The sequence below is a fragment of the Pezoporus wallicus genome, unplaced genomic scaffold, assembly GCF_028554395.1.
Source record: "Pezoporus wallicus isolate ANWC-B61680 ecotype Strahan unplaced genomic scaffold, APGP_CSIRO_Pwel_v1 contig_3817, whole genome shotgun sequence".
NCBI lineage: Eukaryota > Metazoa > Chordata > Aves > Psittaciformes > Psittacidae > Pezoporus > Pezoporus wallicus.
Genome location: NW_026635157.1, coordinates 13929269 through 14044611, shown reverse-complemented (window position 1 = coordinate 14044611; position 115343 = coordinate 13929269). Strand labels below are relative to the sequence as shown.

The following is a 115343-nucleotide window of genomic DNA, read 5'->3' as shown; positions in this document are numbered from 1 at the left end:
TCCTATTCTGACTGTAGGGCTAAAGCTAAAACAGTCATGCCTGGGTTTGCTGTCTCCTGGTGAGGATTGGGACTACCATTTTCAGCAGCTTCCCATCATTTCTGTAATCCTCAGACCAGCTTTTTTTCTGGCCAAAGTAATTTGGCAAAAGCTGACTTGAGTCGCAAATAGCATTTGCCTATCTCTATGTAGCAAACCTATTTCACGTGGGCATGCAAGGTCTCATAAAAACAGGCAATGAGATTTTCTGACAGCTCTGAGCACTGAATCATGGCTTGGGGACAAAAATGTTCTTGTCTACCCACCTGATATCCAGGCCAGAAGAGCTAGCTCCAGGCTACTCAACAACAGGCGCAGATTTAAATGGTAATGCTCCAAGAAAATGAATAAAATGTAATTTGTCTTCTTTCTAGGGTGGTAAAATCTGTGACAGCAGTGTGTCAAGTGGGGCAGATGATATAACAGGTCTGAAGGAGGTCAGTGGCTGTTTTGGGGCGATATGGATGGTGAAAGAGAAAGGCCCAAATGTTGCTGGTCCAGGTGGTGCTGAGGGTGGATTAAAGGTCACTATCCAGTGTCTGTCATCCAGAATAAATTAGAGGCCCCGAAATGCCCTCATGCATTGAGGCCATCATGCAAGTGACTCTTGCAACATGTCAAATTGAAGGCCACTCTAAAACTTTCTTAATGCTTTCTTAAATGATGTGCCTTAGATAAGCATCTGGTTCCCTGAGCTCCCCTATAAAATCAGGTAATGGTTGATAGCTAACTCGCTGCTATTTTTCTCATTGATTTAAGCATGGAGTCTGTGTGGAGTCGACTTTGAACTCTGGCATGTTGGTGACAGGACTCCAAGCCTCAGGACTGGAGGCATGTTTCAGGAAGCAAATTATCTCCTTCCCATGTTGTCCTGGGTTCAGCAGTAGCAGTCATTTTTCTCCTCCTTGGTAGCTGGTGCAGTGCTGTGTTTTGACTTTCGGCTTGGGAACAAAGCTGATAACAAGGATGTTTTGGTTTGGCCAAGGACTTTGTGAGCCTCATGCTCTGCCAGGGAGGAGGGGAAGTCAGGAGGAAGCAGAGACAGGACAACTGACCCGAAATGACCAAAGAGCTATTCCATACCACAGCACGTCATGCCCGGGATGTAACGGAGAGTGAGCCTGAAGGGCTGGGACTGCAGGGTTGGAGGAGGTATCGGTGGGTGCTTGGTCAGGCCGGGAGGGGGCAAGTTATTGGTCGGCTGGTGGTGAGGTGTTGTATTCTCTTCCCTTGTTATTTCCTTTATCATTGTTATTATTGGTGGTAGCAGTAGTGATTTGTGTTATACCTTAGTTACTAAACTGTTCTTATCTCAACCCGTGGGAGTTGCATTCTTTTCGATTCTCCTCTCCATCTCTCTGGGAGTAGGGGGAGGAAAAGAAAGGGGGAAGTGAGTGAACGAATTACCTGACTGGGTTTAAACCACGACACATGTGTATATCCTAACCCAGACAATGGAGAATGAAAGTGGAGAGCAGCCTGCAAGAGTGCAGTCAGTAAGGGTGAACCCAGACTTGCACAACCAAGCAGGTACATTCCGGTGTCTTAGCATGTGTAATGTGGTTTGGGCCTATAAATATGCAGGATATCTTTATATATTATACATAAGCATTAGTGCAAAAGAAATACATTAAGCCCACAATGAATATTTTTCTACAATGCTTACAAATTGAATTTATAGTGTTAAGTTTTTATTTTTATCTGCTTAGCTAGTAACAGATGCCATTCTGGACCCCAGGTAACATCCCTAGCATTCCACTGAGTAGCAGGTGTTTTCATATCCAAACAATATAAATGTTGATTCTTGCTGAAACTTGTGTTTATGCAAGTGTTTATGCAGTGTTTCTAAAGAAAGAGCCACAGATAGTCAAGCTTAGGAGGCTAGAAACCATTTTATAGGTTATTCTGGCATTCTTGCGTCAAGACTTGATAAGCCATTAGCAGAAAAAATGTTTTTAAAGGTGACTGCAGGAAAGAAAAAAAGGTCAGTCCCCGAAACTTTCATGCCCTGTTGAATGAAAAAAGAGAGCAAACTACAGAACCTTTGTACACCCACAATGGCACATCAGTGACCATCTCACTCAGATTTTGTGGAAGGGAGTCTAAGGGCAGCAATGCCTCCTTAATTTGCACCGGGTGATCTAGGAAGGAAAGAAAACCCAGCTGAAATTAACAATATCATAGATATGGAGGAGAACCACCTACAACAAAAATGTGTGTTGGAACAACCCAGCCTAAGCTGGTTTCACGTAGTTTTTACTGTTTATGTTTGGTACCACACATTTTACTTTCAGCTCCTGACATTTGTAGCATTACCTGGTTAACCAGTTAATGCATAAAAGCAAAATAATCAAGAGGTTCATACAGATTTAAACCTCCACAGAGGTTCTTTAAAATGGAGGAGAATGGAGGAAAACCCTGTAGAAGTTATATCTTGCCATCAGCAAGATGTTCTCATATTTTTGCTTTGGATGTGGGGCTGTACTCTAATAGGTGCTAATTAAAACTAAAAAGTTTGGAAAATGTCTTTTCCCTATGTTTCAGTGTTTCAATGAGAAGTATTTTTTCTTTCTACCAGACTTCCTTTGCTCAGCTTCTATTAAATAAAAGCCCACAACAACCAACCAAACACACATCCCCAAATATCCCCAAACTTATTTTTTGCATAATTTACATTTTTTTTTAAATTAGAAAAATTTCAGAGAAAGTAAAGGTATAGCCTAAGGATGTCATATCACTTATCTTATGAAAGCTGAAAAGACAACAGCATAATGGGATGATTGAAACCTCTGGTTTTATGTGCTTTGCTTATGTATTTAATATTGCCAGCATTAACATTATACTCCATTGGTCTCACTAAACCAGCATTCACAGAAATTTAAAAAGGATTCATCACATAACTGGCTGTAATTGATGAATTCCCTTTCCAATGAGAGTTTGGACCAGATGGACTTTTGAGATACCTTCCAAGCTGGGATGTTCTGTGATTCTAAGAATTATGTGCTAGCATTAATTTACAACCAAAACCGTATTTCAGCATTACAGTACCAGTCTCTTACAGTATTTGTGGGCTCTGTTCTTTTCACTTTCTGGTTCTAAATATTATTCTCTCATGGTCAAGCTGAATTGACCTAAATTTAAGTAAACTGAAAATGTAGTAGAGGAAATTCACATTCTGTTGTGTTGCATGAAACCAAACAGAAAGGTTTGTTCATATTTAACACTTCCCATACAGGAAGGACCCCTTTGTCTATCTTCTAGGTGAAAACTTACTGATAGAAGCAGCTGTATTAAATTTAGAAGCACATTTCAGTGAATAAACATTGCATAAACTCTAAACACAGCAAATGAACTTTCCAGTGACCACCCCCCCAAATGATCTAGTTTATTAATTTAGAAGACGAGCCATCTCTGCATATTGTGAACTGTCCCATGGTACGTCTGGAACTCTGAAGAGGAAATAATGTTTCCCAGTGCACAATTGGAGGAAATATATCTTTTCAGGGATTATGACAGTTGAAAAGAAAAATGAGCTGTGTGTCTTCTACATGGCGATGATTTAAAAGTTTTGCACAGCCAAGCTCTTCACCATTGCTAAATTATTGCAGCAGGAACCTCATAGTGAGTTAGAATTATGGAAAGACCACATGGACCATTTCTGTAGTCACTGAAATTTTCTGTGATGAGCTGTTCTCACAGTCACGGGAAGTGCAAACAGAGGCACTGCTCTGGCATCCTAACACCATGAATAAATTGGAGGTACAACCATTCCTTGGTCTGGATGAAGATACAATTTCTAATTGGCACCATCTGACTACATCCAGCCTTTATTTGAATATGATTTTTTGTTGCAACTCTTTTGGTCATTTTGGTAGGATATTCCACATTTTAATTACCATTGGGAAAGAAATGTGTCAGTTCTGCTTCCTAAAATCTCATCTCTCTTTCCGACCTTTCAGTGGCAGCTAGATTCTTGCTCAAACTGCCTGCCTCAGAATTGATTAGATCTCAGATATGTCCATTCTTAATGTCTTTCTCTATGTTCTCATTACCTGGTATAATGTTTTGGACCTCCAAATCCACAGTGATTATTCTCTTAATGCTTTTCTCATTTATTAATATGCCCATTTTACCGAAGCTTGAAGAGTCTTGTACAAGGTTAAGAGGGTCAGCCTGTATCTTCAAATCCATTGTCTATGCCCTAGTTATGTTCTCCCCTGGGCTTTCTAAGGAACAAAACTTCTGCTTTCCTTGTTTTTTCAGATAATTATAATTCTGCCTGAGACTAATAAACACAAAGTTAAGAACGTTGATCTTCAAGGCTGCTGACATTTGAGATTAATTTTGTGACTAGGTGAAGGTTTTATTTCTTTTAGGGGAAAAAGTCTTTTCAAAGCAGAGACCATTTAATGAGGGAGCAAGAATAAGACCGAATAAGTGTGATCAGTCACACTGCTTGACAGCTGAATTATAAAGATTAATTCCCCAGTAATGTTGGTGAGGCATTTCTGAGAAACTTCCTGAAAGAAATTAATTCACTGATTCACTGAAGGTTTTTTGAATGGTGAATACATAGAAACAGTCTGTTTTGTAATGCTTACTTGACGCACTCCAAGAGCTGATTCATTCTGAGAGGTTCTTTCATGAAACATCTTCTCTCGGCCTTCTTTTTTTTTTAAGACAAAATGTCCTTTCACCCCTCTTCAGAACGGTTTTCAATATCCATGTGCTCTCTCCCTGGAGACTGCTTTGAGCCAGCTATGAAATGAGTAAGACACAGTGCAAGCTCAAGTTTATTACCGCTTGTATCATCACTGCTTACATCATCCCTGACAATGATCTCTACGTCTGAAATGGGGACTCAGATTCAAGTCCACTCTATTCTCTGTTCTTTTTTTGTTCCAAATCACATGCACTGTGGCTTCTTTATTTGGAACTTTTTTACTCCAGATTACTCAGAAACCAAATTCAAATGACAACTAATGCCAGATAACAATCGCATGCTTGGATGTTTGTAATAATTGTCACTTTCTGATCACTTTGTGATGACATGCAGATAATTCTCCACAATGCTGTTTTTCTTTTCTCTCCCTACCAATATGTGCTTATTCCTCATTATATGTGTCTCAGGGCTTGTTTGCTCTTCTTTTGCATGACAAGTAGGACCTGAGAGAGATGTGGTTGTAGCCTGCATACGCATAATATAAATAAATGGCAACACACTGTGTACAGTCATTTGATGAGGAAATAAACAAATGTGTTATTATGGGATTATGAGAGAGACATGGGCACTGTAACTCTTCTAGACTTATTTCTTGCAACTAACTTGCCATATAATGCTGTACATGTGCTCTGTACTGCTGGTGGAGTTAATGTCAGGAGCACTGTCTGACTGTGACTGCTGTTAGACTGCATGCGCTCTGTCTTGTGCTGTATCACAAGTGCTTCTTGTGCAAGCAGAAGGGATGTCCTGCTGCTACTTGCTTTTCTGTGGTTTGAGCAACATGTGCTTGTAACAGGCATGTGCTTCCTGTGGCCATGTTTGAGGGACAGGTCAAACACCCTTGGAAAGGAAATGTGGAAGGGATCAAGAGGGATGCTGTGAACCTGCCCCTTTTGGAGTGAGAAAACTGGAGATAATTCTTTGTATTCAAACTTTTTTTTCTTTTTTTTTTTTTTTAAAATCTCAATTCTCACCTTTTTAGCACTTTTCCTCAGCAATTACAGCTTATTCTGGACATCTGATAAGATTGCTTCTGGTAGGACAATTTCCCAACATTTCCAGCTGGGACTAGTGGGTATCCTCATCCCATATGGTCCTTTTGCCTATTGGTTATGCTGTGCAGAGGATAGATAGTTCAGAAAAAGTGAAAATGTTCAGCCCAGGAATTCATACAATATGTGACATTACTGCAGCAGCCAGCGTTAGCAGCTCTGGAAAGCTGAACTGACTTCAGTCATGCAGAAACACATTGCAGACAGCCATATAAGTAAATTTTTCCTGACTTCCTTGTACTTTTCCAATAGAAGGAAGAAAAAATCCCACCCAGAAAAGCTCATGTAGATGGTTGCAGCATGGCAGAGCTTGAGTGGAGACCATGCTTTCATGATACCACTCTGGCACTATTCGTCAGTGCCTCTGGCCCACCCTTATGTCCCATTTGCTGCTCCAGTTTACAGCATGACCCCGCAGCCAGTTGTACAGCTGAGGAGATGATGCACCATTTCATGGAGCTAAAACTGGCCATCTGTGAAGTAGGTGTCAGGGGCGAATTCCTCCTGAACTCAATGCTGTTGCCAGTCCTCTCATATAATGAAAATACAGCCTCAGCTGTCTGTACTTCAGTTGTAACATCACAGTAAAATGTGTTAAGCCTGGAAGATGCTCCACAAAGCTGTGGAAAGTCTCATTAACACCACCCACCACTTTGGGTCTTCTGAGCTTGTATGCAATTCTGCTTCTCTCCAGAAGCCCAGCAGGTCACATTTGAGACCTACCTTGTCTTTGTTGTCTTTTGAGTAATGTACTTAGAACTCTGTTGCTGGGGTTTATTGCTTCTGAACAAAATATTTGTTATTTATTGATCTGAAAAGGAGATGTTTGCTCCCCAGTTGGATGAAGCATGGAAACACAGGCTGGGGAATGCATGCAAACACATTGCAATTCTCTGTATTTTTTGGACATCATCTTTTTTCCCTTATTTCATATTTCACCTCAGTTAGCTTAAGGTATGTGAGTTAGGCTGTTTATTTTCTTTATTTAGTGTGATGCTTTGTGAAATTGTCAGCTAAGCATTAACACCATGTAGCCCGTCGCTCTGGCTGTGTCTGACATACTAAACCATACCTCAGGATATACACATCTGGCAATGACAGTCATTTGTTAATAGAATGTGACTTTTAATGAACTTTTCACCCAGCAGGCTATTCCATGTTTTTATAAACAACTGCATTTGTTACAAGTGTTCTTGTAATTTCTGGTAGCAAGGATCAAACATTGGTAGCTGCTGCAGCACAGAGGGTTGCATGCATTTTGCCTGCTAATCCCCTTTGGTACCAGATTTACCAAAGGTATGCCTGACTTGATAAATACAAACTCCTACTGACAGGTGTATTATAGCCACTCTCAAATATATCACCTGCATATGGCCATTCAACACAGCAGCCATCACAGCAAGTGATGCATCCTGTGGCAGTACTACACCTTGTCAGTGACAGTACCAGCAGGCTCTTGCATATATGTTGTATGTGCTGTTGGTGAGGTTTCGTGTGTGCCTGTGTTTTCATGGAGGTGACCTGGGAAGAGCTGGCTTTCCCCTTAGAAAGCAGGCAGGGTGGGAAGGGTAGCACATGCTTTCCATATAAAGGAAGTCAAGTTGACCAAAATGGTAGGTCATAAGTCCACTGTGTCTCTATCTGAGATGCAAAGAAGAAGCTTTACAGTGGGAATTGACCCTTTCCTGATACTTTTGTTTCTGTTCCTAACAAGCATTTGTTTGTAACAATTAGCTTAAGAGATGCCTCTTTCTTTATCTCGATTTCCAATTGCCACTGTTTACATTCTTTGGAAGAACTGCACATCAAACACAGAACAGGATGAGGGAAGCTTTGGAAATCAGCTACTTATACAGAGACTTGGCAAACCATTAATAGATGCAAAGGAAAATTGCAAGAAGAAAGAAAATAATCTAAATGAAGCCAATTCAAATATGAATATCAACAGAGAACTAGTTTGGATATGGAAATACAGCACACACAGAATTAATGTAGACACATTCTAGGCCTGGCATGATTCATACAGTGCCAACAGGCTGTACAATTTGCATCAGTATCTATGTCTCAATACAGTTTTGTAAGCAGGCTATTTAAATGCTCTAATCCCTTTATGAATGTGTGTGGGAGCCTGGAGATGAGGAAGGGTAGGAAGCAAGAGGCAGATATCTGCAGGGCACATCTCACATGCAACATGTCAGGGCCAACTCCGGCTTGAAAAAGCAGCATCTTCGTTCAGACCCTGGCTCTATCATTCTGATACAAACACACATTTCAACTGCAGTAGAACATATGTGAATATGAATATCTGAGTAGACATATCTGAATCTAGGCAATGTAACCTCTTCCATTCTCCTTAGAGAGCTTTAATTCAAAGCACATATGTACCTGCCAGTTCTGCTCTAGGTCGCAGACAGATGTGAAGCCTCATGCTCTATCACAGGTGACAGGTTGCTTGCACAGGGAAGTGTGCATGTATTTGGATGCATACACGCAATCTCATAAATCAGAAGCTTGATTTTTGCTTCATACTTGCTTTCAACTTTTGCAGAGCTAACTCTTGCTTCATACTAATTTAGAGGCCAGTGGCTGGAGGCCAATATGTTGGAGGCCCTCTTCTGGTTTTAATCAGCATAAGAATATGATAGTAAGAAGAAAAAGATGTTGCCACTTAGAGTAATTGTGCTATGCAAACTAGGAAGGGCTCCATACAGCGCTCATGCTGTCAGTATGTTAATGGAAATGCTGGTAAAGAAGTAAATGAAAAATCTAATATTCATACTGAAACACCTTTTCCAACCAATATTCTTTCCAAGAAGATTTCTGAATGTCTCCAGAGTTTGAGCTTTCCCCAAGTAAGCATGAAGACTGCAAGTGTTAAAGCTGCAGGGAGCTGAGACACAGATGATGAACGTGCTTTTCTGTCTCTGCAGGCTGTTATAAACCTTGTTACTTTCAGTCATTTATTAGAGGCCTCACACATATAAAGAGCTGGAAACTTGAATTTGTGTCTTTAGTTGTACCTGATGGATATTTCTGGTATAATTTGCACTTTTTTACCCATTTATGATTTTTGTTTCTACATGATTCTCTGATTATGTGGTCAAAGTGACATTTAATAAGGAGCCATATGGAACAAGTAGTTCCTTTTGTTTGTCTCAAACCCATGGTCTGAGGATTTCATTCAACGCTCCTTTTCCTGTGTTCTGAGACAGAAGATGCAACTGGACCATTTTCTTTAATACCCTGTGATGGGCCTTTGGGTAGTTATTAATCCTCATCTCAAGATAGTTGAGTTTCTTTATAATGGACTTCACAGGTTTTTCTTAAAAGACCTTAACAGAAGCATTAATGGTATTTAAGAGTTTCATGTAGAGTGGATCATGTACATATAAAAGGATCTTGATGAAGCCTTCAGCAGATAGCAGGAATCATGTTTTCCTTCCACAAAAAGTAGGTTGATGTTTCCCCATTAGTTCAGAGTTGTTCATTTGCTGGCTGACAATACTCTTTAGGATATTTTTAAGTGGATTGACTCAAATACAAACACCTTCTGGAGCCTTTTTCAAAATTTGGTACCTTCTATTTGGCTGACTTCAAGAACTATTTGAATGGTAAATTTACACTTCAGTTGGTGGAACAACTATTCACTATCCAGGAATATTAGTACTCTAGGAACTACTGGGTGAACAGGACTTAGGCCAGCTGATTTTATTATCCATTTTACTTATCTAAGCTATATTTTTTCTTCCAACCATTCAATGTGAGATAACTTCAGACCTGATTTTTGCAAAGCAAGAGTATGGATATGAATGTCTCCAAGGCCTTTTGTAGTGAACACTGCAACGAAGAGTAGCAATTGCACATCTTCCATGGCCTTTGTTGTGATCCTCTTCCTTCTTGATCATCCATCAGCTCTGCAGAGTTTCCTAGCTCTTGTGGTCTAAGATTTTATTAGTAACTTTTATATTTGCCTGTAGCAAGTTGTCCTTTGAAATCTTTGTTTATAATTTTGAGCCTAATTCGTCTGGATTCATGATCTGTGTTAAGATCCCTTGTTTGCACACAACTTCCACGTTTTGAAAAGCACCCTTTACCTTCAGATACAGCCTCTTCCTCTGTTTAGCTCTGTCATTTAATTTATAGCCCTCTAAGAAACTTATTCTTTTCTTACAAGGAATATTAATTTCTTCTGCATCTCTTAAATAGATGGTTTTAAAGAGGGCAAAATTTCAGCTTTCTAAAGTCAGCTTCTCTAGAAGAAAGTAGAGAGTTCAGAAGCCTTTACTGAGGCAAGGCTGCCTCCAGATTAAAAGGCAGCCTGAGCCTCTGATACATTGCTACGTCCTGTGCTGTAACTGCTCACAACCCATGAAAGCCCAGCTCAGCATAGCTCTAACCCTAGCTCCGTGAAGGGCCATGGGCAGTAGGTTTGCTACATGGCAAATCCTGTGAGGTGGCCAAGAGGGAAGGATGGTGCAGTTTCCTGCCACTCCTCAGGTGTTGCCCCTTCCTCTCCTGGCTGGCATCACCAGTGCTTGCTGCAAGAGGGGACAGCAAAGTAATCATCAGAGTCTGCATTTTTATTTTATTTTATTTTTACTTTATTTATGCACTGTTATTCTTAAAAACTTCAGGTGCCAGGTGGACATGGAACATGGTCACAGGACTAGCAAGGATCTGGTCCACTGAATTAATTCCCTGCCTTCTAGGCACAAAGTAAAACAGACTCTTCTTCATAGATTTATCAACTGTAATAAAAAATTAGTCCTCTACAGTATTTTCTGAAGTGGGCTGTTTCCTGTGAAAGCAATTGATTTCATTAGAAGCTTCTTTGGGTTTTAACCTTTTATCATTTTCTATCTGAAACACTCAACAGTATGTACAATATAATACAAAGAAAGAAAGACTTGGCATGAATATTTTTGAAGGCTTTTTTCCTTATCCTAAATACAGAAACTGCACAGAGCTACAGCATGAAAAATTCCTCAGCAAGCCTTACAGATATAAAATCTGGTTTTCAAGTGACATTGATTTTGCTGTAAGGAGGGAAAAGTTAAAATAAAGAAGCATCAGTTTATGATGAAGAAAAGGAAGAGAAACCCTATGGTGGCTCTAAGTGGGATGCACTGCATTTCTGTCAGGGCATACCCACAGCAGAGAATAAATTCATCCCAGCTGCTTGAAAACAGTTTTCTGCTGGTGAACATCACTAAGGTAAGTGATCTGCTCCTCTACAGAAAGGATTTTTCTCTCAGTGTCACAGTAGGAACACACACATCTCTGAAGAGCTTGTCGCCATATAGTAACCATGGTTCTTCCCGGCACTTGTGTTGGGTCTAATTCAGAACAGATGTCTGAAGTACTCCCCATGAAACACCACACATGAAATCCTGACTGCACATGGCAGACACCCTGCATGAGGAAAGGTGAGCAGTGTCTCGTGCTACCTCACAAGTACTACATCAGCCCAAAGGAGTACACGGGTTGGATTTTCCCTCAGTGGAGATACAAGTGGGCTAGAAAGATGTCAAGGCCTTCACACGGTATTACCAAGCTAAGACCAGGACTGTATCTTGGCACTAATATTTGTAATAGCGATATATAGAGAGGTTGGGTATATTCTTCTTTCCTTTGTGAAGACAGGCTGAGAAAGTTGGGGCTGTTCAGCCTGGAGAAGAGAAGGCTGCGTGGAGACCTCATAGAAGCCTTCCAGTATCTGAAGAGGGGCTTTAGGGATGCTGGGGATGGGCTCTTTCTTAGGGACTGTAGTGATAGGACAAGGGGTAACGGGTTAAAACTTAAACTTGGAAAGTTTAGATTGGATATAAGGAGGAAGTTCTTTACTGTAAGGGTGGTGAGGCACTGGAATGGGTTGCCCAGGGAAGTTGTGAATGCTCCATCCCTGGCGGTGTTCAAGACCAGGTTGGACAGAGCCTTGGGTGCCATGGTTTAGTGTGAGGTGTCCCTGCCCATGGCAGGGGGGTTGGAACTTGATGATCTTAAGGTCCTTTCCAACCCTAACTATTCTATGATTCTATGATTCTATGATCTTTAGGTCCTTTCCAACCCTAACTATTCTATGATTCTACAATTCTATGATGTGTCCTCACACAAACTAAGCACCACAGGTGATCAGCAGACTGATTTCCAGTTTCTGCTGGAAAAATGAACAGCTGAATGTAAATCCATAGTATAAATACTAGTTTTATGGGAGAATAACTGCAGGTTCATTCTTCTGAATGAACCTCTGACAACCCAGATAATGAAGGACATCTGCCAATTATTTTTGTCATTATGCTAAAAATAGTAGTCATAAAGGCTTTTTGAGAAATCAAACCATCTGCCCAAATAATAAAATAAATGCCAAAGAGACTAATCAGTAAAGGGAATGCAGTAAATTATGTTCTAAGAAAAATATTTCAGAGGGACTGTTGGCATGACTCCAGACTACAGCTTTTACACTTTCAGAGGACATTTGGAAAGACCTAATAAAAACACAAGATAATGAACCAATTCTAAGCCATCACCTGGGTTATTAGGTGTTTAAAATTCCCATTGTAAATTGGATTACTGTAATATCATGGCTTATATAGTCTTAAAAATAGATCCTAAGTATTCTAGGTCACACCAGAAAAATGTAAAAAGTAAAACCAAGGGATTTTAGGTTCAGGAACACCAACTTCAGTTTCAAAGTGAAACGGAATTCTAACCCTCTGGCTGCCTTTATTTGTCATCATAAATAAGTGTGATAAAAAGCTTGACATGGTTTGTAGTGTACGCACTGAACAACCCATGTGTGATACCCATCTTTAGCTGAATTTGTCCAGCTTTCAGCATATCAGGTATAAATGGAAAACCTCTGTGCAAGTTCCCTTAGCATGAGGCTGTGTCTGGATCTAGGGAAATGGCTGGATGAAGGCTCGGATGTGTATGGATCGGCTGTAGTGAGATTTTCAAAACACTTTAAAGGCATTACAAAATAGATAGAGTCATTTTGGTACAATCTCAAAAAAAAACCCCAACCCGTGTTAAAAATCAATGCTTAAAATGTATGGATCTTTTTAAAAGCTTCCAAGGCCAATTTGGTGTAGCATGGTCCTATGCATCCAGCTGAAGGGAATGTACTGGTGCCTCCATATACTCGCTACATTGCCAGAAGTTAACTTTTGTGTTTCCAGTGAAATGCAATGATTAACACAGGGAACTTGCAATATTCTTCACAGGGCATCATTTTAAAGAAAACAAAAGCCTGCAAAGACTGCTGAATTTCAGGCCCAGGTTGCATTTTTCCAAGCTCCATGTCCCAGGGGCCATAAGTCTTAGGACAGATGAGTGCAGCTGTGTCCTGGCCTCTCCATGCGCGGTACAACAAAGCTTGAAACCAGAAAAGGGTCACATATGGCTACATCCAGGTGCCAACTTTATGCATTGTTTTCACACCAGAACTCGTCAGACACTGGCTGCTTGCGTGGGGCAGGAGCGGGAGGATGTCCTGTGTCACTTTGCTGGTGCAGTTTGAGGGACTGCAGCCAAAAAAGAAAACAAACCCAAGTGTAACACAAAGAACTTGACACTAAAATGAGCAAGGCTCCAGAAAGAGCTGTATTCTTCCCTGCTATTTTGGGGTGACCGGACACCAGACCTGCTCTCCTCGCCACTGCTCGTTTGCAGAGGGACAGCTCTGTGCATCTGCGGGGCTGGAGGTGACAAGGAGCCTCGGGAGGCGCATCCCTTCTCGCTTGTTGGAGGTGAGGGGTGTCCTGGGCAGGTCCCCTCTCCCGGTTGCAGACGCAAACTAGGGGGGCGGGGGGGGGGGGGGGGGGGGGGGGGGGGGGGGGGGGGGGGGGGGGGGGGGGGGGGCCGGGGGGGGGGGGGGGGGCACAGCTGGGCCTCTCCCCACTCGCTATTTCGAGGAGTGCCGACTCATGCCAGCGCTTGGGGTCCCCTCATGCCGGCCGCCCTCTCGCTCCCGGTCCCCGCGCACCGCTCCCTGCCGGGACGGGGGCGCCGCCGGGGGGGGCGGTGCAGCGCGGTGCGGTGCGGCCGCAGGGCGGGCACGGCGGCCGCCCCCTCCCGGCACGGCCACGGCTCCCGTGGCGGCGCGGGCCGACGGCAGAGACGCGCTGGCCGCCGGAGCGGCACCCCCGGCGCTAGGTGAGAGCGGCGGCGGCAGGCGGGGGTCAGGCGGCGGGAAGCGGCGCAAGGCAGAGTGCGCTGCCGCCCGGGCCGTGACTACCGGGGCTGGCTCGGTCTCCCGGGCCGGGTGCCGGCGGCGGTGCCGGGAAGTGCGTGCGCGGCGAGGCGGAGCGTCCCGATAAGGTGTGCGTCCCCCCCGGGCAGCGACCCCGGCCCCTGCAGCAGCCCTTTGCTTGTGGAAGGGAATGAGGAGAGGTAGGGCAGGAACGTGTAGACGCGGTGCGCTGGGAGAGAAGGGATGAGCCGCTGCTAAGGGTGCTCCCGGGACGCGAGGTCTGGTGTCCGACCTCTTCCCGAGTGTCCTGCGTGACCGTGGGTAAGTGACGGGGTAAGCTGTTCGTGCCACCTGCCCTACCTAGGTGCTTCCGCGGCGTTGGACTGGGCAGGTTTAATGTTCATTAACGTTAGATATTAACCTTTAGGGAGTGCTGAGGGAAACTGATAACCGGTGTCATAAATAGCCTGCCTCTCTTCAGGAAGAGAACTAAGCAGACTTTTTTCTCTGGCAGAGAAGCAATCAGAAGTGCTTCAGGTGCAATTTTTATCTACATCTCCGTTCTGCAATTATGCCTCTGTGGTCAAATTAATCAGTGGCAAGAACGCTAAGGCTAGGGAGGAAAAATAATCAGCTTTATTTACATAATGACACTGCTAGTTATATGAAAATACATTTCTGAAGAACAACCGTTGTGCATAAACTCTAATTAAAGTTGCACGGACAACATAATGAAGAACTAACGTGTAGTTTGCTGATGCAAAAGATGGTCCTAGAAAATCACTTTATAACATCATTGACTTTCATCTTCCCGTGATTGCAAGGAGTGCCCTTGTACTTCGATCACTTGCAAGGCAGGGATTTTTATTTCTGATTGCAACAAAATGTTGGCAGTAAGAGAATTGTTTCTTAATTCCATTATGAATTATGCCCCTCTGCATTTGTTCAAAGTTATTTGTGGACTCTGGGGAGCAGGCGAATGCTTTTAGCAAAGGAAGAAGTGAAAGAGTGTTCAAAATATTCCCGGAGAAATAGATAAAATGATGCACAGCATGCTGTTTGGCTGGTACAGATACACCCAGTTCCTGAAGGTCTGAATTTTGAAAAGCAATGACATTTTGGTGATTCCAAGAAAATCCTAGCTACCTCTGGGGGCATTGTGGTTAGGATCGATGAATGTGGAAATGCATAGGGCATGTTTACTTGCGCTGTATAACTTCATCACCTTTTGTAGTTAGAAAAAGCAGTTTGGCTGAAATATTTGGTCAGAACAGAGACCTCCAAAGCAGCTGAAGGGAAGGCCATGACACTTTGTTTACCTTTCCTCATTGAAGAAGTCAGGGGGATGAGAATGTTGTGGGGTGGGATCTTTTCTTCAATTGTTAATATTCCCTTTGGAAATATGAACTTGAATGTTTGTGCCAGGATGTTTATGAGATGTGATGTTGTGGTTGGTAAAAAATACTTATACAGAAGTAAGATAAGGTGGAACTTCATTAGAAATACCCAAATAATTTCTAATAGCAGTGACTTTACCATTAGAGTGAAGGTTTAGTTCTGTAGATTGGTTTTGAAATACACCCTGCTGGAACACAGACCAGTCTACTTTGTTTTGTCTTACACCCATCACGTTCCCCAAACTCCTGCTTGGCTTTCTGCCGGGCTTCGTTGATTTCTCTTTCTGATAAGGATGCTCCAGGACTTCGCTCACTTCTCAGGGCACAGCTCCCTCTTAATTGGCTTTGAGGGAACAACGAGGGAAATTTCTGCACTCTGCCCGTATCTTGACGGCCAAAAAGCTTCCATTCACTGCAACAGCTCCCTGCTGATGTGCTCCTGGTTCTTTTTTGTGAGCAGTGAGATGACACAAGATTTCTGATTGATGGCTTGATTTGTTCCACCCTGTGGCATCCAGACAGACCGCTCAGACCCATGGGATCACCACCAGCAGTGAAAGGGGAGAATTACAGAAGTAAATCCAAGTGATTGTGTCTAGTGGAAGTATTTGGACAGTCAAACATCTGTGTTGGAATGGATTAAGATTCTGGTAGTTATATTTTTACAAGGGGATCATCCAGATTTTCCTTGCAGCCTAAGATTATGGCTTAACAGAAATCCTAGAAAGCCAGGAATGGTGATCTGTTCATGAAAAGCTTCCATATCTGCCTTTTCTCTCATGAAATAATGTCTTCTGTACTTGGCTTAATTCTGGTTTTAAAAGTTTTTTCCATGTGACATTTCTGTTTGTTATTTCTTCTCTTCTCTCCTGACTATATTATTTTCAACCTGGTTTCTTAAGGAGATGAAGCTGAAATAGTAATGGTAACAATGATGCTGTCTGACTGATAGTTCCCCTCATTGCCCTGAAGTATTTTTACCTCCAGGATCAATTTAAACCGATATAAATAGGAGAGTAGAGATTTCAAAGTGCTGGAAGTTCCTACAAACCTAAAAACTGTGGTGACCAGGTTGATGAGAGAGATGAGGTTGATGCCCCCACTGAGAGAAGAGCTATAGCAAGCATTCAACTTATTAGACATCAGAAAATTCCTGTGGGTGCTCTGTAGGATGCTGAGTGTCATAGCTTCTGCTGCTCAAGGTTTGCTGATTTTCAATTTATTTGCTCCTTGGGAGTGCAGAGTCTTGGAAGTTTTGATTGTGCCTTTTCTTTTCCATAGTAACTCCAAAATAAACTCTGCTTGTCCGAGATGTTTCTGGTAATGAGATACATATAAACTCTGCTGTTCCTCAACTTCAAAATCTGACTTGTTGCTTTCCTAGCTCATAATTTAATACTTCTGTATGCAGGGTTGGTAGCTAATAGTACAGTAATTGGTTTTCTTTACCTTGACTTGGTGCAAACACTCAGTTACTGTGGTCACAATAAAACCTACTTTCTTCCACAATCAATTTCTCTGAATTGCTTGCAAGTTTTTGATGAGACTTTAATTTGCTTCCTACTGCCACTGCTGTTTCTTCTGTTTATGGCTGCATCCAAACACCCTTGTCTGCTTTCTCTGCCAAGCAGGATGCTGTAACACTCTTCCTGTGTCGTGACAGAATGATAATGGAGGAGAAATATGAAAAGGTATTGTGAGTTTATCTAGCAGGGCCTTTATAAATACATGTTGCTTTTATTGACTTTTAAGTGGTGGTTATTGTTCCGATTACTTGTTCTGTTATATAGTTAAAGCTAAGAGCTATATTTATGGGTAATTGCCCATTTTCTCCTTCCTCATCTTTCCAGCATTAATACCATCACAATACTTGTCTGTCTTTCATTACCTCCCTACAAAATTGTTGTGGGTTTGTGGGTTTGTTTTTGTTTTTTTTTTTCCATTTTGTTGTGTTTTAGAAAGCTTTAATAGTTCAATAAGCTGACTTGCTAGGCTTTTCCTATTGTAGAAATTGTATCAGCTGGACTTGCTCTCTGGGCGTGAGTGTACGTATCTATAAATGAAACCAATTTAGTAAAGTGCTTAGCAGATGATGTTGATTTCTTTTAAAGTATTTGTCTGCATTCAAGTATATGTCTGCATTGCACTAAGCTGAGCTCTACCTCTTTTAGAAATCATTTATGTATTATTAAAGCCTGCATTCCCCACTAAAGACAGAGCACCGTGCCTGTATAGTGATTACATTTGACTTTAGTATCCTGGTTTATATTAGCAAGAGGAGGAGCAAGGTGCACAAGAACATCTTTTTCTCTGGGAGCAGGCACATGAGCTCATGTGACATCTTGCCCTGCCTCATCCTGTGCACTGTGATGGAAGCAAACATCCTTCCCCACTGCAGGTATGTGGCCCTTCCAGCAGCCCCACATGGCTCTTCCCGCACCCTGGAGAGCTGCCACCAGGCATGCCAGGCTGGGTGCCTTCCAGCTGGTTTTAAGAAGCAGCTCCCACAGAGGTTTCTCACTCCCCACCCCTCACCAGCAGTTGCATCACTCCCAGAAACGTGGGATGTAGCAGCATGCGTAGGTGCTACCCAGTTTGTTTTGGTTAAGATGCATCCAAGGGACCTTAAAATGCTGCCAGTAGAAATGTTCAACTTGTACCACTGTGGCAGGTCAGGCAGGGTGTGCAAACCCATGCACTTACCTTGGCAGGTTGGGGAAGGGCAGTGACATCCTGTGGAGAGCAGAGCATAGCCCTTGCTCAGAGGCCAAGGGGGTGGTCTGTGGTGGGAAAGCCAGCAGGGGGGCTGAGATCAGGAGCCCTTAACATGGTTCAGCTGCAGCCAAGGCAGCACACATCACTACAGCCTAAAAACACAGTGTCAGTGAAGAGAGTAGTGATTCTGCCAGCTGTGTCAGGTTTGCCCTGCACACGGGAAGCTGTGTACCTTGAGCAGCCTTTGGGTGTAGAGCCATGTCAGGTGCACCCAGGCTGAGGCATTTGGACAGGAGCCGTTACTGTGCCTTGCCAGAGCACAGTAAGCACTGAATATACATATCAGAAGCTTTTCTGCATGTTCTTGCTTTGATATGTAGCACGCATCTTTCTGTGCTTACCCCAGAGGAGGGGGCAGTCTGTGCTAGGTTGTGCTGAAAGGAGGCAGCTCTTAATTAAACACCTTCTATTTTCTGTGGTGTCCTTAGGAAGATCCCAGAGAAACAGTTGCAGATCAGGGAGCACTTCTTGCTTTTTTCTTTAATCCAGATTAAGCAGCATTTCCTGTAGCCATAATGATAGCAGTGCATTATTTTCCTCTTTGTTGACTTTCCCCATCCTGTCCACATATTCCATCTGACAGAGGAAGGTGAAGTGGGCTTGTAGTACGCAGTACTGGTCGTTTTTGCAGATCTAAACACCTGCTGATGCAGAATAGTGGAATAATTTATGATGCTTTCAAGCCTTGATGGACAAATGGGAAGCCTTTTATTTTAGCCATTTTCAATTACCTTTGAAACCGGCTTACCAAATTTTGTGGGAAACCCATAGGCTTGTCCATAGGCTTCTGAGTAGCCTGTAACCATGTTAAGTAATGCAGTGGCAGAGTTGTGGGAATGCCCCTGGAAGACATGCTGCATTCAGCACCTCTTGGGTTGTTACAGCTTCCTCTTCTAGAATAAAAATCTCTCCTTTGGAGTCATCCTTGGATCACATTGACATCCTGCAACTCAGTTTATGTAAGGAAAAGCCAGCAGGTCAACAAAAACAAGTATTAAGGAGTACACAAGCCATTTTTACAAGACAAACCCAAATGCCTTCAGATCTCTGGGTTTGGTCTTTGGGATTATTATTCCTGATGGAGCAGGCTCACTTGTTGAAGGGTAATGTCACTAGGATACTCTTCACAGTATTTTGAGTTGGTTGCTAATACAAAATGGTTAGCAATACCTGTGTGATAGGCCTTGAAAGAAAAGGAACCAACAAAAATGAGAATGAGGAGAACCAGAGAGGAAGAAAGTTTCAGTATGTTTGTGAGCTTTTAAAGTGCTAGTTTGTCATACTTTCATACAATATTGCATTAAAGTGAGTACATTTTCTCCATAACATAACACACTCTGATTAGGAAACATCTCAGAGTTAACTATACCCTAGGGAGAGCTTATGTGGTAGCTGTATGGCTGCATGTATTTCCGTGTACAGCACAGAAAACAAGTGGAAGTGTGGTATTTCACAATCTCTGCATGATCCGAAGCCAAGATACCAGACAGGTACTAATAAAACTTACGCAACTCTGTGTTCTGTCTGGGTAAAGTATTCTCTTTTGTGTAGGTGTGACGCATCCTTTATTTTGCCTAGTTTTAAATCTTGTGTCATTTGTATTCTGTAGCTGAGTGCCTCACCCATCAATACCTACAGTTTCTTCATTGCAAGGTATCTTGCTTTTGCTCAGACAGAAGCAGAAGCGTTGGCAGCTGTTACATATTTCACACGAAGTAATGAAAGTGCTTTGTGACATATCTGCTGGGTGGTGCCAAAGTGATTACCATTAAGGTGAGCCTACACCCTCGCTCTGCCACATCACACACAGCTTTAATTCTTGGGCAATATGTGGTATGCCTTGTTCATAAGCAATTTATATCTACAAAGGTGGATTTTACCGTACTTAATTAAGAGAGTTTCCATTAAATACAGTTGGTAAGATTTGTTTTGTAAATATTTATACAGAGGCCTTGGAAGGTCTCTTCTGTCTGTTGTGGATAGGATTTGGTTAGATAGGAGGATTAGAGGAAGCAGGAGACAGGAAGGTGATGTCTAGAAATTCTGTCTCTGACTGGGCAATCGGTTCTGGAAGTAGTATTTGGAATGTTACCAGGATTCCTCTGTGGTACCAAGTAGAAGGATGTGGTTTGCCTAATAGCTGAAGTATTCACTTTTCTCAGGGTTTAGCCAGTTGTGAATAGCACAAATGATACAATGATACAATGAGACATTAAGCAGTCCTATGGCACTTCATCTTAATTTAAATCCAGGATATAGTGGGAGTGCTAAAGCTTTTCTGCTGCTGTATGAATAAAAATTTGGAGAATTGGCTTTGTAAACAGTTCCACAAAAAAGTGAAGCCACCCTGGAACTTAGGAGCAGAGCAGAGTTCTGTGTTTCTGTTGCCACTTCTTCCAGAACATGAATAGAATACTCTTACAGAGGCAACTTGTAGCTGGAAGATGAGACCCTGGTTTAGCTGTAACCCTGCCTGTAGCAGAGCTGGGCTTGGACACAGGAACCTAGCTGCAGCCCTGATGCAAGGAGTCAAATGATGATGTAGAGCTGACAGGGGCTACCAGTGCGGTTCATCTTATCTGTTTTCCTGTAAAATAGGCTCTGGGGAAGTAGCCGTTTTCAAGAGTATCAGCAGTATGATGGTGATGTCTGGAGCCGTTGCTCCTCAAGGAGAGGCTTATGGATGGGGCTGGCCCAGCCTAAAAGCTCTGGCAGGGGCTGTTAGTAGCCCTTGGTACCTGCAGGGAGCTAGTCAAGAAGAGGGAGTCACAGCGACAAGGAGCCTCAACTGGACCAAGCAAAAGAGGTCCATCTGGCACACAAAGAAAAGGCTTTTCCCCAGGGCCAGGCTACCCAGGGAGGCTGTGCTGAGTCCATCTGGGGGTTTCCAGTCCAGAGGGAGCACAGCCCTGAGGAGCCCTGTTTGACCTCAGCATTGAGCCTGCTGCAGCACAGCCGGACCAGGGACCTCCTGCTCTCCTGTCCAGACTGAGTTGTCTGTGACCCTATCATTCCAAGCTCAAAGCTGAGCTCTGCAAAGTTGCTGCAAAGTCCTTGTTTCCATCTGTGCATGAAAAATGTAACAGGGAAGAGAGACCCTTATTTCCCAAAGTGAAAGAAGGCCAGTGACTACCTTTAATAAGAAATAACAAATAGATGCTTACAACAGCAGAGTGGTTTGCAGACCCTGCCTTCAATATCTTGCCAATATAATCTGTCTAAAATACGGTTACATTCAGTGTTGCAAAATAATTTGTAAGTAAGTGTGCTATACATGCTCTGTTTCAGGCTCCAAGTCTAATTTGGTTTGCTGCTGCTTTTGTTCACCTAAGGAAAGCTCTCTCCAAAGAACAATATCGTTCCATAAATACGCAGGGATTTCTGTAAATATGTTTCGCTAAAGCATTAACATGGTATCTATGTTCTGTGTTCAGAAATGAAACGCTGGTGCTATTACTTTCTTGGACATAGGTATCATGTGCAGTAGTGTGATTTTGATGTTTTAAAGTAAGGTCACTCAGTGGGAATGCAGTTGTTCTAATACGTCTTGCTTGGTTTTCTTGTTGGGAAGCTCAGGTATTAGGAATTCTGTAGTACCCTTATGTTTTCTCTGAATGCCTTCTCAGAAGAGCTGGAGTGCAGTGAAACCTCATGGTAATGAAGTCTCTGGAGAAGACAGCCACTCACCAGTCTGTTATTAAGACTGTGGGTTGCTTCTGTTTAACAAAAAAATGTGAAGGAAAAAAAAGTGAAATGAAAGCAGTCGCTTCTACAACCTCACTTAAACAAACATCAAGCAAAAAGCTGCCCTCCCTGTTGTCAAAGCTGTTTCATAAGCAGTGATTGAACATGTGTTCCCTGAGTAGTATAGAAGAGTTTGCATTAAGAAGCCAGTGGTGCTTTCAACCACCTCCTCACTCTTCCCATCATTACTCAGAAACTGTCATTGAAAGTGCATGCTGTTTACCTCTGAGAACTTTAAAAAAGCATAAGAAGATGAGTGTGTGAGGGTTGGAGGTATATTTGTTTTCCTTCCTCTCGAACTTGCATTTGTTTGCTGGAAAAGCTAGAATTGTGGAAGCAAATGAACTGAATAAAAATGAATCTCAACCAGTTCCTAATGGAAACATCTTCTTATTGATGTGGTTGGAAGCTCTCCACTTGAACATGGGAGGCATATAGCACAGAGCCAGAGCTTGATGCCTTTAGGAAGAAGACTTATTGAAAAGGCAATGCTAGCTTTTTCCATTCTGAATTTGTAGCTTTATTACAGTTTGAAAAGAGTGTACATGCTGTCCACGCAGTTCCTTTTCTTAATGGGCTAACTGACTTTTATGTTCCTTCTCTACTTTCAGATCCTCATTATTTACAGGTAGCTGGAAGTAGCACTTCAAAGTAAACCAGAATAAATGGCATGATGTATTTCTCAAATTTCCCAACAAGGTGTGTTGTTTCTGTTCTAGTAAGTAGAAGTAGTAAATAGAGAGTAAAAGAAATAAATGTTAATTCATGGTACTAACTAATTTACCTTTACTGATATGAAAATAATTACAAATGGAAATTTACTTGCTATAATCACATTTAAGGACAGCCAGTTTCTTGGTTTGAGCAAACTATATCAATTCACACATCTCACCATGGAAATGGAATGTTGTTACAGAAACATACCTATCTTGAATGGATATAATAATGCAGCCAACTGTATATTCACTGTGTTAATTAAGTGACTGATTAACAAGCCAGGCTTTGTAGCGAGTTGGATTATGTCATGTAAAGAGAGAACAAACAAATTTGGAGGCCTCTTTAGAAAGAAGTAGTAACTGGTGAAGTGTCTAAAGTGCGTAGAAGAAAGCTGGATAAATTTACCCAGCTGACCTATTTTGCAAGTCCACATGGAGTGATATCTGACTCTTGATTTTGACTAACAAAGAAGCCGATTAAAACTTAACAACATAATGATCTTAAAAGTTGCTTGTTCTTTAGGTTTCTATAAAACCTAGAACCTGAAGTTCTATTGCTCAAAATGAAATAAAGATTTATCCTATGGAGGAGCTGAAAGAGGAGATTCAGAGATGTACTGTTTTTAAAAGGGAACTTTTAAAAGTATATTTAATCACTTGATCAGCTCTTACTATATATATTTTAACTGTGTAAATTTTCTAAGCATACATATTGAAAGGAAATGGTAATTTCTTTATTTAAATCTGTATCTTGGTCTCATTTCTGTGCCTTTTCAGAATTTAGGAGAAAATATGTAAGATTAGAGGTTAAAGCAGATTAAAAAAAGGTCAATTTAAATTTTTTGATGGTGTAGGCCCTCCCCACCACCACTTCCCCACTCCTGCTGATGCTGTTCTGTTTGATTAAAGCCACCACAAAGCTGGGATTTGCAGTCCAGACCTTTCTGTAGAGCTACCGTTCAGGGTATGATCACGTGCATTTGTTCCTCTATTCCTGGTTGAGACTGCAGAACAGAGATAACAGTTGGCATTGATGTCTCTGGAGCAAAAGATGTTTCCCATAATCTCAGTTTCCTTGTTAAGACTTTCTAATGTCAGTATTTCATAGAGGAGGAAAAGCGAGGCTGACAGCCCAAGCTGCCGTCTGATGGGACTTGCATTTGGTGCATAGATGGCATTGGATGGGTTAGTTGTGTCTGACAGATGAGGCAGTCCAGCAGCTGATGCTTCAAAAAGCAGGAGCCCATTGAAGGTGAGATGTAATTACCATTTGAAATTAAACTTTTCCCAAAATGTGGATATTTGTTCAGATGTGTAACCAGATGCTGGCAGGGGAATCTGGCTTCACTCCTTCTGTGCCAGTCTGAGCTGCTCCAGCAGATAGCAAGCCAGTCTAGACAGCTGAACAAAATACGTGCAGGATAAGACCTAATTCTGATTTTCTAGTGTCTGTGTTGACACCTCTGATGTTCTGGGGCAAAGGCTTTGGTAGCAGCATGCATAGAGACATGCTTTTTTGATGGAGACCTTTTAAAGGCTCCATCTTGTAAGAGAGTGTAGGGCTCAAAAGCTTGAGGATGAATGGCTCATCACTAAATGGGATGTGATGAGGGGGAAGATGCTCAGCTTCAGGCAGCATGGGAGCTAAAAACAGCTCGGTGGTGTTGGAGCTGCAGTTGCACAGTGCCAGCCCAGCCAGTACCTAACTCAGGAGCGGCTGGAACTGTTCTGGGTTTGTTCAGAGGAGCGAATCCTTAGAGGGGAAAAACCGGAGCTGAGGAGGGAATATAATGGAATGATCATGTCTGGTGTCAGTATGGGAGTTTCAAAAATTGTTAAGAAAATAAGCATACAAACTGTATAGAAGGCACATAGTCTTTTTTTGTGTGGTGTACGTCGCAGATACTGTTCTCCATTTTATACCTCCTTAGGAAATGTTTTCCTGTAGATTAGTGTCTCTGAGTTTAGAGAGGCAGAGTGAGAAGGAAGGGAAGCTGAGGAGGGAGTGAAGCTGGGATCTGATAGAGATTAGCACCAATTTGCAAATGAAGGTGCAGAGGAGCTGCAGTGATGTGTTACATTGTTAATTATGTTTCAGTGGAAAAGCTGCCCCTCGGGAGAAAAAGGCTTTTCCAGTAACAGCTCTGGGGTTGTAGATCCTATGAGAAATGCCACCCTGCATGAATGTGGTGCTCAGCATTCACTGGTGAACTGTGACTTCTGAAATGATACTTCCCTAGATAAAAACAGAGCTTTACTGTAGGAAACAGTTATTGATGCTCCAATTTGAATGTTTAAACTGTGAACAGAACACCAGGGAAAATCCACCACTAATCCTGTGGCATCTGCTTTCTGGAGGAAATTGCACCCTCATTTTCTAAATTAGAGGAACAAAGATAATAGTTAACTGGTTCCCCCCCCCCCCCCCCCCGGGATCATGTTGCATTTGGTAATAAATTGCCAGAGAAGAGCTCATGAACTGTCTGTATTTCTCATCTGGGATGCTGAGTTTGTGCAGTGTTCACTTGAATGCCTCGGGAAAGCCAGCTTCCCCGTGGGAGGGGGCAGAGCCGGGGTGATGGGCCAACAGGCACCTCAAGGAACAAGGTCTGCAGCACATGGAAAGGGCTTAAGGAGCTCTTGCTGCGTGCCATTTGGCCCTGGGGCTGTGGGCCACAGCTTTGACAATGGGTGTCGGTAGTACTGGACAGAGGAGTAAGAGAAAAGGTTGGGATGGTTTGGTTTTATATCCAAAATGGGCAGGATGAGTCTAATGAGACCTTGCCAATACTTCCCAGGTCTATTGAGGAGAATGGTGGCTGACTAAATGAATGTGCCATGGCAACAGCAGTTGTACCTAGTAGCCATCTCATGTTTCGGGAGCTGTGACAGGTGTTGTGGTGCAAGTTGTCTTCCTTCTTCAAGGTAGAGGACACTCTGAGTAGCATTTGAAATCTTGGATCTCTTCTTCCTCCATTAAAAACCAAATGGATGCTATAAACATACCAGGGCTAGAATATTTCCTCTGGTCTTAAATTTCCCACAGAAAGACTGCTCTGTATTCAGTGATTTAATGCTGGAACTCGTACTGATGCTTGGGTTTAATAAGGTTTATTAAAGTAACTTCACTATTTAGAAGAATAAAATTGTACAGGTGGTTTTGCACAATTTGCACTGTATATGCAGTACTGAATTGCACTGTATGAGGCTTCTCCTGTTTTGGTGGTAAAGACTGCCTCATTCTTGTCTTCACATTTTGGGAAGAGCTCTCATGTTACAGTATGCCATGAAAAAGATATACTTAATCAAACACAGAAATCTGTAGGAAAGGTAATTTTGGATATCACATGCATCTGCTGTTTTCCCATCCACTAACTTGCTGTTTTAATGGATCTGGTGTTGCACAGATTTGTTAGCAATCCTTGCTTTGAATCAGCAGTGATTCAAATCCCTACACAGATAATGTAGGAATTGCATGGAGCTTTAAATTGAAGGATGGTTGAGGTTAAGAAAAACCTAAACCACTAAACAAACAAAAACCCAAACAGACCAAAAGACCTTTTTTTATTACACCACAAATTGATTACTTCTAATTCAGAAATTCATGTGAACCTTTTTTGTCTTTCACAATTTGATTTTGAAAAGGCATTTTTACCACAAAACCCCCAGTTTTTATTTGTGTCTGTTTCTCTAGGATTGAGTAGTGAGGGCTGCTCTCCAGTTAATTCAGAAGGAGCTTCAACAGAGCCCAGGTGTTGATGTGTAGCAGTACATCCCAGCAACATAGCCAGTACCTCCTTCTCCAGATCTGAAAGTGTGGGACTTGGGGAAGGGGAGAGAGATTTGCAGCTATTTATCTGCTGCTTGTCGTATCATGTCTATTGAGCATTCACACCATTGGCTTCAGTCTCATGCCCTTACCTCAGCATAGTAGTTTTGTGGCTATTTGTGGCCCCAATCACTGCACTGTTGTTCAGCCTTTTCTCCAGCCTGCTGATGAGCCACATCTGGTTGTCAGGGCTGTGCCAGGGTCTAGGTTGCAGCACCCCACAGAGCCCTCCATGCCATAGTTAGATGGTGAGACTGCTCCCAGTTGGTTATGGGGTGTCCTGCATTGGAAGTGTTCCCCTGTGGCTGGAGGCCATTCTTCAGCTGGGGATCTGTGAAGTAGGGGCAGGTTTTCTCATGGATCTCCAGCTTGTCCTCGCTAAATTGGGAAAATGCAACCTTCTGAGTTGTGGGATGAAGCCTTCAAAAGGCAGAACAAACATGACATCAGGGAAGTTTCTTGAAAGAAAGAAAGGAGTTTATGTTCTTCTAATGGGGCAAATGAATGACACACTCTGGATTCAGTTGTGCCAAGTGGGTGATAACAGAAATTAATTGTTTGTGAAAAAGTGTATGATATGATCCCAGATACATTTAATGTATCTGTGGGCTGCACAACGCAAATGTTCTGCCATCGCACTGACGCGGCACTGTTTTCTCCACTCAGTTAGTTTTAATCTCTACAGCCTTTGAACTAATCCATGTCCATTGGACTATTTTGGGTCACGTAGTAAGCAGCCTGAAACCACACACTACTAAAGACTACTTTCCTGGATCTAGAGATTCAGCATATTTTCTTGCTGCATGAAATCTCAGAAAGGCTATTGGTATATCCTGACTTTGATTTTGTTTTTAATAGTCTTTTACAGTTTCAGATAAAATTGCCACTTACATTTGTATAGGACTTAGTGTGAACTTGAAGCTCATTCTCCTTTACCTAAGTTATTTTGTCAGTGTCAGCTTTTGGTATCAGGTACCCATTTTTCAGGCTCCAATTCTGTATTTGGAGGGTCACAATTCCAGGAGAGTAGTTTATTTGTAGATGTTCTTTTCTTTTTCTTCATACACATACAGTTTTCATGTATATACATAGAGTATTTTGACAGTCAGCTCCCACATCTGTTCAAACCACACATCTCTGAAGAATCAAATGTTAACTTGAAACTCAGCAAGCACAAAAACTGAGAGAATGGTATTTTTGTCCTGTTCTGATACATCCCAAGAAGACTGATGCTGACTGATGAATCCTAAGACGAAGAGCCTGAGTGTTAGGCACAAACCCCTGACTGATGGTACTTGTGGCAGGGTAGCTTTTGTGCCTTTAAAAAGACATGATACTACTGCTAAATAACCACTGCCTCCTCTCCTTCATGCTGCACTGAGGATTCTTCGGAGAAGCAAAAAGTTACTCAGAACAAATAGTGAGAGAAAACTCAGACCATTGTATGAGAGGTTTGCTGTAGAGCTTGGACATCCTTCGGTGGGAATGGGCATGAATATTTTATAGATGTTGACTAGATTCCTGAAAGGAAATTGGCTGAATGCACAAAATCTTGAGGCCTATGCCATGTGTCTCTTCATTTGTCTGAGATGTATTCTACCCTATTTCCACTGGAGTTTTATGCATTTCTTTAGAAATAGTGCATCCTTAGGAGAACTTTTTAGCAGCTTTTTCAAAAACAGTTTCCTGCCCCAAGGGTCCTGTTAGCCACCTTAGACCCACAGCTCATCAAGGTCAAAGGAATGGACCTCTTAGGACTTGAAGGGTAGAGTCTTGTATTGGTGCCTGTCTGCCTTGTTGTGCTTGAGCATAAATGAAGGTGAATTTGTCTTCTGATATAATTCAGAATATCTCTTATAAATTGCCCCTGGCTGCATTAGCCTCTCTGATGGATCTCTGCAGCACAGTAGTACACTGGCTCTTCTTTTTCTTTGGTGATGTCCTCCATACCAAGGGCAAATAAAAAATATGTAGACCTCCCTGCTTGTTGCTGTAAGGCTGCATGGTTGGTTGATGTGTGGCCTAAACGTCCTTGTGTAGAGCATTGACATGTGAACTGTGCTCAGAATAAGCCAGTGCGTTGGTTCTTTTCCTCTATATTGGTAAAGGGAAGATTTCATTCCAAGAATGAACAGAGGGAATGCTGCTGCTGTGCATACCTGGGAGAGAGATGGACTAGGAATAATACCTGGTACTTTAACATCAGAATTATGTTTGCTTGCAGACTGCTAAAAGCTGCATAAGTAGTCTGCCATCATTTAAGTGGTGTACATAGCAGAGAGGAGAGCAAGAACACCACCAGATTGCCATAGGTTTGGTTTCACAGCATACTGAATCCAGGAGATGACCTTCAGTTATCATCAGTGTGATATCCCTGGATATACAGTGTGCCAAGGCTTACTTCCGTTGTTTTATTTCAGGTTTGTTCTCGGTGATACCGGATGTGGAATAACATGTGGTCAGTCACAGCCTGTTAGATTAATAAAAATGTTAGCAAATGCAATTACAGAGCCTGCGTGACAGAGACCCTTGTGCTAACAAACACAGTAGTTCTTGTGCAGAACAGTTTGGATGTGGGGAAGGGAGGATAAGTGCAATGATAAAATGATATGAAATATAGGAGGGGAAAATGGTGGATTCAGCTATGAATCTGGACATAGGACAGTAGTTTTCAAACACGTTTCTCTTCAGGCTTATCTTCAAGGCTTCAGGCTTATCATCTTTCTGCCATTGACATCAAGTTATGCATATTTTTGTTGTTGTTTTTCTTTTGTTGTTTTTTTTTCCTTTTTTAATATAAATACTGTGGTTTCATGTGTGTGAAAATGCATTTCCCTACTGATAGAGCACCAAGGAGTCTTGCAGGGGACTGCAAAGAACTTATAAAAATCCCATTTGATGGATGAAGCTATAAAAGAGTATGCAGAGGTTAGGACTGGAGCTTAATGATTCCTGCTTTTCCTCTCGTGCTCTTGAAGAGATGCTGTGGTTCCAGGAAGAGCAAAGAGGAGCAGTCCTAGCCCTCAGAGAATGCTTGGGGCTTCAGCTGTATCTGGCCTGAACAGTGCAAGAAGAAAGATTGAGGAAGCTCCACTTCCTCTTCTGCTGTCCCTCTCCACCTCTTTAGGGAATCAGATATGATTTATTGTCTTCCCTGGGATTGCCTTCACCTCACCTCCAGATGCCATTCAACCTTTGGCAAGCCCTGGTGTGCCAGCAGGTTGCTTCAGCTGAACACTGGCAAATGACCACAAGCTGTAGCTGGGGTGTATCTGGGCTTCTGACACCCTTTTCCTTCCAATCATAGGTTTTAAAGAGGGGTTTGGTTTTGGAGCTGCTGATTCCAGATCACATCTGTGTTGATGGCTTTATTCACATCAGATACCGCACATGAGTTGTGTCCTGACTGCCCGATGTCAGGGATGTCACTGTAGACAGGAGAGCAGGTAGTGATTCTTCAGGACATTTGACTTTTAAACTTCCTCAGCATCGCCTTGCTTTAGAAGATCACCGCTTCAGAGATTGATTGCTCCTATTGCTGCCCTTTCAGAAGGGCAACCTGCAGCGCTGCAGGGCTGCCTCTGCAGCCACCAGCAGAAAGTTGCAGGGCTTCACAGATGATCAATATGGAAAAACCTGTGTGTTCATCTCTTTACGTTCTGTGAAACTTCCCATTTTACCATTCAAGCAGAGCTCAGCACAAGTGGAGGAGTCACACAGTTTCAACAGGAAGACAAAACTGATAATGTTCTTTTCTGACTGAGCTTTTTCAATCTTCAGAGTCCTTTTTCATTGTCTAATGCTTCTTTGAAATCAGAAAGCTAAACTGAATGAACGGTTAATAGGATCCTTTCCCGTTTTCACTGTAAAGCTGTAATGTCTTACTCATCCAAAACACCCTTGTAATTTTCTGCTTTCAGATTCTTCTTTCTACCCCTCCAAATTCAGCAGATACTTTTGACTTCTTGCCATAGGACTACTTATTCCCCTCTGCAGGATATTGCTGTGGGGCTTGTTAGAGGTGGTCTCACACACCAGTTTCTGGGGGTGGAAATCAAAATTGGAAATGTTTTTTTGTGCTTCATTAAAAACTTGATGTTCTCCCTTGCCACAACATTGCACAGCAAACATTGGATTAGAAACCTTAGTGTGCTGTACTGTTCCAGTGCTTGTGTGTCTAGAAAAGAATGGGTTTTCTTAAGTCAATGTTGACTAAGTGACTGGACTACTCTTTGGTATGGGAGGGAAGTTTTCCATTTGCTTTGAACTGACATAATGGAGATTTCGTTTGTGGGGAGTTTATTTTTATTTTTATATTTTCCTCCAGAGCATAAGAACGGCTGAACTGGTTCAGATCAAATGGCTGCCTAGTGCATAGTGCCTTGCTGCTGAGACAGGTCAAAAATAAGAGGAACACTAGGAACACAGGGAAGTGCTTCCCCCTGTATATTCTCCATGTTTCCAGCAGCTCACAGGTTACCTGAGCCAGAGGCAGTATCTTTGTGTTTAGTAGCTGTTGATGGATATTTTTTTTTCTTCATTTTTTTTTAATGACCTTCTCAGCTTCATTAATTACCTCCTGGATCTCTCAATCATCTCTATCGGTTGAAGCCAGTTTTCAGATCCAGGACAGATTTTCCACAGACCTCCAGAAGTTGCTCCCTGAAGTCACCTGCATGACATCAAGCAACTTCTGTCTTGGAAACAATTGAGATTTGTTGCCTGTTGCTTCTTTAGACATTTGAAATGGTAAGGTTATGTGTAATGGAAAGCAAACCATGAATCTGTGGAGGTGTGGGAATTTGCAGTGCTGGTTTCTGACAGAGATCCTGGCCAAGGGGCAGGACATCCAGAATGATAGCCATAGTCTTCTCAAAGCCAAGCTTCAATGCTGCCATAATTCATCATTCTTTTGAATGGCACTGCTACCTCCTCATCACCCCCTGCCAGCTGGTGTAATTGTCTGCCTGTCCATACTCCAAATGTAGCTATTGCTTTCTTGTCCACTTTAGGTACATAGGGATGTTGCCAGTGCTTTGCAGGGTAAGCAGTTTTGAAGGCAGAAGTGTTGCTCATGTGCCACACAAAGAAATACTGAGGTGAGAAAGGGTGTGATGTGTAGTGAATGTCCTTCAGATAACCTACCTACTATTTTGCTTTCAGAAGTTATACACTGAGGTGTCCAAAAAGAAGAGAATGAAATGGGAACTAGTCACAGCTCTGGAAGAAACAGAAACAGTCCTGGTGATTTTTAACATTGTATTGAGGACAGCGGAGCTCCTTGATGTTGCATTTTAAGATCTGAAGAAAATACATGTTAACAAAACATCTGAACTTATGTATTTAAAGCAAAAGCCTAATTACAGTAGGTGATTTTCACACTGTGTCACTTAACTTAAGTTCTTAGAGATCTCACATGAGAAGTGTAGATATTCACCAGTTCTGCAAATCAGTACGTAATTCAGTAGGTACATACAGCCAGCTCTGTTAAGGCAAAGGTGCTTAATTAGACCTCATTAATACTGATGACTTGGTTTCAAAAAAATATTTTTCTGTTGTTGAAAACCAGCTTCTTTGGGGTGATCATTCCTGAATGTTTAAAACAGATTTTGAGTTTGAAATGCTTATCAATAAGTATTAGTAACTCTGGGTATGGAAAGGCTTCTTCTCTCTGCATCTGTGAAATTTCTTTGGAAAGTAATAGAATGCCCTTGCTTACACAAGTTTCTGGTGGAGGAAAGAGCTACAACTGTAAGTACATGTGGCTTAAGCATAAGATTAACCTACTGATCAGCTACATTTTTTAAAACTTGATGAAAGAACTCATGAAATGTCTTTTCTTATGTATTTCATTGCAGATAATGTTCATGACTCAAGCTGTGAAGCTTAATAGTATACAACGTGGGATCAGAAATTAAATTGACTTCCCTTATCTGTTCAGATGTAGAGCCCACATATCTCTGTGTCTGGGAATGGTAAAAATGTGCACATGGATAAGCTCCATCAATTTTTGAAAGATAAACTCCTCAAATATGAGTTTACAGTGTGGAAATCTTGCCCACCAATGTCCTTCATTTTCAGCATAGTCTGTATGAGGAGGATTAAGTCAGTGTGCATCCTCTCAGGGTTCAAAGATGCTTCATAGAAGGCAGAATTCCTTGCTGCTAGTTGCAAGCAGCATAAACTCCACCTCTTTGAGCCCTGTCCTGCATCTAAGATGCTGGAAATGCTTTCCCTGACTTAAGCATGAGTCAGATAAAGTATTCGATCCATATTAACTTCACATCTTTATTTCTTTAATATAGACACCTGGTTTTGCTTCAAAGCCTCCAAGGGCTGTATAGGCACCACACTGAAGTGGGGAACAGTCACCCAGGCCAATATAATTATACTGGACCCAGGAGGAATTGTGATAAAGGATTTTTTCATTGGCGAGACCATGCCTAAACCTCCCACAAAAAACGTGGGGGAATCTCTAAAGCTGCTCTGTGTGCACATTAAAGATGTCCTATAAAAGCACTGCATAGTCCAAACTGATGCCATGTTTACATATTTCAGAAGAAAGAGCAATTTGGTCTCTTCCAGCCAAAGAGATGCTGTAATTGCAGTCATGGGAATAGATAGGGTTCAGCAGTAGCAGTCATTTTTCCCCTTCTTGGTAGCTGGTGCAGTGCAGTGTTTTGACTTTCAGCCTGGGAACAGAGCTGATAACAATGATGTTTTGGTTTGGCCAAGGACTTTGGGAGCCTCACGCTCTGCCAGGGAGGAGGGGAAGCCAGGAGGAAGCAGAGACAGGACACCTGACCCAAACTGACCAAAGAGGTATTCCATACCACAGCACGTCATGCCCAGGATGTAACTGGGAGTTAGTCGGAAGGGCTGGGAGACTGCAGGGTTGGAGGAGGTATCGGTCGGTGCTTGGTTGGGCTGGGGGGGGCGAGTGGACTAGATACTTGCCCATACTGTCCCACATGCCCTGCCACTCATGACTGTCCAGCCTTGGGGAAAATCTCTTGGTCTCCTTATATTGTTGTCTAACCCCAGACAAGACCCAAACCTGACTCTGCTTAACTTTTGAGATCAGACAAAATGGTGATGGGTAGAACACAGCCTGTGTGTGTGCCAACATGCTGATCCCCATCACAATCAGCAGGCAGGTCCCAAGGATACCCAAAGGCCATTCAAAACCTTCAGAACTCTCAGAGGATGCTGCTGTACTTGTCACTGGGGCTGGTGTAGCTGCTGTGTTTGTCACTGGGGCTGGTGTAGCTGCTGTGCTTGCCGGCCCTCCCACCACCAGCTTCTCTTTTCCTGAGTCCAGCTCTTCCTCCTCTGCCTTGCTGGGAAATGCTGCGTGGTCTCCTGCATCCTCCTGGGGCTCGGCGGGCGGCTTCCGGGGGATGCTCTCGGCCGTCGCGGGGCTCGGCTCGGCCGCGGGGCTCGGCTCCTCCGCGGGGCTCGGCTCGGCCGCGGGGCTCGGCTCCCCCACCGCCTTATCCCGCTGCTCGGCAGCCCCTTCCTTCTGCTCCTCGACCGCCCCGACCTCCTCCACCGGCAGCCGTCCCCGCGCGGCCTCCGGCCCCGCTCCCGCCGCCGCTTGGTCCCCGGGGCCGCTCTCCCGGGCCGGTTCGGCTGCCGCCGGCTCCCGGGGCCGCTCCCCCTCAGTTCCCCGCAGCCTCATGAAGATGGAGAGTAGGGTGAGGGCCAGGACGGTGAAGAGCAGCCGGACGGCCAGGTACAAGTCCACGGCCACGTCCTTCCCGCCCTTCTGCTGGAGCCCACCCGTATTGCAAGCCATTGCCATAAAGCACAGTGAGACAAGGACCTTAGCCCAAGCCCCACACTTGATAAACACTAACACAGCAAATACCGGCTCTACGTAAGTTACAACGGTCTGAAGCTGTGAGATCAACAAGAACAACTCTGAGAGCCAATAAATCAGCATTGTGACGAGTGACTATTAATCCAGTCAAATCTGTCGTTATCTCAACCCCTCGTGCCCCACGTTGGGCGCCAAAAAGAACTGTCGTGGTTTAAATCCCAGTCGTCCAGGCATTCTAGAAGTCATCATGGACTGGCCAGAGGGCAAAGATTTCGGAATGTCACCAGAGGAGGAGGTGATGCGCGCTGAAGAGGCCCCACCATATAATAAACTGTCAGAAAGTGAGCGAACGAATTACCTGACTGGGTTTAAACCACGACAAGGAGAATGATTTTTCTGCAGGCTGAGGTTCTGGTCCCTCTCCTGCAGGTACAGCTGTACCCGGCTACTGAGCCGGTGCATTTCAGTTCTTGGCATAAAATGCCTTTCAGTAGAGGTGAGCACTTTCGAGGCTGCTCCTAACAACAATGCAAACTCACCTGAAGGCAGAATCAGGCAATGGTAAGTGCATCAAGAGCCTAATTGTGAGGGCCTCCATATATGTACATAAAGCCCTCTTTTAGCAGTGTCTATAGGACACCTCCTTCTGGGTGTGATGGGACAGAGCTGCCTCCTCTAGGTTACCTTTTTTCAGCTGTGGTATGGACAAGGAGCAGATGCACTTGGGTGATAAGTGTTTGGAGGTGCCTTCACCCCTCCCTCCAAAATAAGTAGAAGTTGGGAGTGGTTATGCATTCACTGGAAAAAGAATGTGAACAGGAGTGAAAAGAGTAGCTATAAGATGTAATTTCTTTCTTGACATGCCAGTTGTCTTTTACATTTTTATCTTGCAAATGGTCAGGAAAGGCATGGCTACCTTGGGAAAACAGTGGCAGGTGAGCATCAGGTGAGTACCGTGGTATTTGCCATATCTTTCTATGATGGATAAATCAGATATCAGGGTCCTTAAGGCCATTCTCAAAAGTATTTGTCGTTTAATAGCTCATGATAAAAATCACATTCGCATCCCCCAGAAGTTTCATTTTACTCTGAATAGGTATTTCAGCTCAGGATAGGGTGGGGAGGTGGACTCCTAAATTGTGTGCACCAATTAAGAAAGACTCAGGCCCTCTAAGAAGGGGTGCCCCCATTCCAGGGTGGGCCAGACATCTCCCTTGTTTCACTGGCTGGCTGGAAAGAGGCTTCTGCACAATGCTCCTATTTATGTGCTTCATGGGTGGGGAGCAACCACGGGTGAGGGTAAAGCCTCTTAGCTGGAGTCTAAGGGGACAAAGGGAGCTTTGTATGCAGGTTGGCAGGGAGACTCCTCTCCTGTTCACTGGGGGAGGTGGCTCTTGCTAGGGACATGTGGCTGAAATCCTTCCATGGTGCAACTGGAGGAGAGGAGGGCTGAGCTGCAGCAGGTAGCAATTCCTTTTACATTTCACAGCTAGAAAGTAGTGGTTGTTCAGTCTAAATTCCAGGTAAATGAATCATGGAATACCGTAAATTCTCTCTTAGGAGACAGGCCTCTGCTTTCAGATGTTTTTGAGCCTATTCAAGCAACTTCAGGCTATACTTCCTATAGCAATGGGCTGAATCGGTGCCCTCCTTCCTCACTGCTTCAGAGGGATGTTGGTTTTGATGGTTTTAAGTTTAAATTCAATACAGCATCAACCTCATCAATCACAGTATGAAGACAGACCCTGTCCCAGGCTTTATCTTTGCTTTTTGCACTTCTCCAAGACATAGGAGGGGAAAAAAAGCTGCTAAATGCTTCTAGGTAATAGAACTGAGACTCAGAATTTGAAACTGGACTAGGTGTCAGAGATGGAAGTCTGAATCTGAAAAGGCAGACTTTCTGACTTGTTTGATTTGCTAGTTCTGCTGTTCTGTTTGCTTTTGATGGATCACATTTTTATAATGATTTTATTTCGCTACTATTTTATACAAATACGAAAGGGAAATATATTAGGAAATCTAATGTGTTTGTATTTGCATTTGTATAAATAACTCTTTCGCAAGCTATTTGTTAGTTATTTCTACTGTAGAGCATCAAGGGATAAAAAAGAGTTACAAGGGATAAAAAAGAGTGTAGATGTTCCTAAGACAGCACTAAAAAAAACCCTCAGCCTAAAAGGCACATGCCATATCCACAGTCCATTATTTAGTATTTGAAGTCCATACACATAAGGATAGTAGTACAAGAAGGCAAGCTTAACAGAAAGCATCAGTTTAGCATACAGTTTGAAACATGCAATACTGACAGCTTCTACAGCACTGGTGAGTCAGCTGCATAAGGGTAAAAGATCTGTGATCTTACTGTCAGCAATGGCAGATGAAGACCTGCTAGAGAAGGTCCTGAAAATATTCATGGAGCTGACTCTCACTGTTTTTTTGTTGCTTTTTTGTTTGTTTTTTTTTTGGTTTTTTTTTTTAATGATGACCTTTAGTTTGTAAAAGGATGTGGAAAACAAGTGAGTCACCATTTTCCAGCGGCAAGTGTAATGTGATAATTCTGTCTCTTAATGTGTTTTTTCCTGGGTGCCTTTGTCCAAATGACTTCCAGGCTGAACTGTGTGGTTAATTAGTTATGTACAACAAAGCTCTTTCACGGTGAGAGTAGACTGGTTTTGTGTGTTCCATTTTATGGATTATGTTGTTGTCTTTAAACTAAAGATTTGGGAAGAGCAGGTTTTAAGTTCTTTCCTACAGGCTGATAAAGAACAGAAGGCCACAGGCAGCTTTCTCAATTGCTATAACAGCTCACTTGTGCTTTCCTGATCTTCCCTTGACATTTACCTTTGCAAAAGATACTGGACATAGTCAAAGTATAGTCTCTGATCTACGCCAAAATGAGTGAATCTCCTCTGCGATCAATTCCTATGCAGTTTGAAAACCATAATTGGGCCCTGGCATAGCTTAAAACTCAGCACTGTTTACTGACTTCCTCATTTTGATTTTGGAACATTACATTTCTATCATTGGGGTCTGTTGCCGTGTCAAACAATAACGCCATTTACTCTGACACACACGTCAGAGCCACAGGTGGAAAAATGTAACTTGCACATTATGAAAACAGATCAAAGTCTGACTTCCTTATGTGTAATAGGACTCCATGACTGCTAGCACTGACCTCTAAAGCATTATAGACAGTACAAATACCTCATACAGCCGCTAGGAAGTATCTCTATTGCATGACAACATATTGGGGGCAGAAAACAACGGCCAGAAATGTTTACATATCATCAATTCCCTTTATTTTTGTATTTTCAAAGCAACATGCATCTTATTTCTAGCTCTGCTCCTCACTTTGCTCCTGGAACACACCTGTAGGATAGAGGCCAATTTTATACTAAAATTAGAGGCAACCGGAATTTTTTCCTACCTAAGGTAAACAAGCACAATTTGACTTTTCAGTTGTGATAGATGCAAAGTGACATATATATATATCATAAACACCCAATTACTGGACTTCCTTTAATGCAAAACTCTTGATAGCACTCTTCTTGAACAGCAATAGTTACACCTTTTTTTTTTTAAGAGGCAGTCTAATGATCTAAGTAGTCAGTCTTGGATATGACCATCTCTCTGGGAATGACTTGTGGGAGCATTTTCCTAGTCAATTTTAGTGTACAGTCACCCAGATGAGCTCAAACAACCTATGGTAGCAGTTCATGTGCACATAATCTGTTCTGGTGGGTCAGCAGTGAGAGTATATAGTGACTTCAGGCAAGCTTAGTGAAGGATGTCTTCAACTCATACAGTGTCTCCTCCTGTTGTTTTTACATGTATTTCCAGGATGCTGAAAGAATTTCTAAGCAAATTTGTTACTAGCATTATGGCTGTTGGATATCCAACTTAGAATCATAGAATCATAGAATAGTTAGGGTTGGAAATGACCTTAAGATCATCTGGTTCCAACCCCCTGACATGGGCAGGAACAACTCTCACTAAAGCATGTCACCCAAAGCTCTGTCCAGCCTGGCCTTGAACTGTGAATCCACCAGGGATGGAGCATTCACAACCTCCCTGGGCAACCCATTCCAGTGCCTCAGAACCCTCACAGTAAAGAACTTCTTTTTTATGTCCAATCTAAACTTCCCCTGTTTAAGTTTTAACCTGTTACCCCTTGTCCTATCACTACAGTCCCTAATGAAGAGTTCATAAGCAGCATCCCTATAGCCCCCCTTCAGATACTGGAAGGCTGCTATGAGGTCTCCACGCAGCCTTCTCTTCTCCAGGCTGAACAGCCTCAACTTCCTCAGCCTGTCTTCATATGGGAGGTGCTCCAGCTCCCTGATCATCCTCGTGGCCCTCCTCTGGACTTGTTCCAACAGTTCTATGTCCCTTTTTATGTTGAGGACACCAGAACTGTACACAATACTCCAGGTGAGGTCTCACAAGAGCAGAGTAGAGGGGCAGGATCACCTCCTTCGACCTGCTGGTCACGCTCCTTTTGATGCAGCCCAGGATACGGTTGGCTTTCTGGGCTGCGAGCGCACACTGAAGCTGGCTCATGTTCATTTTCTCATCAACCAACACCCCCAAGTCCTTCTCCGCAGGGCTGCTTTGAATCTCTTCTCTGCCCAACATGTAACTGTGCCTGGGATTGCTCTGACCCAGGTGTAGAACCTTGCACTTGGCATGGTTAAACTTCATGAGGTTGGCATCAGCCCACCTCACAAGTGTGTCAAGGTCCCTCTGGATGGCATTCCTTCCCTCCAGCATATCAACCGAACCACACAGCTTGGTGTCATCGGCAAACTTGCTGAGGGCGCACTCAATCCCACTGTCCGTGTCAGTGACAAAGGTGTTGAACAAGACCAGTTCCAACACCGATCCCTGAGGGGCACCACCTGTTACTGGTCTCCAGCTGGACATTGAGCCATTGACCACAACTATTTGTGTGTGGCCATCCAGCCAGTTCTTTATCCACCGAGTGGTCCATCCATCAAATTGATGTCTCTCCAATTTAGAGACAAGGATGTCATGCGGGACAGTGTCGAACGCTTTGCACAAGTCCAGGGAGATGACATCAACTGCTCTACCCCTGTCCATCAGTTCTGTAGCCTCATCATAGAAGGCCACCAAATTGGTCAGGCAGGATTTCCCCTTAGTGAAGCCATGCTGGCTGTCACCAAGCACCTTGTTGTTTTTCAGGCTTCCAGAGGGGGCCTACATTGTCCCTAGTCTGTCTTTTATTTGCAGTGTACCTATAGAATCCCTTCCTGTTATCTTTAACATCCCTAGCCAAGTTTAATTCTAAATGGTCCTTAGCGTTCCCAACCTGGTCCCTAGTTTCTCGGACAACATCCCTGTATTCTTCCCAGGCCAGTTGGTGGCATTTATAAATTCAGTGGCTCTCCTGTTTCAAAATCACATTGAATAAAGGAGAGGCACTGTCAGAATAAATGATTATAGCTGTGAATTATTTGAAAAGGAAAATGTAGATAGGGTGGAAGTTGACAAAGATGGAATCCATCTGAACAGAAACAGTCTTTTTCAAAGGACAATTGAGAAGTGGTAGGATTTCAAATAATGAAAGGAGCAGTAATTTCAGATAGAACCAAGTAGGAACTATTTTGGAAATACTGCTGAGGCTGGTTGAACTTTGTGCGTAAGTGGTTTGCTGGGATGGATGATTTTCATCAGGCCATAGCAGTGTCCTTGCTGGGATAACAAGAGGCAGCAGACTGTTCAAGCAGGTAGAGGAGCAGGCACACCACAGATAGCCCAAAGGCTGCTGGGGTGGAGCTGAGCTGTAAAAATAAAGCAGCCCACCCAAAACCCCAGTGGTGTCAGCAGCTTAACTTCGTCAGCTCTTTGGCTTCTGAAGAATGCACTTCAGAAAGCCACTGTGCCAAGCTAAGTGCAAACATTATTTCATTAAACATGCTCTGCTTCTTTTACGCACACAGAGAGAGGAACACAACTCTAATCAACTAAATTGAACGGCAGACTGGGAAAGCAAAAAGGGAAAAAGAAGCTGGTGAAATTTCTGGGGTTTAGCATTTGAAGGGAAATCTGGTGCCCTGGGCAGGTGGAGAGGCATTATGGTGGGCATGTTTATGTTTTGTTCAGCAATCAGTGCATGGCTGTATTCTCAGAAGTCACAGTTAATGATCTGGGGAAAAATGCAATATATCATTTACATGCCAGCTGTACTTCCTTGTTTGTCACTTTTCAGCAGAAAGCCATTGCCCTGTTTTATTTTCTATCACTTCTATAAGATGATAGAGACTGGGGTTGTATGGAGGAAGAATTGGATGAAAAGATTATAAGGTAAAATTTCCATGTTTGATATAAGAAAGCATCTTCCCAGTCACCAGAAACCTCCATCTACAGCTTCTCTAGGAGTGTTTTTCTTTAAAAAGATGTTTTCAAGATTGATTGGTATCAGGTGTGCAGTGCCATGTGATTCGAGCGTTACCATGGTGACCACTCTTTTAGATAGGATGTCAGAGAGTATAATTGCACCTAAAAAATCCCATGTGCAGTGTGATAACCTGCACAGAGATAAGATGTAGCCTCACTCAGACCTAGGTCTGTCTGTGTGAATTTTGCTGATTTATGGCTGCATGCCATTGAAAATGGGATACTGATGTTTGGGGGAGATTTCTCTCCTCTCTCCTTTTCTGTCTGACAAATAGATAGGATTAGCTCTACAGTATAGGAGGAAAGACTTAAGCCCTTCCGACCACCATCTCTCCCCACCATTCTCCTTTTGAATCTATGGCTCTTTCTGTGTTGCACACTAGCAGATACACCTGACTGGTGCTCTGCTGATGCCCGTGTGACTCTACTTGTGTCTACCTTCATGCTAGGGCATGTGAAATAAGGTATTTTACTGCTTTACTGGCATCTGCTGGACAGTGGTGAGCCCATAATGCTTTCTCTGCTTTTGGCAAATCTCTGACCAGTGATTAGAATTAAATTACCCTTCAAAATGCTGCTTGCTCACTCTTTGTATTTCATGGGTCTTAATGCTGCAAGCACACATTTGCCTTTTTACAGTGTAGCTGCCAATAATGTTAAAGTCTGCATGGCTAGGTGCACAAGTTAATTGGCCCCTCTGTCCATACACTGCTTACATCTGTACTAAGGTAGTTTGACCTTTTGGCTACCACATCCTGTTTTCATGTGTTTCTGCTTCAAGCTAGGTAAGTTGTAGTTGACATAAAAAGCAGTAACCTGCTAAAGGTTATTAGCTTGGATTCTGCATCGGTAAGGAAAAGAGAAAAGTTGTAAGGAGTGGAGAAACTATAACGTGGGTTCAAGGTCAAGAGGCAAGGGCTGAAGGAGCAGTAGAGTTAGAGGGTACTGTGCTTTCCTGGCCCAATTCCTCTACCCCAGCTACCGCTGCTCAGCAACAGCAAGGAGCTCCATGCTCAGCCTCCCATGGCTGCCCTTAGCAGGATGGTATGATCGGCAACAGGAATCCTGGTTTTGATGACTTGCTATGTCTTTTCACTATTGATCTCCTCAGAGGGCCTGGGTTCAAGGCCACGGCAGTACAATAGACCTACAAGAACGTGTGTCAGTGTATCAGACTGTGTCAGGCAGGAGATTGGATGTCAGGGAAAGGTCTACTGTTAGGAAAGAAAATTTCCCTTATGACAGAAACCTATCTGATGAAGTCTTGCACATTCCTGAAATTTTAATAGGGCTGGATCCTTTAAGTTGCTAAATAACTTCAGATCTCCCCGCTATCTGTAGAAGTCAACAGTACTCAGTACTCTTAAGAGTTCAGATTAGAAACTTGAACTGGGACCTGTTGTGTCCTAGTGGTCTTTCATAAGGCTGCAACTGCTATTTTGAAAGGTGAAATTAGAAAATAAGATTAAATAGGTAATTATGGCCCAGTTGTACAGAGTGCATGAGTTTTTAAGCATGCAACTATGAAAATTAGACACCTGATTGAGTATTCCTATGTGCTGGAGCTATGCAGTACAATTGTTTATAGTGCTAAAACTTGAAGTTAAAGTGGCATTTGATGGTATATTGCACTTCAGTTTATTGATTTGACATTATTCCCTGTTGTATTTTACTTGTCTTTTGCTAGAGGGCTCTAATACAATTAATAAATGGAACATAGGCAGATAGTTAAAGATGAGTCCAGTTAGCAGTCCTTTAAGTCAACTTTGTCATGTCCCCACTGTATTAAATACGTGCCCTTTGACTGTGCTGAGAGTTTTTCAGAAGCCAGAGTTACTCCAGTGGTCAAATTCTTAAACTGGATTTTCCAATTGACTTTTAATGATATTCATGAATGAATGTGATATCAAGGAGCTATAAGGAACATTTCCAAATACAGAAACAACTAAAACAGACCCTAATAGAGGCATTGAGCAATTTGAAAAATTGAATATTAAAAGCAGATAAAGAATAAAAGAAGTCAGACTTTGTACAGCATAGAGCACAAACACTGACATGGAGACTGATTGATAGAATGATGAGCCAGGAGCATCTGTCCTTTCAAAAAACCTGTTTGTTAATAAATAATAACCACATCAATTTGCTGCTTTTTATCTAAATGTATAAATAAGACTGGAAAATGCCAGCCAAAACTACTACATGCAGGAAAGTCAAACACGGAGTTGTTTGGCATAAAAGTGAGGTTCCACAGCTGGTTCCTTACTTGAGAAAACTGTGACACAGGGAGTGACTTAAGTTATGAATTAGTGCCTTATTCTTTGCATGTTTACTTCTGTTTCCCTGATTTCTTGCCTCTCTTTGGGGAAGGGCTTTCCTTTTGATTTTGCTCCGTTCTTTAAGTGACAGAAACACACAACAGAAAACCATCTGGAAACCAGACTCAGTGCCAGGCCAGCCCTTTTCAGAATAAAATAGCTGATTTTTGATGCGTGATTTGGAGTACCACATGCTCTGCTCTACACGTCTCACAGCCAAACTGGATACCTGTCACCATGCCAAAAGATGGAGGCTCCTAGAATACAGAGTCCTGCTGGATCAGTTGATAGTTCCCCATCTTTTCCACACCTGTCAGGGTGAGCTGTTCAGCCAGAAGTCTCTTGTGACCATCTTTATCCTGCTTTGTGCATTGCCTGCAACAAGCTAAACATTACTTGCCAAGCATACTAGGCTGTACTCCTTAAACCATGTATGGAAGACTGTCCAGTTTCACTCCTGCCTTATTAAAAGTTTGTCAGGGAAGGAATATTTCCCTGTGAGGAGAGGCTGAGGGACCGGGGCATGTTAAGTTTGGAGAAGACTTTGGGAGGACCTAAGAGCAGCCTTCCCATATAAGGTGTACCTGAGAAGATGCAGTCAGGCTCCTTACAGAATTGCACAGCAGGAGAACAAGAGACTATGGTCATGGACTAGAACAGAGCGGATGTGAACCTGAGGTAAGGAAAAGCCTTTTCTTTGTGAGGACAGTCAAGCCCTGGCACAGATTGCCCAGAGGGGTTGTGGAGTCTCTGTCCTTGGAGATATTCAGAAGCTGACTGGACAAATCCCTGAGTAGTGTGGTCTGAACCAATTACTGATTTGAGCAGGAGGTTGGAGCAGATGACCTCCTGAGGTCACTTACAGCCTGAATTATTCTAGGATTTCATATCACTGAGTTTTCTGCCTTGCTTTATCCTCTGCTTCTGGCTCTGTACCAGACACCTCCTGGCTACGTAGCTTGTCCCACTCTCAGAGGCCTACAGATAATGCAGGACATCACTGCTGTTCTCCACCCAGTGAGCCCTGACATGATGAAAAGTGTGCTGGTATTGGGATATTGACAAACTCCTGTTTTGTCAAAACCCTACCTTGTTTGGGAGTTGCTTAGGCAGGACTTGTAGGCAGCTGTTCCATCAGGAAAATGTTTGCTTTTTTTCATGCCACCATCCATTTTATTTAGAATGATGTTCTGTCATCTTTAACATTGCTGCTCCTCTGGAAGCTAGTATTTAATTTCTCAAAATGATGCCTGGCAGGAAGCCACAGCAATAATTAGCAGGAAGGTGGAACTGCATTCCAACAAACACTTTGCTGAGGTAGTTTAGTATAAGAGCTTCAGCAAATGAAGAAATAATATTGTCTAGTGTTCAAGCCTCAAATAAGTTCAAAGAACTTGTATTCAGGGTCCAAAATAAAGTGGAGCAATTTCTGGGAGCAGGAGCAAGAAATGAGCCAAAGACATAAGATACATGTTCATTTAGGCAGAAAGACAGATGGAATTTAAAAAAAAAAAAAAAAGCCCCATACAGCAAAACAGTGCTAACTGATTGGCAAGAGACTAAGAGACTGACTGACTGACTGACTGACTTCCTGCATCAGGAAAGTATAAGCCATTTTTCACACCCAGTCATCACCTTGGCTGATTCTTTACCTGAGTTCAAACCTGTGCCAGCCTATCCCTGTGGCCTTGTAACTCTGCTTGGTGAGGAAGATCGTTCTGATCAATGCAGGAAGTGTAAGCCACTGATTTCCACCTGACTACCTCATCCATTTACTCCCATCTGAACAGAATAACTTCGTTAACTTTTCACTGTTAAAGGAGTGATGCTCCGTTTTTTAGGAGGCAGAAATTTTACAATATCCTTAAATTTGTGCTTGACATTCTGAAGCAAGCATCAGCTGGTTGTGGCCTCTGAGAAACCACCAGAGTCCGCTTCCCCCAAGACCTTGCCTCATGTCTCATGTACCCCATCTGTTCATATTCAGCAAAGTCAAGTAGGATTCCTTTGATTTAATTAGATTTTTTAGTTGTCCCAGAAGCAGTGACACTAATTCATTTTCATATGCAGAACTCTTTTTTTAGAAGTCTAAACAGAATAAAGTTGAACTAGTTTGTACTCTTCCTAATTATGTTACTTGTTCCCTTCGCCTCCTCAGATGACTTTGAGAAAAACAGCAGCAGAGTCAGAATCTACACAGAATGGGCAGACACAAAGACATCATCTAAAATGTCCCCATGAATAGTCTGAAATAATGACTTACTAGTAAATGCGAAATAAAATTAGGCAAACTGCAGACTTGACTTTTTTTAAATTAAAGAGACTAAAATAACAGATTTCTAATCTAGATCAGTGGCAATTGTCTAAAATCATGATAAAGTAAAGTATACAACAAGGACACTTCTTTCTGGGCCACTGTTAAATGTTTGATTTTGCATTTTTTTCCCCAAAAATGTTACTTTTGGACTTGAAATTTACAAGGTTGGCTGACAGTAAGGAGAGCAAAGAGACTCTCCTGAAAAACAGGGCTTCGGGATGACAGCAAGGAAGGATCATCAGTTTGTCTATCAAAAGCAACATTCATGTTGCCTTGACAACTGGGCAACACTGGTAGCAGTTGCTGAATTCACCAACTTCAAATTCATTTAATTACTTGGGGTGTGCCTGAGCAAGGATGGCTTTCTATTTGGTGAGAGCAACAAAACAGGAGGCCTTTTCTGACATATGATGTAATATGTGTTTGCGTCAGTTCAGACTTGACTATGTGATGATCAGCTCTTGACCTCAGTGCAGCTTGTGAGTGTTCAGGGACTGAGGTGGTAGTAGGAGACACACAGGTGGCAGAAACAATAAACAGAAACTGCCTTCTCAGAGTTTCCAAAATAATTACATAATTATCTTCTCTTTATTTTGGACATGTTAGCAGTCTGTTTTTCTCAAGTACTGTATGCCTGACAGCTTGTACTGACCGCCTTTATTTTGTTCGTGATTCTAACTCCAGTATTGCTGACGAACTAATGTATGCCATGCATTTGTATGTCACCAAAGGCTGGCAAGAAGCATAATTTTTTTTCCTGAGTAGTTGGATTAAAACTGTCTAAAAAATCTTTCCAGAGTAAATTATCACTGTTTGGTGTATGCAACTAATATGTATAATTGAAAGCTGACCCTTCAACTTTATTTTAATCCTGTTCCTTTCTTTGTAGGTGTGGTAACTCCTCACTGGCAGGGACAAGTTCTAATAATCTTTCCCCTAGGGAGATAGGAAAAGTCAAACTTCTAGTGGCAGTGAGTCAACATAGCATGTAACAACAGAGGCAATTACAAGTATTCTTTCATCAGATTAGCAGGTCTGGGTGGTGACTGATCTCATTTACTTTCAGTTGCAAGAAACATGTAAATGTACTAAGATGTTTTGCAACTGTTGTCTCCAAGAGAACAGCATCTTAATGGGGTCCTCTTTAGTGCTTGCTTTATCACTATGTAATGTAATATTAGCAATGCAAGGAATATATTATTTCAGAGAAATATTCTGCAGTTCTTTGCAGCATGGTTGATGTTTTTAGTGTCAAGTCTTAAATAAATATACAGTGTTTTGGTTTAATTTTGTGTTAGTTTTACTCATTTGGTTTAATCCCTCTCTAACAGCTAAGTGCTGTGGACACTTTTTATCTGGGCAGTTAGGAGGTAATTAGAGAAGAGGACAGGTAAGAATTAATGGTTTGTGGGAACAAAATGAGCAGTCATTATGATACTCTGCACAAAATGTGGAAGTTGTGAATATTGGACTGATTTCAAGGCCTCTTTCTTCTTGTATAAGAAATAGTTACTTGCATAAATAATAGAAGCAGTCTTTAGGTTTCAAGCATAATATTTTTCCTCTGTGTTTCAAGTGGTGACCTGACTAATGCCAGTCCTGACCCCCAGCTTCTGTGACATACTTTTTTTCCCTCTCAAAGAAAGCGCTGTATTAGAGCTTAAAGTGTAAAGGCTAAAGCAAAACTTGCATTAACGCAAAAAGAGCAGAGTTTTAGTTACAGTACTTCTTCACAGTGAAAAGTGCTGTGGCTCAACTTAATCTCTTCTCCAGGGGTTAAAATATTCACATCGGAGACAGCAGCTAAAGGCAGTTTTTTCTCACATCACTAGGTATACGCTTCTGGTCATGTTTTCAAAAGGAGGAATGAACCCTGTCTGGTGATTTGAAGGAGTCGCTTCAGAGGGAATGATTTCATCAGCTGAAGTGAGCGATGAGTAGGTGCAGGTGCTCCCTGGGAACCCAGAGCAAGTCTGTGAAGGGTAGGATCCCTAGGCATGCCCTCCTCACAGGTTAGTTTGTTAGTTCCAGCTGGTTCTCCTTTCTGGTATGAAATTGGTAGGTGGAAGCAGTTTTCTGAAGCATCCAACTTGGTAGAGGAAACTTTGACATCTAGCTCTACAGTTTGGCTTCTTTCTGAATCGCAGGCCTGCAAATTGCCCTAAGCAAAGGTGTCATGGCACATGTCTTCTTGGCTGAAGAATGAACATAAATCTGTGCCCAGATGCTATGAAGAATTGTGGTGTGTGGTACAAGAGGAGGCAAGATAAGGTCCAGGAACAGTAGAGGGCCATCATCATGACAATCCACAAGAAGCTTGATTTTGCAAAGGGCTGCTTGCAGTAGGCTTGACTCCATCTTTATTCACTTTAGAGGAAAGTGGGTTTTATCAGCTGTAGTATGGCCCTGAACAGTTCCATATGCAGTGAAGTTTAGGGAAGTTTCTTTTCCTCCCTAGTCATTTCACCTTAACGGCTACAGCAAGAGCATTTAGACAAAAAAGAATCTGGATGACATATGTCCTCAGACATCAATGTACATGTGGGGGTATCCCATATAATTACGTGCAAATTACAATGTGAATTATGTCCACAATACCAATAACCTGAAATGCCTTTATATTCATCTTGTAAATTTAAGGGCATTCTAGACAACTGAGCTTCTAAATGCATTAAACTGAAGGTGAGAAGACTTTTTTCATCTGTTAAAAAAAGAATAAACAAAACTCTTTACTGTAGACAAAATGCGTAAGTAAAAGTCTTAGCAATATTATTTTGAAAATAAATTTCTTGAAATGAGAAATGCAAAAATGATTTCTTGATAAACAATGACATGCTAGAATAGACTTTCCACAACCCAAACATTATGTTGAGAGGTTCGGAATACTCTCAGTGCTGCAAGACCAATAAAGTTTATCTTGAGTTTACAGCAAATAATCTGTCCTTACATATGTAATGGGCAAACTTTCCCTAAAGCATCCTGCTGCCTATTTGGAAGCTCTTAGATCATTAGTTTATCTGCACCAAGCCACTTGCCAAACTTATAAATATGAAAGTCTGTTTGCTGAGTCACAGTTTTGGAAGCTGCAGTAGCAGTTCAGAAAAATCTACCCTTTAGCTGGTAGAAATCCTGGAGAGCTGCAAACATATATAATATATATGCTTTTGAACTTTAAAATACAAAAGGGAGAACTTGTGACAGACCTTTTGTATGTCCATGTTGTTTTCTTCCTGTCTCAGCAGTTAGGTAACTGTAAAGCAGCGAAAGTCAATACATAAAATGTCAGGTTTGAAAGGGGGGGTGTGCAAAGAAAGCATTTTAGGCTAAGAATGTGGTTCAGAGCACTGACTGTACAAACAGTTTGTCCAGTAATATCAGCGGAAGCAAAAGCATGGTTTTTGGTCTTTGGTAAGCAACAGATTTGGAATAAGAGAGCATTTTAACTTGACATAACATTCACAATTTTATGTTTCCCTGCTGATACTAGGCATGATTTATTGAATAGAGGGGGAATAGAATGACAGGAAATGTGCTGGAAAGGGGCTAATGGGGCTCTAGCCATTGAATTACCCCAGCTGGGTTGTGTGTGTGCATCAGCATTGTGGCAACCACATACTTCCTTTCTGCTACTGCAGCACAGGTAGGTGTGACCCTGGCAACCTATTTTTTGTCCCCCTTTATTCTCTTCAGAACCTGCTCCTTAATTAGAAACCCATTCTTGCTTTGCCTTGCCAACTATACTTGTAAAATAAATTAGGCATATCTTGTAAGCAATGGCCAAGGACAGTTATGTAGTTGAAGTTTCTTCTGGATAGTGTTAATTAAGCAAAACCAATAAAATAGGCATAATTGACAAGCACAAGAAGAAAACTAATTTTACAGAGTGGTAAAAGCTCCAGGGAAGACTGCAGTTTTTCCTGTGAATTTATGCTCTCTATTCTATCAGCTACTGTTGCAGAAATATTGAGGTGGAGGTTGAGAAGTGGTACAATTTATTTTGCAGTATTCTGAAATTCAGTAATCTCTCCATGACAAACCACTATCTACTTCAAAATACTGATCTTTATATTATTATTATAACTGTATGGAGCAACATTTTTATAACTAGTACCTATGGAGCAGATAGGGTTCTATGAACCCTTCGCAACATTTGCATGGGGTTTCGTAAGTATTACTGCTTAATATGAAAGTGCAGAGGGAATAATGTTCATCCAAGAGAGAATATGGGGAAGAAAATGTTATACTTGGCAAGTGCTGAATTGTTTAATAGATCAGAGTAGGCGTTAATGTAGCTTCATACTATACCCAAATAAATACATTAAGTGATTTGAAGGGTAACTTAACCGTTTAAAAAAATGGTTTCCTTTTTTTTCCTTTCTTTTTATGTCTAGGTTAAACATTTGAGTATGACACCATACAAAAAAAAAAGGAATATTTATCTAGGCAAATTAATGTCTATTTCTGCTACCTGACTTTATGATCCCACTGACATCCACTGAAATGTCCCATCTGAAAGGTTTACAGCAAGACCCCTCTCTCAGTTGCCCCACTGTACATCTGGGGGAACCTAACTCCTGTGGGATTGCTCTAGATTTGCAGGAGTTGAGTTTTTTACACAGCTTAGGGTCCTCTACACTAGAGGAAACCTATGCAGTGGTAAATAAAACCCCACCTTCCCCTAGTCTCCACCCTTGAAAAATGTCAGGTGGAGACTACATCTTGACAACGTTGAGTCATTTCCTCAACTGAGAAGTTAATCTTTCTTCAGTGTTCCTTTCCCTTTTTATCCCTGCTGATGTACTTGGCTCATAAGAAGCTCTTTTTGTTTGTATGGCTTCAAATTGTTTAAGCCTTTCTGATTTTTGAAAGCAAGGAGGCTTTTCCACTGGCTGTTTGCTTCTCTAGTAATTGTGTGATGGCACGTTATTTTTGAGGCAACAGTGGAAGCCAGAGCTGCTGGCACCTTCCTGGATGTTCCTCCCTGTGATTGACTACAGATCAAGTGGTGGCTTTCTTCTGTAGCTCACACCCAGCCCCTCTTCAAGAAAAGCCATGTTGCGGGACTGAAGTCATACCTGAACCATGAATTTTAAGGTACTTAAGCATTTGGGGGGACAGAATTGGGCAGATTGACCAAAAACTATACTAGATGACCTAATTCCCTGCAGGTTGGTCAGTGCTCCATGCAAATCAGCTGACAGCTAACACAAAATGAAGTATGTTATTTCCAGGCAGCTTTCTTGTCTGTTGTGAAGCTCTGTGTGTATAGATGCTGAAATATTAACTCTGTTGTAGACATTTGCTTAAAATGTGGTGTGGAAGTATTATTTATCTCATGACAGTGTGGAGGTTCTTATGCCGTTGTTACGTGTTATCACTTTGGATCGCTGACTGCCATTGAAGGGACACAGCTTGCTTTCTTACCAGCTGGCCAGGCAACAGTTGCACCTTTGGGGTGACTGTAGCACCACTGCCTGTGCAGAGAGATTTGCCCTGGTTTACAGGAGGATGGAGACTTCATTTATAATGTAGTTGTTAAGAACTTATTTTTGTACCAGAAATGCCCTGAACAGAAAGGCTGAAGTCCAGAAGTCTGAATGTAAGGCATATGCTCCTTTGTAGTCTGTTTATTTAAGTGTATTCAAGTTTTGTTTCCCTTTTGGCAACAGTTCAGCTTTCCTTTGGCTTTAGCCAAAGTTCTGCTTTAGCCAGCTGAAAGCCAGCCACTGAGATCACATTCTAGTTGTTCCTGGGTGTCTCTGGTGTTCATCAGCCCCTTTTTGCTGTCTTGTAAGTAGCTTTTCTCTTATGCTCTCCTTTGATGTATTCTACCAGTTGTGTTCTCTACCACTTTTAGGCCGTTTTTAAAACGTTTTTACAGGTTCCATTGGCATCTATGATTACTGATGAACTTTAGTTAGAGATGTGCTTGTCTGTATGCTGCTTTTGACAAACTAAGCAAATAGAGAAGTTCCCCTTTATTTGTTTGAGCCTTGCCAGTGTTTTCCTGCTCATTGGGCTTTTACACACTCTGAAAGTTGTCTTTTGTCTTTCTAGGCTCTGCTTTGAAACACTAGGGTAAGCATCTTGTTTGGTATAATAAATGTGGTTAGATTAAAAAAAAAGGCTCTAGATTATATGTTCTAATTTTGTTCTCTGGCTGTGACTTAGGGAGTGGTCAGTGGTTAGGGAGTTTTCTGCTGAGAAATACAGAAATGGGTTCTGTTTCTCTGTGGTTGCATCTCTTCCTTCTTCAAAAAGGAAGAGGGATTAATCATCTGGTGAAACCATTCATGTGGCCTCTCAAATGCAGATTGTCAAGTCGGTCCTCTAGAGACATCCATATCAGCCAGGTTTCTGGAGCTCCCTGTGACCAGGAGGAGTTTAAGATGAAGCACTGGATACAAACAGCTGTGAACTGAGCCCAAAGAATTGCATGTGCTTGGACCTGGCCATCACACAGTCCGCACAAATTTGAAGCACTCTTCACAGTTTAGGGAGGAGTGCTAAAATTTCCAAGGCAGAAACAAATCTTGATTTTTCATGTTTTTTTACCTGGCAGAATAAATGAGCAGGGCTTTTGTGGAGGGTTATTTGCAGAGATTTATTTTCTGTCAGCTCTCTCCTAAACCTCTGTTTCACAAAACAAATCTGTAGTGGTTTTGTTGATGTTCTCAGGAAAAGATTGTGACTCATAATTTCAAAATTAATATAGCATACAGGTCTGTTTGGTGAAAGGTTATGTCTTTTCATCTGCAGTCAAGAAAATTCAGAATTATTTCACCTTTTTTTTGAGAAAACCACAAGATACAAATAAAAACATCCTTTCAACTGCTCATTTTAAAGTGAACCATAAAAATGTAACAGAGAATACCAGAGAAAAATGTTTCCCATGGTGCCTTTAGTCTTTTGAAGCTCTTCAAGAACAAGAAGTCATCTACAGAAAGAGTCCCCTGAAATCACACCATCTGCAGTTCTCCAACCAGTTTCATGTAAGACTCTAGGGGGGAGGTATAGGCTGTACTCATCTCCAGTGTTGAGTGGAATATAGAAAAAGGGAATCCACCATCTCTAAGGGTATGTGCTCATAAGGAAAGCATGGCAAGCATTCTTCTTATTTTTACTTTTTGAAGATACAGCTCTTGGTGCAGAAGTAAATGCCAGTACATAAAACAAAGAGTAAATGTTTTGAGTAGTACAACAACATCTGCATAACCTCCCAAAGATCTGCACTTGTAAGTCAGTATAATTTCCAGGTTTTTGTTTTTGAAATGCTCAAGTCCATACCTCCACCAATAAAATTCCATGGAGTTTTCATTAAGCAGTGCAATTAGTTCTGTGTGTTTCTGGGAAAGATGCATCTTTGTAGAATGTATCCTCCAAAATGGTCTCTGTGTTGGTTTCAATCTGTCTAGAAATGGAAGGTGTGAGGTTGCAAGAAAATTCACTCAGTGATAATGCCTGTCTATTTTTCTCCTTCTCTCCTTTTCTGTGCTTAATAAGACAAAATGGAGGGGGAGACTCCACTTCAGAGAAATTTGCACAGGAATTAAAAAAAAAGAAAAAGAGAGATTAATTTACACTGCTGGTGTCAGGCTGTAAGATGATTATGCTGGCAAAGCTAAAAAAGGAACACTCATAGCTCATGGACATTTTGGAAGAGGTCATTAGCTTAGCAGATAGGAAAAAATGAGTTTTGAGCATTCAGCAGTTCCTGAATTCACACAGTATGTTACACAGGTATGTGTACCCACTGGCCAGATGCTGTGGAAGCTGCAAAATTCTAAGAGAAACTTGTGAGAGTGGTGTTTCCAATTAAACATAAAATCTGAAGGCTACAAATTGTCAGCACTGAACAATAATATGTAACCAACTGAAAACAGGTTCTTTTGGGAGCCTCATTCCTCTGCATCAGAGTGCCTTCAGCAAGAGAGTGAAATGGCAGATGTGATAAACTCCCCTTCTCTTAGTTGCCTTGCTCATTCTTCTGTCTTCCTGTGGGAAGGTTCATGTGTGGTGCTGCCTGGGGAAAGAGCCTCTGTGAGGACAGTGTAGGCTCTTGCTGTGGTCCTCCTGTGGGGCAGGGTGGAAGATGCCGGTTAGGGAGGAGGGCACTGGCACTTCCTGTGTAGAGTGAGAGTGTCCTGGCTGTGTGTGTGAATTTGGTGTGTAGAAGGGCAGAGAAAGAGGAGGGAAGGTGTTTGCTGCCGTAAGAGGGGTGGCAGTACTGGTGCTGCATCTTTCAAGGGAAGAGAGGGAGGAGTTGAGTTGAAGGATGCCCCATCTGCAAGGCAGCAGTTGGCAGGCTCTCTCTTGCCTGGGCCTTTTAAAAAGTTCCTGTTAAAACTGATGTGATTCAGGAACATGATAGTTCCAACAGACCCCTGCACAGTGGAAGTGCAGATTCCTTTACAATGGAAAAACAGTTTTCAGTAGGAACATCCTATCCAATTCTGCTCCAAAGGAAAGCAAAATAAAAACGGTGCTCAGACAGATCTTACTTTTTGCTTTTGATGCTCCATGTGGAAGAATGGCTCTGATCTGGCATGTCGAAGTTAAATCCACCTCTCACTCAAAATATAGCAGACTAAATGATATATTTAAAATAATAAAGACAAGGAAAAAGAAAGATGGTTGTTAAAACTTTTAAAACAAAAAGATTCAGTATGTGGACCTCCCAACCAATGTTGTTTGTATGACAAATAGGAACAAGATTTGATAGCTTTCTTACATTTTAGTTTCCATCCCTCCACTTTTCCTTAAATGTCAATGGTCCATGTAGATTAACAAAGTTACATAAAAGTTCTATGCCTAGTGCCATTCCAGCTAAAATAGCTTGAGGGTCCAGCTGTACTCCATTCAAGTAATTTGTGAAAAGCACACTTTGCCTTTCTACTCTTTCATCTTTTAAATGGTCCTGGTTTTTTTTCACAGCCTAATTATCATTTGGGATATAAGTACAGTCTTACTTGGTCCTTATTTGAAGCACTTGATCCAGGTGTTTTGATAGCAGGGCATCTTTTCTGAAAGATAATTTACCAAAATGGAAAAGACTTTTTTAAAGCCATCTGCCTTAATTAGAGATCATTTTAATTGAATTAATTTAAAATACATTAATTTAGCTGAGTGGAAAGTATATGACTGCCAGCCCAGTACATGCCTTAGAAATGACTGTTTGGTGTTTGTTCTTGAGTAACAGATAAGCTATAATATTTGGAGGTGGGGTTTTGCATTTAGGGATTACTTTTTTGAGAGACAATAATTTCCCCCAATTGCCAGATAAGCTCAGGGAGACAATAAAATAATTTCCTTTGTACATTTCACTAGAATTTTGATGGAAATATATCTGTTTTACTGAACTAGTCTGTAACCATGAAGCTTTACAATAGAAAGGTCGTTTTAATGTCCTAGGCTAAGGGCATTGGAGGGTAATAGAAATGATTCATACTTTCATAAAATAGAAGTATATTGAAAGGCTAAAGAAATTAAACTAAATGAATCCCAGGTGTAATTCTACTGACTTGTTTAGGCTTATAACTAGTATGAATTTCACCTATTAGGCCTATTCTCATAGGAAAAAGAGACACTCTGAAATAGCAGGAAAGTCAGGGGGGTTTATAAATCACTGTGATCAATGGAATCCTTTCAGCTGAGATGCAGAGGAAACAAACGGAGCCATCTAAAAATGGGAAGGTGTGAGTAAGCGTAGTACTGCAGATAAACCCTTCACCTGAATTAATCCAAAGTAAGTTGCAAGGAAAAAGTTATGAATGTGTACTGCGGCTAATCATATAGCCTATTTGTTTGCATCATTTGTTTGCAATCAAGAGATTGTGGGTTTGGGGTTATTTTTTTTCTTTTTCATTTATTTGAAATTATATTTCATTGGTGCTATTCAGTAGAGCAGGGTGTAGCTAGCTTATTGCCAGAAAATTTAAGGACAAGATAATCTCAAATATTTATGGTCCCATATCCCCTATTCTTTGGAAAAAATTGGTACGTTTTTTTCCCTCCCAGTCTCAAAATGTTGTGGCGGAGAAGTGAATCTGTGATTTGTCTTGTTCCAATTGTGCCTGTGCATGCATTGAATACCCTGTGGTCAGACCATTGAGGTGCAAAGACTTTCTGGTGCAAAAGCAGACAACCAACCAGGGAATGTATCAGAGACAGCTGGTGACAACTCTTACCTCAAAATATGAGTGGGACAAATCCGACCCAGTGAACTGCTCCTGTACACTAAAGAGCACTTTCCTAGTGCTGTCTGCTGTCGGTGTTACCAAATTTCAATGGAAACAACAGAAGCCTTGCAATTAGATAAAGTACATGCATAACTGCAGGATCAAAATGTAAAACTATGTAGGATATGTTTCAGTGAATTTTAATTGATTGAATTTATTTTTCTTTTAGAAGTGTAAGTTGAAGTATATTGCAAGTATAATTGTGAAATCTTGTGAATCAAGTTTATTACTTAATTTGAATTATAAGCCTAAAGGAAGATGCATTTCTGAAATCTCAGTCTATTTTCTTGCTGAGTCACTATGAGATGGGGCAGATTTTTCTACCTGTAATTTCATTAAAATAAACAAACACAACTACTACAAGGATTGAACAGGTATGCTCTAGAGGATATGACTTGAGTGGAATTGTATTAGACTAAACATGATGTATGTTAAAGAATGAAATTAAAATGAAAAATTATTTAATAGCAAAGAAATACTATATCTGAAACAAAAATATATTGTAAAGCATAAATAAAATATAAATGGAACAGACAGAGGAGGGCACTGAGGGTCCAAATTTACAATGCAATTTTAAAGTGCAGAAAAGTGATATAACGTAACTTCTCAAAATGTAGCTGTATACCCTATTGATTTTTCATCTTTGTGAATGTATAAATCACCAAGAAGTCAAGCACAGCAGCAGAAATCTTCAGTAACTCATTAAAGGGTGCTTCAGTGCACCAGGGTGACTTGCATTTGGGGGTTAACTCCATTTTGTTTGTGTTAGCCTTCACTTGCCAAATGGCTGTTTTCTGCCTGGGCTTACTAAAAGTCATCAGATTACTGTAAAAAGCACAGTGATCCCTGGAGGTTCATCTTCCCTTGAGGGCATACTGAACAATGATTTTGTAGAACTTTCCAGCACCTGCAGTAGCCTAAGGACACGGTCAATACAAAATATTTAGGGAAAGAAAATACCATTTATTAGAAAAATGTCATTGGAAACACTTTTGGGTAGACCAGCTCTCGCTCTCTTTCAAGCTAAGATGGCTTTATATAATTATCCCATAATAGTTCACTTATATTTGCAAAATCAAAGACTTTTTATTACCTTTGAACTGAGTTAATAAAATAATATTAAGAGTTTATAAAAATATATTTTATTAACTAACTAAACATTTATTGAGCTGAGCAAACACAATTTTCTTTCCAACATCCTATCCAGTGAAGAATGCTAAATGAAGTATTTTGGACTGGATTTCCGGAAGCCTTTGTAGATGAGCCAGAAGAATAGTTCAAGAAACCCAGATAATTTGTGAAGTAGAAGAAGCATCTGAAGTAAGAGACAGAATAAATAATTATGGGGGGAAATAGTTATGCAGAGCTTCCTGATGAAAGCAAAGAACGCTGAGACCCCCAAGAACCATGTTTGAGTGAAGTGTTGGGGTTATGTCTACAAGATATCTTAGCAGCTCTCAGATTGGCATTTGTTTTTTGTGAATGCTCACATTGACACTATACACTAGTGAAACAGCTGAAGCTGTCAACTGCTTTACCTTTCTGGCTGCGTCCTAAGAAAGCTGGTCAAAGAATAAACATTTGGCATGTTAGATTTACAAGCTTTTTCATGACAAAGACAAGCAGGCTTTGTGTCTTTGTTGCAGCTTGCTGTCCTAAAGAAAATAACATTAGCTTTTAGTAGTACATCAGGACTTTGCTCAATAAAGAATTGGGGGTTAATCAGACTTTGCTTTAAGTGCCAGACATCTATGAGAAAGTAGCAATTAATTACTAAGTTACACATCAGCATTTGTTGCTTTGGTTTAGTTTGTGTTGGTGTTTTTGGTTTTGGTTTGTTGTTTTGTTTTATTTGCCAGAGCTGGCAGACAGAGAACCAAACCTTTGATGCTCCTAATAAAGAATACAGTACTGGCATACACATATGTGAGTTTACATACCTGTTGACTTGTCTATGTTGCAGGAGGCATTCATGGAATGCTGGGGCAGCAGGGGTCAAAGTAGAGGGGAAATGTCCTTTGATTCTTCCCTAAGAATTCCCAGTTTAAAGGCTGAGAAACAAGGAGATCAGAGGCTGGAGGGTACATGTTTCCTTGTGTGCCTTTGGCAATGTGAAAAATCATAAATGCAAGTTAACTGCAGTGCTGTAGTTGCAGGGCCTCTGCAAAAATAGCCTTAAAAAAAGTTTCTAAGTAATTCCTAAATTACTCCTCAGGTATGCCCTCTTGGGTGGGCAAACTTCTCTCGGATGTCAGGCCAGATGCAAAGCATAAGAAAGGATTTGGAAGAGTGGAGCTTTGTGGCTGAACTCAGAAAGTTGTATGTGGGTAGGGACAGGCAATATTTATACATTTTGCAATAGACAGTTAAAAGTTTGTGAAGATAAATGGCCAAAATATAAAAGGAAGAATTAGGTTGGTTGGTTTGCTACCACTGAGCTTCATTTTTTATTCCATAGTAGGGGATGCATTTTATTTCTTTCTAGCATAGGTGATGCATTAGAGTTTCTTCCTTGTTGAATTGTGTTTCCTGCGAAGTTGATTGAAGCTTATGTCTGCCACTGGTTTTGGTCACTCAGAGGCATTTGAAAAGTGACTTGCTTGTCTGTTATTGACTGCCTTCACTTAATGTCACTGCATTATTACACGCTGCAGATAACTAATGATTCAGTTGTCAGTATCATGATCCTTCTCCTCTCTTTATTTCTTTCACAAGGGAAAATTGTACCATTACTTAGAACTGCTATTAGTTTTGTAATGTGTTCTTCCGTGCATCAGAGCACTGTGCACACTCAGTGTCAAACACAGCTTATGGTAAAGGTGTTCTACTCTGTATGGGCTTGTAGAGGGTAAACTGTACCATGGTACCAGAAGCATAAAAGCAGCATGACTAATAAGTTACGTGGCTTTTTTTCTCTTGTCTTTTCCATGAGTTTAATACTGGCTTTATGGAAGTGATCAAAAAATATTTCGAAGTACCAGTCTGAGGAAGAAAAAGGTCATTTATATACAGTGTTTTTATGCCGTACACACCTTGTAATGCTGGTGTGACATGCTGCCTTACAGCAGTCTTTGCAACTGCAGTATCTGTGCAAGTGCACATATACACTTCTTAGGTACTGTGTACAGGAGACAGCAAAAGTTAAGATGTATGTTGCATTTGTAGCTGAAGATTAGTGAGGTTTGTGATAGTCCTTAATACTTAATAAAATTAATTCTCCATCTTCAGCCATTCCTCATGAAAGCAAAGACAACATTTATCTAGAAACTGGACTCACCAAGGGGCAAAATTCATCAGCTCCCATCTTTATCCTACAGGTTTGGCCAACATTTTTAGATTCTATACCCAAAGTGATGAGCATCTGAACAACATGAACAAGATCTTAGATGTTCATTCAATGCTTCTGGGAGCACCAAGGCAGAAAATAGAGGAATACTGTAATCTTGGTATCTCAGGCTGACTTGTTTGCAACTAGGAAAGCCATTCTTGCACATTACCATAAGGATGTTTCCCCTGGTGCAAGAGTGTGGTGTCACATATCCAGAGCAGAAGAAAAACACAAAATATTAGTGTTAAATGTCTGTCCAGCTGTAGACTGCAAAGAGACAAAAGTAAAAACCTATTATACAATATACCAAACTTTCAAATATCATCCCCAAAATATCATGTGTTATATGTGCTGTAACATCCAGACTGGGACAGAAGATGCAGAAGGACTCAGACATGCTTCTGCACTGTAGATTTAATGAGATGAAATATAATTTACTTTCCCTGTATGGGAAAACAATTCATGAATTTGTCAGACAACAAGCATTAGAGAGGCCATCTCTGTTGGTACAGGAAACCCAAATCATCTAACATTAAATGATAAAAGCATACACTTAGAACTTTCATATAGTTAGATATATTGCTTCTGTGTATTAAGAAATGTGTGATCTCTTGTCCTAAGCTCCAAACAGATTTGAAACCCCTGTGTTTGATACAGATATGGCAAAGACTGCTTGGTTATTCTTCTGTGTGCGTCCCAGTATTAAGCTTACGAGTATCTTACAAATGTTATGGATGCCAAAAAAAAACCCAACATGTAACAAATTTTTCTCACAAAAATTGCCGTGCAAGTGCCCAGGTTACCGTTAGTCATCATAATAATCCATGGGTTGCCTCCCTTAAAAGATGTTCCTCGCTTTTTTCCTTTTCTGTGGTCCAGTAATGCTTCAGGATAAAGCATAAGGATTACATAAACATATGTTCCTATTCTGAGATCTTTGGGAATAGAAGGCAAAGCCACCAGGATGCAGCTGCAGTAGAAGAGAATATGAAAGTGTGTCAACTGCATAGCAAGGAGATGTGGTTTTCATCTCAGTTGCACAGCGGGAAGCACTTCATTCAATAAGTTTTCTGTTCTCTTTACTTAGAAACTACAAGCTTTTGGGGTAAAGGTGCTTGGAGAACACATTAATTACAAGTAAAAAAACTAAACACAACTGAAAGGACTAAGGTTCCTTCTGAATATAGTAATATACTGAAATGCGTCTTACAGTAAGAGACCATCAAGACAAAATCAATCAGACAGGATCTAAAGGTCCTGCTGGGCTATTGTATTTTTCAGGTGTTTCTGAGATGATTTAATGTTTTCCATTTTGTTCCTACTAAAGGGCATTCAACAGGAACAGTTTTAGGGAAGTGTAGCTTTCTCTGATAGTGCAAGAGACTTCATAAGACCTAAGAGAAGAGGTTTTGAGAGGAGTGCCTGTGTTGGGTCTTTGAGTTGCTTGTATGGAATTGTAACAATACCAGTGTGGGGAATCTTTTGACATTTCCTGAGGAATAGTTTGTCCTTCCAAGTAGAACAAAAACAGTATTTTGTTTCCTTGTAAGACAGTAAAAAGATCAGAAGAAAAAAGAGCTTTCATAAATACATGTGGTGGTGATTTATCTACTTCCTAACAGATAGGTGAGTAAAAGACAGCGCTGACATTTAATGTGGACTCTGTCACCTGCTACAACTGAGTACCACAAAGCATTTTTTCCCTTGCACCTCAACACAAATCATTTCAGGATACTTATTTGTTCTTTTCCTTTTGTCATTTATTTAAATAAATTCTCACCAGCTTCTGTGACTCATTTTTCCCCAGGGGACTGTCTATGCTACCAACAAATGAAGATTCAAAGATTAACAGAATGTGCTTAGAGAAAATCCCACTGGTAGTTTACCTGCCATTGCTTTGTCTGAGGACACTTACTTCAATATCTGAACTGTTCTTCAGTCTGAACTGTACTTCAATATCTCAACTGTTTTCCACCCAGTCCCCTTCTGATTTTAGGTGGCCTGTTTTTTGCTGTGGAAAAAAGGGAGCCAGGAAAGTACAGAACTTTCTGCACTGGAAGTCTGTCTCCATTCTTTCAGAGTTCTGTACCATTAGAGCAGTGACATGTGAGAAAAATGACAACAGTAACTTGGAATCTGAGAAGCAACTGCATGCAGGCATTGGCACGATGGAAGTATCTTTAGCTTGGATAAGGTTACAGCAAAATGAGTTCAGTGAAGCTGAAGGAGATGTTGCCAGCGGGAGGAGATGATTTGGGAAAGCAGATGCTGTGTACACTGTGATTGTTATTTACTCTGTGAGGAAGCATGGAAAATACTACACATAATAGATGCAAGAAGATGCCAAAAATACAGTTATTTCCTGATGGATATATTTTTTAAAAAAGTAGTTAGAAACAGATGAAGAGTGGAGAAACTCTACATCCTGACCTGGATGTCCTTAGAAAATACTATTATAAGAGAGCATCATAATTAAATTGAAGAAATGCCTTTAGAACATTAAAAAACAAAATGCCATTAATCTAAGGTACAGCAGCAAGCTATTATGAATATGGACTTAAATTTTGATTTATATGGACCTAAATGGATGTTTGTTTTTTTTTAATAATGTCAATTCTAAGCCTGCTGGGGTAGTCTCCCAACTTTGAAATACACTTAGAGAACATCCTGTGCTTGCACAATGCTTAGCCGTTAACTTTTGAACCAGTCTTCTCTTTAGTTTCTAGCACCTTAAGTGTAGTATAGAAAAAACAAAGGTGAAAACATAATGGTAACAGCTGCATATATAAAAGATGGTGTACTTCTATTATTTGTAGATAGCTACATTTGAGTTAAAGCCACCAGACTCGTACATAATGATCAGCTGATTTTCTGTGTGACAGATGTTCTAGGTTTGTCTCTGCACACTTTTTAAATCAAGTGTGTAAATCAAAATTTACGAACATGAAAGCGTGTCAGACTGTGTCCTTCATCACCTTCCTGGGTTGTCTAGTATTACGCAATGCAGGGACATTACCTCAGGGGAGAAAGATGAGCTGGAAAGGAGAGGGAGGGATTTGAAAGTGCACAAGGTGGGTAAAATGAAATTATATTACAGAAGAGATGAGTTTCATTCTGCATCAGTTCTAGAGCAGATTTTCTCTGTTTAAAAGGTAACCATTCAGGGACCAAAACATTCATGCAGGAGAGAAAAAAAAAAGTGAAAGAAAAAAAACGCGAAAGAAAAAAAAACCCAAGCAAGCCCACAAGACAGGTTTGAGACAGTCTTTGATGTGTTTTAATATTAATGTCATTCTGTAAATCTTTTTGTGATTAACAGAACAACAGCTCTGTCTCACCAACTAAATGGCTGGAACTGCAGCAACACTGGTGTTTTGGCACTGGGAACAAATTTTAACAGCTTTACTAAGCAAAAGGAGATCCTGAGTATTTTCTGTTCTGAAGTGTAATCTATGGCCTCCTTGTTCTTGTGAGCATGTGGAGAAATATATTTAGGACACCTACAGTTAAGTAAACATGAACACCCACAAAAAGCCATGAGACTGTGTCTGTAAATATGGATTCATTCTCTTCATTTTGACATTTCTTGTTAAATGCTGACCTCACCCATTTTAATGAATACATAATATAATGCTAAATCTAACGGAGAATGTTGATACATGTATTTTATACATTTTCTCAAAGTTGCATTCCTGAATGCCCATGTATAGTTTTTATATTTTTGCTGCTTACGGAAGAGATAATTTGTACTTGAGTCGTTTTCATGCAATACAGGAACTTTTGCTGAATCTCCAGCTCAGAACTTACAGTTACTGACTTTAGTTAAATAAAGTGGTTTATTTGTATGCTTATCTTTCAGGCTTGCTGTTTTTACTCATGCCTTTGTTTTTTGCCAAGAAGGGTAGATTTCCTTTATTACAAAGCATTTAGAGATACAAAGAAGATTAAGGATATTTATTCTTGTTGATAGAGCCACACAGCCGAAAGGCATTTTAAAGGAGAAAAGGAAAATGTACTTTATGGTGGGAATGCCAGGTCAGCATCATTTCCGTCATCACATTTCTGTCCATCTTCCTGCGTATCAGAGCAACTCATGTTTGATCTCTGTCTTGGGTTTTCTGTCCATTAAATGAGAGCACTGGTATTTCCCAACTGTAGTAGAATTTTAGAAAGGGGACTATGATGCTTTGCTTCTATATGAATAACACTAAAATGAATAAGACTTTTCTTATCCAGTTCGTATTATAAATACAGCCAGTTGTCAACCAAAAGTTGACAGCCTTCCATTGGATTGGTTTCTGGCCACATCTGTATCCCTTCCCACACAAAGCACTGACCGTATTTACACACAGACAATATTCCTATTCCCACACTGCACACAAAACTGTATTCGTATAGAGCACATAAATACTGTTTTTAATTCAGTGAATCATGCTTAATTATGAGAAATTATGCCCTTAATTATCAGATATTGCTGTGTACAATTCTGGTATGACAGTCTTGTGATTCTTAATACAGTTGCTAATGGCAGTTTTCACACACTGTCCTTGTGTGCCACTTGCAGGTAAGCATCATCACCTTTGGCTTCAGGTGTTCTCACTTAAACTGATTCTCTGGGGTGTGATCCTGCAAACACCTCTGTGCCTCGTCCATAGTCCATTTTGGTCTGCAGGAGTTCTCCCATTTAGTTCAGTGGGCTTTGAGACAGAGACTGAGGAAGCAGAGCGCTGTTGGTTCTATTATTTCAGGATTCAGTTATTTATTATATAAAAGTCACATGCACAAGCTGAACTAAGCTAACAAGGAGCAGAGGAAAACAAATGGTTTGATATCTGCAGGATGAAGAAATTTTATGAAGTTTTATTTTGTTTTTTGAGAGTTTTGGGGTTTTTTATATACTTTGGCCTTTTGTGAAAGGAGTTTGTTAAAGCAATATTCTAAACAAGAATCTAAACATGTTTCATAATAAAGAAAACATGCTTTGCTTCACAGAGACAGTATGACAAAATAGAGTTGCAGCTCCCTTCCAAGTGGCTATATGACAAAACCACTTAAAAAGAGGGATCAGGCCATAAAAAGACATACAAGTGGCTGGCAGAAACAGCTGTTGCTGACCCTATCCACAAGGTTTCTTGTAGGTGTAGAGCTGTTATTGCGCTTATCTGATGTGCAAGTGGCACCGTGCAGATTCTTTTACCTTCTTCTGGGGCACAAAAAAAGCTTAAGCACTCAGTATTGAAATGTACAGCTTTTAATAACAAAAGACTCACTGGGCAAAGACTATTGTATTATTGAGCAGGTGATTAGAATCCATCCAGACTACAGCTGTTTTCTTCTTATGTTTGTTGCATATGCAGATGTTGCTATGAGGAAAGGAGTCAGCAATGACTGATGTGGAGCCTGTGGTCACAGATTTTGCAGCATCAGGACGGGCAGGCCGCCGGAACGCCTTACCAGATATTCTGGGCTCTCCTGCTGCTGCTGGGACTTCAGACCTGCCACACAAACTGGCTGAGCTCTCTGTTTCAGAAGGTAATGGCTGCACATTCAAGAAACTGACATTTTTATGCAGTCATCCTTTGCTTTCTTCTCAAGACTTCTGCCACTTTGCAGTTTTGATGTCAATACTAATGTTTCTTTTTTCATTTAGGATTAAATTCAACCTTCAACAAACAGTTGCCACTTGTGCCTCCTGATGAGACAAGTTAATTTTAACCCAGACTAAGTCTGCCATATCCACCTACAGATTCAGTGTTCAGCAGCCTGGGGAAAGGTGCTGGGAACTGAATTCCAGTACCCCTGAGGAAGAGCAAACACAGTTGCATTGCTGGGCGGCTTAAAAACACACTGCTCCAGCTATAGAGTCTACTCCTGCGCTGAGACAACTTAGCACAAGACAGCAAACTGTGCTGTTAATCCAATTACAGCTATCCTAACTCAAGCATACACATTAAGAGTAGTTTTTACAGTAATTTACTCCTGCTGGTAGGCTTTAAACTTTGCTGTCTGAGACCAGTGTCTTATTTTGCCATATCTTTTAATTTGATAAGGTGTTTTGGATTTAGCACAAGTCTAATCAACACCAGATTTACTTTTTACTTTCAGGTAGGATTTCAGGGGGATTTTCAGATTCAGGAAAATCTGGTTTCTAATGCCTATGAAGTGAGAATTGTAAGGTTTGCCCTGAGCATGTGTTGCTCCTACTTTTCTAGGTTCTAATTTGGAAGTAACTTTTTCCTCTCATGCCCATTGCTCTTGCTTCTGTGACAAATGCCACCACAACTGGTGGGCCCACATCCAGGCGCAGCGTAGTGGATGGCCCATGAATCTGAAATAAATTATAAGAGGGATTCCCAGGCTCCAAGGATGTGTGTTCTACTTGTATGTTGCCCAAAGCAGCTACAGGATGTTGATTTTACAGCCTCATGAAGCACCATAAAGGCTGAGGGGCAGGGAATTCGTTTGATTTAAAGTTGTTCTTGCTTTGGTGATTTAATTTATGTTTATTTAATTGGGGGTTCTGTAATTTAAACCCAACATGGGCCTACTAGATGACTGCTTGGCAGGTAGAAACAACATTACTAGGAGAAGTGAGAACTGAGAGAATGACAACCTCCAGGCTTGAACCTGGGAAGAGGGGAAAACAAGAATCTCAATGGATGCTGGAAGCAGACACTACTTTTGCAAAACAAATTGCAAAGATTTATGAAGGATAGAGGGTAGACATAAAGCAAAAAAAAAGGAAAGACCACATAGTCAGATACCCTCAGGCTGCAGGACGTTACTGAGAGGAACTGGGATAATCTGAAAGAGCAGGCAGGAAGGATGGCAGGCATGATTGTCAGAGCACATTTAAAGTAAAGCTAGGAGCCCTGTGAGTCCAGTTAAAACTCCTTTGTTTCGAGCAGAGCTTTTTCCCTAGGAATATGAGAAGTATGTCCATACAGATTTTTCTCCTGGTGTATGCAACTGGAGCACTGGAAATCCATTCTAAAGTACAGAGTCACTTAATATTTACTGCTTTGGTTTTCAAATATTATGGTGTTCTTTTTATTCAAAATAGCTCTTCTGCCTGGCACAGTCAAACTCCAGCAGGAGACAACTGTTTCCCTTATCAAAGGGGAGGTAGATGAGAACTTACATTGTTATTAGTGCCAGGAGCTATGGAAGTGAAGTGACTGGTCCAACCCACTGAAATATTCATTGCCGCGTTATGTGTATTGTTAATAGCAGTGAACCTTGAGGGAGATACACAGTGTTACCCATGTTAAGCAAAGAGCTGTAGATAAGATCTTCATGTTTGCTTCATCTTGGCATCTAGAACGTTTAGTAGTTGAAAAAAATATACTTTTTAAAGCGTGCAAAATTTCTCTTTTTTTTTTTTCCCCTGGATAAAAATAAACATGAAAGAGTGAAAGTTTTGTTACAGAAATTTTAAATAGCAAAGCATAAAATAAGTACTTAGCCATCCAGACAGAATAATCCTCATTTTCTAATGCCCATACAATGCACTAAGAAGAAATGAAACTCAGCTACATTAGTTACAGCAAAATGTACTGATGCTTTCTTACAAATACAAGGACCAGCATGGCCAGGATTTGAAGAACAGTTAAGAGAATGGAATTATGCTTTGCTTTTGTCACTGACATGTAGCTGTGCCAGAGTGTGCCCTGAAAGAGTGGTTTCTGTTATGAGCAGTTTGTGGTATTGATAATAGGAAGTGAATACAGGAGACACTTAGGTCCACTCTGACTACTAGAATGCTTTTTGGAATTAGGAATTCCAGGTGTCTCAGATGGGAATTACAGCCTTGCTGTGTTGTAAGTTAAACTACTGATGAGACAGCAAGGAGTGAGAATTCATTAAAATGGAAAGAAAGTTTGGAAGTTCAAATGCTGTGACAGGGAAAATGTGAAACATTTGGGGCTCTAACAGACATCTCTTTTTGGTTGATTCTGGCTTTAAGAATAAGTTGTTAAAAAAATGAAAGCTATTTCTAGCTCAGAACAAAGAAGCTGGATAAATGAGAAAAGTGGAGAAGATGAAACATGTGGCTATATAATATATGCCCTATTTTTTTTTTTTTTTTTTTTTTTAACTCCGAAAGATTCGGTGAAGATTATGGAAAATGGTGAGGAGAACTCTCTCCATCTTGCTTCAAATTTAGCTAATGCTCATTGGATCATATATTTCCCCTCTTTCTAAAATGCTGTCAGCTGCTGTCATAGGGAAAGGTCAGGAACAGGATGTGCTAATACCTTTTGTCTGGCTTAGAAAAGAGACTTTGCTTTATTCTTTATGCATATACAAAGCTCATAGCTGTGTGGTATAAATTTCCATGTACTCTGCAAGCTGCATCAACTTAATGTTCTCATGAGATGAACAGGAAAGATTTTGGCACCAGCTGTTTATCTCAGAGCCTAACTCTGAAATGAAAACGATCTGTATCCAGCCTGATCAATCTCTGATGGTGCATAAGGTTTGGAGGTTCCACAGGTGGTCTGGTGAGAAGCCACAGGTGGAACCATGTTAAACGGTTGATTGGTGTCACTGATGATCAAAAGGGTGAAGAGGAGCCTGTAAGAAGTTTGAGAGCAAATAAGCTGTACTGGTCTATACTGCACTAATATTAAGCATCCAGCCTCACACAGAAACGGCCAATAGAGGAGACTGTTCTGTCTCCCTTTCCTCAACAGTACTGTACTATGTAATGTGGAAGAGTGTCAAAGTAACTCAATTTTTAATTTACCAGTATAAAACTCCGAAGCCTCCAAACCTCTGAGCAGACTTGCTCCATCAAGTGGTTTCTGCTAAGAGCTTTAGCTGATGAATTGCGTACAGCATTATATATTTGCTGTGATATGTACAGACAAGATATATAACCTTTTTGTCTGTTTGTGATACTTTATGCAAAGTCTCCAGGGCAAATAGCTGAAAATATACCCTCTTAGATTATATCTATTAACACTGAAGATAATTCAGACAGACATGCTGAGCAGACTTCTCCTTGCCCCAAAAGCTGTAGGCTGTCTGGAAAATTATTATGCTTTGCAAGGAAATCAGTGCAAGAGGTGTTCCTGTTTCTTAGTGAGAGAATTTGAGCATCAAAAGTGATGATGTTTAACTCCATGAAGTGACCATATACACTGGAGAGCTTTTACTTCTATTAGTCATGTAAGCATGCAACTCTAATGTATGGAAGAGTGAACTTCCAAATGAGACTTAAAAAAAATTCCCTCATCTTGGGAAGATAGGGTGAATTCTCCTGGGTATTTCTTGGAAATGAAGGTCAGCCAGATAGCTGGCATGTTTATAAACTGTGATGTTATCTACCTGAAACCAAGCAATGCTCAGAGGAATGCAGTATTCTAACTTGACTTTGGAAATGACCCAGAAAAAAGAATAACAATAATAAAACGTTATCTCCCATCTTACAATCAAATGCACATTGATCAGTGTGTGTAAAGAGCAGGCAAATCAACACCAACAGGCAACTGCTTTTGGAAAATGCCTCCACAAGTTTTTTATCTGTTGAGTTAATCTGTTTCTAAAGCATCATGAGTGTGGTAATAATAAGCCAATCCAAACAGAGATGATCAGTGAATAATGCAGATATTTGGCTGCATTAAAATAGCTGTGAGAATGTGTGTGGTATAAACATTTAATTCTGTCTTTTTTTTAGATGAAGGAGCAGAGGGTGGAGAAGTGTCATCATCCAAAGCCTTGCTGGAAAGTCAAGAGGCGGAAGGAAAAAGCAGCGATTCCTAACACCTAAGGACTGCTGGATTAATGAAGCCAATTGACAGACTTTCCAGTTTCCCCATGACACCCCTTCTGAAGTGTGGTAGCAACTTTAGCAGCACAGACGAGATTTTGCAGCACACTTGTACCTAGGTGACATTAATGTGGAGCTACTGTTTTTTATACAGTCATTCTTCAAAACAAATGTTCTTCACATCCAAATGGGAAGAAAACTAAAGAACGTATCTCTTGTTTTGGGTTTTCTCATGGTTATAGTACTCATCCTAACTAATCTTCTTTGACAGTTTCAATTAATGTACCTAGTAGATGTACCACCAACTAATGATTGCTCCAAAATAAAAATCCTGTCTCTTAATTTCCCAAAAGAGCTTCTTTCTCTCTGACACAGAGGTATATTCACTCTCCCCACCTTAAGGTGACATTAAGTATATATTAGATTTCAGATATTATCTGTAATTTATCTCCTGAGATTTTTGTTCTCATTAGGCACATGTAGATGGGTGTGAGAAATAAAAAAAGAGACTTTTTTTTTTTCTCTCTTCCTCATGTCTCCAAAAGGTTTGGTAAACTACTTCAACATCAGTGTTTGCTTTCTAACTCTCTTTAAATTTTATTTGATTATAGCAAGTCATCTCAGTTCTCCTGCTCTTAGCAGTCTTGACACTTCTGTCATTTCTGATTTTAGGCTGAATATTGTAGCTGTTCATGTGTATCTAAAATAAAGTAGTCATGTTTGTAAGTGATTAAAATTGTTTAATCTCACTGTGGAAATTAAATAGTTATGATATTTTCTGTCTTCTCTTGATTCCCTGATGTTTCTTCTGTATTGCAAGACTTAAAACCCCACAATACGTATTTCTTTTATTTCATATGGCTTTTGCTTTAATGGTTTGCTGACAATAAAGATATTTCTATTTATTTTTTTTTCTCTGCTGAAAGGAATTGTTTTGTTATGGAAGTCATGCTCCTGAAAATACTTAGCATTCATTCCCTTATTGTAGGGGACCTAAGTTTCTCGATCTAAGGTACAGACATGCACCTTTTACTGCAGCCTAGGGCAGCAGCCATTTATGTACTTCTTGAAACCTAACCAACAATGACAATCAAATGCTTTAATGTGCCCACACAATCTCTCTGCTGGGCTGCAGCCAGATGGAGGAAGCATCTCTGAGTACATTCCACATTTGACCGGTATACCACCTCTAAAATATTTGTGTATTTGATAGCTGGCAGAGAGCTTTTAAGAGGTCTCTCTACACACCTACCATTCCTGCTGTGCGTTTATCTACTCACGCACTTCTGTCTTCGGGGGACCATTCAGTAAAGGATTCAGTTTCATCCAACTGAATTCACACATAGTTCCCTCCACTTACTTGTATTCCTTTTACAAGTGCAACATCCCAGAATTACTTGCAGGTTTGGAAAGGTAAAATAACCTACTCCACTGGAATGAAACAGGTGGCTTAAGAAAGTCTGAGTGACTGAACTAGCTGAAACTGGCAGACCAGAGCTGAAAACTGAAATGGAGAGGGACTCAGAGCTAACTATATTTGTGGTACATTCTCTTGTTCTGAGTTGCAGTCCCATTTTCATGTACCAGCTTTCTTTATAGCATCACGGTACATAAAATTGTTCAATTTTAAGAAGTTAAAATGATCCCATGGAACTCAAGTAGCTGAGTATTACTGAAACAGAATTCTTTATACACTTTAAGTGGAGCATATGCTAAAGTGCTCTTCTGGGTCATGGCCTATATTGAATTTTCTTCCATAATTGCAGTATTGGATATATTTAGATTTTTTTTTTACAGTCACTGAAATTTGGGTTACAGGAATAGATACTTAAAGTATTTTGTTAGCCTAAGATGCTTTCAAGTTTTTTACTATTAAGATGCCAATTACGAACCAGCTGAATTTAGCAAATTATTCATGTGCTAACTTCTACACAAAAATCATTCCACAGCTGTCTACATACATGTAGTTAACTGCTCACAGACAGATATACAGCTTAGAACTAGTCAGAGTGCTCAGTACTCTGGGAAATTGGTGCTTACTTTGTACTTGAGCTATATGAATCTGTCATTGAGAAAATGCTGTGTAGAATGAAGGATTTTCACAGAAAATTAGAAAAACCTCATATGAAGTAAAGATTAACCAGAAGATTTAAAATGAAACTCAATTAAAAGTGGGATGAACATTTCTGATCTCTAATACATGGGTCACATATTATACAGTCCTCATTTGTCTGTGTATTATCTGGTTGCAGATTAACCAGTACAGATGCAGAAATATTTCTCTGCCACATGAAGGTACAGTCTGTGTCTAAATAATTATTAGTTTAGGCTGCATGAGAGTGTTTTTCTGTAGTAAGTTCAGATATAGGAGAGGAATATCTAGTTATGCCCTGAATTTTGTCAAACATAACTTAATGGTTCTGAACCAGCTGTGTATTTCTGACCAGTATAAACACTTGCTGGTGCGAGAGAGATTGTGCCATATAAACTTTGGTCCAGAAGAATTTATTAGTTCTATATTATGCTTGACTCAGCCGAATGGGGAGCTAGCCCTTTTATTGCTATGTGGGGGTCTCTATACCATGCTGTCAAGTAGTCTGGGGTTTAGGCAGGGCTAACTCAAGCACAGCTAAGGTTGGGAAAGCTCTGGTTCATTTTCTTGTTAATACCTTGAAGATAGGTGATAGTCCCACTACACTTTAAGCCTGTAAAGAGCAAATGAAGTGCTTCTGAATATATTTCTCACTGAGCCTGTTTATCCAGTCTGAACCATTATCCAGACTATACCACCCTCCCATTAGCTCAGCTAAGGGTAACTGATGACAGGGCATTCTCCTAATCCACAGGGTAACAAAGTTATGGCCCTGAATCAGCAGAGTATTTTAAAACATGCTTAACTTTAAATGCATACGTGTCATAGAAGTCAACAGAACTTCTTAGTGCCTAAAATTAGGTACATACCTAATTACCTTGATAAATTACAGCAGCAAACTTCTATTAAGGCTAATCCAGTATTATAATGCATTAATCCCAATTTCCATTCCAGCAAGTATGGCACAGGTAATAGTATCGTTTTCACCACTTTGCAGCACTATCCTGGGCTTTTATAGAGCAAAGAAATTCATTTTCAGTACCAAGCAAAAAAAAAAAAGGTAACTTTGTTGTCTTCAAATTTTAGAACTTAATGAAGCAATTATTCATTATTAGCCACTCTGCATTTAAAAAAAAAAAAAAAGCCATGAAATACACTTGTAACTTCACTGTGCATATACAAAACAATTTAGGTACTTTGAATATACAGAAAATTGGCCTCAATCTTTTCCACGTTATTAGGAAGGTAATTTTCTTTGTGTCAGCCCTTCATCAGAAGCCTCATGTTAAGAAGTAGATTAACATGCTGAGGTGCAGCTTTTGTTGCTATAACCCAGGAAAATTCAATTTGTTATCTGGAAGGCAATAAAGGACGAAATAGTTTTCAAGGTAGGGGACTGATCATTAGAATGTTCTCATTTAGAGAGATTAAGAGACGTAATTAAGCATTTTTTTAAATTAAGCTCATTTGCTATGATTCCTCATACAGCTATTTCCACCTGTGCTATATACAGTCATTCTGGTATAATACTGCATAGGCTGAGCTTGGATGGATAAAATAAGTGACAAAGCAGTTTGCAAAGTGGTATATTTTAACAGAAATTTCCAAATCATTGACAGTACAGCAATGTACAGGGCAGACTCAGTTGTCATTGAAGACAAAGACTGATTTTATACTAAATACAGTGTGAATTGTATCTAACTTTAGTTTAAAGTTACGAGTTACTAATCATACAGAAAATTTCTCCCAACTCAGAAAGTCCAGGAACACAAATGTTTGGCTGCAAGAGAGCTAGTCATATATGTTTGCCCTATTGAAGAACAATAGGGCAACATCAAGGGAAACATCATACATGTTTGCACTGTCCAAGACATCGTATTTAGTTATACGAACCCACAATTTGACCCACAGTGGCCACTTCTGTGTTGTGCAGCTTTCATACAGTAGTGATCGTACAAAATAATATAACTGTGTTTGCATTGGTTAAAAATGACAGCACAGCAGTGACTAGAAGTTGTTTAAACTACACTTTACCGTCAGTGTTCCAAGTATCCTTTATGTATCACACATAGAAAGAGGAAACAAGGTTTAGAAAATTATTTAGGACTAGTTCATATTCGTCTTTCCTGCCTGCTGGTGGTGCTTTATGTGTGATAAAGCCCATCAAAAGGAACTGAACGGACATTTCTGCATGGATTTCTCCACTGGATTAGCACAGGCTGTATTTGCTGTGCTCGGTGAGCATAAGCCCCAGATCCTACGTGGTGTCGGGGGGGTGGGTCCCAGGGCACTTGCTCTGAAGTGGTTTGGATAGTAATAAAGGGTTTAAACTGTTGTGCCATCTAGTGGGATTTTAGCTTATCAGGTAGTTTGTGCAAGTAAGTGGAGGGAGACAGTTTATGAGACCTCAAAACCAGCTGGGAGGCATCTGCTTTAGAGCAAAAGAGCGAAGATGTTGGGAGATGGCCTGGTGAGAGGTAGGCTGTCTCCAGCTAATCTGTATGTTAATTTCAAGGATTTCAGCAAGGGTTCAGTACCTTGGTGTCTCTGCGTACTCAGAAAGTTGAATGATGGCAAACAGGAGACATCTTACATTGCTGGGAACGCTGCTCCAACGGCTTAAGTCAGTTTGGGAATCCAACGCTGGCTGAAGCTTCCTCACCCCACAGGACTGCCTGTGGGGTAGGTACGTGGTGCTCCTTCCTGCTGTGTCTTGGAGCTTACCTCCTCACCAGTCTGGAGGAGCACATCGCCTCGTTCAGAGGACCAGACTTCTTGGTGGAAACTCGTTAACACTACATGGGCAAAGGAAAGATGTGAGGCTTGGGCACCAAAGAGTGAAGTAGCCAAAAGCATTTTCAATCTGGAAGCTCTGTCACAAAACAGGTGTCTAAATCTGGCTTGCAGCCTATGCAGCTTTAGATGCCCCCTCTACAATTTGGGCTAGAGTGCCAATACCAGATGACTGGTTTTGACATTTTTTAGGGAGAACTCAGTTTCATCTTCCACACCTGAAGCTGTTCTGCTTCTGACAGTAATTAGCAATAAATGATGAGAGTGTTTCATTATTGGTTTATTCTCCTGTTCAGACCAGTGTGGAACAGTTCATATTGCAAGATGGCCTGGAGCAAAAGGAGGCCTGAAGGCCATTGCTCTGTGTCATGTCCTAAAGCCAGACCTCTAGATTCTAATTAAAGCCTTAACACTTGATGGAAAATAGTTTGGCTTTTTTTTGGGTTCTTGATACAAAGCCTGAGTGCTCTGGGCCTTTCTGGATTAAACATATATTCAGCAATTACCTATAATGTAAAGGGTCCTTATGTGAGGATATGGACAATCCTTACAGCTGCTTTACTTCTGGAACTCTGCTGTGCAGTGACTGATGCTGTAAATCCAGTGTTTATCATACAATGTATAGAAAAACTAATCTGTGGGAGCCTGGATTAACCTTCCCATTTATTTTAATTTTTTCCAGATCCCTTAGGCACGTTTGTAAATGACACATCAGCAGTGTAAACAAAAAGAAGCAGCATGTAAACTGCTATTAAGCCCCAGCAGTATTCGAGAAATGGTTTCCTGATCAACCACGTAATTTCCTGAAGGCACAGGAGCACCTTTCCCCCGAGGGCTCCGCAGCCGTCAGACAGGCAGCCGGGCACTTCACGCCCGGTGCGCACAAGATGGCGCCCGAGCCCGCGCCAGGCACCTGAGTGCTTTTCTCTTCCCCTCAGCTTTTCAGTCCCGGTGCTCGCAGCGCCTCGGGCATGGCAGTCGGAATGAACCGTCACGGGAAGGAGAAGGGGAGCTGTGGTACCGCCCGGCCGCCCAGCGCCGGTAGGGCGGAAGATGGGTCTCCCCGCAGGTGCCGAGCGGTGCCGGCAGAGGGCGCCCCCGCTCGCTCCGGCAAGGCTCGACTGCAGCGGCGGCGTCCGGCCGCTCCCGCCTCGGCGCTGCCCATGGAGCTGCCCCAGCCCCCTGCTCCACAAGCGGCTCAGAGACGCTAGAAGGCCCTGCGCGGTCTCCAAACGCTTGGGGGAAACCGGGCTGAACTGTGCCGCCCTCTTTCCCCACCACAGCCAGCTCCTACTGATCTGCAGGAGCGGGTGGAGGGCAGGTGAACTTCCCTCAGAGGTGCCTGCTACACTGTCCATCTGGTCACCTAAACAAGCAGCTTATTTGAATTCTGACTCTCCAGCACAGCTGTCACTCCTGGACGGCCATTCCCCAGCAGCACCCCCGAGACTTGGCAGGCACCTGTCCGCAGCTGCCCAGTGCACCAGTAGGTGCGTTCTGCCTAGCAGTCGCCTAAGCCACATCCAGCAGACAACAGAGAGCAGGGGCTGAGCCACGTTATCCTGTGCGTCACAGACGAAAAGCACCCTTTAAGCGTAAAACTGCCATGCATGCATCCGCGGAACAGCTACACGTTTTCAACCTTCTTGTTCCTCCCACCAATTTAGTACCTATCTTCTACTTTAATTGCTCAATAATACCATTCCTTCCAGCACTCTGAATTTCTCATCTAGCTCCATGCAAAGCTCACATTCACCTACTCAGTGCTGCTCACCCCTTGCTTGGCTCACTTACACCTCCTGATTTATGCCCAAAATCAACTGTTATTGCTTCAAACAGCCAATATAAGAAACTAATCTCTTTATTTGCCTCCATATTTGGTAAAATGAGATGGTAGGACAACTCATTGCTATTCCTCCCAGCAAGTCCTGGTGGGAGACTGAGATCTTATGTATCAGACAGACGCATTAAAGACCCTTGAGCTTGTCCCTGAATAGTCTTTGTCTTGAGCACTGAGAGAAAGCTTCTCTAGAACAAAAATAGCTTGTGATTATGCAAATAGGGATGGTGTTGCGATGTAAGAAAGTGCTGAAATAAGTTTCAGACATGTTCTTTCAGACAGCCTTTGAACTCTTGACTTTGCATCTTTTTTTCCTGATGATGTTAAACTTGGCTGTTATGAGTGGAAACTTTTAGTTAAATTTATAAAGGATAAAATAAAATGTAAGAAGAAGTATACTTGGGGGGGGGGGGGGGGGGAGACAAAGGACAGTGAGATGGAGTTAAAGAGTTAAAGGCATGAAAGTTGTGCCGTGTTTCCTCTCCGTAGCCTTTCCTTTAGCAGAACAGCTGAGCCTGTTGTGTGAGTCAGCCTGCTTCTGCACCCTCCACTGGCTCTGGACTATGGATGTTCTGAGCTGTGGCTGCAGTGCTCAAGAAAGTTTCAAAGGTCTGGAGGAAGACGCTATTAGAAGCCTTGTTTAACTATTACAGGATTAGTTACAGACTTTGTGATCCATAGAGGGTCTGGGTTATGTTTATGACTGACACACTGAGGGGGAGATCTTTCAAAATGTACGCATGGATGTGTAGAATTAAAGGAATAGTGGATGTGTCTGTACTTCCGCAATGGCACTTGCTGCGGTATAGTCCAGAAAGTGAGATCATTGATTATCCAGGCAGGGACTACACACGTATTTTACTTTCTGTGTATATCTGTATCTTTTCCCATGATAGACTTTGTTTTGGCAAAGGACAAACATACTCATAGCAAGTGGGGTATGTTCTAAAGTTTCCTGGTTTAGACTTGCCCATTGTGACCATATCATGTGACTCCTTGCATAATCTAGGATATGGAACTTCTCTGAATTACTTCCTGCATCATGTCTAATAGCTGTAGTTGTTAACAAAGCTTACAACTTGCAGGGATGAAAAGTCTAATAAGGCATTTTGAAAGCTGGTCAAGGGGCAAAGTCTCATCACAGCTAATATGTACTTCATTTTTAATATAAATTTCTCTAGGCTTAATTTCCAGTGACTGGAGTTTTGTATACCGGATTGGAGACCACTCTATTCTGTTTCTCTAGGATAGTCTGCAAAAAGCAGGATGACTGAAATTTTCTCCAAGATCGTCTTGGTACTAGGTCCCTCTTTAAGGCTAGTAATGAGCTATCATAACCCTGTAATGCTTCAAATTACTCTAGAGTTTCGTGTTCCGGGAAGTTTAATATTTAGACTGATTCAAACTCAGAAATGACATAACACTTGGTCACAAACCAGTATGAAAAAGCAGGGATATAATTGCACTCTTGAATGAAGCAAGTTAGATGTGTAATTCTGCCTAGGTCATCCAGCATGAGGTTTCATTTCAGAAGCACCTCTGTCTGATGTCAGGCTTTTTTTTCCATCAACAGGCCCATAAATTGATAACATAGTTAAGTTATTTATCAAAATTGTGGAATTCAGACATTTTTCAGGGGTGCATTAACGCTCCCTGTAACCCACTGCTAGTTTAGAACTTTGGAGGAAATGGCTTGCTTTGGCTGAGAGATTCCAATTTAGAAGAGACAAACCCAGGAGTGTGTCTCCAGCTGCATCTGAGGGATCACTTCTGGCTCCAGCACGCCTTGACTCTCTCCTGTTAGTCCATAGCTGAGTGGAACAGAGGAGGACCCAGGCAATATCTAAATACAGGTAGCTAATGACCTCAGTTACTGCTTTACATCTGTTCTCCAAACTTAGTGGTTATTTTCTTAAATTTGCATTTCAGTCAATTAAGGCTGACTTTATTTTTTGTCTAAATTTCAGATGGTGTTGAGAATGATTTCAGGATATCACAGCAAATGGAGTGCTTCAGTATGGGCAAACAGAACTCAGGTATATTGTGCTATTCCAAAAGTTTCTTAAATCCAGTCCTGCAAAGTTGTCTTTTGTTACCCTGCAAGGATTTAGCTTGAGGTTGATTATACTGAATTCCAAATAGTCGCACTTATTAAGTGTTACACAACCTTCAAGGTGTAAACTAGGACTACAGACTATGACGTTTAGACATTACCTGTGCTTTTAATACCACAAAATTTGTATTGCTTTTAATAAAACTCATTCCCTAGGTTTGTTACAGTACGGAATCTTTGGACCTTGATACAGGGTGTGTTTCTGCTCCACTAATATTTTCACTGGGCTGCTCTGAACACAAAATCTACACAAGTCTTCCAGAATCAGTTGCAACAAGTCAAATGCAAGTCACCTAATCTCTTTAAACCTATGTGATATTTTCCATTCATGCACCTAAGGATTATTTTAACCTTATTTACCCCTGAAATAATCAGTTGCTCATTTGTAAAACTGTATTTATTTCTTCCTTGCATTTGGCCATGCTGAAATTGTAATTCTGGACAGCTGATTTTGTGTATTGATTTTACAGTAACTAGACAGCTATTGTAAGTGACACCCAGTATCAGACATTTCTGTTACATTGTAGAGGATTTTTTCTACTCTTAAACACAAAAGAAAGCAAAGACAAATATTAAAATAACAAAGGCCTAATGGCACAAAGTTAAAATAACTGCATCTTCAATAAATAGAACTCTAAGCCAGGAAGGTAGCTGGCTTTAGTGGAGGCTAATTGAGGAGAGCCTCCTACTTGAGTCCTCTAGATGATAGCTATTGTAATATTAGACAGCAGATAACACCCCTCTAAATGCATGTAAGAAGCAGAGAAGACCCTGGAGATATTTGGCAGTATTTGTTTCCTTCTTTAAACCACTGTCAACCAGCCGTCCTCTCAGCTTAAACCAATCCGAATAAATGTCTAATAGTTCATAATGAGGTATTAGTGGGTATTTACTTTCCAGGACTCTGCTAATCTCATGTCGCACCAATTTGTAACGTAAGAAAGAGCCTGCAAGAACGAAATGCATGATCACAGAGCACTTCGTTTTCACCAATTAGCAAAACCCACCAGAATTGGACCGTAACATGACTCTTACTCTAATGTTAGTCTGTCCTGGAATTATTTTGGTTGAGCTTTTACAGTGACATGCTCCTAAGCTTTGCCTAAGGTATGCCGCACTCCTAGAAGGGATACGGTACAAACACATCTTCCCTGCTCCTGACTCCATTATAGAATCATAGAATCATAGAATAGTTAGGATTGGAAAGGACCTTAAGATCATCAAGTTCCAACCCCCCTGCCATGGGCAGGGACACCTTACACTAAATCATATCACCCAAGGCCTCATCCAACCTGGTCTTGAACACTGCCAGGGATGGAGCATTCACAACCTCCCTGGACAACCCATTCCAGTGCCACAGCACCCTAACAGGAAAGAATTTCCTTCTTATATCCAATCTAAACTTCCCCTGTTTAAGTTTTAACCCATTACCCCTTGTCCTATCACTACAGTCTCTAATGAAGAGTCCCTCTCCAGCATCCCTATAGGCCCCCTTCAGATACTGGAAGGCTGCTATGAGGTCTCCACGCAGCCTTCTCTTGTCCAGGCTGAACAGCCCCAACTTCCTCAGCCTGTCTTCATATGGGAGGTGCTCCAGTCCCTGATCATCCTTGTGGCCCTTCTCTGGACTTGTTCCAACAGTTCCATGTACTTTTTATGTTGAGGACACCAGAACTGCACACAATACTCCAGGTGAAGTCTCATAAGAGCAGAGTAGAGGGGCAGGATCACCTCCTTCGACCTGCTGGTCACGCTCCTTTTGATGCAGCCCAGGATATGGTTGGCTTTCTGGGCTGCAAGCACACACTGCCGGCCCATGTTCATTTTCTCATCAACCAACACCCCCAAGTCCTTCTCTGCAGGGCTGCTCTGAATCTCTTCTCTGCCCAACCTGTAGCTGTGCCTGGGATTGCTCTGACCCAGGTGTAGGACCTTGCACTTGGCATGGTTAAACTTCATGAGGTTGGCATCAGCCCACCTCACAAGTGTGTCAAGGTCCCTCTGGATGGCATTCCTTCCCTTCAGCGTATCAACTGAACCACACAGCTTGGTGTCATCGGCAAACTTGCTGAGGGTGCACTCAATCCCACTGTCCGTGTCAGTGACAAAGGTGTTAAACAAGACCGGTCCCAACACAGATCCCTGAGGGACACCACTCGTTACTGGTCTCCAGCCGGACGTTGAGCCATTGACCACAACTCTCTGTGTGCAGCCATCCAGCCAGTTCTTTATCCACCGAGTGATCCATCCATCAAATTGATGTTGCTCCAATTTAGAGACAAGGATGTCGTGTGGAACAGTGTTGAACGCTTTGCACAAGTCCAGGTAGATGACATCAACTGCTCTACCCCTGTCCATCAGTTCTGCAGCCCCATCATAGAAGGCCACCAAATTGGTCAGGCAGGATTTCCCCTTAGTGAAGCCATGCTGGCTGTCACCAAGCACCTTGTTGATTTTCATGTGCCTTAGCATGCCTTCCAGGAGAATCTGCTCCAGGATTTTGCCAGACACAGAGGTGAGACTGACTGGTCTGTAATTCCCCGGGTCATCCATTTTCCCCTTCTTGGAAATGGGGGTTATATTTCCCTTTTTCCAGTCATCGGGAACTTCACCTGACTGCCATGATTTTTCGAATCTGATGGCCAGTGGCTTAGCAACTTCATTTGCCAGCTCCTTCAGGACACGCGGATGGATCTCATCAGGACCCATGGACTTGTGCACTTTCAGATTTTTAAGATGGTCTCGAACCAGCTCCTCTCCTACAGTGGGCGCAAGGTCTTCATTCTCACAGTCCCTGCATCTTCTTTCCAAGACTTGTGTGGCTTGGTCAGAGCCTTTGCCAGTGAAGACCGAGGCAAAGAAGTCATTCAGAACCTCAGCCTTCTCTGAATCCTGTGTAGCCAGTTCTCCTGAGAGCTTCCTGAGGGGGCCTACATTCTCCCTAGTCTGTTTTTTATTTGCTATGTACTTGTAGAATCCCTTCCTGTTATCTTTAATACCTCTAGCTAAGTTTAATTCTAACTGGGCCTTAGCTTTCCTAACCTGGTCCCTAGCTTCCTGCACAACATCCCTGTACTCTTCCCATGCTGCCTGTCCTTGCTTCCACTTATTATAAGCCTCTTTTTTCAATTGAATTTTCCTCAGCAGCTCCTTATCCATCCAAGGAGGTCTCCTGGCCCTCCTGCTGCACTTCCTTCTGGTTGGGATGCAACACTCCTGAGCTTGCAGCAGGTGATCCTTGAATATCAACCAACAGTCTTGGGCCCCTCTGCCCTCTACGGCTGTGTCCCATTGTCGTGGTTTAAACCCAGTCAGGTAATTCGTTCGCTCACTTCCCCCCCTTTCTTGCCCTCCCCCTGCTCTCGGAGGGACGGAGAGGAGAATCAAAAGAATGCAACTCCCACGGGTTGAGATAAGAACAGTTTAGTAACTAAGGTATAACACAAATCACTACTGCTACCACCAATGATAATAATGATAAAGGAAATAACAAGGGAACAGAATACAACACCTCACCACCCGCTGACCGATAACTCGCCCCCCAAGCCCGACCAAGCTCCGACCGATACCTCCTCCAACCCTGCAGTCTCCCAGCCCTTCCGGCTAACTCCCAGTTACATCCTGGGCATGACGTGCTGTGGTATGGAATACCTCTTTGGTCAGTTTGGGTCAGGTGTCCTGTCTCTGCTTCCTCCTGGCTTCCCCTCCTCCCTGGCAGAGCATGAGGCTCACAAAGTCCTTGGCCAAACCAAAACATCTCTATCAGCTCTGTTCCCGAGCCGAAAGTCAAAACACTGCACTGCACCAGCTACCAAGGAGGAGAAACATGACTGCTACTGCTGAACCCAGGACACCCATGGAACCCTCCGAAGCAGGTTCCTGAAGAGGCCAAAGTCTGCTCTTTTGAAGTCCAGGGCAGTGAGCTTGCTGCACGCTCTTCTCACTGTCCTGAGGATCTCAAATTCGAGCATCTCATGATCGCTGCATCTAAGACTGCCCTGGAGCGTCACATTTCCAATGAGCCCTTCCCTGTTGGTGAGCACGAGGTCAAGCACGGCACCTCTCCTTGTCGGCTCCTCTATTACTTGCAGAAAGAAGTTGTCTTCTACACAATCGAGGAACCTCCTGGATTGCTTGTGCCGGGCCGTACCGTCCTTCCAACAGATGTCAGGGTGGTTGAAGTCACCCATGAGAACAATGGCCTGAGAGCATGAGGCTTTTCCTATCTGTCTATGGAGTGCTTCATCCGCAGGTTCTTCTTGATCAGATGGTCTGTAACAGATCCCCACAGTAATGTCTCCCATAGCTATATTCCCTTTAACTCTGCCCCACAAACTCTCTGTGGACTGCTCACCTGTCCCCAGACAGAGTTCCATACTCTCCAGCCTATCCCTAACATAAAGGGCAACTCCCCCTCCCCACCTGCCAGGCCTTTCTTTCCTAAAAAGCCTGTAACCTTCCATTCCAACACTCCAGTCATAGGAGCCATCCCACCATGTTTTTGTGATGCCTATTATATCATACCCCCGTAGACGTGCACCTTGCATGGGTATCTTGCACCTTGCCTATCACCTGGTCTTTCCAAAAGCCCTTCCCATAGCATTTATGCAGCACAAAACTGGATTCATACATCTGCTTTGTAGCTGAGGCCATTCTGTGACCACTTTCTTGTGCAGCTGCATAATTGGGTGCCTTCTCCATAAGCTATTTAAGTCTTTTGTTTAAACTGGGATTTCTGAAGAGCTGCCCATCAATAGAGTAAACTAGTGATTTTCTGTGAATCGCCAACAGCACTGAGATAGTTTCTTTTTATTAGGAGGATCAGCAAATCTCTTAGACAGCTAAAGGACACAAGAGATAACTTTAGTTAAAGACCTTCTATTCCCCTGCTTGATATTAGGTTTTTCTGCAGCACCAAAAAATCCAATCACACTCAGCCCTGAAGCAACATCATCCCGTCTGACACAATAGCTACTAAAATCTGGTCATTTCTGCACTACGCTGAGATCAAAGCTGTGCAGAGTTTCACAGCAGGGCTTCAAAAAAAGTTCCAATGTGCCAATAATACCCTAGTCCACTGCCTATAAATGGAGGAAATCTCTTCTACTTTCACCTACACATTTTTTTCAATTTCCTTAATTCCTAAGTAGCCCCCTATATGTTTCAGAAAGCTTGGAGATTACCAAAATTACTATGAGAGTTAGGACCCAGAATCATGTTGGCTTTCAGTAGGATTCAATATCTAAAAGGCCTCTGAGTGCCTACATCTGGTTCTATACCAGGGTACTTAGGCCTTGGTGTCACTGCTATCCTTTGTGGCACACATGGGTACAAGATGCCCAGAAGTTCAGGGTCATCATTGCTTGAACATAGAAATGCTTGAATAATGCAGGTATCACTAAATTATAATATAGCATCCCCTTAACTACTGATGAAAATTTACAGAGTAATATGTTAATACTGTCTATTATACTGCGAGGATGGTGAAAGGATAGGTTCAGCTGAGTTGGTGTAGCAAGAGTGCCCCTCCTGAGTTAGATCCACAGAGGGACACCACAGAAGGATAGATAAACCTGACTTCAAACATCATTAGCTGCATCAATTCACTATATTTAAATAACCATATTACTAAGCCCTTACTGACTGTGATGAAATGCTCAGCAGTTCCTGACATTAATTATGAGAAATCGACACAGGAGAAAACCTCTTGATCAGACTTTTCTACCACAGGAGCCTGGTGCCCATCGTGTAGTGTTCCCCCCTCCTATATTTTTCTTTGATCAAGTGAATATTTTTTTCAAGGACTCAATGAAGGCTGAATGAGGCCAAGACACTCAAATGCCTGAGGGCATGTGAAGCAGGGCTATAACAGGGGAGAAAGGTAGGCAAAAACAGGTTTTGTGCCCTGTATTCAAAGGCTGAAGGTTAGAGCAGTCCAATATTCACCCTGGATGGCCTTCTGAGAAAGGATTACTTATTACACAGGGATGTCTTGCCACAGCGCTTCCATCTTTCAAGCAGGCCTTGTGCAGACAATGCAAATGTGCCTACTTACACTGCTCAGGTTTAAGAAGTTTGGTAAAGGAGAATGAGTCTCTCTGAGCGTTCAGAGAGGAATCTACAGAGACATCTCATCACACAGGCTTTTCACAGGGGAGCACACAGTCTGTTAATACCTTCAAACTCATCATAAGAGAAACTCCAAGCTGGTCTCTTAAATGCACACCAGGTCAGTGTATTCCACACTGTGATCTCCATTCCAGACATAGCAAAGCATTTACATAGATCAGGATAACTTATACTAGCAGTTGACACACAACTCTCACATAAGCATCCACAAGCAAATATAGGGCATAAGATGCCATGGAAAACATTTTTGGCTGTGGCTTGTCACCCCACAAGGTGTCAATAATGTAGCATTTCCTACTGTTGATTTATCCTGCTCCCAAATCATCACTAACAGGTGGAATCTCACCACCATAAAACCTGGTGTGATGACTTCGGCAATCTATCTAAGTAGCAGAAGGAATGTGAATATTTTAGCAGACCCTATTTTACATCTGAAGCGTGGTGCAAAGTGTTGAAGAATACAGCTTTCTTAAGACTAGCTGCTTGTCTTAGCTAAGTATGTTGAGATATCCTGGTAGGAAAGAGACATTGGTGTAAGTATGATTGCTTAAATTGTGAAAGATCCTGAAGTGGCTACTTCCCAAGGGCCAGGCTGTAGTGCTGTCTGGAAGAAGGTGCAAGGCAGAAATGTCTTTCAGGAGTCCAGCTACCAGCAGGGGCACTGAATCACTTTCAGTTTTATAAGGCACAAAATCTGTGAGGCTGGTTCTACACAACAAGCCCCAGTGAGCACAGAGAGCAAGGAGCTCTCCCAGGGCTTTGTTCACACATGTTGCGCCAGAAGGAACAGTAGAGGCGCTAGGGCTTCTGCAGACAGAGCTATATGAGCAGAAAACTCCATTTTGTCAGTACTGGGAGAGGAGACACTGTCAGTTCATGAGAATATTGGTAAAATCATTTAGGATTTAATACGGTTCATGTCAGATAAAGTAGTGTCAGATGAGTGGTGAGGTCAGTTTGTACTTGCTTCCATATCAGCTGCCTGGGTGCCAGCAATGAATCTCTATGAGACCACGGCTGCAGAGAGAATTAGGCTATGGGTGGTGAACACTACTAAATACTTGATAGTATTACTGTATTGAGGAAACACTTCCCAAAATGCGGAATATCAATCCTAAATGCCCCATGCCATGACAGTGCCAATCACAAAGCATATTCCTTATTCATTATAGTGTGTTTGACTGACCATGGACATCAGGTTAGTGGACATCTGTATGAGATGCACCAGTAAGGCTGGTATACTGTGCAGACTTTGGAGATACGGCATCATTCAACTTTGTCTGAGAAAAGGGACTTGATTTCTTTCAGCCTCATGAACAACACTTGGTGGTCTGTTACTTCAAGTGATGCTCTACTCTCCCTGGCTTTCTGAGCACGAGCTGGCAAGTATCAGAACTGCAGGTCAGAAGAGAAATTTGGACATAAACTGAGCAGCTGGAGGAGGGCAGTTTGTCTCTCACTGCACTTCAAAGTAAGTAAATGGAAGGTTAAAGAGAAATAGACACACTGGTTCATACCCTGAGGTTATCAAGGATAATGAAAATTGTGTTGTGTGGTAAATTGTGGTACAATTATATATTCCTGGAGTTAATTCAGAAAGGGGTTAAATCTTTCAAAGGGAAAAATGGCAAATTAAATTAAAATCCAATCAGCAGCATCACTTGTTCTAGACCCAGGGAACATGCTATACTACGAGAGCCTGAAAATGGCAAATGACAGTTAAAACCAAATTTAAAAATAGCAGGGAAGTATTAATAATTATTTATATTTTGTATGGCTGAGCCAGGTAGAAAATTACTGGGGTTTTGTTCCTAAATCACAGAAAGTCTGTTCCACATAGTCCCTGAGTTTTGTTATGAGCTGAAGAGCTAGATTCATGACTCTGAAATCCGTCCAAGCCATAGATCTGGAAAAGCTGACACCATGGCGCATCCCACAGAGAGAAAGGTTGCTTTCTGAAAAACACTCAGGAGGCAAGATGACTAACCAGAACTTGAGGCAAAATTCAGAGAACAGTTATAAGAAGAAAAACATTCCCTCTCTAACACACACACACAAATCCCATAATAGATGAAACAGTTTTAGGTTCTTTTCCTTCGTTCTTCATTCTTAGTCTCCAAATGCCACCAGCTGTGGAGGCAAGGTACTGTTTCCAGCCAACAACAGCAAATGCCAGTTTCATCCGAAATCCCTATGGATGCCATGAGATGGAGGGGGAAAGTGGTCTCTACCTGGCCAACACCAAACTGGGCTTGAAAATCTCACGGGAAAGCTTTCAGGAAAGCTGTCCTGCAGTAGCTCTGCTATCCTATATTTTTATTCAGTAGAATATTTCGCGTTTGGTGCCTTCTCTTTTTGTCCGCGTCACTTTATCAGGGACACCACAACGCGGGCGGGTGCTGGCTACCCGGTGGGCGGCTCTAGCAAGGAATGGTGCCCTCGGCGGAGGTAACCCACCACCCTCTGCCCCTCAGTGTCCCGCCGTGTGCCGCGGCCTGGAAGGCGGCCCTAGCGAAGCCCCCCACGCCCCTACCCCGGCGAGGAGGAAGAGCGCCCTTGCGAGCTAGCTGGGCGGGCCGCAGCTGCCCTCCGCCTCCCGGCCCCCCGCCGGGCGCTGGCTTTAAATGCGGAGCGGAGCGGCGGCCGCGGCGCTCCTCGCCACCTGTCGCTCCCGCTGTCGCTCTCGCAGGCGGCCGCCGCCATGGCAGAGGCTTTCTGCGGCACCTGGAAGCTGGTGGACAGCCAGAACTTCGACGAGTACATGAAGGCGCTGGGTAGGTACGGCCGGGCGGCAGCGGCACGTTCAGGAGACCTGGAATTTTACACCGCCCTAAGAACCCTAAAATAATAATTAAAAAAATCCCCCAGCTGCCAGAGGTGTAGGTAAGGCGCTAGCAGGGGCGAGGGGGTATGGGCGGCTGTGTCCTTGTCAGTGGGGTTACATCGATCCGGGTCATCCGTCCGGGGTGTGTGTGCGTGCGTGAGAGCCCCACTGCCGCGGGGAAGACGGCGGGAGATGTCCCCCGGTTAGGGACAGCGTCTGCAAGAAGGGCAAATGCTGCCTGCAGGTAAGCTGGAAACAAGCAACCAAACAAGAAATCGTTACAAGGAATGCTAAGGAACCGAAATCCTGAGAAGCAGAAGAGAGAAGTGATTGCCGCCCGCTCCGAACTCTGGCAGGCCGTGCCACTGCTCTGGTTCCTTGTCAGGGCCCTTAGAGATGAGGGAGGGCTCAGAGCTACAGCTTTCTGTGTATAGAGGAGAATCTGTGGATACTTTAGGTAAGGGCATAAGCGAAGCAGAAAGTAGCTTTTCACCGTGGTAGCTTAAAGCTGTAGAGCAAGGGAAGAGATTTCTGTACCTCAATGTGTAGCAGAAAAGATGTAAAAAAACCCCAATGTCTGATGGACTTCTCTTTTTTCCCCTCGATGGTCTAGGAGTGAGTTTTGCAACACGGCAGGTGGGGAATATGACTAAACCCACTGTGATTATCAGCACTGAGGGGGACAAAGTAGTGATCAGGACTCAAAGCACTTTCAAAAACACAGAAATCAGCTTTAAACTTGGAGAAGAATTTGATGAAACTACCCCCGATGACAGAAACTGCAAAGTAAGTGAACTCTAGGGTTGCAAAGGCCTCATTTTCTTCTCCCCGCCCCCGCGGCTGTATCTTTGGAAGGGTCAAAGGAAAAAAATGTAACTGTGTTACTGCCAGTTGTAGCACTGAAGGACAGGGAAATAAAAGACAAGGTTGCATCTTACTTGCCTGCTCACACTATTCCTTGTCTGAAACAATGGGTTATCCCCCTGCCTACCTTCCAGCCTCCAACTGTGTTAGCTGCCTGCTTTTCTTTCAATCCAAATACCATTTGGCATAACTTTTTCCCAGGCAAAATGGGGAAATGCCTTCTTCCCAGCATCTCTGGGTGCTTAACATAAATGTTATCCCAAAGCACAAGCTGAAACAGTGGTTCTTGTGAGGCTAGAATGAAAAGGAAACAACTTTTTTCATCCTTTGACACAAACGAGAATTGTATGGAGCTCATGCTTAAAATGAGGATGATTCATGGGCTTTAAAATGGCTGGGACTACTTTATCATTCTAGATCCACATCCATCTATTGGAGAGAATTCAATAAAATAGTGCGAGCTGAATGTGTAAGCAGAATCCCAAATACCCCAAACAAATGAATGCCTTTGTGTCTTTTGCTATCTCACAGTCAGTTGTGACCCTGGATGGCAACAAGCTAGTGCATATACAGAAGTGGGACGGCAAAGAGACAAACTTTGTAAGAGAAATCAAGGATGGCAAAATGGTAATGGTAAGTATAAAGCTCACTGATCATTCACATACACTGCTAACACTTCTCACTTATATTTATCTTGAGCTTTATGAACAGGTAGTGTTACTTTCACAAATCCTTAAACCAATTGGTACGAAAAGCTAGCAGAGATTTTTTTCAAATATTTGTTTTGTTTGCTATCTTGTTTTACTGACAGCTAAAGCATGGCTAGAGGTTGTAGGCAGGCCACCCTCTGGACTTCCAGAGTGTATACGTTCTTCCTAGAAATTGCGTAAATGCCCAGCAAAAGGAAAAAAAAGTCCTGGTGAGCTGAAAAAGATACAAAGTTCTCGATAACATAGGCAGTGATCAGTTGCTAGTATTAATTTAAGTTCTTTAAAAATTTGGTTTATATATGCACACATAAATAATATTTAATTACACAGAACAAATGTTTCTCTAGGAAAATAAAACTACAATATTGCAGAAGTTAACAGCATTTAGCACTCTTGCTAAAAACATAAGCATCAAGCACTCTCGTTAAAAACTACAATAAAAAAACAATTCTGTGGAAAAAAAAGTCTTGGCTTAAATTTATGTTCGTTTCCCGACTTTTCAGAAACAGCAGTATGGGGTGAATACCTGGTGTAAGTTATTATCTTACTGTTCAGGGTGGTACTTCTCATGCTTATTTTGGGCACTTTCAAAAATAAAACTCCTTCAGCTATACTGACCTATTCGACTTTGCTGTTGGAGACAGCCAGTTAGCTTGTTTTCTAAATACTTCAGAGAGTATCTGTATGGATTGAGATTTCCAAATGATTAAAAGCTTAAAGCATACTGTCAGTGCAACACTGTGACAAACAGTTTAAGGAAAAATACATGCTTTGTTTTTGGAAACAGCTGCATGCATATACAGAAAACTTTCTTCCTTCAGAATTTGAACACAGTGAGATTCATTCTTCCACTTCCGGAAATACCTCCAAAATCACACATTGTAGTTACTGTATTTACTATAGTTACACAGCAGCAGCAACTGAAACACTTGGTAGTTCTAGCTACATAAGTGCACAGAATACATGTATTGTAATACCAGGCTCTTCTTAATTATATGCCTACGCAAAATAGTATAGAATATAGATGTAGAGGACTTGGAGTCTTAGATAGCACATCTTGCAGTGTGATCAGCTTTCAGAAAACAAGTGTTAAGTCTGTATTAAAACAATGCTATATTTAAGAAACTACATTCATGAAAATTAGAAAAATTGAACAGTCTTTTTAGTTGCCTTGTAAATGTGCATTATGGGCTTCCTGGAATTAAAAATAGCAATGAGAAAGTTATGTTTATGATGGGAACCATAATGAAGGTTTTGCCTGTTTTTCATTTAAAATATCAATAACCTAGACCAATCTGTGTTTCTATAAATAAGATAATGTAAACCAACCCTGATCTAAAATTGACTTCTTAATATGTGTTATTACAGAAAATGGTCCACATCTAACGTGTCTGTCTTTTCCTTGGACTTGCAGACTCTCACTTTCGGTGATGTGGTTGCTGTTCGCCATTATGAGAAAGCATAGAGTTTACCTGACCTCTGTCCAGATGTTACTTCTGCTGGATGGATTAATGTACTGTCCATAATCAAACGTAGCTAAAAAGCACATTTCTGGCATGAAAGGTTAATAGTTTGAGGGATGTGTGTTGTTTTTTAAAAAAAGAACAACTTTATGCCATCAAATTGGTGCGCTTGTCCTGTCTAGTGAAATAGGTTAAACTTGGCATTAAATTTCTGAAACACTTGCCTTTTTTTTTTTTTTAACAGTAAATTGAACATATTTGAATTGTTTTGGAATGCTGATCAAACAGAAATTAAAAAGTTTTTTAAACCTGTGCTCCTTTTGCATTTAATCTGATAAGATTTCAGTGTTCTGGAGGGAGTTGTTTCAAGTTTCTTCTTCAGAGTTAAACAACAGAAAAGGATTTAGTACACAGTGCTGCAGCAGCCTCTCTCTTTCTGGTGTTGAGTACATGGGAAATTAAAAATTGCCATGCTTTACTTCAGTGACTTCTTTTTGCTGGAGAAATTTAAGCCCCTGTCATTATATATGTGGGCAGAGAAGAGAGAGCCTCAAGCCAGTTTCAGCTCATGTCTTCACTTGGAACTTGTTACCCAGTGCATGTTAAGGTCAATAGCACCCCGTAGTTTTGGTTTTAATGGTTAAGAGAGTTTTTAATTTTTTTGGTGGGTTTCTTTGCTCATATATAAAGGATTGATGTAAATCAAAGTGAAAAGATTGAAGAGTTTCACAGGGTGGGAGGAAGGGACCACCATGATAAAGGGCAGGACTTAGGGAACTTGAGATACAAAGCTTATCTTTCATCAGGATCTAGAGGAGTGGGAAGAGAACAAAGGGAAAACAAAAGACAAACTTTCTGAGATTCCCCTCCCTGAGCTGTAGTTTCCTACCTAATATGTACAGGAGATGACAGTTTGCACTGTGAGCAACTTAAATAAAATGCTGTTTGAAAGAGATAAATGAAAACCTTATTCCTGAAGAATATTTCCCTGAAAGACCAGTGTGGGAAAAACTGCCTTACACTTCAGATTATTAGGAATAAAGAAAAAGGTTGCTGGCAGCATGGGTAAGATTGTTTGGAGTCCATGCTTTCTGACACACTGATTTGAGCAAACCACATGGAGGAGGTGTAGCTATTTACCACCTTCCAATCAAAGGCACAGCTGAGCTGTGTCTTTAGTGAGTCAGCATTTTGAGGGTTTGTGGCTGCAGAGGGGTATCCCTCCCAACTTCCCAGACCTAATACTGTGCTGTGCCATCCTTCACATCTGCTACATGGTATCTTGGAAAATGGCTTCTTGATTCCCTGGATAGCTAGGATGACATGGGTACCTTGTCTCACTCATAAAAGTTTAGGCATAACTATGGCACCTAGCCAATGCAAATACAAAATTTAATGTTATTACATTTACTTTTTCACAAAGAAGCTGCCTGAAAGGAACATCCAAGTCTGTTTTCTCTTGTGGGGAGCACTGTACATCTAGAAGACAGAGTCCTTAATTCTGAACCATTATAAATATGGGGGCTTCGGTAGATATTAATAGTTTTTAATATCTACGAGTTAACTTTTTTCATTGAAGAAATGAAGGGTACAACTTGTTACAGTGGTATGAGGAGTTGCAATCTCTGTGTTCTGTGCTGCTTCAGTTGCTGTCGTGCAACTTATGTTTAAACAGCATGTTCTCCCCTTGGGTTTATCAGCTCATTTAATCCTTAGCTTCAGTGCCCAACACAGCTTTCACCTGCCTCCCGTCTGCTGCTGCCTGTTCTCCCATGGGTGCATTCACCACATGACTGTCCTTCCCAGTGATCCCGTTCAGGGAGGAGCAGCTGCTTTTCCTTCATCACAGGGAAACCAGACTTGGATCCCTGGTACTGGCATTCATCTTCACAAGTGATTTGTGTGATCATGAATAAAAAAATATAGTAAATATGAGGAAAGGAATACACAGACACTGTTAAGACTTGGTTTATTAATAAAAACTGAATAGTAACTATTTTACATTTCAGTTACATTTAAACAAAGGCTACTTTTCTCTACATATATATGTTCTATAAGTCACATGAAGCCATCCTAAAGTTTCTTGGGGAAGTATTTTGCTACTCTAAAGATAAACAATACTAACATCAAATTAAATAAGGGAACAGTAAGTGGAGAAGTGGTGCTTGCAAAGTGCCTACAGCATTGCTCAGAGGAGTGGAAAAGTGAGGAAAATGCAAATACACAGGACTTCCAGCCCTGGAAAGCTGGTCAGAACAGAACAGTGAGCAGTAGGATGTTTGAAGGCAGCCATGGGATCCATGATGTCACTATCGTGGTCTGCTCATAAAACTGACACCGCGTACTCTTCCTCTCTGGAAACTACTCTGACTTCAGCAATGAACAGCCACTCTGCTACCATGAAGCCTTAACAATGGAAACCCGTATTCACAATACACCTCAGCGTTTTCCTTAAGAGGTATTAAAGGTGTACTTGATCATTTCAGCAGCAGTTTACATTTTAAAGCATATTAAGTAACCAGGATCCATTATTACAGGTATACTTCAGGTCAGAAACGCTCCTTCCTAAATATGCCCCAGACCTGCTCGGGGCAGCTGTGCCGCGGGGCTCACACTGCAGTCAGTTTCGCACCGCCAGGGCCACAGCTGGCTCGGGAGGCGGGAAGAATTTTCAGCCACAGGTCCCAGCCGCTTTGGAGAGCCATAACCCCTTGCTGGAACCCCAGGGCCCGAAGGAACAGGCCCGCTGAGCACCACAGGCCGAACGGGGAAGGGGCTCCCAAAGGAAGCTTCGCGCCCATCTCAGATCTGCCGGTGCCGTGAACGCAGCCCTGCCCGCGGCTAGGCTAGCTTCTACGAGGGGCTCAAGGTACCAGTGCTTCGCCGGGGGTGGCACCTCCTGAAGGTCACCCCGATTCCCGGCACATCTGGCCAAGGCCACAGCAACTGCCCCCCCCTCAAGCACCGATACAGGCGGGGCGCAGCGGCGGCTTCCGGCTGCCCCGGAGAGGCAGGGGAGCGCGCAAGCTTTCACAAGCCGTTCCGGGCTCACCCCTTTTCTCCGCGCTGGGCCGGTCACATGTGCGGCCGTCGGCGGGCAGGGCGCTCCCAACAGGGCCGACATGGAGCTGTGGGGGAGACGCGCCGCCCGCTTGGCCCTCAGCCTGGCGCTGCTCTGCTCCGTGCTGGAGGCGGTACCGGCCGGTCGGCGGCACCGCTCCGCCGTGGGTGAGTCCGCCGGGGACCGCAGCTTGAGCGGAGCCGGCCCTGCGCAGGGTGGCGGCAGGTTGAGACCGCCCGCTCAGGAAGGGTGCGGGGTGAGGGGCAGCGCGGTGCCTCCCCGGCTAAGGGAGGCCCGGCTGGAGGTTGCCGCCCGCCCCTCCGTGCTGCCGGTGGCGGGGAGGCCAGGGTTGAGTGCTCCCTTCTTGCGTCGTTCCCTCCTTTTCTCGCTGTTGCCCGCCCGTAAACTGCTGCAGTGCCATTCCTGACCCAGCTGGCTTCAACTTAATGTGACTTGTAGATAAGCAAATATATCGCTATTCAGGTATGGGGGGTTAAATGGGGTTTATATTTAGTTAGCCAGGCTGGCACTCCGGACGGTGGCAGCTAAGGTGAGCGCTGCCCTGCCTTTGGCGTGGTGTCCTGAGGCACGCACTGCAAACATGAAGTTTGGTTCCTGTGCTGTCAGCAAACACACACGTGCTCTGCCTGGCGTGATCAGTGGAGTGATGGTGTACACCGGTGAGGGCTCCGAAACGGCCTTCCACAGGATTTTCATCCCTTGTGACTCGCACGTGCCTCAGACCAAACAAACAGCAGCGTCCAGGCGTTTCTCTGTCGGCTGTTGGTAGGAGCACAGTTCTGCAGGTTTTGAAGAGCGCTGTTGGCCTTTGCTTCCTGAAATAAAACTCCATGGAGTCGAGTCGCGTGCTGCTTGCTTTGCATGAGCATGTGACCTTGGGAAAATCAATTTATCGGTCCTGGTTTCCCAATCACTCCCCCAGATATATGTGTGCCTTTCCCAAGTACTTTGAAACTGACAGAAAGAAATTACCTTCTTTTGCATGAAGCTTGAAAGCTGGTAGTCTAATAAAGCTTCATTTGTCTTGTTCACTACATTACAGTTCTCAGCTCCTTTTTCTGTGCAGTGCTAAGTAGCAGGAACTGAGAATGTGTCAGCCTGGAAAGTAGTGAGTAAGGCTGACACACCTCTCTCCGGTGAGAAGCCCAGTCTCTGTTACTGTGGCTGCTGGTGAGATGAAAAGCTTTGAGATTTTTTGCACACATGCTGTTTCTTGCCTTTCTTTATGTACTGAGATCTTTTGTAGTAGCTTCTAGCTAGGGAAGGTCTGGAAAAATAATTAATATGCAACTCCCTCTCTTTTCAGCTGGAGTGAAGAAGTCCTTCTATTGCCTCCTCTGCTTTCCAGTTTCCAGATTGCTATTAGTGAAAAGGAGCTGATTTTCCAGTCCCTACCAATCTCCACTTTTGTTTCTGCTGCATAACTTAAGCCTATGCTTCTTCTGTTTTCCATGCTTCTGAGCAGACTATGTGAAGGACTCTTTGACAAGAATGCAGAACTCACCCACACCAACAGTTTGTTAAATTTATTCTTCCTTTCAAAACTTGAAAGAGGAATAGCAGTAGACAAACTGGAGCAAACTTGGCATTACCCATGTTCAAATGCAAATAATATATTTTCTTTAATCTTTGTTTTCTGAAAACAGGGCAGTTCTGGCATATATCTGATCTACATTTAGATCCGACATACCACATTACCCCTGATCGCACCAAAGTTTGCTCTTCTTCCAAAGGAGCCAATGCATCCAACCCAGGTCCTTTTGGAGACTTTTTGTGTGATTCGCCATATCAGCTTATTTTGTCAGCCTTTGAATTCATGAAGGGTTCAAAGCAGGAGGTTTCATTCATGATTTGGACAGGGTAAGTGCTCAAGTCGCTCTGCAGTTCAAGTTTTTAACAGCTGGATAAACCTGTAGTGCAGTAATTCACACATTTATATTTGCACCAACAAATATGAGTGTACTATCTCACACTACTTTTAAATAGTCCCTTTAGTTGTCTGAATTGCTAATAAGTGGAAGACTGAGTGAGAATATAAGGCTGTTTTCAGGAACAGATTTTGATCTCTCCAATAACTTCTTGATATTGTTGGACTATTCACTGAACATTTACCACATGACTGTATTAGTTTACGGTGTTAGAAATTATGTGTGGAGGGTGGGAAGTGGAAAAAGCAAAAAGAAACTTCAGAGGAATAACTGACTGGAATGAATTGTTATGGAAGGTTCTGGATTTTGTAGATGTCAGGGTCACTAAATCTAAAGTGTATCTATTTTTAGAAGATACCCTTTAATTATTTGGTAAGAGGTAACTAGAATCAATAATACAGCTTATGTATTTTTTAAGTGTATAAAGTTACCATTTATGTTCAGTGCCCATATGAATTCTAGATCAAGGTCTCACAGTGGGAGGGTAACTGTGTTGTAGATCCTGTCTCTCTCTCCATTATCGCTCGGAGCTACATGTGCTTAAGAAGAAAGTGTGGTTTCATAGTCCCTTATTGCAGTGTTTTGAATGTGTGCAGTTGCCTGTTGAGTAAAACGTTTTCCTTTTCTGTGCCAATCTTCCTTATTAGAAAATGGGCATAATACTACTCTCTCTCTCTCACACAGGTGTTATCTGTGGTGCTTTGTGTGCCTTAGCAGTGGGACTGGAGAAAGAAGTGTGAAAGGGAGGCATATGTGTAGCTCGATAGTACCATACCCTGTTACTTTCTAGGTATTCATAAAAGATGGCATTAATTTACCCTTCTGCCATAGCAAAATTCTGCATTCTACCATCACATCATTTTTTATGGTATGAATCAATGGATAATTTATCACAGAGATTAGTATCTTTGAGTGTGAGAACTAGTTGTTTATCAGTGACAAGGTCTTTTTTTTTTGCTGTAAAGTTTATATATGTTATGTCACGTCACTTAATTTTATTGGGGGAAGCGTGTTAAGAAATATGAGTACGTAAAGACAAGTGATTAATTTATGTCATTTGCCTTATTGTACTTCCTTTTCAACAAGGTGCTGTCGAAAGGGGGAAAATAACTTAGCAAGTTGTGCAGATGATGGAAGATACATAACCCAAAATGAACAGTAGCTCAAAATGATGGAGTTGAATGAATTTAATTTCTAAGAAATCTTTCTTAATGATAAATGTGAATCATAGGATAAACATTAGTTAACTTTGGTTTTTAACGCCTTTGCAGACACCCTTTCAGGCAATCTGATGATTTTCATTAGAGTCCTATAGTACTATTACATGCTAGAACGTAGATGTGTTTGCAGAATTTTTTGCCTTTCCTTACGTTGCTAATAAACCTTTGTTAATAAAACCTTTTCCTTTTCCAGAGATAGTCCTCCTCATGTTCCTGTAAAAGAACTCTCAACAAAGTTGGTCATTAGCATTATTGGCAACATGACTTCTACGATTCGTAATTTCTTTCCAGATCTTCAGGTTTTCCCTGCCTTGGGCAATCATGACTACTGGCCACAGGTAAAACAAGTTAGAAATTTGTTTATGTATCATATTGTGTTCCTAACCTCTCAGAAAGCAGGTGTGAAAAAGAAGAGTTAAATTTGTGTATTCTTCTGGAAGCAGTATTCCGCAGTCCTCCAATTAGCATTTAAATTATAAATAGTTCCATTCAGGAACAGAAAGTACATCTCTGTGTGTGTATGTTAATTTACCCAAACAAATGCTAATGCCAGGTAAAATCTACATTGCCTGAGGTCATGCAAATATAGTGCTCGTGGCTTAGAACGACCAGGTCTTATCATAGTTAATACACACTTATTTTTTCTTGCTGTGTAAGTCACTCATGTGTCTACAATAACTTAATCTAGCAGAAATGACCTTAATGGATCTGTGAACCTGTGGTAAGATTCAAGGCCTATTGAAAGGCATACTGGAAATCTGTTTGCTGACATCACTGGATGTTTTTTTATCAGACAAATTGCAGAATTTTTGTAATGTTCCTATAGTTTTGCCACTACTATTAAAAATACGGGTTTTTTCTTTCCTTATTGGACACTTAGAAATACTTGCATTGATGATTCACTGGATATGTGGGTTATTGCAGCTGAGGACAGTGCTTTTTTTACTCTGAGTGTTCTCCAAATATTGTTTTTGGCATAGCTCAAAAGTAAACAGTTGCTTCACGTGTCCTTTAAAGCATATTGTGGGTTGACCTGACAGCACTCAGGACTCAGAAGCAGGTTCTGTCATTGGATCTGAGAGGATTGTAAGGGATGTGGAGGAGGCCAATGAAAATATTTTGTTTGAAATGGAATTTAGTGCTCCCACTTCTACCCCCAAGGACTTTTATTCCAGCTTTCTGTGTTATTCATTAGGCCTATCAGGGTATATCATGGTGTAGTAGGTGACTGTATCATTGCTGGTGTCATTGCTGGAGTGATTCCCAAATCAGGGAGTAAAGGAGGTGCTCAGAGAGGGGAAAGGGAAATGTGAGAAACAAGAGCTAAACATGTCTTGGAAGTGTGAGCGCACAAACCAAGCTGGGACTTCAGTCTCTTGCATTCTTACTCTGGTGGTAGAGCTTCAGCTTGTCATATTCACCAGAAACACTGGTAAAGTATTTTGATAAGTAACACTTCCAACTGAAGTCTCACCCAGCACTTTGTTTTGTTTTGCCTTTTAAAAAGTCTTAACAGAGAATAGTCATTTAGCAGTCTCCTTTGGTATAGGAGAAATAACTGCATTCATTAACCTTGTAGACAAAGAGTGTAGTGACTTTTTCAATACATAGGAGTTTCATTTGTGAAATTAAATCTGAAGATAGGAAAAAGATGGCTGGGGGAGGGAGGTGGAGGGGCAGGGGTGTAGCAAATAGTATTTTGAAGCAGGTTGCTGATTGGAATAACAGTTTTAGTTCTCTCTGCACAAACCACACAGGTATCTGTGATACTTTGCTTTGAAATGGCAGGCTTTACCGATGTGGAGAACTCACATAACCTTATGTTACTGCTTGAGAAAGACCATGGGATCAGAAATTCCCCACTATGGGTTCATTTCAGGTTGATGTTTTGGGTTTTTTTCTTGGCTGTTGATGACATTTTGTTTTTCATGTGGACATGCTTGGCAAATGTCCCATTGACTGGAAGTGATGTGGAGCAAGCCACACACTGTAGGCTGTTCCAGAGCAAGTGTGAAAGCTGTGAGCTCACCATGCACCAAAGAATTTTATTGCTGCTTATTGTGTTCTGACCTGTCCATCTTAACAATTTAATGGTTTTGGCTGATTTTTCTTGCAGAGCCTACTAAAAATACTACTCAGGTTAATCAAGCATTGGGATACCTTTCAGATTTTATGTTGTGACATCAGTCTTTCTCCATAGTCTCACTCCTTGTCCCTGCTTAAACCAAATTCTCAAACTGCTTTCTAATCCACAAGTTCACAGAGCATGGGCTTGCCTGAGTCCAAACTGCCTTCAGTCAGTAACATGACCTCTTATCTGAGATCAGGCTTTAACTATGTCTATTAGTGCTTGTTAGCTCTGGCTGAACTGTTACGGCTCAAAGCTCTCTTAATAACTGGTATCAGTGCACTGCAAGCAACAAAAGTCTGAACAGAATTCTGATTGCACTATTCCCAGACAGAGACTTGGTGCTTAAGCCTCTAATAACATTGGTTTAGTTTCAAAGATCTTAGAAAGGTCAAATTTTATGTTTAAGAAAACATGCACTGTAATACTGTTCCTATTTTTCGACCTTTGTTTTTTTTCTTCTGGATCCACAAATCCAAGCGGGTATTTTAGGAAACGCAAGGACCTGCTGGAATCTTCGTTAGGGTTAGAAGGCTGCATGGCTCTTACCAGACTGACACTTGGCTCATACTGAAGAGTGCTACAGTCCCAGTTGGAGCCAGTGGGAGAAAACATTGACAACACTTTTACATTTTAAATGTTTTGTTAGTAAAACTGTAGGATATCATGGAAATATTTGTGAATTGAACCAGAATGTTTGTAAGGGCTATAGTGGAGTTTTGGGAAACTCCTATGAACTGCAAATTGCTTGAAAAACTCACCTTCTGTAAAAGAAGCCTATATTCAAGCTTTTCCCCCAAGAGACTTTATTTTTAGACTTTGAATCTTCAATTTATATATCTATTAATTTTGCATAATGTATGGTTTTCCACTCTGCTGTGCTCCTAAGGGTCGAAATATTTCTGGCATTAGTTCATCAATGCATTAATAAAGCCATACAGTTAGTTCTAAGTTCAGGCATTTGTTCCTGATAAGCCATAGTGTATGTTCAGAATTTTTTTTCTTTTCTTGAGTTCTTCTTGGTCGTGGCTGGATATACTTCCATGTTAAGGGATAATTTAGTGATGTTTTTGTTGTTGTTGTCCTCTGGTGGTTTTTTGTGTCTGTATCTGAATGCTAAGACTTAGGCAGGTTCTGCTCTCGCACAGGATCAGCTTCCTGTAACTACCAGTGAAGTTTACAATGCTGTAGCAGATTTCTGGAATCCTTGGCTAACAGATGAAGCAATCAATACCTTCAGAAAAGGTAAAATATGCCAGTAATGCATTTTAAAGCTAGGGCTTAGAGAACTAATATTTCTCTAAGTTTGTTCCAGTTGTTTAGCTAAGTCTTAAAAGATGAATCACTACAATGGATTATCTGTAATGCTTCTCCTGGAAGAAATATTTGTCTTTTTGAATAGCAGTGCTTATCTTCAGAGTACATTTATTCTTTTCTGATGCAATAATTACTGCTTCTTGTAACATGTACAGTACTATTGGCTTTGTACCAGGACCCTCATAGTGCTTTTTAGGTAAAGGCCTAAGATGCACAAGAAGACCTAAATTTGGTTGTAAAAAATTGATAAAATGTTTCTGTTTCGTTACTATGTGTATTTCAGAGCATACTGAACAGGCACATATTTGTTCTAGTTAGGATAGCGTGTAGTCTTGGTGATGATACTGTTAATTGCATCATATTTGCATCCAATTTACTGAACTAGTAGAATATTGATACCTAATTATGATTCTTCTTTTTAGCAAAGTACTGAAAAGTTCAACCCAACTTCCAATTCACTCAAACCTTAGCAATTTGGAAGTTTTAATTTGTTGTTTTGTGTCCTGAATGAGAAGGAACTTTGGGTAAGAGTGGAAGTAGAAATTCTAATAGGAAGAAAACCTCAAAGTGGTAGACCTTAAGTTGAAGTATATTATAGCTCTGTTGCCATAGCTCCACTGAAGTCCATGCACTATGAAGTTGTATCTATTGAAGAAGCTTTGTATACCATGGAGAGTTTCAGGAGCTTGGATTGACAAAACATGATCTTTACTTTTCATCATATTCCAGTCTGAAGTTAAATGATTTTCAAAGTAACAAGGCTACTGAACTCAAACAGTTCTTCCTGGACGAACCTGTAAGTTTTCAGAATTTCAAGAAATTTGGACATTTTAACAATTACTCTATCTCTTAATGGGGAAGAAATATTACAAGGCACTTCTTCTGTGTCAGTTGGATAGCTGCATCTGAAAACCGTCAAGTAAACACAAAAGCAATTACATGCAAGAATTCATAGCAACTAAAATGTTGCTGAAAAGAGATTCTTAAGATGTTCTGTTGTGATAAGGTGATGCATGGCTTGAATAAACATGCCGTATTCTATTTTGTTAGAGTAAGGCTGAATATTTTTTCGGTGTACTTCCATTGTACTTCCATTCCTAAGTTGGCTTAAAAGCATTTTGTTTTTCAAATGGTTTTGGTCTTATTTTCACAGGTGGCTTCTACACGCAGCTGTTTGAATCCAGTGATAGCTCTCAACCACTCAGGATAATCAGTCTGAACACAAATTTATATTACAGCCCCAATAGTGTAACTGTGAATATCACTGACCCAGCTGATCAGTTTGCCTGGCTGGAGGGAATACTAGAAACCTCTTTACAAAGAAAGGAAAAGGTAGGGGCTGTGAACAGAGCCCATCAGCATTATTTGTTTAAAATTTGAAAAGGAAAAAAAAAAAAAAGTAGTAAGAAGCAGAGACAATGAAAACGGAAACATGATTCTAAAAGAATATTAATGCTGCCACAGATACTGCAACATCAGAATTTCATTTTTTAAATAATTCTTCCTTGAATATGCACATTATACCACAACAATTAATAAAATAGTTGAATGGAATTTCTCAGATTATGTAGTAAAATACATTTTCTTTCCTACTATGTAAAATACCGTAGAAGCAAGGATGAGAATACTTAATACTTTCATTTTTGTTTCTGACTCCTTTTACTCATAACCTTTAGTTTTAAAATATGCACCCTAGGCCTGAGACAAAAGCAGGCATATTTCATTTATATTTTTATGTGATTGCAAGTATTAGAAATTAGAAAGGAGTTTGTCAACCACAAAACTTAGCCAGGCTGCAGCAATTGCTATGATTTGAGTGTTATAATAAATTGTCCTATAATACTTGGGTTTTGAAGTGAGGTTATAAATTGTTGGCTTGTGTTTGGTTGATTAGTGTAGGGCTTGGATAATCATCTGACCAGAAAAAGTGTCTAATTTGAAACTTTTACATTTTGCTATGGTGTTGTAAATTTAATAATATTATTATATTACAGTCGGGAGAGAGGAAAGCTTTCCCTTCCTCATAAAACCCTGCAGCATATTAGTTAGTTTGTGCTTTTGCAACCAAGTCTCAGCCTCAGACAGAGGTTTTAATTAGTTCTTCCATGTTTTTGGTGACTCTCTGACCATGCAGGCTCTGTAGTACTGTAGCATAATTTTTTCTTACTGTCCTCTTGAGATGACAAATCATAAGTGTTGCCCTAGTAAATTTTTTTTTCATTTGAAATAATTGATGAAGTTTTCTTTTGGCCCAAAATCACATGTAGCTTTATGAAAACTTTCTTTCCCAAGAATATACTGAGTTATATATATAAAAATACCTATTTTTTTCTCATTATGAATTTAAGCATTCTTACTGTTTGTACTTTGTGTAGCAAAACTGTCATGACTTATAACTTTCAGAATGACATTTCTAAGATACCATTATTTTGAAATTGTGGTAACCATTTTTAAGTTACAGCTGAAACAGTAAATTTCAAATGAAGGTGCTAATTATGCTTTCTGTATCTAATTCCTTAGGTATATATAATAGGACATGTGCCAATAGGATACTTGCCCTATGCACGGAATACAACAGCTATCAGGGAGTATCACAATGAGAGACTGGTAAAGATTTTTCGCAATTACAGTAGTGTAATTGCAGGGCAGTTTTTTGGACATACACATAGAGATAGTATCATGGTCCTCCTGGATGAAGAAGGTAATGATGCTTGTTGAATCCTTCATTTTTTCCTTCTTGATTAAAAGCAAATTAATGCTTTATTGCATGTTCTTACTAGTTACCCTCTGCTATAAATAATTGAATAAGGAAATAGGGAAATACTGCTGTTTGTCTAAAAGAATTCAAGCCTTACACACTGCCATTCTTTTTTACCTAAAGAGAACCTTGCAAGGCAGACTGTCTTTTTTTTGTTGAAGTCAGAAGAGATTCTCCAAGCTTCCTTTTTTTTTTCATTTATTTTTTATTTTAATGAATGCATATGCCTAGAGAAGAATTTCTAGTCTTTCCACTCTTACAGTGAAATGGGCAAATTATACTAGCCAGTTGCTATTGTGTAATGTGTCAGAGGGAATGTTCTCAGGCCGACTAGATGTGCTCTATGTTCTTGTGTTCCCTGGATCATTACCGTGCCTCTCTGCTGAGTTCCCTGCTGTTTCAAAGTTAATTAAGATAAGGGTAAGCAGGAGGCAGGGGAAAGAAAATCTCTGCTTGTTGCATCTCTTAGATCAGCTAATTTGCCTTCAAGAAAAGCACCCAGGTCTGAAAATACTGCTTTATAATCCTTTAGTTTAAGTATGGCCATGGCTGTATGGAGCACTCTAACATCTTTAACAGAGAATTTCTAACAAGTAACTGGTTAAACATTTGTGTTTGCACCGTAGAACAGTAAGAGGTCCATTGTTTTGGTTTATGTAAAATGTCCAAATATTAATTGGCTCTAACTGCTTTATAAGAACTCACAAAAACAATGCTAAAAATGCTGTCTGCGGTAACAGTATTCTAAATAATTCACTTTTTTACATGGCGTTACCATGAAATTAATCTTCAGTAAAAAGGAATCCAGTCCTAGTGAAAGAACAAGCTTTTTGTTTATTTGTTTGGGTTTTTTTAATGGCATTCAAGGCAGTTTTATACCTGTGTATTTTTGTTCGTCTCATTTGTGCATGAATCATCACCTCTACTGCAACTTTCACTGAGGACAGATTGGTCTTGGTGACTTGTTATTACAGTTTGCATGTGCAAGTAATTGCTTCCATGTTACTTTAATAATTTTGCATCTTTTGACAAAATTTAAAAACTGAAATTGCATGTATCTGAGTACAGTTTGTGTTTATCTGTACAATTTTAGGCTGTTTTCTATTCATGCCATTTTCCTCTCAACTGAATTCTAGAGAATTCAAGATAACTGTAATACTGTAGACAACATCAGTGTACTGAGACACAGAGCTCAGTTTTATCTTCTCTGGAAAATCTGCTCATTTCCAAGCTTCCAAAGCTTCTGCTTACATGTAGAGACTGACCTTACAATTTCACAGCTGTGATGTTGTCAGATAAAGGAATAGTTAGGGTTTTATGGTTCACAGAGAACCTCACAATATACTTACCTGCATATTATGTCTCATTAAAACTGGTGTGCATCCTCATGTTTCAGTTGCTGTAAAGAATGGTGTTCACGTACTGCTAGTCTGAATGACTGAAGTCAGATTCAGGTGATGATATCCTGGTGTTTCTAATAACATCATAAACACATAAAGAAAAAAAATACTGAAAACAGTATGTAAAATATAGCATTGAGACAGCAAGTTTTTAGTATTTCTTGAGTAGAAATAGGCAAAATACAGAGATCTTACATATAAGCAAGACCATTTTGCACAGGTAGTTGAATTTGGTGGGAAGCCTGTACTATAGACCGTCTTAACTGGTACACACTAGAATGTGTACTGAGGTATTTTACACAGATTTAGTTCTATCCAGTGGAAGTATAGAAGGAGTTCACAGTGATAGAGCTATTCTGGGGGAAAAAAAATGTTAATGTACTTAAGCCAGTCACTCTGGTTCTTGCTGTGTTCGTTCTCTACATATACATTTGTTTGAGAAAGAAATAATTGAAAGGAAACTGTTTCTTCACCTTCCCTCTTCCTGCAGGAAAGCCAGTAAATTCTTTGTTTGTGGCACCCGCTGTAACCCCAGTGAAGAGTATATGGCAAATGGAGTCCAATAACCCTGGTGTTAGATTTTATCAATATGATGTTCTTGATTATAACTTGCTGGTAAGTAAAGATTTTAAAGCATAGTTTAAGACATCTAAATATAATGTTATTAAAAGTTACACTGAGATGTCAGCCTTTGTGTTATTATGGCTGTTGGTGGAACTTTGGTACTTTTTATTTTTCTTCCTGGGAAAAGGAAAGGGACTTGGTCAGTCTGTCTGTGCCTGCAGTACTACCCAGTACTTCCTGTTCTCTATGGAAGATTCTTATGACATAGAATCAAAGACAGGCAGAAATTTTCTGGTCAGAATCCTAAAACTATTTGCAGGGAGCTCTGCAACGGTGAAGAAGGTTCACTTAAATCCTGGGCTTTTTTACATACCAGTGTTTGCTGGTGATAGCTTGAGCATTGGGATGCAGTCCATGAAAGCTTTTAAAGGATGTGGAAGAGCAGATGAAAAAAAACTACTCTTGACCATGTGATGTTTTCTGTAGTCATGCACTCTCCTATACAGTTAATGCTTTTTATAGGAAATTCTAGATAAATTTAGAAGGAAAGAAAAGTAAAATACTTTGACTTGTAGTCTCATGTTTTTGGATATAAAATGAATCCTGTGTAATTACTTTGGCTCTGAATGATTTGGCTATTCTCTGTAATTCACAGTAAAATCTTGACTTCCCTGAGTTCAGTGACAGTGCATCCCACAGCTTGACTGGCACTGGGGTTTCTCCCTGGAGACCTATGCTAATACAGGCTGCTCCTTTCCTGTGCAGGTTTCACTCCTGCATTTCCATCTCTCCCTTTCCCTTAAGTTCTCCCTTAGCTGTTCTTTTCTGTCTATTCTGTCCCTCAAGCAGTGCCCACAGAAAAAAATCTTCTGGTTCTCACCCTTTTGCCCCACTCCTAAAGCAGACATGGGCACAGTGGATTTTGGTTTATCGTTCGGGCAGGAATACCTCTAACACTGCCACTGCTGCCCTTTGTGGCTCCTTTTTATTCTTCTCCCCATCCCCCCACTATTACTGCTCTGCCAGTACCAGCTTTGGGTGTAAGCCCAGCTCTTGGGGTGGGACATGACCTTTTATTCAGTTGTGAATAACGAGGAGTGACAGCTTCCTAATCAATATATCACTCTAGAGACTTAATGAAGCAGGGAAGAAAGCAATACAGCTGTGCCTACTTTTTCTTTCTCTCTCTTTTTTTTTTAACTGTAGGATCTTTGGCAGTTTTACTTGGACCTCAGAGATGCCAACAAGAAAAATGAATCAAACTGGAAATTAGAATATATTCTGACCAAAGCTTACGGTGTTGAAGACTTGAAGCCAGAAAGCCTGTATGAAATGGCCAAGCAGTTGTCTGTGCCACACAGCACGCTGTTTGAGCAATATTACAGTAACTTCATTGTGAGTTATGACAAAACCATTGTCTGTGAAGAGGGGTGCAAGACCTGCCAAATATGTGCAATCCAGTATTTGGATTACTCCTCATACACAGATTGTATCAATCGGGAGGCAACATGGAGATGAAACTGCTCTACAATTTATGCTGATATTGACTTTAGCCTGTGATTTAAAGAACCTGCTCATCCTTTCACTCAAGCACTGACACGCTGACAGAGAGCCTGTGGGGCTTCTCTGAATTTCAGGGGAGCAATATACCTCCCTAGATCTTTTTTCTTGTAAACGTATTTTCCTTCCACGTTTAAATAAAGGTTTATTGGCTATGTGACAGTGGTGAGATACTTTGCTGTTGTTTCAAGTGTCCTGTACCCTCTGTAACAGCCATCCCAGTATGTGGTAATAGACATTACTCAGATCTTTAGAAATGCAAGTCTCTTTCCTCAGGACATTTAAACGTAGGCAGTGCCATTTCAGGCATGGGATTTGTACGGGGGCAGGTTTCAGCCATCTGCCATCACAATTTGCAAACTGAAATCTGCAAAACCTGCATTTGCTAAGACGAGTGCATTTATATTGTTGATGTGATGCCAATATTATGTATCTCCCTGTGCCAAGTTTCCATTTCCTTCTTAACCCCTTAAACCCAACTCTGCTTAGAGACATTTTCTAATGACAGCATGAACGTGACTCAGTGGAACATATGCCTCCATCCTGTGAGTATTTCATGCATTTTGTCAGAATGTGTGTTTGCCCAGCACAAAGTGTTTTCTTCTTATGACAGAGCTGTGTACACTGGTACTGCTATCAAGCAGTCTCCTGGTATGATACTTTGCAGCAGACCTTAAATCACATTTAAATTGATCACCATCACTAAGCAGACATAGCATATACATTCTGTTTGCAGCACAGGTAAACATGCACATGTCATGTTTCTCATTTTTTTTTCACAAAGCAGTGTCATATGTAATGTGATTATTGCATGTGTGAATTTAGAGTTGCACAGACTCTCTTCCTCTTGTGATTAAATGTACACACATGATGATAATATTAAGAAGGCCATTTTATCTCTTGTGTATAACCAGGAAGGACCTTTACCCATTTTTCTGTCACTTCAAGAGCTATACATTTGGAACCTTTGGTCAATACAATATCATACAGACCCTACTCCAGATAGTAGTATTCCAGAGTAACTGGAGCTGCAGAAGTGGTTATGAGACAAATCCAAATGCTGTTTATTTTCATATGATTAAAGCCTTTACTGTAGCATTGAGGATCTTTCTGATTTTGTTTCCACCCAAGTTTGAAATATTTAGCAAAACATTTCCAGACAAATTTTCTAAGCCTGTAGTACTTACAGCTGTAGAAGCAGATACCTCAGATTTGTCATGCATCAATCATCCAAAGAAGAAACACCGGTTTGTTAAATTTGCATTCAGAAACCAATCCTCCAGTAGCGCTAATGTTTAGAAATTACATTAATAACTCACAGTAGCCAGTCCTGTATTTTAAATTGCTTGGAAATGGTATGGTGGGCATTTAAAGCTTTAGAGCTATCTGCTCTGGCTGATCTCGAATGTGTCTGGATATGTAAATAACCCGAATTAATGTGGGTTCTGTACAGACTGTGACTGTGAGGAAGTACTCGAAAGTTACACAGCTGAAAGCTGATGATTCCCTTTGTGTTGGCTGTGTTCATTGGTTGCATTTCTCATGGGTGTGTTCATTAAAAAAACACCCATGTTACCTGTATCAGTTCTCCAAGGGCAAGTAATCAAAGTTGTGGGCAGATAGTTTAAAGGGCAATTGCAGCTGGTGGGACGGCTGGGCTGCTTCTAATTTTCCAGATGGGTTTTGTTCCATTCAGTCTTGTGTTTTGCAGTCACTTCTTTTCTCATACATGGTTTATTTCTGTGAGTTCTGTGACTTCTGTTTAAACTTAATAACTACAAGATATCCTGAAAATACTATAAATGCTATCAAGCTGTATTCTTCTACTAAGGACTTCTTTATTGCTGAACTTCAGGGAGAACCGAACCACGTGGCTAAGCAGCTATGGAACTCTAGGAGGAACAGTATGCTGCTTATGGGTTTTGGGGCATCTTGCTTCCTAGATTTCTTTTAAATATGTGTGTCAGTCGGTGTTACTTAGTGAGCATGAACAAATCAATGACTGCAAATGTCAGAACAGCAAGCTATGACCCCGCCCGACATAATATTTTAAAATTTGGACTTTAATTGAAGCCAAAAGTTAGATGGCACCAACCAAGGATGTTTGGTTTTTTTTTTCAGCCAGAGGGATACATCCACTAGGATTACATTTAGCCAGGGTATATCCTCCAAGATACACCTTGTTATGCCAGCTAGCATTCTCTGTTTCTCCTGTACGTAACTATACTCATGCAAGTTCAAGCATAACTGACCAAGAAAGATCCATGAGTATGCATCATCATTTAACTCAGGCATAAACCAACGAGAGAGCTTCTTGGAATGTTACACTGTAGGAAACAAGATAAACCACATGAACACCTTGGATGGCACCTGGGTGTAAGTGGAAATAGGGTGACCACGATATTTTTGTTTCATGTTCCTACTTTATTCCTTCATGGAACTAGGAATGTTCTAAAGGTAGGTTAACATTTCCTGACAGAAGCCTTTTTTAAGGAATCATAGAAAATACCCAAGAGGCATGGCCTGGTAAAGTTGCTAGCTCCTGTAGACCAGATTTCCATTTCACTTTTCATATTGTATTTTGTGTCCCCACCTTGAAGGATTAAGGGGATATTTGGAAGGTCACAGTTGTCAGAAAGACAAATTACACCACCTAGTGGAGTAAAAACCTTTTAATTTATCTACAATTAAAGTTGAGGCATATAAACAAGGAGAGTAATTTCTCGAACATTCTAGGATTTAATTTCTATTTTTTGAAGAAAGTGCTGCTATTCTTTGTAGCAGTACTGCTATGTAGTACACTTTCTCTGGGTCTTAAATGGTTGCTGGCTCCTAGAGCTCATGTCACTTGATGGATCATGAACCCTGTGGGAGGTACAGGTCTCAGCTCACATCCAGGGAAGACCTGGAGCCTGTGGAAGGTACTCTCGGCATCCAGCTCAGCTAGCAAGCAGAAAAGGAATGTGATAGAAACAAGAGATCTATCCCTAATCAGGCTGGTGTCTCCTTCCAATTAGTTTCTATACTTAAATTCTCCACCGGAGTTAACTCATCTTATATCCATGTTAACAGGTACTGCAGCCTAATAGAAGTGCCTTCTTTAACAGGAGAGTTGGTGCTGAGGAGCTGATGTGACCAGGGCACATTCATTAGCAGTTGGAGGACATTAGATGTACCTTTGAACTGCAGCTGCCAATTGCATTGCATCTGAAAGAGCACTCTCCAAGAGCACTCTGCAACATGAATAAAAGTGCAGTGAGGATGATCAGTAAACTGTTCAGAGGTGTACTATGGATCCATACTAAGGTGAAGGCGCACCCAGAGTCCAACGTTAATTGCTTTAGATTGGGGCACTCCATAGTGTCTGGATGTGGTCTCATAATTTCTGTTGTTTTTCACCTGCCAGCCTGAAGAAATTGAAATGAGTGGAGGAGATGGGCAGTGAGTGAACATATTGTTAGGAAAATCAAAGTGATGAATGTAACTAAGCACACGTAGTCCCTTGTCCATTTCCTGTGTGGACAAATCACGAGCATGTAGCATCTTCAAAAAGAAGTACCTGGTTTAACACCGATATATGAGTTCCACTGTGGAAACAGCTATCTCAAGAAGGGTTGTCACATTGGTCTGAGAATAAATACTGTTGGAAGTCTCTCTTATGCCCAGTTAAGAGGAACTATGACAATATCAATGAAGAAAGGGACTGTAATTGTCTAAACGATATTAGTTGCTTTCCTTCCTTATTTTCCAAAAGCTGAAGACTAACTTTTACCTGCTTACCAGCACAGCTTTCAACAAGAAAATATTGCTTTAGATAATTCACTTGTCATCTGTTGGCCCCAGCGTCATTGTTCTGCTGGAGGAACATCCTTACGAATTCTACCAGCTTTGTCATCTGTTGGCCCCAGCTTTATTGTTCTGCTGGAGGAACATCCTTAGGAATTTTACCAGCTTTGTCGTCTGTTGGCCCCAGTTTTATTGTTCTGCTGGAGGAACATCCTTAGGAATTCTTTGCTGGTCTGCAAAGAAGCCTTGTGTAAAATGAATGTAGTTTTCATACTGTGTCTGAAATATCACAACTATAGAAAACCAAAGAAAACACAGAGAAAAAATAACCAAAAATGTTAACCATCATATATATGCTTAATTTATTTCTGATGGGTGTGGGAATGGCAAAGTCACTACTGATGAACTTAGCTAGTGTGCTGCTGCACAAAAGTGGGTTCCTGCAAAAGTAGGTATTGGAACACTGGTCACAAGTGGGATGGAAGATGCAGCAGATGGATGACTAAAATCATAACAAGGGAATAAAAAATGTTGAAAGTAAAACTACTGGAAATGTGTCAAACTCCAGCCCTAATCACTTAGTGAAGAAGTGGAAAGAGCACTGATGTGCTTACAGATGTGGCCAAATTACAGCTTTTCAAGTGCAACTTGCCTTCAGTGGTGTAGCTATACTGAAAGGCTGTCTAGAAAATTCCTTCTATCATCTGCATTTCTATTGAGCTGTGATCTGAATCTACCTGTCAAATGTGTTAATCAATGAAATACCCCTCCATCATGTCTTCCAGCTTGTACTGGGTAAGAAAACTGCACAGGCTATTCTCATACCTTATGAACTCTTTGTGGGATTTTAAAGCAACCACTCGGGCATCAGGAATAATTAAGCTGGAGAAGTTTCAAATGTGGTGCTGGGCAAAAAAAAAAAAAAAAAAAAAAAAAATCCCATCCTGAAAAGCATCCTGAGATTTCAACATGTCCCACTGGAATAAAACCAGGATCTTTCTTAGGCAATGAGATATGCAAAGTGGGGATTTGCACCCGAGCCTGCCACCCTTCCTGTCAAGTACTTGCTGTGTGTCTGTCATGGTGTTGACTATGCTCTCTTCTTCTACCCTGGAACTGAGCAACTTTCTAAATTTAAATTTTCACTGAAACTGTTATATTTATATAAAAAACTCTGATATTGACACAGCATTCTCCACAAGTTCTCCCACATGCTGTAATGTTTGACACCTTGCCTGTCCACATAGTACATGCCAATGGATACACTGCAGCAACTTTTTTTTGTTGTATATAATCTATGGGTTTTGATGATTTGTGTGGGCAGGATGATCAGCTGGTAAAAAGTGACCTCAGAGCACTGAAATTAGTGAAGTGATGAATAAATGAAGTAATGAATAATCCTGCTTGAGGTTCAGGATGGATTTTCAAAACCATCTACAATATATTTCTGTGTGACATAATGCAGTCGCACATGCAGTCGCACAAGCAGACTCAGGTAGCAGTAGCAGAGTAGCTGTATCAGTGGAATAATTCCCCCTGTATTCCAGAGTGACATGATGACACAGCTATCCTGCTTCCCCCTCCAAGCTACCCTGGATGCTTGCCTGTATAGCACTGATTTATGCCATATAAGTATATACTGACAGACATAAGCATACAAACCCAAATTGTGCTCCCAGGTCTTCTGGTATGATGTCTGTTGACTAGAGATGGACAACCCTTATACAGACACTCTGCATTTCGTGGATTTTTGAGTTTATAAAACAATTTAGAAATGCCTGAGGCTGCAAAATGATGGCAATTTCTCTAGGCTTTTGTGTATCATCTCCAGTATTCAGTCTAGCACGATCTTCCTCCAAGTGGGGGTGGTGTTAAAAGCCTGTAGTTGAGTCACTCAAAATACATGCAGAAAAACTTCTTCCAGATGGGCAGGGTACCTTAAAACTCTTTCAGGCTGCTCTGGCTTTTTTATGCCTTATAAAATGGGAAGCATCCATTTTTAGACACTTTGAAAACCCTTTCCTGGCCAACTTCTCATTCCTATTTTGTTAGATGTTTCCGGCAGAACTCATCCCATATATTAGAATATTTTACACCTATGAAAACTACCATCTGCATTTCTAAACCAGTTGAAACTTGAGACTTTGGTAAAATATCCTGCTAAAAGAATCTGATGCTGTTGCAGCTGATTGCAATGAAGCATGCAGCATGCGTTTTACCTAGCATTTTAATGGAGTCACCGCAAAGAACATTTAACTTATTCTCACTGGCGGGGGGGGGGGGTGGGGGGGTGGGAATATTTGATGTTTTTAAATCGACCTAACTGAAAACTTCCAACATTTCTAACAGACTTTGTTGATAGCTAGCAAGACATGTTGCAAGCTGTCCTTAACAAAGCCTCCTCATTTTTAATTTTTTTTTTTTTAATCTAATTGGAAGTATTTATACAGAGCTTGAAATTCTAGACAGGCACAGGATTTTGCTCAGAATGATAGCCAGCGTTCAATGGAGGACTTTTCTATAGTATGTTTTGTGTTTCTCCCCTCCTCCAGTCCCCCCAGCCAAAGCAAATTTCTGCTAAGTGGTGTCAAAAACCCATAGCAACTATCTTGTGACAAAGCTGAGGAGGTTTTGTTCTGCAGGGGACCCATTAATCACTTATATTGCCTCAGCTCACAGTCCCATCCAATCTGATTCTGGGAATTTTCTGCTGAAAACTCTTGTTAAATATTTGCATGGGTGAAGCACTCCCCTCAGAGCAAGCCACAGTGGAAAGGGAGTGTGTTGTTCGTAGCATGTGTGACTGTGTGAGACTCCAGGGATGGATGGAGGGATTCCTATTACCAGGAGACAGGATTTTTCTCTTCAGTCACATCAGGGGAATGATGCCCAGGAGCAGGGGGTTTGCGTGGGGAGTGGGTTGGAGGCAGGCAGGCAGTGCAGCAGGGGAGAGCAGAACATGTTCAGTGGGCTTATTAGCATGTGCATCTGGGCAGTTTTCCGTCGGGTGTGGGCACTGGTGCTGGAGACCTGCTGGTTGCTCAGTAGGTGCCTCTGCTTACTGCAATAACACAAGCTCCTTGCTCTCAGCAGCTAGGTTGGCGGCCACCACCCTCCCTTCAGCCCACATCTTTACTCAGAATATTTAAGTTACCCCACTAAGGCCCAGTGTTTTTCCCTGTCAATGATTCACATTTCCTCTTTTATTTAACTGATAAATGTCAGCCATTACTTGCTTTTTGCATAATATCATCTCAAATAAAGTTTTCAGTGGAGTCCATTTTTCAGAATATGCCAGAAATTAAGCTTTGACACATCAAGCCAGTCAGAAAATTCCTACTCACTCACGGCACCTACTTAGTCCATAAGACCTCCCAGCTGCAACAGAAATCCAGCCCACAGGAGTTTGTATTCCTGAATATATTAGCCACCTATGATACAAAGTGTGCCTCAAATAATTTTGGGAACTTGGAGTCCAAAAAAATGGATAATTAGGAGATCTGAATGTGGCTCTTCCTGTATCCTGATTATCAGTATTTACCTCCAATACACAAATAATAAATGCCTTAGAACAGAAAGTATTTCTATACCCTAGCCATAGTTGCTACGTTCATATAATTATGCAGAAAAGCAATTGCTGTGTGATCAGCTGGGTAGAGGTAAAAGTGGTTGGTTGTGAATGGAAGAGGGGTGGCCCTTAGCTCTCCCTGGCATCTGGACTGCCATTTGAGTGGAAAATAGGATCCTTCTTACCTAATGATTTATGTGAAAACATGTCAGTACTTCTCAATGCCTCCAAGAGGATGTTTTCCCACAGAAATTTGCATATGTGCCCCAGTGCTGTCATCACATCTTTACACCAGACCATGTTTTGCCACCACTTCTCTTTGTGGAACAAAGATAGTATTAACAGTCAGGGCCTCATAGTGTGCCATATTCTCTGCAGATACACTGATTCCCTTTCGAGGCCCCTAACTGTATTCAAGGTCTCTTTGCATTGCTTTCGCTCATGAAGGAGAGTTAAGGCTATTTGAGAGAGACCTGCCCCTTCACCACTAAGCTGGGGTAAGTCATATCACGACCAGGGGAGATGAAAATCTCTTGCTTCAGCTGCAGTTAGACAGGCGTTACTATACTGCTGCTAAACAGAACCTCAGGATAGGTCTTCTTGGACTGCGTCTTTTATGCGCCTCTTCTTAGCTTTGTTTTCAGGTTATAAGTTTTTCTAACACTTCATATGTGCCTAGGCAGAATGACAGACCAGTGTTCTATTCTTAAATTGCAAAGGTTTATCTCTGTGTAGTGTACTGCATGTTCAGCTTGAAGAATAATCTCCATCCATTTCCTTTGTTCAGGCAAAAACTCTACCCCTCGGTTTATGCCATCATAAGGAGTGTTTAGCCTCTTTGTAGAAATCTGACTTCAGGAATTTTGTTTTGTTCACATGTATGAGCTATGAGAGTGTACTCTTGAAGACATGGTTCCAGGAAAAGAAAGCAAGGTGTGGAGAAAAATGCGAATTAACCGGTGCTAATTGGGTAGGCTGACCTAGGTTGGCATCCTTAGAATCTGGTGCAACTTCACTGAGGTCAGGATGAAGTCTGCATCTACACCATTTAACCTAGGGTATGAGAAAGCTGTTATTTGCAGACTGCAAAAAAAGTTTTCGATTCATTTGTTTGGATGAAAACCAGCCTTCACGTATATGCCAAATGCAGAACTAGAAATAGTGATTTTATTTTAAACTTTCTCATTGTATAACTAGACAGGTCCTATATTGTTAAATTCATTGCTTCATTCAGTGCCTGCCATTGTGGTTTTTAGTGTCTGGCCAATTTTTATTTCAAGAATATCTTCTTTTTGTCTAACCAAACTTGGTGAGACTTTGTCACCTACTGATATGCAAAATTATAAACCACTTGAATTTAGTGGTTAGGGAATAGACTCTAAACTTTATACATACCATATGCAGTGCATGTAAAATAATGAAAAATTCCTTCTCTCTTCCAGTGCAGGATTCTGGTTGCCCAGAATCAATGAGAATTTCACTTTCCCTGTACAGCTGTTAGTGATTACCTGATCTCACTTTTTTACTCTCTCCTCTATTCTGCCTTTATTCCTCACCCAGTTATGAATTAGTAGTGTTAGGAAGAATGCACGCTCTTTGTTTTGTTGAACGTCAGTAAAATATTCATTAGAATCATACAAAAATTTGTCCTGCTGCTGGCAGAGAGCAGCTCCATAAACAATGAGCTCCTTTGTTTGCCCGAAGCATAGTAACAAATGGATTACGTGTAAGAGCCATCTATAGGGCTTTTATTTCATCTTCATTCAAGCTCTGCATGTTTTGCACTGCTTTTAATGAGGCTGCCTGAACTATGGTAACCCCATGGTACATTTGTAAGCAAGAGATATTAGATGAATCAGCCCCTTCCAGAACTGCATTATGAGGTGATCTGCTTTCATTACAGATTTATTTTATAGGTTGTAGACCTCAGAGAGAGGATACTACAGGCACAAGCAGCATTACCTACTCTGTAAGGCCAAGTTCAGGGTCTGCATGAACATGAATCTGTGTTCCCACAGCCAAATCTCCATTTGTTGCATGGCTTGAAACACAATCTTTTTTGTGCATGACCTCTCCTTTGCTCCCCTTCACCTTCAGACTTGTACTGGAATGATTGATAGTCCTTTATAAAACAGCCCATAAAGAACTGTTTTACTTCCCCATCAGTATGAAAGCTTGGGTCCCTAAACAAAAAACAAGTACAAAACCCATCATCTCACAGCAGAATGAAAAGCCTCTTCTTTCTTCTGCCTTTCTGAAGTGTGAAGGTTTCCTCTCTGGAACTGGAAAAGTTTATTCCCCAGCAATAGAGCTCCCTGTTGTCAAAACCAACCAAACACATATTCACAGAAGTGCAGACAGATGCCTTCTTTTTTCTCTAGAGGACTATGAAAGTTTTACTTTTTTTTTTTTTTAACATTGTTTACAAATTTTACTGAAGGAAAACAGGCTTCACAAATGGCATAGTGCCCTATTTAAGTGTGTTGTAGTTTGCTTGAATGTAATCTGTTGTCAAGACCTTCAGAC

The 115343-nt window shown here is 41.4% G+C and overlaps 3 protein-coding genes and 2 long non-coding RNA genes across 13 annotated transcripts; 4 read left to right on the top strand and 1 right to left on the bottom strand.

The window, feature by feature from the left end:
• Window positions 1-13389: 13389 nt before the first annotated feature.
• Window positions 13390-69452, top strand: PKIB (cAMP-dependent protein kinase inhibitor beta). 8 transcript variants are annotated; one of them, XM_057409506.1, is made up of 4 exons: window positions 13393-13569; window positions 31078-31215; window positions 64261-64435; window positions 68586-69452. In XM_057409506.1, exons 3-4 carry the CDS (start codon window positions 64288-64290, stop codon window positions 68669-68671), a joined length of 234 nt encoding a protein of 77 aa, XP_057265489.1. In that variant the 5' UTR covers window positions 13393-13569; window positions 31078-31215; window positions 64261-64287; the 3' UTR covers window positions 68672-69452. The 8 variants fall into 8 exon arrangements, with proteins under 8 accessions (XP_057265515.1, XP_057265489.1, XP_057265550.1 ...); XM_057409532.1 differs by lacking the exon at window positions 31078-31215 and having other exon boundaries at window positions 13390-13562; XM_057409567.1 differs by lacking the exons at window positions 13393-13569; window positions 31078-31215 and adding an exon at window positions 13944-13968.
• On the bottom strand, window positions 36812-48806 carry LOC130599253 (uncharacterized). Its single transcript, XR_008972198.1, has 3 exons — window positions 48541-48806; window positions 46189-46273; window positions 36812-37657 (listed from the first exon to the last, which is right to left on the bottom strand). It is a non-coding gene; the product is annotated as an uncharacterized LOC130599253 (long non-coding RNA).
• Window positions 69453-76841: 7389 nt separating the features above from the next.
• LOC130599247 (uncharacterized) lies at window positions 76842-85179 on the top strand. Its single transcript, XR_008972197.1, has 3 exons — window positions 76842-77256; window positions 77371-77439; window positions 84954-85179. It is a non-coding gene; the product is annotated as an uncharacterized LOC130599247 (long non-coding RNA).
• Window positions 85180-86268: 1089 nt separating this feature from the next.
• Window positions 86269-89819, top strand: FABP7 (fatty acid binding protein 7). The gene is made up of 4 exons (XM_057409495.1): window positions 86269-86419; window positions 87083-87255; window positions 87865-87966; window positions 89458-89819. The coding sequence occupies exons 1-4, from the start codon at window positions 86347-86349 to the stop codon at window positions 89506-89508; spliced, it is 399 nt and encodes a 132-aa protein (XP_057265478.1). The 5' UTR covers window positions 86269-86346; the 3' UTR covers window positions 89509-89819.
• Window positions 89820-92497: 2678 nt separating this feature from the next.
• Window positions 92498-105501, top strand: SMPDL3A (sphingomyelin phosphodiesterase acid like 3A). 2 transcript variants are annotated; one of them, XM_057409445.1, is made up of 8 exons: window positions 92498-92734; window positions 94235-94448; window positions 95930-96074; window positions 99013-99109; window positions 100335-100513; window positions 101702-101882; window positions 103830-103954; window positions 105110-105501. In XM_057409445.1, exons 1-8 carry the CDS (start codon window positions 92629-92631, stop codon window positions 105419-105421), a joined length of 1359 nt encoding a protein of 452 aa, XP_057265428.1. In that variant the 5' UTR covers window positions 92498-92628; the 3' UTR covers window positions 105422-105501. The 2 variants fall into 2 exon arrangements, with proteins under 2 accessions (XP_057265428.1, XP_057265437.1); XM_057409454.1 differs by lacking the exon at window positions 92498-92734 and adding an exon at window positions 95201-95384 and having other exon boundaries at window positions 94311-94448.
• Window positions 105502-115343: the final 9842 nt, after the last annotated feature.

Bases quoted from the DNA above. Each gene is read 5' to 3' on its own strand.
- FABP7 (XM_057409495.1), top strand. From the start codon at position 86,347: ATGGCAGAGGCTTTCTGCGGCACCTGGAAGCTGGTGGACAGCCAGAAC. The intron at 87,256-87,864 runs GTAAGTGAACTC...GCTATCTCACAG, and splicing joins CCGATGACAGAAACTGCAAA to TCAGTTGTGACCCTGGATGG. The intron at 87,967-89,457 runs GTAAGTATAAAG...TTGGACTTGCAG, and splicing joins AGGATGGCAAAATGGTAATG to ACTCTCACTTTCGGTGATGT.
- SMPDL3A (XM_057409445.1), top strand. From the start codon at position 92,629: ATGGAGCTGTGGGGGAGACGCGCCGCCCGCTTGGCCCTCAGCCTGGCG. The intron at 94,449-95,929 runs GTAAGTGCTCAA...TTCCTTTTCCAG, and splicing joins TCATTCATGATTTGGACAGG to AGATAGTCCTCCTCATGTTC. The intron at 101,883-103,829 runs GTAATGATGCTT...CTCTTCCTGCAG, and splicing joins GGTCCTCCTGGATGAAGAAG to GAAAGCCAGTAAATTCTTTG.
- PKIB (XM_057409532.1), top strand. From the start codon at position 64,288: ATGACTGATGTGGAGCCTGTGGTCACAGATTTTGCAGCATCAGGACGG. The intron at 64,436-68,585 runs GTAATGGCTGCA...TCTTTTTTTTAG, and splicing joins TGAGCTCTCTGTTTCAGAAG to ATGAAGGAGCAGAGGGTGGA.